This window comes from Rhinichthys klamathensis, unplaced genomic scaffold (genome assembly GCF_029890125.1).
Source record: "Rhinichthys klamathensis goyatoka isolate OS25496 unplaced genomic scaffold, OSU_Roscu_1.1 h1tg000069l_1, whole genome shotgun sequence".
NCBI classification, from domain to species: Eukaryota; Metazoa; Chordata; class Actinopteri; order Cypriniformes; family Leuciscidae; genus Rhinichthys; species Rhinichthys klamathensis.
In genome coordinates this window covers 1119845-1246684 of record NW_026606612.1, presented here as the reverse complement: position 1 = coordinate 1246684, position 126840 = coordinate 1119845, and the positions used below count along the sequence as shown (strand labels likewise).

General features: G+C 39.5%; 3 protein-coding genes across 3 annotated transcripts; 1 reads left to right on the top strand and 2 right to left on the bottom strand.

Annotated features, from left to right (window-relative positions):
* The first annotated feature begins 14272 nt into the window (after window positions 1–14272).
* Window positions 14273–66482, top strand: muc13a (mucin 13a, cell surface associated). The gene is made up of 13 exons (XM_056250434.1): window positions 14273–14417; window positions 15579–15656; window positions 17529–17588; window positions 17708–17755; window positions 17927–17985; window positions 18060–18115; window positions 18426–18478; window positions 18697–19536; window positions 28365–31477; window positions 65328–65392; window positions 65531–65676; window positions 65767–65847; window positions 65933–66482. Exons 1-13 carry the CDS (start codon window positions 14273–14275, stop codon window positions 66040–66042), a joined length of 4854 nt encoding a protein of 1617 aa, XP_056106409.1. The 3' UTR covers window positions 66043–66482.
* A 1030-nt stretch (window positions 66483–67512) lies between these two features.
* On the bottom strand, window positions 67513–70742 carry LOC130084906 (uncharacterized). Its single transcript, XM_056250433.1, has 9 exons — window positions 70730–70742; window positions 70034–70215; window positions 69724–69785; window positions 69313–69513; window positions 69055–69149; window positions 68899–68999; window positions 68722–68780; window positions 68377–68546; window positions 67513–67794 (listed from the first exon to the last, which is right to left on the bottom strand). The coding sequence occupies exons 1-9, from the start codon at window positions 70740–70742 to the stop codon at window positions 67709–67711; spliced, it is 969 nt and encodes a 322-aa protein (XP_056106408.1). The 3' UTR covers window positions 67513–67708.
* A 104-nt stretch (window positions 70743–70846) lies between these two features.
* Window positions 70847–73234, bottom strand: LOC130084905 (uncharacterized). Its single transcript, XM_056250432.1, has 7 exons — window positions 72876–73234; window positions 72572–72633; window positions 72155–72367; window positions 71868–72010; window positions 71565–71818; window positions 71256–71317; window positions 70847–71045 (listed from the first exon to the last, which is right to left on the bottom strand). Exons 1-7 carry the CDS (start codon window positions 73101–73103, stop codon window positions 70871–70873), a joined length of 1137 nt encoding a protein of 378 aa, XP_056106407.1. The 5' UTR covers window positions 73104–73234; the 3' UTR covers window positions 70847–70870.
* Window positions 73235–126840: the final 53606 nt, after the last annotated feature.

Sequence of the window (126840 nt, the reverse complement as noted above, 5' to 3'; positions counted from 1 at the left end):
CTGGCCAATGATAAAATAAGTCAGAAGTTCAACTTAGTTCAGCTTTTCTCTGCTGTTTGGTATAAGTAGATATTCACTAACATTCACTCTAGAATTTTACATTAGCCACAAACTGAAAAAAATGTTTTTGTTTGTTCAGCTTGATAATGTATTGAATTTAAAGTGTGTTTCATGAACACTCAACTTACTCTATTTATTTTGCCAAGTGCTAACTGAACCACATCATAGGGTTGTCTGAAGAAAATAATCTATGTATAATCATGTGGATTTACACTGTATATACATGATTATATATATTTTTATTTTTAAGTTATTGTTTTGATCTTCTTGTTATATATAGGAAATATGCTAGACCAAGACAAAGACACTGGACTCCCTGCAAGGAAGGTAATTTTAAAGAGGACATATTATGCCTTTTTACAAAGTCTTGATTTTGTTTCTGGAGTCTGCTAAAATAGGTTTTCATGCTTGAATCTTCCAAAAAATGCATTATGTTTCACATATTTTACATTGTTGCAGGTTTTCAGTAACGCTCTAGGGTGCATTTCCCGTAACTCGCTGCTTAACTACCATAGTATACGTTGCATTGTTGAAGAAATCAACTGTAGTCACGACACCACATTGTCGCAAATTAGTCGTTCAACCACGTTGGTTAATGATGTCATGCAGGTGGTGGAGTAATAACTACTTTTAACAAATCTGTTGAGATCGAATTAATGCTAGATGTTTTGCTATAAATTACAGACATGGCATCTGAGGACTATTTTTCATTTTTCTCAGTTATTTTGCTCTATTTCCAGATTCAATCATAGGCTCGTTCTTACGTGGTTTAGCACGTTCGCACATGCGCACTCTTCAAAAACGGTGCTTTAAATCTCTTGACAAACTAAAAGACGTAAATGACATTTGTATGTATTCTAAATAAAAGATACAGATTGCACTGAATGTCAGCTTGCTTATTTTGCTCAAGACAAGGATTTATTAAGTCCACATGTCAGGCAAACAATAAACTAAGCTTAAAACCACAGCTCGAGAGCTGTCGTTCCAACCACACAACTTTGCGATGCTGTTTGCGAATGTTCGTTAGAACTATGTTTTCAGGAAACACTGACTCGTTGAACTTTGCTGATAACGACGGAATTTGCGACCAAAGTTGGCTAACGATGCTTTTGGGAAACGCATATGTGCTTATGCATTTTTTGCATATGTCTTGGGTGAGAATTCTTTAAACGAGGGATATTGTGACGTGTACGTTCCCGGAAGAAAACTCAAGACTACAATCGAGGCGTTTAAGAAAGTTCAGAAACAGTGCGCACTGATATAGGGAATAACTCCCTTTGGAGTGACTTTGTGCTTTTTAATGCTCAAACACTAAAGAAAGTTGACAATGTAAAAAAGCATATAGATCCTCTTTAAATTCTATAGAAATCTCTTACTGCAAAATAAATTTGCAACTCATACAGACAAAGATGCTCTTCGGACCAAGACACACAAAAGTCATATTGTATTTATGAGTATTAGTGACATTTTCTTTGATGAAGCTGCAAATTTGACTATGAAGTTGACAAATGCAAATGTAAAGCGAGGCAAAACTTTCAAACAGCAAATCGAGAAATAAAATTGCTCCTTCTACTCATCTTTTGTATTTGAGAGATCTGGTATTTGAATTTGACCAATAAGCTTCCAAAACCTTTTAACAGGGTGATTGCTATAGTTTTTGTTGGGGGCAAATAACAAGAAATGTTTTGTGCAAAAATTTTATCTCAACTAATCTTGGCTTGGGCCAGGGAAGTAGCACCTTCTAGAAACACTAGATGGTGTTCACACAGCAGGAAAAAAAAGAAAAAAACAAACAGTTTAAGGAACATATTATGGTGCGTGTTCTGTATGTGAAAATCACTTAAAATGGTTTTAATTGACCAATAAACGCCATTGACGACTTATATATCTTGCCAAACCAAATAAAAGAAAATTCCTAAACTTTACAGTATTCTAACTTGCCTTAGAATCACGTTCAGAATGTTTTTGACTACAGGTATAAGGAAGTGCGTACTAGAAGAGACACTTATGAAAAAAAAAGAAGAAAAAAAGGCTTAGAACAGCAACTGAATGGAGGAAATACAAATAAAGATACTTATTAATGATGAAAATCTCTCAACTTCATAAATTATTAGTTTCACTACTCTGTCTTTTGATTTTTACAGAGGTTATTTCTCTACTAAACATGCCTCGTTTTTTTTTTTCAAAACAGCTTTAAGTTTTTAAGCTTTTAAGTTAAGTTACGATTTTTCATGCAGGTATTTTATTAATCTCTCAGAAAGTCCAGCCTTCGCGTGCATTTGATACGCAGTTCATTTGCGTGTAATACACACGCACCCCACACCACTAATTCTACCCAAACGTATACCCCCCACACCACTACTAAACCTACCCTAAGCAACCCATGCGTATCCTATGGACGTAAAAACTAATTTTCGCGTATAAATTACACAATAAACACACTGCGTGCTATAGAGACGCATTTAGTGTGATCGGGTTGGTATGCTGTTAGGAGCTATCTTGGTGACTAAGGTTAAGTCTAGTTTGACAGTCAAGTATTCTCAGCTTCCTCTTGCACAATTTGCCAGTAAAGTTATTTGAGCACTGTAAATAGAAAAAAGGCGTATACAAAAGTAAATATTTTTTAAGTCCTGCGTCACTACAACATTCCCATTCTATGCAAAATGTGGTTCAGGGCAGTGTGTTTGAAAACTCACAAAATATATGTCTTAGTCTGACTTATGAAATTGAATGCACATAAGTAGGCTATTACATCCTTACTAAATCTCTACTTTTTAATGACTATAGATGTTTAATATGATTAACTTTAAATGTATTCACTATTTCAATATATTGGGAATACAGTGACCTAAAAAGCATACTCTACATATAAAAATGTCATTGCATTTAATAAAAAATATCAACCATGTGGCATCAGCAAACAAATGATTTTGGGCCTTTTCTCAGGCTTAAATGAAATGGCTAATGCTGTCAAATCGATTAAACACTTCTAACATAAAATGTTACACACAATCTTTTTGATTAGATATGATTAATCACGATTAATCGATTTGACAGCACTAGAAATAGCCATTTTGTGGTAACACTTTACTTGAAGGGGTGTGCATAAGACTAACATGACACCTTCATAATCATGACATGACACATGCTATGAATATGAAGGAAGTTTTATGCATGTTTGTGACAACTGTCATTAAGTGTCATTCGCTCAATTATGACATTTTTAATGCAAATATGATATTGTTTGAGATGTCTTTGTTACGACACCTTGACATAAACCAATACATCATAACCTGTCAGTGTCTTTGTCATGACAACTTGACATTACTAAGACAACACAACCTGTCATAAACATGACATAGCAGATTAATTATCAAACTTAAGAAACCACTTAGCTTTATTGGTTAACATTACATTAAACTGTCAGGTGGTTGGTTTTGACATTGGCTGTCATGAAGCCATTATAACTGTTTAATGACAAATTCAATTTGTACCACTGTAGTTGAGGTCACGAAAAATATTCATGACACAGTTATAATGGCCTTATGACAGCCAATGTCAAAACCAACCACATGACAGTTTAATTTAATTTAATGTCAAGCTGTCATGACAAATACACTGACAGGTTATGATGTTATGGTTTATGTCAAGGTGTCATAACAAAAACATCTTAAACAATGTCATATTTGCATTTAAAATGTCATTATTGAGCTAAAGACACTTAATGACAGTTGTCATAAACATGCATAAACCCCACTTCATATTCACGACAAATGTCATGTCATGGTTATGAAGGTGTCATGTCAGTCTTATGTACACCCCTTCAAGTAAAGTGTTACCCATTTTGTTTTTACGTTTATCCAGTGTAACATTTGACAACCAAATAGCCAAATAAATTTTTAAAAGTATATCATTTGATTTATCATTTCAAGCTTAACAAACCTTTGTATGTAAAGTACTGTATACTTCCTTATTGTGCATAATATTTCCTTGAAGAAGGTGTTCATTGTCACCCTAATAGGCTATATAATATATAAACTAATCTATTATTTGCAACAAGTCTTTTCTGATCAGCCTTTCTTTCTACTTAAGACTTCCTTAAACCTGTTCAGTTTTTTTTAGGGGAATTTTGAGAACTTGACTGGAAAGAGTGCGTGGCCTTCAGTTTAACAAGTTCAATTAGTGACAATGTGTCTGAAAGTCAGCAAAGAGGATCATTCTCATTGGCTGTGCTGATGCTGTTCATGCTCACACTGCATGCTCATTGGTATGTCTGACATAGGTAGCTGAACATGTTAGATAAACATGACTGGTAAGGAAACATCAAGGTGTAGCCAGACCAAGTGTTTAAAGCCACTAAAGTCAAATCTAAAGAAGCAAACTTAAAATTATCAAACATCTAATGAATCATCAAACACGTATTGGTAACTCTCACAGCACCATTTTCATTATTAGCAGTACTTTCACCTCCTTCTCCAGATCATCAAATAAAAAATTAAACTCGCATTTCAGCATCATCAACTTTCATCACTTTCATCAACCAATTTTGTTTGTCTCCCTTGAAGCACACACACCCACACCACACACATTCCATAGTCATAATTGGGTTCCCACAGGTCCTTGAAATCCTTGAAAGTTTGCAAATCTGAAAATCTGTCAAGGCCCTGGAAAGTTTTTGAAAATAAACATACATAGATACAGGTCCTTGAAAGTGCTTGAATTTATTTTGTGCAAGAAGTTTTCTGGAAAAAGTTCCATATTATTCCCTCCGGTCCGCTAGTGTGTTGTTACAATAAAAAACATTTTAACTTTATTTTTATACTGTATTTACAAATGAGGAAATCCTCCTCGAACTCCAAAATGCGGTTAAGCAGGTACACGCACACAAAGAAAATGAAAGGGGATTGAAATGAAAATGAATGTTTTGGCATTTTAAAAGTGCACATGTCTATCACTGATTCTTGGGAATTTGGATAAAACAGGTTTTAATATTGAAATAAAAAGTTAGTTAAATTACAAAATCTGAAGGTATATATATATATATCATTATAGACCAAGGTCTTGGCTGTTCAGCAATGTACCGGTGCAACCTCCTCATTTTGTATTTTTTTCATAAAATAGGCGTTTTTTTCCAGTTATTACTTTGTTTTTGTGTAGCCGTCAGACACACAAAAAAAGCGAATTAATTTTTATTTATTTGGTCAAATATGTATTTAGAGTTTTTAAATCATTATCTGGCATTCTTAGTACACATATATGCTGTTAAATGTTGAATATTAACTTTTGTTCGTTTTTTTTAATACTGTTTCACTGTGTACTCCTTTAAAGGTGCCCTAGAATGTTTTTTTTTATTATTTTATAATGTTTCCTGGGTTACCCTTATAATGTTAGTATGTTTTTTAGATTAAAAATAATCATAATTTAGAAATAAATGGCATTTTTCCTAGCCTGCTTTTAGCCTCTGATTTGAACACTCTGTTTGAAGGGGCGTGTCTGCTGTGGGATTCAGTGTAACCGCGGCCACTGCTGTGATTGGCTGACATGCTTGCATATGAAATAGCAACGCATTACATGTGAAACTCTCTCCCGAATACTTTTACTACTGCTATTATACGTTTTTACTATAACAGCTATCGAGATTAACGAATCGTGAGATGTTTTTAAAGTATTTAGATCTATTCCCATCACATAAAATGTTGCCGTGATGAGCATTGAGCAGATGACAGTGTGTTGATCGCGAGAATGAAGATCTTTTCATTGCAAAGCAGTTTCTGCTCTCTCTAAGGCTTTCACCAATGCAAACACGATGATGTAAATACAGTAAGAGCTTCGTTGTGCAGTAACGTGCGTCATTGATTTCATAACGAGTTTGGCAAGTGTCCAGATAAACTAGCGCTGTGTGGAAAGTTTGTTCTTTGATCGCTTTCTGTATATAATTTGTTCACAATTTAAATACGATTATTTTCATCCTACTAAAAGAAACGATGTGAAGCTGATATTTTAGTCACAGGCTTGACTTACTGATGCATAAACAGTATTGAACGATTTTGAGAGAAAGATTACCTGTCTGAACTTGAACAATTACACATCAGAAAGTGTTGCTTGGTAGCTCGATCCGAGGCCAGCTCTGTATTGGCCCAAGTTGAGGAAACAGTCGGTGAAATGTTTGGAAATTTCCAGAGAAAATAAAATTAACCCATTGTTTCTTCAGAGGCTCAGATGAAGGAACTAAAAAATACTTTAGTGTTCATGTGTACATCCACACTGAGCAACTGCCATGCTCCGGCTGCGCAGTTCCGCCTGGCATTGAGGGCTGGCATTATGCAAATATTTGGAGGCGTACATATTAATGATCCCGACTATTGCGTCACAGTCGGTATTGTGTGGAGAACCGACCGTTTTTCAGGGGTGTTTTTCATAAACGTGAATTAAATGAGAACGCGAAAACAGTCCAGTTTGAGATTCACTCTATGTCATGTCCATGCACTGAACTCTTGTTATTTGACTATACCAAGGTAAATTCAAATTCTTAAATTATAGGTCACCTTTAAAAGATCTAACATCATACAACGTTTACTTTAAGCCTAAATAGAAAAAGTAATGTTTTTTTTATTTAACAAACATTTTTTGTATTGAAAGAGACTATTCCTTTAATAACTCAACAGCACTAAAGAAACATATATAAGCATATTAATTTAAAACGAATAAAACTCCCTCTGACTGTGATGACTTTAAAACTGACGGTGGTGACAGTGGCCTCATTACAACATACAAAACCAAAATTTATACCACTCAAATCAATTGCTTCTTGCTTAATAACTTTATGTAACTATTTGCTCGTGTTCATGAGAATGTTCATGGATATCCTCACTCTCACTATATTGCTTAACAGTAGCATGCAATGTAGGCCTGTATGGAAGAAATATAGGGGGAATTACATAGATAAAAATATTAAGGTTAATGAGGTTAATGAAACATTACAGGTCATATTGGTATTTATTGTAATCAACAATTATATTCTTGCCAACGTTGAGGACCATTTAAAGGTTTTTGTCACCACCTGCCAACCTGACGGTGGTGACAAAAACGTACTCTTTCACATGATATGCAGTTGTTCACATTAGCCATCTTGTTTCCCCTATGTTGCTAGCTACTTCAGACCTCTTCTTAAAAACTATACATTTATGTCATAATCTTATCTAATATTTTTTTATACAAAAGACACGGTGTTGGTTGTGACAGTAGCAGTGCCAGAAAATAGCAAACTTACGGGAGCTTGAGTGATCTTACAGCATGCAGTAGAGCTGAAGGTTTGGAAATGGGGTCCTCGGGAATGTAATTGACCTTGTAGTTGCCTGATTTTATTGCTAGAATAAATATCTGACGGTGGTGACGAGTATTTGTGGGGCACATTTTGAGCAACCACAAAATAATAGTAACTATTGTTAAAAACTCACTGTTTGTAATATATTACAATGTACTCTTTCATGTGGTAATGATATTATTCAATTCAATTATTAATTTTAGTTTTTTTATTCAAGTTGAAATAATTATCTCTTGTCCGAGGGCAACTGATTTTGTAGGCAAAAAAATAAACCTATAAAAGAACCTTGCATTTGTACAATGGACCCCTAAATATAACCTTGATTCTTTTAATTCATGAAAATGTTTTTAATTTCCAACATAATTAGCACTTTTCTTAGTGGGACATGTTTTTGCCAAAGTTTCAAGAATCAGTGCTATATATTTATGTAATGCATGTGTCAGGGGAAAAACAATAACATTAGTAACAGTACAAGAACATATTTACATAATGTTTCCTAATAAATTGCATTCAGCTAAACTAAATTTTGGTATCTATACTCTACAGACAAATCAGACCAGTTTTCAGTTCAACTTTATCCGTCATTGTCATTTTTTATCTTTTGGCAAGTATTTCGATTTGTCTAAGACTTGAGCAAGACAAGTGAAGAGAACAATTTGACTGCAGTGGTTCAATGTCATACAGAGGGTGTGAATCTGACAAAAAAACATTACATAAAAATCCATGAACATCCTAGTCACACAATTAATGTTTTTAGGTTTGAGATATTGACTCCACCATTGAATGTCATGGCATTGTAAGACTGGATAAACTGGACGAACTTGGAAGAGAGACTCTCACCAACGCATTTTGAGAGCCGGTTCGGAGCCGGTGCCTGCGCGCGAACCAGTTCTTTGTGTTTCGACAGCCAAAGAACCGGTTCTCGGCCAGGAAAACTGGTTCCAAAGCGGCACCAACTCTTTGCTGGACTAGAACCGTTCTTTTACCACGTCATGCTTACGTCGGGGGCTGGGGGCGGGTTTAGATAACATATTTTCTGACATAATATAGGATCGCAAAGCCAGGAGAAACATTTGCAGAAACAAGATGTAGTCCGCCATTGTAATTGTTATGCTTGAAGTTGGCGCAAGCATTTCTAGTTTTTGTTTTTGTTTTTTTGTTTTATTGAAAACGTTATGTAAGCAAAGGAGAAAACAGTCACAATATAGAACAAATAAATGGAAAGAAAAAAATAGACAAGACAGGAGTACATAACTAATCAGAAAAGATTACATATCAAAGGAAAAGATTAAAAGACTTATTTCAATTGTTTTTAAAGCCTTCTTGGTTCACGAGTTAGAGATAATCCCAAAGTAATGTTGTACTTGCAAGCGTTTCTAGCTAAGATGTATGGCGACGTACACAGTGACGTAACGACGTCGTTCGCTGGGCGCTCTAATCAGTGGAAAAACAAACAGGTTCTGAGAAGGTTCGCAAGTTGAACCAACTCCGAACCAACTTTGAACCAGCACCAGTTCCGAACCAGTTCGTTTTTTGGTGGAAAAGGGGTATGTGAGAACAAAGGAAATTGACATTTGAACTCACTCTTGTGAAGTTAGCATCACCATTCGAGACGCAAAGTCTCACCTCAGAATACATCTCTTCCCCTCTTCCCCCACTCCCCCTCTCTCATGCTGAGATCACATGAAATTCACCCAAAAATCTATATGGTTTAATGTGAATAATTATCATACAGTATTATACATGTTTGGTATCATTTGAAATGTCTCAGTGCGACAGGTACAAATGTCTTATTCCCAAAGAGGTAAACCAAAAGGTAATAAGTTATTAAGAGTTTTAGGGATAACTTGTACACAAAGGAGGGTGTGTCTTCCAGGCAAATGGCATACTGCTCCCAAAAGGTGTAAACTCGGAATGCAAATTCCCATTGTTAGCAAATGTTTCCATGTGAAAGAAGTTTCTGTCTAAATTGTAACCATTTGAATTTATTCTGACTCTGACATTATATTCAGTAAAGAGTTAAAAAGAATAGTCAAACATTCGCTCACATTTAATGATGCACAGATATCATTAAAACCTTTTCATTTATGGAGTCAGATGAAATAACGAGGTAATACATATGAAAAAAAAAATTCATTTAATCAAATTTGCCACGAGGAAAGACAGTAAATCGCAGAGACCTTCCCCACTAATCGGATCCCTCCATTGGGCCGATTGAGCGCGGGCAACATGGAAATGTCATGTCGCCGTTAACCTCATATATTCTACAGGTTTATTTATTGAATCTTGCAGTTCTCTCAAGAATAAAGGAGGCCCATGCCATAGACATTCAGGCTTCAGGCATGATAATCTGTGGTTATACAGGTACAGTACAGTAGCCGTATTTAAAATACAGCAAAACGCACACAAATGCAGAAAAACCACAATCCGCACTGGTAGGGCTAAAGCTATTTTAGTGCTATTGTTGAACAGCCTGAAAAAAAGATCGATACGATTTTTTAAAAGACGTCTCTTCTGCTCACCAAGGCTGCATTTATTCAATCCAAAATACAGCAAAATTGTGAAATATTTTTTACAATTTAAAATAATTGTTTTCTATTTGAATATATTTTAAAATGCAGTTTATTCCTGTGATCAAAGCTGCATGTTCAGGATCCATACTCCAGTCTTCAGTGTCACATGATCCTTCAGAAATCATTCTAATATGCTGATATATTGTTTCAGGATTCTTTGATGAATAGAAAGTTCAAAAGAAGAGCATTGACCTGAAATAGAAAGCTTTTGTAACATTACACTATTGTTCAAAGGTTTGGGGTCAGTAATATATATATATAATATATATATATATATATATATATTTAAAGAAATTAATACTTTTATTTAGCAAGGATGCATTAAATTTATAAAAAGTGAGAGTAATTTTATAAAAGCTTTCTAATTCAGATAAATGTTGTTCTTTTGAACTTTCTATTATTAGTTTCTTTGTAATATATAAAGACTTCAAAAAGACATAAAGAGACTATAGTCTTGGCATTTGTGTTTAATAAGCAGTTTATACTTATGAATAATGACTATATTCTCTTTTAGAGCTTACAGCAGAATTTGAATATGTCTCATATTATTTGATGAAATTTCCATCATTGATTCTTTTATTTTCCTGTTTACTATTGTGAAGCTGCTTTGAAGCAATCTGTATTGTACAAAGCACAATAAAAATAAAGGTGACTCACACACAAACAGTACTATATATATACATACAGTGTCCTCCACTAATATTGGCACCCTTGGTAAATATGAGCAAAGGCAAATGAAAATAAATCTGCATTGTTTATCCATTCGATTAATCTTTATTTAAAAACTTCTCAAAATTCTAACCTTTCATTGAAGTAAAACAATTGGGGGAAACTCACATTATGAAATACATGTTTTTCTCCAATGCATGTTTGCCACAATTATTGGCACTCCAGAAATTCTTATGAGTAAAAAATCTCTGAAGTATTTTCCCATCCCTATTTATGTTTTTTAGCACATAAATAATTGTCTATACCTATGACGTCTTGTTTCACAGGAGTATAAATATGAGGAAACACAAAGGCCAAATTCCCTTTATCATTCATCAAAATGCAAAACCAAAGAATATAGTTCTAATGTGCAGCAAAAGATTGTTGAGCTTCACAAAATAGCAAGTGGCTTTAAGAAAATAGCTAAAGGATTTCCACCATCAGGGCAAAAAATTAAGAAGTTCCAACAAAAGAGGTTAAGAAATCTGCCTGGAAGAGGACATGTGTCTACAGTATATTGACTTCCTAATGCATGGTGAGGAGGAGAGTTTGAGTGCCCAAAGACTCTTCAAGGATCACAGATGGAGAATTGCAGAGATTAGTTAGTTCATTTTTGTGAAGATCAAAAGGATAAACAACGCAGATTTATTTGCACTGCCTTCTTTGAACATATTTACCAAGGCTACCAAAAATTCAACTGTACATCGGACAGAGGCAGATAAATGCAACATTAAAAGTATGTTTAAATGAAAAATTAATTTGTGTACTTCTGTGTACTTCCAAGTATTGTATCCTGCAATAGTCATAACTGTTTATTACATGTATGCTGCCCCTATGCATTAAAAAAAAAGTAATTTTCTTGGCATTTATGCCACTTTGCACGCAACTTCTGTTTTCACTATATATTTGTTCACCTTGTTTTATCTAAGATGACATATGTAATGTGATGTCGCAGGAAACAAATCAAGGGCCATACAATTAATATATCCAAAGGCAAAAAAAAAAAAAGTCTGTCTACATTAAACTATGTCAAATCTGTTGCTATATTCAGGGAAGGTTGAGAGAGAGTGAAAATTGCAGACCTGCACATTAGAAAACAGCAGAAGTTCAGCAGACTGTTTTCACATGGCTAGTCTTTATATTAAATGGACCTATGAATGATATACTCTCTTAACAAGAATGTTCTTTCCACATAAATACCATATAAAATGCACTGACTTGCTTTCACAATTGATTCTGTCTAAACATCATCACTTCTGTTACTTTGGTTGAAGGTTTCCGCAAACAGAAAAGATCCTTGCGATTTAATCATGCTCTCATTCAAAACACAAATGCATTCATTCTAATCAACTCAAGCTAATATAAGCTAATTATTATAGCTATTTGCTCATGCAGGGCTAAATTTACAACTGCTCTATCTGATCTGATATTATTATGGGTTGTGTTGATATGTTATAATTTTGACTATTGTATACTGTAAAACATTCTCTCCATACTCCCTCAGATAGTCTTTTTAGAGTCTTCAAAAACAGGTTTTGCATGTTTTGTAGCTGATAAGGTCACTGGTTGGCAAAGAGAACACTGGAATTTGTTTTTGAAGGAAATAATATTTAGAAAGCATATTTCAAGTCAAGTTATTTAACAAGAACTGATGGGTTGCTCATGGGAAATGAAGACATACAGCACATGCTGATCTGCACAGTTTACGCATGATTTTACACATTTATCTGACCTCAGATCAGTTCCAAGATGTATATGTGATTTTAATACACGGGAGGGCAGTTTATAAATGAGAATGACTTAACTCAAATTAATAAGTAGGCAGAATGTTTTTTTGGATGAACTTGCAAAGAGTTGTTCGCAAAAACTCATATTTTTAAGTGTTTCTGCTGAACCAACCCTACAAACCAGTCATTTACACTTATTTCAATTTGTTTTGTTTTTACAGCGCATATAACAATACAGTCATAATCTAATGTAGTTTACTAATGTATCCTGTTGTAAAGTGTTGCTGAAATATTGTTTTTCTCTAAATGTCAGATCAGATATCGTGACATGCAGCGTCATCTATTATTTATGTTAAATACATCAGGTGAGATGTGTTGCTGCCCAGTGTGAGTCTAAGACTTAAGCGTTCTGCACCAAGAAACAAAATATTGACTGAAATGAAAATATCTGAAAAAAAATCTACCAGTTAAGTGAAGTATTTTTTAAATTATTCATAAAGGATATTCGAAGGACTTCATTGTCTGCAGGCTAGACACTAGACATCTTCTATTCTCAAGTGATAGTGTTAAGCAGGTTAGTTGAACACTAAATGCCTTATTTGATAGTATTCAAAAAAGTGATAGTGTTCTCCGACCGACTCGAAGCCAGTTGTCAACTGTCGATGCAGTGCTGGAGTATAAATATTGTTAAGTGTCAACTGTAGAGGCTTGGGTGTCGACTGGAGGTAAACTTAAGTTAGGTAACAGGTGAGTAGGGGGATTTCTACCACATAAGCTTTCTTTAAACAGTATTTTTCTTTGTTAGACACAATATTAAATCTATCCTCAGACTAAGCAGACTAAAGATCGAAAAAAGTCAGCCACAGATTGACATCAGTTTAAGGCCGTTACCAAGAATGCTGAGCTGTAATGAGATGCAATGCTGAAATGCAGGTTTATGGTGAATGAATTCAGAAATGGGCTTGACATTTCCAATAAATGTGCTATGTGCTGTTCCACCTGTTACAGTAGTAAAAAAAAAAAAAAAAAAATGCAACCCAGAAATAGCATGCATTGTTTTCACTTTAACTGGAAGAAAAGACCTGACTGGTTTAGTCTTCACTCAGAACTGAAAGAGGACGACAAGCTTTGTCTGTAACCCTTATTTTTCAAAATATGATCTGGATTTTATTACTTTTATGGTAACCTAGAGAATTGGACTAATAATAGGTAAGGATCTGAAGCTGATAAATTATCACAATATGTATTTGTTAATTGTGGACACCTTTTGAAACACTGTAGAATCAGTCCAATTATGAGGATTTCTTTGGATTTTTTAAAATAGTGCTATTTTATCAATTGCCAGATCAAATGGATTTTATTATTTTATTATTATTATTTAACTTTTATTCAGGAAGTAGCCTTGAAACGCTATGTAAGTTTTTATACATCATTATTATAGTCTATTTTCTGCATGCATGGTTTAAAAATATTTGTAAAAAAGTTCCCAAACTGGGGTACTTGTAAAAGGTCAAATACATGACATATTATCAAATTACCACATCTTTTGCGGTCAAAACAGACTGCATCCACATAAGTAGCGTGCATATGATAGGTTGCGTGCAGAGTATTGCTGCCTTAGCAAATCGTGCTACATTACTGCCGTTCTCAACAATGTACTTTTGTAAAAGTGGGTTCCCTTTCGAAAGGGAACTCACACTGCGTCGAATGACGAATGGTTCTCGAGGGAGCCGCCTGTGCAAACTGAGCGTTTTTCTCTGAAAACGCTCAGCTCTCGTCTGGCCCTCTTCTCGAGTGAAGAGGACTCAGCATCTGGACCTCGTTGTTCAGGTCCCACTCGTGCTGAGGCAGAGCGGTGACTTGCATCATGGGGTTCCTAGATGGAGCTCGTCTATCGTCTTGAGAGGGGTGTAAACCTCTCAGACGATTCGACGGCTGACGAGAGTGAGCTGCAGGTGGATGACGAACACTATTCTCCTACTGTTCCTGCAGCGAGTGCTCTTCAGGACGAGCAGGAAAATGAGGGTGATATTCAAGTAGATCCCGAGCCCTCTCAGCCATCCTGCCCTGTGTATGCGGAGCTTTAGAAAGGATGATTGTCATGTTTGCAAGGCGCCCTTATATATATCCAGGTCGCACGTTAATCATTCACATTAATGATTCATGTGCTGTCCCCGGTCAATGTGATTTCCGTGATTTGATAGCGATTTCAGACACCTGTCACTCCTGAGGCGTTCCCCTAGCGTCATTTGACGCAGTGTCTCATTCCTTGTTCTCAGAGGTTAGAGTCGTAACCTCAGACGGTTTTAGCACTTACTGGCATGACAAACAAATATAGACAAAGACTGAGCACAGAGATCGATTTAAGATCTCTTAAGGTCCATGATGGCTGAAGACTCTGGCATGACCGCCATCCTGGCGGAAGGCTCCGGCATGTTAAAGGACAACTCCGGCGCAAAATGAACCTATGGTCTAATAACACATTGGTACCGGGTCGACCATTCTCTGAGATTTTTTTTTCATGACAATCGAATGTAAAGAGTTTTATCTCTAAAAACTGTTTAGCTTATAACGCTAGAATATAGGGCATAGAATAAGTAAAAAGAAATAGCTAGTTAATACCACTAAGAAGGCTCAAAATAGCCCCACACTAACACGGTAGCATAATGCGGGTCCCTACATGCAAACCGAAGCATTGAGAACTTTGTAAGTGTACAGACAGTTAAATAAGATACTTTATAAAGACAATACACATTGCGTATACAGGCAGGAGCCATCATGGAAAACAGTTTCGACCAGTCGAACCACGAACGCCGTGCTAAGTGAGCTGGTCGATCGGAATTACATTTGTGAAATCTAATTACATGGAAATGCATGAATTATATCTGTTTATTAAAATATATGGATGACTAACTAAGGGAAAAAGGGGTCCCATGCTTTCATATGAGATTCCAAGTCTCAGTTCAGCTCACTTAGCACGGCGTTCGTGGTTCGACTGGTCGAAACTGTTTTCCATGATGGCTCCTGCCTGTATACGCGAAGTGTATTGTCTTTATAAAGTATCTTCTTATTAAACTGTCTGTACACTTACAAAGTTATCAATGCTTCGGTTTGCATGTAGGGACCCTCATTATGCTACCGTGTTAGTGTGGGGCTATTTTGAGCCTTGTTACTGGTATTAACTAGCGATTGACCAGGCCCTGGCCCTGACTGATGACCCGGGCATGGCAGCCACCTTGGCTGAGGGCTCAGGTGTGACACAAGGTGAGACAAGACATGACAAGACCAGGCAAAACCACACTTCAACATAAAAGTCCCGAACTCAGACACTCAACTCCGAACTGAACATTTTGTAACGCGAACTTAAGTTTGTAGAAAGGCGATATATATATAAAAAAAAAAAATTTGTACATTTTTTTCCCACATATCCACACGATTGCAAATGTGATAACAAACAAAAAGTTAATATTAAGTGTCGTACATTTTAAACACAGTATTGTCAATATTGTCTGCTCTATTTAGCAAATGAAATAATATTTAACAATAGTTCAATTGAAAGCCACAGCAGAACTGTTGTGCGTCTCCAACAAACAGCGGTGTCAATTTTTTTGCTTTGCAACAAATCAGTGTCCGAACTTACTTGTTTTAATTCACTTCTTCTAGTGAACTATAATAGTGGAATGCAGGAAATAATGAATGAAGTTATAGGGAGTGATTTCATTCACCCCCCTTATTCTTATTCTTATTCAAACACAGATTTTGTTTGTTTCTAAGGTTTCTTGTGATTATTACCTGTCTCTCGTTATGTACTAGCACGTGTGTAGCACACAACATAATACAATAAATCCAAGACAATATTATAATCTCATCGATATTCACAGAACTAATTCTCTTTTTTTTTCAAAACTAAACTGAGAACTCTGTAAGGATTTGAAGAGTTCAGATGAAAAAGCCTCTAAGTGCCATCTGAAATTTTCTTCAAGAATGATCATTTTTATTAAGCTCGTATATTTAAGTTCAGTAATTTCACTTAAATGACAATGAAAATAACCTATTAATTGAAGCTTGATAAAAATGATCATTCTAGAAAAAAAATTCAGATGGCACTTAGAGGCTTTTGCATCTGAACTCTTCATTTGTTACATGATGTTGCATTGTCTTTTTGAAAGTGAATTTCCTGCAACATTATTTTAGAGCAGCAGTTCTCAAACAGGGGCAGCAAACATCCAAGGGGCCTCAAGATAAATGATTTATGTTGAAAAAAATTATTTAAAATAAGATGAAACAGCAATTATAATAAGTTCATTTTAATTGAACCCATCATAAAAAAAAAAAAAACTACGGCAAGTCAAGAATTCAGGGACTTAATGGGGTTTCACCATCTGGTTGTTTCAGGACTCTGAGAGTGGCCCACTTGAATTTGTGAGCACAAAAAAAAAAGAAAAAAGATCCCTCGACAAACTGTACAACCACCATCATTTCATGGAAAAGTGGCTCTGACCATTGGGTGGCCACGCTTGCCGCATAAGGTGTTGAGGCTTCATTTATACAAAGCATATATGAGCAGATTTGATCATTCAATGGAACTAATATGTTAAAATGGAAATGACGTAAATGCTGAAAATGATTGGCAAATGTTCTTATACCAGGTGATAAATGGAACTGACTTGAATTCTTAAAAACATGCAAGTCACGTAACCTGTTAGCATGTGTATGGGAAAAATACGCGCCGCATACGCACTGAAAACAGAGTATGTGTGAAACAGAACTGGTTTTATTACAGAAGAGCCAGATTTTTTTTCATACAGACAGACAAAGTGACGCATTCTGATATTTAAAAAGCTTATAGGCTGAAATGTTCAATTTATTCTTAACCATAGGCGGAGTTTAATTTTTTTTTATTCATAGCTCAGACAAAATCGTTGGCTCTGGTCTGGTCCCACCTAAACTCCACCTATACTTAACACTTAAAACAACTGAACTCAAAGTCAGTCTGTAAAAAGTGAAGAAATCTGGTAATGTCACCAACATCAGTAAGCATGTATTTTGCTTTCTGACTAATGTAATAATACTGTAAAAAAAACATTGCCTTGTTTTATTGATGATTTTGTGCAATAACTTTTAATGTATTTGCAGGAACACGGGGTGATATAAAAAGGACAATGTCCCCTTTAGTGGTTCTATTGATTATTATAGGTAAATATCTACTCAAGTTTTTAATGTTTGTGCAACATATAGCACTTTCGAACATGTGTTTACATTCAGAAACACTGCAAAAAGGGTCAAAATAATGCTAAATATATCTCTTCCATCAGGATTGTTGGGGCCAACGTGTGAAAATCAAAGAAATGTGTCTGATTCAGGTAAAAACAAATGATCTGTCCTTGTCTACAGTGGGGATATAACACCGGCAAATAAACATTCCGGTGATCAAACATTCCAATATTGAATACTTTTGAATTTGAAAAGAAAAAAGTTTGCTATGATGCATAAAGAGTAAGTAATCTTTTTTTCTTTTTCTCTCACATCATCAGCAGTTTCACATCATACGGCCTCATCAGACCAAATAGTTATCAACAGGAACCAATTGAATGTAAGGTCATGTCACAGTTTTTCAATATTCATTTAACACATTTTAAACAGCACTATGTTTCTTTATTTCTATAGAACAGAGCACTGGAAAATTGGCCTGTGGCCAATCGTACAGATATTAAAATTTTTAGGTAAGTCAGAAAATACCTAATCTAACATATAACATAGCAACATATAATTTTCAAAATCATCTTGAAAAGCTCTGTGGTCTTGATCATAGCAAAACAGAGCTGATCTGCTGTTTTAGCCCTGAGATCTCTCAAAGTCAGGATACAGGAGTAGGAATAAGTATCTGGTTTAGTCTTAAATGGTAATACACAACAACTGATAATCAGGGGTGGATATAGTGACTGATTTGAATTTAACAGTTAACATTGTTTGTCTAGACTTGAATTGTTTTTGTCATGCACAATACTATATGCTAATAATTTAATCTTGCAGGAAAGGATCACTTGTTATTTCCAGACAATACTGGTACCCCGTTTTAGAAATAGGTAAGGAATCAATATCAATATTTCCAAAATGTTGTAATTTATTTAATTAATTAATTAATTAAATGAATGTTGTAATTAAACCCTGAGTAAAGCATGATGACAGATATTCTCTATATTTTCTAAATTCAAACAAAAGAAAGTTCTCTGTACTTGTAACCAGGTATGTCAATGTGTTCTTTTCATCTGCATCTTTATGTAATACATTTCATTTTTTGCAGCCATTAAAAAACCAAACCCCACATCCCCTGCAATCACCTTGGCCACAACACCAACACTCTCAAATACAACACAGTCATTCAACTCTGAGTCATTACCAGCTACAACAAGTTTGTTGCCCACTTCATCTTTCCCAACAACTGCAGAAACAACCTCTTTAGGGCCATCAACAACCAAAACAACAAAATCTATAATTTCAACAGAGCCCCTAACAACTAGCATTCAAGTGCATACAAGCAAACAGACGACAACCTCAAGACAAATATCAGAAACAACAGAGTCACAGATTTCAACACTACCAAAAGAAACCAATCCAACGACAACAATCGTACCAACTGCCAACCCAAGACAGCCAACAACCATCACAAATTCCACAACATCAGTGCAACAAAAAACTGCCACTGCAAACAATGTACCATTAGACACCTCAAGGCAACTAACAGCCACCACATCAACGGTGTCTGTATTTCCAGAAACAATCACTCCATCAACCACACCAGCAACTACCTCAATGCAGCTAACAAACGACATAAACACAAGAAATATAGTCGGGACACCAGAGGAAACTTCAACATCAGTGGGTACTACAATCAGTATCCACACAACAACTGCAATGGATGGCTCAAATGCTCCAGAAGTAACAGGAACTACCATTTCATCTGCAAATCTGCCAGCTACATCAGGAACAGGTGTTAGTTTTAAAAGCTTAAAAACTACAATTGCAGTAGGTACAAGTGCTGAAAGAACATTGAGAACTGCAGAACCGGATTCCACCTCAACTTTATGGTCTGCAGTGGCACCTGGAACAGCAAGGGCTGCAACAACAATAATACCTAAAACAGGTTTGACTAAATATGTTATGACTATACACTTCTGTGCAAAAGTTTTTGTAAGAAGTCTCTATGGTCTCCATGTCTGCATTTATTTGATCAAAAATACAGCAAAGCAGTAATATTGTGAAATAGCCTATTATTACAATTTAAAGTAACCTTATTTTATTGTAATATATTTTAAAATGTATTCCTGTGATGGCAATGCTGAATTTTCAGCAACATTACTCCAGTCTTCAGTGTGATCCTTCAGAAATCATTTTAAGAAATCATTGCTCTAGAAACATTTATTTTTAACTTTTCTTATTTTTTTCAGTATTCTCTTATGAATAGAAATTTCAAAAGATCAGCATTTCTTTCAAACATTTTTTTCTGTAGCAATGACTAGCCTAAATGTTTTTGAATCAGACTAAAAATGTTTAGGGCCCTATCATACACCCGGCGCAATGAGGCACCAGGCACAACGCAAGTGTTTTTTGCTTGTTTCAGCCTGACGCAGTTATCATTTTCATGTCCTGCACCACGTTGTTTAAATAGCAAATGCATTTGTACCCATTTGTGCGCCCAGGGTGTGCTGGTCTGAAAACGAGGTGTGTTCAGGCGCATTGTTGACGACGAGTTGCTATTTTGAGGCAACTGAAATAGACTGACCAACTGAAATTTGGGGCCCTATTTTAACGAAATAAGCGCATGGTCTAAAGCGCATGGCACAAGTGCGCTTAGGGCGTGTCCGAATCCACTTTTGCTAGTTTAACGACGGGAAAAATGGTCGGGGTGCCAGACGCATGGTCTAAAAGGTTTGTCTCTATTCTCTTAATGAGTAATGGGTGTGTTTTTGCCTTTACGTGCAATAAACCAATCAGAGTCTCATCTCCCATTCCCTTTAAATGCCAGTTGTGCTCGCGCCATGGCGTATTCGCTATTTACATGACGGAATTTGATAGTGGAAAGACTGAACGCATCTCCAGAGTGCAAACTGATCTGCTCGTGCGCGCGAGCAGACCATCTACAGGACAAGCCGGATTCCACCATATCTTTATGTGCACAATAATAATCTTTTACATTGTAATCCCTTTATTTTAAATATTTGGCATGTTTGTGTGCTACTGCGCGTCCCTGTGGGTTTAATAAGCAGAGTGTGCGCGCATTGTGGACCCATTACTGACCCATTAATGCACGTTGTAGCACATTACTAATGCGCTCTTTAAATACCAAGAAAATATATTGCGCTATTGACTTTAGACCAGGTTTCAGTTGGTGAATGGCGCAGTCTATTTCAGTTGCCTCAAAATAGCAACGCACCATCAATGCGCCTGAACAAACCTCGTTTTCAGACCAGCACGCCCATGGGTGCACAGATGGGCAAATGCATTTGCTATTTAAACAATGTGGCGCAGGATGTGAAAATGATAACTGCGTCAGGCTGAAACTAGCAAAAAAAACTTGCGTCGCGCCTCGTGCTGCATTGCATTGCGCCGGGTCCCTGCATGGTCTTTTTGTTATTTAAATAGTGTGTAAGTAATGTGCGCCTATAGGCGGGTGCACAACATGCATAGACTCTGCTTATTACACACACAGGGACATGCAGCAGCACACAGCACTAGCCAAATATTAAAAATAAAAGGATTACAATGTAAAAGTTATTATTGTACACATAAAGATATGGTGGAATCCAGTTTGTCCCGTAGATGGTCTGCTTGCACGCTTAAACCTCACGAAAAACCTTTTTCAACTTGACATACCATATTAAAGTAAAAGAGATTCAACCAGGCGCTCAGGTGAAGTATATCCGGGGGTAGGGAAAGGATCCAATGAAATAATATGCAAGTCCCAGGCACTCAATAAGTAGATAATGAGGAGAAGGAGAAGGTTAAAAAGCCTTTATTAGATATGGCTATCTAATAAAGGCAAGGCAAGGCAAGGCAAGTTTATTTATATAGCACATTTCATACACAATGGTTATTCAAAGTGCTTTACATAGAAGAAATTAAAATAATCAAAACAAATAAGAATAATTAAAACAGTTTAGAATAAAAAATAAAGTACAGTAAAAACAGTCGGACGGACAGTGGCACAGTGCTCATTCAGTAAATGCATAACTAAACAGATGTGTTTTGAGTCTGGATTTGAAAGTGACTACTGTAGGAGCACATCTGATCTCCTCTGGAAGCTGGTTCTAGCTGCGGCTGGCATAATAGCTAAAAGCAGACTCTCCATGCTTAGAGTGAACCCTTGGTATTTCTAGCTGATGTGATCCTAATGATCTGAGTGATCTGTTTGGTTTATATTCAGTGAGCATATCTGCAATATATTGAGCTGTGGTAAGAGATTCGGTTCTTTCTCATTATTTGGCTCATTGGGAGCATATATAGGTTGAACAGGAGTGGTGCAAGAATTGAGCCTTGAGGGACTCCGCATGTCATGGACGTCCACTCAGACTTATGGTCTCCTATACTCACATAATAACCTCTCCCTTCTAAGTATGACCTGAACCATTTTAGGACTATCCCAGAAAGCCCCACCCAGTTTTCCAGCCTGTCAAGAAGTATGTCGTGATCGACAGTGTCAAATGCAGCACTGAGGTCGAGTAGTACCAGCACTGATAATTTCCCTGTATCAGTATTTAAGCGAATATCGTTAATTATCTTTATGAGAGCTGTCTCTGTGCTGTGATGTGATCGGAAACCAGATTGAAAATTGTCAAAGTATCCATTCGAGATTAAGAATTTGTTCAGCTGATTGAAGACAACTTTTTCAATGATCTTGCCTATAAAAGGAAGATTTGAGATCGGTCTATAGTTGCTTAATATAGTCTTATCTAGATTGCTCTTTTTCAGGAGGGGCTTGACAACTGCAGTTTTCAGGGAGTTTGGAAAACTACCAGAAAGAAGTGAGGCATTAACCACTTTTAGGAGATCTGCTTCTAAACTGTTTAACACACTTTTGAAGAAAGATGTGGGAAGTGCGTCAAAGGCGCAGGTTGATGTTTTAAGGTGCTGTACTTTTTCTTCCAAAATTTTGCCATCAATTTCTTCGAAAACAGACATAGTAACTACTTTCTCAGGTTGTGGTCTGATCTGTCTGACCCCAGTGCGGCTCAATGATGTGCTGATCACCTTTCTGATATTCTTAATTTTCTCAGAGAAGAAAGAAGCAAACTCACTGCACTTGCTGTCTGAGAGCATTTCACTGGGAATCTGGCTTGGGGGGTTTTTCAGTCTCTCTACAGTAGCAAAAAGAGTGCGTGTGTTGTTTAAGTTGCTGTTTATAATATTTGAGAAGAAAGTCTGTCTAGCTTTGCCTAGTTCAATATTAAAAGCATGGATGCTGTCTTTATAGATGTTATAATGGACTACAAGTTTTGTCTTCCGCCACATGCGCTCTGTTTTTCTGCATGTTCTTTTCATATTTTGCACATCTGTTGAGTTTCTCCAAGGTGCTTTTTGTCTACCACTCTTCCTGACTTTCACAGGAGCAATATAAACTATTACACCTTTAACCTTTGAGTTAAAAGAATCAAGGAGAAAATCAACAGAGTCAGCAGATATGCTTGGTTTTAAAGATATGGCCTTCATAAATAGCACACTAGTGTTCTCATTTAAACATCTCTTCTTGACAGACACAGATCTAGCTTCAATGGCAGGAGAGATCAATATATCAAAGAAAATACAGAAATGATCAGACAGTGCTACATCCTTAATAACAATCGATGAGATGTTTAAACCCTTACTGATAAGTAAATCTAGAGTGTGTCCACGATTGTGTGTGGGTCCATGTACATGCTGAATCAGATCAAAAGTTTTTAAAACAGTTTTGATTTCTTTTGCCATATTTGTATCATTATCTATGTGAATGTTAAAATCTCCAGTAATAGCAAAACAGTCAAACTCTGAGGAAATTGTTGATAACAGTTCTGTAAAGTCCTCAGCAAAGGCTGGAGAGTATTTTGGAGGCCTGTAAATAATGATAAGTAAAATGCGTGGGGCACCCTTTAATACAATACCCAGATATTCAAAAGAGGGGTAGTTACCAAATGATGTTTGCTTACATTGATAGACATCTTTAAAAAGAGCAGCTACTCCTCCACCTCTCTTACCCGCTCTGCAGACACTCATAAAAGTAAAGTTAGGAGGGGCTGTTTCATTGAGGACTGTTGAACTGCAGCTGTCTTCTAGCCAAGTTTCATTTAGAAGCATAAAATCCAGGTTGTATGTGGTTATTAAGTCATTGACTAGAAGTGATTTATTTTTAAGTGAGCGGATGTTTAATAGTGCTAACTTAACAGTCTTACTTTTTGTTACTTTTGTCTTAGTTTGGCGTGTAATAGGCACCAGATTAGATGGGTTTGCTGTACGGCTTTTGAAGGCCTTAGACTTTCTATCATGTAATCGAACAGCAATGGAGAAAGATACAGGCACACTGGGTTCCCGCTTGTTCTGTAAACATTTGAGAAAGTTACTGTTTTCATAGCGGGCACCCGGCACATATCACTGAGAGCTGGTATCAGTTGTTTTTGGTTCACCTCGAGCCGATAGAGGAGGGTGTGAGCCCTGGCATTTTTGCAGAGGCCGAAGAGCTCTCACAAGCGGAGAGCGAGCTGGGCCCGCAGGCTTTCGTGGTTTTGGGGCCTGCCGTTTTTCGGTTGATGTCTGGGGGCTTGCAGATAGTTTGGTTCCAGCAAACACCAGTTTTTCCATTTTCTCTGAGAAGCACAGAAGATGCTGTGGAGATGCTGGAGACAGGGATAACGTGTCTGGTGAGAGGGTAGAGGCTGGAGGGGGCTGTTTCTCTGCTGTTATTGGAGGCTGTAAAATGCTGTCCTGGTTTTCTAACAAGTCGTCCTTGGGAGCTGAAACTTGGAGCAGTTCTAGTATGTCACAGTCTGTCTGTGGTGAGCTCTGTGGGCAGGGCTCAGCTGAGATTGTGTCCGTGAGCAGAAGTTGTTGTGGCTGCATGGTGTTATCATTGTCCTTGTGTGATATGTCAACCGCATGTCCATCCAGGTGCTGAAGTGAAGTCCTGTGGTCATTCATACTGTGTCCAGGTGTGTGTGTGCCATTCAGGTTGAGTGGATTGGCACACACTGCAGAAGGATGATTGAGGGAGAAGTAGATATTGTCCTTTAGCACTCTTGAACCAAGTTTGTTTGGGTGGTGGCCATCCTGTTGAAACAGTTGCCTCTGACTCCAGAAAAGATTGAAGTTGTCAATGAAGTTTACTCCTTTTATATTGCAGGTTTTTTGCAGCCATGTGTTGAGCCCAGGCAGCCGTGAAAACCTGTTTGTTCCTCTTGCTGGTAGTGGTCCACTGATGAATGGTTGTACTTTCAGTCTTTTAAGTGTTTCAAAAAGTTCATTGAAATCCTTCTTAAGGAGTTCTGACTGCTCTTTATGAATATCATTTTTCCCCACATGAATGATGAGTCGATTTGCAGTCTTATGTTTCGTCAGAATGTTCTTAAGTTCCCTGTTTACATCAGAAGTCGTTGCTTGTGGAAGGCAGCACGTAGTTGTGTCCCTGCTAATAATGTTTCTGATTATGGAGTCACCCACTATCAGAGTCCTGGGCTCGGCTGCGCTCTGAGCTGAGTGCCGCTGTCTGCTCGAACTTGAGCGCCAGTTAGCAGTGTTAGCTACTGGCTGGTTCAGTCTGTGTTCGATCACATTCATCACATTCAGGGATTCCTCATTCATTAATACTTCAAATCTGTTCTCAAGATGTATAGGCGGTGGTAGGAGACCAGTGTTTGCAATCCTTGTCAAAGCCATATCTGGGGTAGAGGATGCTACTGCGGCAATGTGTGATGCTCGTGACAATCTGATGTCTCGAGTGCCTTTGGGTCTCGCTCCCTGTTTGTGCCATCGATTTGTAAGTCGATCGGCTTGTTTCTCTACACTCAGTATGGTCTGTCGAGGAGGACTAGATTCATGGGACTCACCGGCTGTATGCTGAGGGCGTCCATGATGAAGCTCTGTTGTGTGTTCCGTCTGGTTTGGTGGTCCCACAAGTAACTTTGTTTCAAGAACTGCAATCCTTTGTAAAAGTCTCTGGCAGTTAGTGCAGCAAGTAGATTCCAGAAGAGGCATTTTCTCTTATCCTTTAGAATGTAGGCAATTGTGTTTTCTTCCCCGGAATGTAAGCAGTGGGAGGCTGGTTGAATAAAAGAATTCTGCTTTTTTGTAGTAATCCAAGCGTTTGAGCACTGTGCTGATTAGCTGAAGTTAAAATTAGGTGATAAAAGGAGATAAAATATAAAAATATAAAAGCGATAGAGCAAAGCGCGGAGCGGTAAGCAAGAGCGTCCGAACAGTAGCAGAGCAGGAAGTAGAAGTATCTAATAAAGGCTTTTTAACCTTCTCCTTCTCCTCATTATCTACTTATTGAGTGCCTGGGACTTGCATATTATTTCATTGGATACCATATTAAAGGTTGCATCAGTGATTTCAGGCCCAAACACAAAATAAATAGTGTTCCAACCAATCACCGACATGGGTTCGTTGATAGACGCTGGCTTCTTCTTCAGCTCCGACTTCGCGTGCAACCTTGCACGAGTGCAAAACCTCACAACACCCACCCCCTGTCGGTGATTGGTTGGAACACTATTTATTTTGGTTTTGAGTGGTTGGTGAAACAATTTGTTTTTGTGTGCAGATCTCAGAGCCTAGGCTGCCTACAGAGACGTGGATTTTTGACGGCCTGCTTATGGGGCGGGCAGCTAGCGGATCGTTAGGAAAGATTAGATTAATGTGATCATTTATGTTTGGGCCTTTTTTGGGCCTGAAATCTCTGATACAACCTTTAATGTAACCCTTTAACCCGAATACAATGGCAAGTGCTGAACTGCACTAGTCAAGCCAGTGAGATAATTATGTATTACGGTTAGCTGCAGGAAGAGCAGATAGACATTTTTTAGGTTTGCCATTTTTGCATTCTTTTTATGACAGGGCAGTTAATAATGAATATATATGGTGCTGGAAAACAAAAGCAACATCAAGCAAAGTAATGTTTAAAAGAACATTTATAAAAGAACATTTTAACAACAACAAAAGAGTTTATTACTGATTACTACCAAAATTGTTACACTAAATGATTTGAATGTTATTATTGTACACTAACCTGTTGCTCGTTTGCTTTACCTATAGAGGTCATGACAACACTTCAGCCTACACAAAAAGTAGCTACAACAGAGGCAGTGACAATCTTCCCAGTACAATCTGCAATAAAATCAACGACGCAGTCAGCAATAACAGAGGCATCATCACCTCAAGTCACAACGGAACCATTACCAGCCAAGACAGATTCAATAACACCAAGTGAAACAACAGTGTCTGCATCAGAAACGGTACCACCAACAACAAAAATACCAGCATCTAGTGCTCTTTTTACAGCTGCAGAGGCAACAAGTACAACTACTTCATCAACAGGAGCAACATTAGCAACTGCACTGGGCACAACCCCAGCAGAAACTGTTAGAAATGAACTGGAAACAACCAAGACTACAGTAGCTGAAGGTTCATCTACTGGATTACATTCTATGGCAGTAGATACAGTGACAACAACAACAGCCCTGGCAGAGTCTGTTACTGCAACCAAAGCCTCAACATCGGCAGCAGAAACATCTCAAGTCACAATAGAACCTTTACCAGCCCAAACAGAAACTACTATGTCAATGTCAATGAAGCCAGTAAAAGTGTCTCATACCTCAGACGTCTCCACCACTGTCAAAAGAGTGACACAAGAACCTAAAACACAACCTGATATGGATTCTTCATCAGCAGGACAAACTACTTTAAGAGCATCTGGTTCAACAGAATCAAAAATTACTCAGACTACAGCAGCACCAATAACAGAGGAATCATCACCTGAAGCAGGTAAAGTAAAGACAACAGCTGCAGGAACATCCAGAACTACAGAATCATCTGCAGAAGCTCCAACGTTGTTAGTCCCAAGAACAAGTGCAACTACTGCAGCATCAGCTAGAGTGACATCAGCATTGCCAGCAACTGTATCAGGGACAACCACAGCATCAACCATTAGAAATGAACCAGAAATAACCAAGACTACACTAGCAGAAGTTTCATCTACTGGGTTTCATTCTATAGCAGAAGATACATTGACAACAACAACAACCCTGGCAGAGTCTGTTACTGCAACCAAAGCTTCAACACTGGCACCAGAAACATCTCAAGTCACAATGGAACCTTTACCAGCCCAAACAGAAACTACAATGTTAATGTCAATGAAGCCAGTAACAGTGTCTCATACCTCAGAGTTCTCCGCCACTGTCAAAAGAGTGACACAAGAACCTAAAACACAAGCTGATATGGGTTCTTCATCAGCAGGACAAACTACATTAAGAGCATCTGGTACAACAGAATCAAAAATTACTCAGACTACAGCAGCACCAATAACAGAGGAATCATCACCTCTAACTGAAGCAGGTGAAGTAAAGACAACAGCTGCAGGAACATCCAGAACTACAGAATCATACGCAGAAGCTCCAACATTGTTAGTCCCAACAACAAGTGCTACTACTGCAGCATCAGCAGGAGTGACATCAGTATTGCCAGCAACTGTATCAGGGACAACCACAGCATCAACCATTAGAAATGAACCAGAAATAACCAAGACTACACTAGCTGAAGGCTCATCTACTGGATTACATTCTATAGCATTAGATACATTGACAACAACAACAGCCCTGGCAGAGTCTGTTACTGCAACCAAAGCTTCAACATTGGCACCAGAAACATCTCAAGTCACAACAGAACCTTTACCAGCCCAAACAGAAACTACAATGTTAATGTCAATGAAGCCAGTAACAGTGTCTCATACCTCAGAGGTCTCCGCCACTGTCAAAAGAGTGACACAAGAACCTAAAACACAAGCTGATATGGGTTCTTCATCAGCAGCACAAACTACATTAAGAGCATCTGATACAACAGAATCAAAAATTACTCTGACTACAGCAGCACGAATAACAGAGGAATCATCACCTCTAACTGAAGCAGGTAAAGTAAAGACAATAGCTGCAGGAACATCCAGAACTACAGAATCATCTGCAGAAGCCCCAACATTGTTAGTGCCAGGGACAACCACAGCATCAACCATTAGAAATGAACCAGAAATAACCAAGACTACACTAGCTGAAGGCTCATCTACTGGATTACAATCTATAGCAGTAAATACATTGACAACAACAACAAGCCTGGCAGAGTCTGTTGCTGCAACCAAAGCTTCAACATTGGTACCAGAAACATCTCAAGTCACAACAGAACCTTTACCATCCCAAACAGAAACTACAACGTTAATGTCGATGAAGCCAGTAACAGTGACTCATAACTCAGAGGTCTCCACCATTGTCAAAAGAGTGACACAAGAACCTAAAACACAAGCTGATATGGGTTCTTCATCAGCAGCACAAACTACATTAAGAGCATCTGATACAACAGAATCAAAAATTACTCTGACTACAGCAGCACGAATAACAGAGGAATCATCACCTCTAACTGAAGCAGGTGAAGTAAAGACAACAGCTGCAGGAACATCCAGAACTACAGAATCATCTGCAGAATCTCGAACATTGTTAGTCCCAACAACAAGTGCAACTATTGCAGCATCAGCAGGAGTGACATCAGCATTGCCAGCAACTGTATCAGGGACAACCACAGCATCAACCATTAGAAATGAACCAGAAATAACCAAGACTACACTAGCTGAAGGTTCATCTACTGGGTTTCATTCTATAGCATTAGATACATTGACAACAACAACAGCCCTGGCAGAGTCTGTTACTCCAACCAAAGCTTCAACATTGGCACCAGAAACATCTCAAGTCACAACAGAACCTTTAGCAGCCCAAACAGAAACTACAACATTAATGTCGATGAAGCCAGTAACCGTGACTCATAACTCAGAGGTCTCCGCCACTGTCAAAAGAGTGACAAAAAAACCTACAACACAACCTGATATGGATTCTTCATCAGCAGGACAAACTACATTAAGAGCATCTGGTACAACAGAATCAACACTTACTCCGACTACAGCAGCACCAATAACAGAGGAATCATCACCTCTAACTGAAGCAGGGGAAGTAAAGACAACAGCTGCAGGAACATCCAGAACTACAGAATCATCTGCAGAAGCCCCAACATTGTTAGTGCCAACAACAAGTGCAACTACTGCAGCATCAGCAGGATTGGCATCAGCATTGCCAGCAACTGTATCAGGGACAACCACAGCATCAACCATCAGAAATGAACCAGAAATAACCAAGACTACACTAGCTGAAGGTTCATCTACTGGGTTTCATTCTATAGCATTAGATACATTGACAACAACAACAGCCCTGGCAGAGTCTGTTACTGCAACCAAAGCTTCAACATTGGCACCAGAAACATCTCAAGTCACAACAGAACCTTTAGCAGCCCAAACAGAAACTACAACATTAATGTCGATGAAGCCAGTAACAGTGACTCATAACTCAGAGGTCTCCGCCACTGTCAAAAGAGTGACAGAAAAACCTACAACACAACCTGATATGGATTCTTCATCAGCAGGACAAACTACATTAAGAGCATCTGGTACAACAGAATCAACACTTACTCCGACTACAGCAGCACCAATAACAGAGGAATCATCACCTCTAACTGAAGCAGGTGAAGTAAAGACAACAGCTGCAGGAACATCCAGAACTACAGAATCATCTGCAGAAGCCCCAACATTGTTAGTGCCAACAACAAGTGCAACTACTGCAGCATCAGCGGGATTGACATCAGCATTGCCAGCAACTGTTTCAGGGACAACAACAGCATCAACCATCAGAAATGAATCAGAAGCAACCAAGACTACACTAGCTGAAGGTTCATCTACGGGATTACATTCTATAGCAGTAGATACAGTGACAACAACAACAGCCCTGGCAGAGTCTGTTACTGCACACAAAGCTTCAACATTGGTACCAGAAACATCTCAAGTCACAACAGAACCTTTACCATCCCAAACAGAAACTACAACATTAATGTCGATGAAGCCAGTAACCGTGACTCATACCTCAGAGGTCTCCGCCACTGTCAAAAGAGTGACAGAAAAACCTACAACACAACCTGATATGGATTCTTCATCAGCAGGACAAACTACATTAAGAGCATCTGGTACAACAGAATCAACACTTACTCCGACTACAGCAGCACCAATAACAGAGGAATCATCACCTCTAACTGAAGCAGTTGAAGTAAAGACAACAGCTGGAGGAACATCCAGAACTACAGAATCATATGCAGAAGCTCCAACATTGTTAGTCCCAACAACAAGTGCAAATATTGCAGCATCAGCAGGAGTGACATCAGCATTGCCAGCAACTGTATCAGGGACAACCACAGCATCAACCATTAGAAATGAACCAGAAATAACCAAGACTACACTAGCTGAAGGTTCATCTACTGGGTTTCATTCTATAGCATTAGATACATTGACAACAACAACAGCCCTGGCAGAGTCTGTTACTGAAACCAAAGCTTCAACACTGGCACCAGAAACATCTCAAGTCACAACAGAACCTTTACCATCCCAAACAGAAACTACAATGTCAATGTCAATGTCAATGAAGCCAGTAACAGTGACTCATACCTCAGAGGTCTCCACCACTGTCAAAAGAGTGACACAAGAAACTACAACACAAGCTGATATGGATTCTTCATCAGCAGGACAAACTACATTAAGAGCATCTGGTACAACAGTATCAACAATTGCTCCCGCTACAGCAGCACCAATAACAGAGGGATCAACAATTACTCCTGCTACAGCAGCCCGAGTAACCACAAATACTGATCCCCCTTACCTTGATGAAAGAAGCATAGGGTTAAGATTCAGTCTAAACGAAATTTTCCAAGAAATATATAGGAACACATCATCCTCTGCTTTCTTTACATTGGCATCCAGAGTGGTAACTGAGGTAATTATAACTTGTTTCATACATTAAGAACATAAATGCTATTTACTTAAGATGACATTATTGATTGATGATTATCAATTTAAGCTTGTAGATGTTTATATCTTTTTATCATTCATAGTTCCTTAAGACTAGTGCACACTATTACACAAGCTTTCACATTTAAGTCTGCAACTAGTCTGTGACAAAGAACCAGGGATCATTGCCGTGACCATCACTCTCAATGAATTGAAATCTAGTTGACCAGTCACCGAGATGAGACCACCGCAGAGCACTCAAAATATATTTGTTAAATGAACTGAATTAAATTGAGAAAAACCTCTCCACACAATTAATTTAGGTTTGTAGAACAACACTAGAACAAGCAATATCAATATTAGAACTAATAATTAACATTTTGAACAAGCAGCAACAAAAAAAAAAAGAAATTGTGAGTGGGCATAAATAAATAAAAAATAAGAAAATAAGTAGGCCACAAAGGTTATGGGTCTCCCCAACCTGGTAACTTGGTTCCCAAACAGAAGTTCACAATCATAATGGGTTACGCTTTAGATTAGGGCCCAATTCTCACTCATAATTACTGCTTATCAATAGTTAGTATGGTAGTTGTTAAGTTTAGGTATTGGGTGGGATTAAAGGATGTAGAATATGGTCATGCAGAATAAGGCATTAATATGTACTTTATAAGTACTAATAAATAGCCAATATCCTAGTAATATGCATGCTAATAAGCAACTTCATGTTGAGAATTGGACTCTAACCTAATGTGTTACCTCATTATGTTTTGAGAAGTGGTTCATGTGCAATTTCCAAGTCGGCTACTCACAATTACACTAATTCTAATAGCATGTCAAGGGAGAATTAAACATGCAAAATAATGACGTCATGTGACAACAATGTATTACTGTTTGAAATGTGTATCATTTATTATTTTAGCAAGTAGTAGTAACTATGCAGTAAGTGGAGTGAATGGTGAATGCAAGAGTAGATTTACTGACACCAATTCAAATGCTATGTAAAAAGTCTGCACAATAAATCTTGTTTACAGGGTGTATGTAACCTAATATTGAACTCACCTTGGAAATGTATGTTGGCCAACTACTTGCACTGGCTATATCTGAAAAGTTGCTAATCTATCGACTAAGTTGCTAAATTGGCAAACACTGCCTTCTAGAGGTCACAGAGCAATCACCATGACCACAAAATAGCATAGAGCCACAAGGTGGCGCCAAAAACCATACCATTTCATTCCATATCCATCCATTCTCCAAAGCACTTGTCGTATGTACCTTGGTGGGGATTGTTCGAGCCTACTCAACTATGCTGGAAAGATATTTCAAATGTTATAGTAAAGATTGTAAATATTTTAATAGTAAAATAAACCTGTTCCTCTTATACTAAGTTCAAAATGACTAAATATAGATTTTGAATGATTGTCTCTATTCGCACGAGGGGAGTGCATATTAGCCTAATAGAAGCCTAAAACAATTTTCCACTCGAAAATCCGAAATATATTTGTATACTGCATCTTTTAAGAACAACCCAAATGTATTTGAACTCACAGCCTATTGCTGGAGACTGTTTAGTTGTGCTTAAAACAGATCAAATATAAGGCATAATTCACGACAGGCCGTCGAATTATTAGAAAAATAACACACCCGAGGTGGCCGTTACACTTCGGATGTGCATTATTTTTCTAATAATTCAACGGCCTGAAGTCAATTATTCTGCTTATACTACAGTTACCACACCTCGAAACATTGTTCAGATGATGCATTTCAAGACGTTTGTCAAGTTTTTGTCATTAAAACGCTCTTGTATGTAGGACTAATTTATTACGCATCTAATCCCATGCCTCCGTTGACCGTAACGAATCGGTTACCTAACGTAACCTCGGTTCTCTCTAGATGAGGGAACGAGTATTGGGTAAGCTAGCTTACGCTACGGGAAAGATTCATCTTTTCTGAATTATTGAAGCCAAAAAATTATCCTTAATTTTGTATCCATTGTCAACGCAGTGCAGCAGCTGCAGACCTTGAGCGGGCTATCTAGCGAGCTCATTGGTCGCTCTGCTGGAACTGCTGCAGCCTATGGACGGACAGAATGAACTCGCGTCCAATGAGAGGTGCTCGCGCCTTCATCACGTCACAGCCCGCCAAACTGGGCGTGGCTAGAGTGTATATTAGAGCGGTCCAAAGGCTGCATCCCTGGTTTTCATAGAATGAAGCGGAAAAAAACGCTCGTGGCGCGAGCACGGCCGGCTACGCAATACTCGTTCCCTCATCTAGAGAGAACCGAGGTTACGTTAGGTAACCGATTCGTTCTCTTACGAGAGGTTCTCTCGTATTGCGTAAGCTAGCTTACGCTAGGGGAACCCATTGTCAACGCCGTGCGCGCCAAGCATCCACAGCATGCGCCCAGGGGGAGAAAAAAAAACCCCGGGGAGCCCTATGAGTGGGGCAGAGGAGATTGGCATCACATTCGCTATCGGATGTTGGCAGAGCCGATAGGGAAATGATCTGCGCTCTGAATGGGGTACCGATCACCTTGGGGACATAGCCGTGTCTAAGCTTTAAAATCACCTTGGACCAAACTCAAGACACGCAGTGCTGAGAGACAGCGCATGAAGGTCTCCCACACGTTTAACTGATGACAAGGCAGTCAGAAAAACGGTTTTGAGTGAAAGGTATTTCACATCCACGGATTGAAGCGGTTCGAAAGGAGGGGCTTTCATAGCTTCGAGAACTATAGAAAGATCCCAGATAGGAACCGATGGGGGGCGCGGGGGGTTCATCCTTCTAGCTCCCCTGAGGAAGCGGAAGACCAGCTCGTTTTTTCCCAGTGACTGGCCGTGCAGGGGTTCAGCGAACGCCACGACGGCCGCCACGTATACTTTGAGCGTGGATGGGGACCTGCCCTTATCCAATAGCTCTTGTAAAAACACGAGCAGCGGCGAAACCCCACATGTCCGTGGGTCCAGATCTCTGTCGGTGCACCATTTTAAAAACACAGACCATTTGGACGCGTAGAGTCTTCTCATGGAGGGAGCTCTAGCATGTATGATAGTGTTCATAACGCCCTCTGGCAAAGCGACGGGTAGTCGTTGATCACCCACGCGTGCAGCGCCCAGCGCTCTGGGTGGGGATGCCAGATCGTGCCGCGAGCTTGAGAGAGGAGATCTGATCTCACTGGAATGGGCCACGGGGCTGTCAGTGACAGCTGCGTAAGCTCCGGAAACCATGTCTGATTGTCCCAGCGCGGGGCTATGAGGAGCACCGAGCAGCGCGTTTCCCTGATCCTCTGTATTACCTGTGGTAATAGCGAGATGGGAGGGAAGGAGTAAAGCAGGCGGTTGGGCCAGTCCTGGGCCAGCGCATCCTCGCTTTTCGAGAAAAACACTGGGCAGTGAGAGTTCTCCTCTGACGCAAAGAGCTCTATCTCTGCTCTGCCGAATAGGCGCCACAGCATCTGGACTGTTAGAGCGTGCAGAGACCATTCCCCTGGGGGAATATTGTCTCTGGACAGTCTGTTTGGGCCGTCGTTCAGGTGGCCTGGCACATGCGTCGCTCTCAGCCAGCGCAGATGGCACTGGGACCAACTCAGTATGTGTTCTGTCAGGTGGAAGAGGTTCCTGGACCTGACGCCGCCTTGACGGTTTAGATAGGATACCACAGATCTGTTGTCCGAACGGACCAGGACGTGGTGACCCTGAATGACCGGGAGGAAGCGCACGAGCGCGTACTCGACCGCTATCATTTCCAGACAATTTATGTGAAGGAGCTTTTCCTGTACTGACCATAGGCCAAACACCGGTGAGCCTTCGCAGACCGTGCCCCAACCCGTGTTGGACGCGTCTGTCGAGATGACTTTTCGGCGGGATACAGCTCCCATCATCACTCCCCGCTGGTACCATTCGGCCACTGTCCAGGGCTGTAGAGCTGAAATACAGGTCTGAGTCACTCTGATCAGCTGGCGGCCTGTGGCCCAAGCCCGGCAAAACGCGCGGGTGTTTAGCCAATGTTGAAGCGGGCGCATGCGCAGTAAACCCAGCTGGAGTACTGCTGAGGCTGAGGCCATGTAACCTAGCATCTTCTGAAATAGTTTCAGAGGCGTGAGGTTGTTCATCTGAAAAGATGCGGCTAGTCGCTGAACACGGCGCGCGCGCTGTGTTGATAAGCGAGCCGACATAGCCACGGAGTCTAGCTCTATTCCAAGGAAGGAAATCGCTCGACTGGGCTGAAGTGAGCTCTTGGTCCAATTGATTGTGAGACCCAGGCTGTTCAGATGACTGAGGAGAACTGTCCTGTGAGACAGTAGCTCCGTCTGTGATTGTGGCAAAATCAGCCAATCGTCCAAATAGTTTAGTATTCGCAAGCCCTGGCTCCGCAGGGGTGCGAGCGCCGCGTCCATGCACTTCGTAAAAACACGGGGTGCTAGGGACAGGCCGAATGGAAGGACGGTGTATTGATAAACCTGACCGTCGAAGGCGAATCTCAAGAATGGCCTGTGACGGGGATTTATCTGAATCTGAAAATAAGCATCTTTTCGAGAGAGAGATAAAAACCAGTCCCCCTGGCGCACGTGCGCGAGGAGTTTCCTGACTGTAAGCATTTTGAAAGGTCTTTTCACAAGCACCCTGATCAAAAATCTGAGATCCAAAATCGGTCTGAGGCCACCGTCTTTCTTGGGAACAAGAAAATAACGGCTGTAAAACCCCGACTCGCTCAGAGAAGGCGGCACTCTCTCTATGGCCCTTTTGCACAGAAGGTTTGCTATTTCTGAACGAAGCATGCAGGCTGCTGCCGTGTTCACAGTCGTTTCGAGCCGCGCTCGGAAGCGTGGAGGGCGGCGATCGAATTGTTGCAAATAACCTTGTTTTATCGTGCTTAACACTCATTTGGGTATCCCTGGGATAGCTTCCCGCGCTTTGAAGCGTAACGCCAGAGGGTGAATGGCCAAATCGCCCTGATTGCCGCACACAGCGAGCTGAAGAGAATGTGTGAGCGCGCTTACTGTGCTTAGGCATGACGGCTCGCAAACAGCAGGAACAGGCTGTTCTGTGAGTGACTTCCCTATTGAGGTGAATGGGGAAAGAGTCACATCTGTTAAAGGAGCTGTATGTAAGAAATGTATTTCAATTAATCATAAAATGGCCCTGAAATGTCACTAGACATTAAGAAATCATGTACATTTCAAATACTTATATCACTGACAACAGTAGTCTGGCCAGGATATTGTCATTTAAAAAGTGCAGTTGCAGCCCTCAACTGATGTTGATGTTGTCATGTTGTGTTTTGGTCTGATGCTCCACCCTCCACCTATCTACCAATCACGAAGTCAGTAGTGTTGCGGCATCCGGGTTGCCAGGTCTGCTCTAGTTACCACAGCTGCAGCTCGTCACGTTCCTGCTGGATCCTGCTGCCGATCTGGCAACCTCGAGTCAGGGAGGAGGGGGAAGGGATACACCACTCTACAGTAATTTGACAGTGATTGCAGTACTAGTTTTGGCCACAATCTTACATACAGCTCCTTTAAGTGATGCGCGAGCATAGTCACGGGCACGGGACTTATATACAGAGAGGTGATGGCTGGCCGTGTGTCAGAGCGGGCAGAGAGGGGGTGCGCGCACGGGCTTGTGGGCGCGTTTATTGACTCTAACACTCGAGCGGGCTGTGCCCGCTTTATGTGAGTGGGCTCTGACAGGGACACGGGTACTGTAATGCTTGTGTGTAGGGGTGAACACTGGGTTGTGGGCACATTTTCTACACATAAGGCATGTTTGCTCTTTAAGAGATTTCTCTGGGTCGCTGTAAAAACGGCGTTTGGGTGCAGGCAAGCGGGTAGCGTCACCGGCTTGTTGGCTGCTGTATACACCACTGCAGTAGCCTGAGAGAAGGGGACTGACAGGGGGCGAAGCTTCGACGGCGGTCCGGCCGCGGCGGGACTGAGCCGACGTTTTCTCAGCGCAGCTAGGAGGACTTCGGTTTCTCAGGTTTCAGCGTGATCCGAGGCCCGCGGGGGGGCGGCGGTCTGTGGCGGCTGTCTGAACGCGATCTAGGGCGGCCGCCCTGTCGACGCTGAGAGGTCTGGCTGTGCTGAGCTGGGCGCTGTGCAGAGTCTCGTGCAGGAGGCCGGTCACGTGGGCGGCCTGCAGAGGAGCTCGCGCCACGAGGCAGGAAAAGGTTCATGGCTTGGGTGGCTTTCTGGACTTCCGAGAAACGGTCAATAATGCCACTCACCGCGGGCCCGAAGAGACCGGAAGGAGAGAGCGGCGCGTTGAGGAACGTGGCGCGTTCAGTTTCCCCCATGTCGGCAAGCGTTAGCCATAAATGTCTCTCGGTTACCGTTAGCGAGGCCATGCACTTTCCCAGGGCTTGGGCTGCAGCTTTCCCGTAGCGTAAGCTAGCTTACGCAATACGAGAGAACCTCTCGTAAGAGAACGTCATTTTAGAGTTTCGTAACGGAGGTTAGCCACTGACAAACTAACCTTGTCAGGAACTTGTTCAAAACCCTGCCGCGCCACGAGCGCCATTTGCATAGTTTTATATTAAATTTACCTTTATTTGTCTCAAATCGTCGTTAATGTACATGGCTTCACCCTGTGCAGTTTTCACTCGGGTTAGCTAAACGAGCTAAATAAATACAATTGTATTATGTGACATAGTTGCCTAGACAACGGATAACGTTGCAACAAAATAACAGACTTAACGTGATAGACACTTTTACTTGATTAACGTTCATACATCAGCTATTATTCCATCAACATAAAAAAAAAAAAAATTAATCAAGTAAAAACTCACACATCGTGCAGCTCTCCCAGATAGCATTTGCTCATTGAAACAATGTTGACTCAGTGTTGATGCGTCAACGCTAATTGCATTGAATTAACGTTACAAAGTAATGTTGCTTTAGTATCACTCTTGCACCCTCAGTTAATGTTGAAATAATGTTGGGAATTCAACCAAAAATCAATGGTAATAGTATTGATTCAACATTACAAAGTGATATTTTATCAACATCACTTTTGCACCCTCAGTTAATGTTGAAACTATGTTGAACAAAAAATCAATGGTAATGCTATTGAATCAACGTTACACTATGATTGATTATACATCACTGCTGTTGAATCAATATTGAAATTAACAAAAATAATCAATGGTAATATTGTTGAATCAACGTTACACTATGATGTTGAATCTACATCACTGCTGTTGAATCAGCTCTGAAATTAACAAAAAATAACCAATGGTAATATTGTTGAATCAACGTTGCACTATGATTGATTCTATATCACTTATGCGGAATCAATATTGAAATTAACAAAAATAACCAATGGTAATATTGTTAAATCAACGTTACACTATGATTGATTTTATATCACTGATGCTGAATCAATATTGAAATTAACAAAAATAATCAATGGTAATATTGTTGAATCAACGTTACTATGATGTTGAATCTAAATCACTGCTGTTGAATTAACAAAAAATAATCTTTGGTAATATGGTTTGATCAATGTTACAATGTGATGTTGATTCTAAATACATTTTGTTGAAAGACTGAAAAGGAATGTCAAACAATGTTGCCATCTGATGTACCAATTAATGTTGAAATAACTTTAATATTTCAATCACACTTCAATGGTGCGTCAACAAATTCCTGACCATTTCAAAATTTGTCGAAAACCTTTTCAAATATAAATGACACCTTTCCAGCAGTTGAGTCAATTTATTTTATTCGATCAATCAATGACAACAAATATATTAAAATATATATATGTTTTTTAAAGAAAGGGGGAGAAATAGGACAAAAGCATTTCAACCTTTAAAAATAAAATAGGCTTCAGAAGTCTGATGCCATCATAACTACAGGTCCAGCGGTTCAGGTTTTTAAAAATCTGTCTTGCATCATCAGATTCTGCCTCTTTTCCTTTGAGTTCTCTGGAATCTGAAAAAGAAAGCATGATGTTACTCAAGAACGAATCAATTCAGTTGTCATACAGTCACATTCAATAATGTTAATATACTAAACTATACTAAATGATTCACTTTTTTTTTTAAGTCACTGAAAACAAAATATTCTAACTACGATTATAGTATCGTAAAATTTTGTTTGTTTATTTCTATGAATGCTTTAATATCAAAAGAAAACACTAGCAGGGGTGTCGGATTTTATCTCCAGCCCTAATTAAACACACCTGAGGCAGTTAATCAAGGTCATCAGATCAATGAGCACTTCAGGTGTTGGAGCTAAACTCTTCATGAAGAGGAACAAACACCTCTGAGCTATAGCCATTAAATATCTCAGTTCATTTTCTGTGAAACTACAGCATTCAAATAACACTTTTATCTTGTAGAATAAAAAAGATCTTAGTTTTTTCAATGAAAATTTCTTTAAAGAGATAGTTCAGCCCGAAATGAAAATTCTGTAATCATTTACTCACCTTCAAGTTGCTCCAAACCTGTATGAGTTTCTTTCTTCTTTTGAACACAAAATAAAATATTTTAAAGAATGTCGGTAACCAGAAAGTTGACGGTGGCCATTGATTCCCATAGTAGGAAATAATTACCATGGAAGTCAATGGCTAACATCAACTGTCTGGTTACCGACATTATTCACTCTATCTTCTTTTGTGTGCAGCAGAAGAAAGACATTCATACAGGTTTGGAACAACTTGAGGGTAAATAAATGATGACATAATTTTAATTTCAGGCTGAACTATCTCTTTAAAGCAGCATATTCAGCTTATGTAGACCCCAATCTCTTTAAATATCACAAAATAGCCATGTCAGTCACTTTCTTAATAAACACTAGATGTTTTTTTGTTATTGTGTTTCAGTGGAAACAAGCTAAACTGAATGGAAATCAGTTATTTCTCAAATTTCTTCTTCTTCTTGTTTAATGGCAATTAACTCCTAAGGAGCATTATCGCCACCTACTGTGCTGGATGGCAAATTAACCTTGGGCGATAAGTCTGAATTTTAAAAACTGTCTGCCTGTCTACTACTAACTATATCATCCCACATACATCATCTTTATTTATCATACCTGCAATAGAGGTTTCATTGAGCTTCATTCGGCGCTGCGTGTTCAGCTCCTCCGTCCACACTCAGCCCCCATGGCGGGTTCAACGTTACACACATATTATAATCTAAATCCCAAACCTGAATCATATATAAACGCAATTAATGCTCTATATATCTGTCTGTCTATTAACTTCTCAAATTTAATACAGATTCAGGAATATGAATGATTACCTGATTAAGCAGTGATAAGATACAGGATATCATCAAGTCCCAGGGGCCTCATTTATAACCGTTGCGTACGCACAAAACAGGCCCTGAAAGAGGCGTACGCCACTTCTGACGCATAAGTTGTGATTTATAAAAACAAACTTGACGGAAAAATGTGCGCACCTGCACGCAAACTCTGACCCATGCGTACAAACGTTTTGGAGACGGAGCAGTTTGGCGACACCGATGGTGAGCTGGAGTTAAATGTCTTTTTGGTCACTTTTAGACAGAAAATCTAAAGAAAATTATACATAGGCTATACAGAAAGATAATACAAATATAATTTCACTCACCAAGCATATCACTTGAGGCAAATATTCATCCCTTCTTAAATGTCCGCGCCAGCGAGCGCGTTGTGCCATTTAGTGAAACTAACGCCTATCTAACGACAGAGTTCTAATCATAAAAACAGTGCATGTTTACAATAACAGTTTAAATAAATAAAAGAATGATTTAAACTGTTTTACTTCTGATATAAACATTTAGATTAAATATGCCATTGTCATTGATGGAGTTAAACACTAAACATGAAATCATTACTGAGAAGTTACAACATTTTTTATATTTAATAAATATAAATATTTCTTGTGGATGCAATGCTTTTGAACACTTTTCCTCTGGCATGCTGTGTTTTAATGTTTTAACTAAAGAGATAATTGCTTATAGCAGATTGTCTGAGAAAATAGTTTCGTGCAAATAATGCACAACAGTCTGTTTCCATTAAAAATATAAATCAATAAAAAATACTATTTGTATTTGAGAGAAAGGACCACAGGTGCTTAGGAGGCTATAGTTCTCGCCCTGGAGCGTCGGTCAGAACGCAGGACAGGAGGCAGGAATCAGATTGAACATTTTACTCAACTTTCTTTGGCAGCACAGACATACATTAGACAGTGATTACAGGTGCAGATTTAACTGTAGTTGCCTCTCAGGTTATGTTAATGTAAATGGTAGGTTGACATTATGTACTTGAGTATATGTGTGTAGCTGAAAATAAACAAAACAGTAATAAATGTTACATATACTGTATAAACTAACATTATTGATGAAGTCTATCAGCATTATATCTAGCACAATACACCAGCTAAACCAGGTGACTAATAACTCGTGAGTCACCATTCCTTAACGTAATCTGTACAGAACAAATAATGTAAATGTAATGATATAGCCTATCTATTTGAATAATACAAACACAACACTTAAATCAGTTACTAACAACATGCATAAGCATTCTACAATGACGTTCATTATTTGCTAACTACACAGCATGACTCGTCATTTCTCTCGAGTGGATTTACGACCCAAATACTCGAGTATTTCTAGATATTCACATATATAATCGATCCTAAACAAGTAAAGGATAAATAAAACTCACTTTTCTCATAAGGACGTACACAGTTATTAATGTTCAACACAAACACTGCACCGCGACTTCTTGAACAGTCTTGCTGTGGAGAATCCAGCTGTTGCATCACGCGCATTTCTCACGCGCATTTCTCGTGCGCAATCACTTCCAGCGCATCCGCTAATGGCCACTAGATGGCGCCTTTGCGCTACCTTTGTAACAGCCGCCCCCACATTTGCTATGTAAATGTGCTCCAATTGAATGTTAATCCTCCGTAGGTAATTCAGGCAGCTGAATTAGCTTTACCACAGGTCTGGTAAAGCTCTTGTCATTGACTTTTACCTCAGCTGCTCTCACATGTCCATCAGCGCTTGGAAACACCTTTACCACTTTGCCTACTAACCATAAAGCCCTTGGTAATTGGGAGTCAACCATCATTACAACAGACCCCTCAGTAAGGTCCTCAGTAGTCCTTTGCCATTTTTGCCTCAACTGAAGACCTGGTAAGTAGTAGCTTATGAACTTGGCCCAGAAATGATCCACCAGTATCTGACTTTGTCTCCACCGTCTACGACTTAGGCGTTCAGAATCTTGGTAGACAACTTGCGGCAATGAACTACTTGGCCGCCCCATCAGAAGATGATTTGGTGTTATTGGGTCAACATCTGCAATGTTAGCTGACACATACCCCAACGGTTTGGAATTCAAAATAGCCTCCACTTCAATTAAAACTGTTCTGAGTACTTCCTCAGGAACGCTTTGTGCTCCAATTGTGGTGCTAAGTGCTGCTTTTACAGAGCGAATCTCTCGCTCCCACACTCCTCCAAAGTGTGGAGCTGCTGGAGGATTAAAATGGAAGTTGATTTGATGTTTCGCTAGCAACCCTTGCAGGTTAGTACTCATGGCAGCGAAAGCCTCTCTCAACTCTCTCTCTCCCCCTCTGAAATTTGTCCCCTGATCGGAGTGAAGTTCAGCAGGGGTACCACGACGTGCGGTGAACCTCCGTACTGCCATCAGGAAGGCATCTGTGTCGATAGAGGTAAGTACATCAAGATGCACTGCTCGAGTGGTAAGACATTTGAATATGATGCCCCATCTCTTTTCTGTACGCCTGCCAATCTTCACATGGAATGGCCCAAAGCAGTCCATCCCAGTGGAATAGAATGCTGGCTTGAACAAACGAAGTCGAGCAGGAGGCAAGTCAGCCATCTTCGGTGGAACAGGTTTGGATCTCAACTTCCGACACTCCAGACAAACATATTGATGCTTCCGAACAGCCTCACGCCCTCTCAATATCCAGTACGAACGTCGGAGTTCAGCGAAGACTCGCTCTGGTCCAGGATGGCATAATCTCTGGTCAAAATCCTGGATTAACAGTTTGGTGATGCAGTGGCTTGGATCCAGCACAATAGGGTGTTTGAAGTTGGGATCCAAATCCTCTGCTCTTCGGAGGCGTCCACCAACTCGAATGACCTCATTTGTTGCATCAAACTCAGGAGCCAGAACAAGAAGGCGGCTACTGGAAGGAACTGATTTATTGGCTTTGAGAAGGTTATATTCCTCTAGGAAACTTTCCAGCTGGGACTGTTTAAGGAGGAGGGAGACTGCCTGCTGATAAGTTCCTGCACTAGATGGAGTAGCTTGCCCTGCTTCCTCAGGCTGAAGGGTGCTTGCTGTGGCCTCCACCAGTTCACTCCAAGTAGCATATCTGCTGGAATCAGGGACAGACCTATCAGAACTTGAGATGTAATGGCAGAACAAGGAACGTCGTAGCTCGGTAGGATCTTCTTCACCGGACCCTGCTGGAGCTTCTGGCCACTCATCAGGTGGTCGTAAAAGAAAAGATGGACCTTGACACCACCTATTTGGTTGTGCTAGTTCCACCAATGATTTACCCCTGGTCAGATCATCTGCCGGGTTAAGTGTTGATCTCACGTACCTCCATGACCGCTGATCTGTGAGCTCTTGGATTTCAGCAACCCTGTTCCCACAAAGACCTTGAATCGACACGAGTTTGACTGGAGCCATGTCAGCACAGTGGTCGAGTCAGACCACAAGATGGTATTTCTGATTGGTAAGGTGAGCTCACTGATTATCAACTTTGCAAGTTGGGCTCCAGTGACCGCTGCACAAAGCTCCAGTCTTGGCATGGACTGTTGTCTTTTTGGCGCAACTCGAGATCTGGCCAGCAGGAATGCCAAGTGAACACCACCTTCAGCATCTTCTGAGCGTAGGTAGGCCACTGATCCATATGCTCTCTCAGATGCATCACAGAACACATGGACATCTCGTATCACGTCTGGCTAATCCATAGTGGTTGGAACATAGCAGCGAGGTAAGGTGATGCGAGATAATTCAGGCAGTTCTGCTACCCATGTATTCCAGGCTTGGAGCAGCTCCTCAGGTAGTAATGGGTCATCCCATTCTCGTTGTTTATCCCAGAGTCGCTGTACAATCACCTTAGCCCGAGTTGTATATGGTAGTATTAGCCCCAACGGGTCATACTGTCTGGCCAATGTACGGTACACAGTGCGCATTGTGGTTGGGCCGTAATCGTCCAGTCGATGTTTATAACCGATGGTATCTGTAGGGCAATGCCATCTTAGACCTAGGGTAGACTCTTGAACATCAGAGGAATTTTGGGTGAGCCACAATTCAGCGTTATCTGAGCGAGCTTCTTGAGGAAGATGGCTAAGAATGTCAGGGGCGTTGCTGGCCCACTGGCGGATCTCGAAGCCCCCTGATGCCAACAGGACACGTAATTTGTCAAGTAAATCTTTGGCATCAGCTTTTGATGATAGACTCTGTAAACAGTTGTCTACATAGAAACACCTGTCTACTGAATTCCTGACATCTTCTCCCTCGGTGCTGTGATCGTGCACGTGTTTTTGGAGGGCAAATGTGGCACAACAAGGAGAACATGTGGTACCAAACGGCAGAACCTGCCACTGATAGACCACAGGAAGCGCATCACGGCAGAGATTTCGCCACACAAACCGAAGAAGGGGCTTGTCCTCAGGCAGAAGGCAGACCTGGTGAAACATTGCCTTTATGTCCCCGCTTATTGCGACGGCATGCTCTCGAAAGCGAAGCAAGACCCCCAGGAGTGATGGGCCAAGGGTAGGCCCAGGAAGGAGAGATTCGTTGAGGTTGCATCCCTGGAATTGGTAAGAACAATTGAATACTAGACGATTCTTCCCATTATGTTGTACCAGATGATGAGGAATGAACCATGATTCCTCACTTCGTGCAGCCTCTTCCTCAGTCAGTTTACGTACTGAGCCTGCCAGTTCAAGCTTGCTCATTTCTGTGATGTATGCTGAGGCTTTGTCCTCATCTTTAGCAAGTCGCTTCTCTGTACCTCGGAGGCTTGGCATGACAGCATCTTTGGTTGCATGGAAAGAGAAAGTATTCATCTTCCGTAGCAGAGGGGTTGCATAGTGCTGAATCTTGTTATGCTCAACACGGATCGTCTTACTTTCCAGAAGTGACAGTGCCTCTTGATCCTCTCGGGATTGAGTTACCTGTCTCTCTGATTTGAATGGTAGCGTGTCCACCTGCCACAACTTCTCCACATTTCTCAGAAGTTCAGCTGTTTCAGAGTTTACTGAGGTCAGGTAACAGTGCTGAGATCTAGGATGCTGTGGTAGACCCCTAGCTGGGCCCTGTAATGTCCACCCTAACCTGGTCCGTATAGCGACCGGTCCTCCTGGTGGCCCATAAAGCACTGGTTCGGTTGGAGTGATCAAATGGGGCTGGTCAGCTCCAATGAGAAGAAGAGGGTGAACTTGATCAAAGGACTCAAGTGGCAAACCTCTGAGGTGCTTGTACCTTTTCTGTAAGATGGGTAGTTGGTAGGAATGATCAGCCAGTCCCAGATTCTGAGCAGTGAATGCTCCACTAATGTGGTAATTCCGTTTAGGCTGCGAGGCAGGGGAAACACTAAAAGAGACAGATGCTCCTTGGAGTACTTGGGTTTCTTGCCTTATTGTTCTCAAGGCCAGTTCCTCAGGAATTCCACGCAGGCCAAGCTTATTTGCTGCCTCGCAGAGGAGTATGGTCCTCTCCGAACCATCGTCGAGTACAGCATAAGTCTCCAGAGCTTGTTCACGATACTGCAGACGAACCTTTACCACCTTCAGCAATACCCGGCTGCAGTCTGTAGGTCGATTTAGATAAGCAGTGCCAACTGCGGAGCTCAACATACATACGCCCTCTTTATTTTCCTTAGAATTTACTCCATGCAGTATCTGGAGGTGTTTGTTTTGGCAAATGCAGCAGGGTTTCTTGAGAGTGCAGTCTGTAACAGCATGAGCACGACCACATTTTATGCACCTCTTGTTCTCAATAATCCACTTACGGATCTGCTCAGGAGTGAAAGTCTGGAAAGTAGCGCACTGACTTAAGAAATGTTCAGAGCTTTCACAATATGGACAATATGGTTGCACTTTACCTCTTTTCTTGCCTGAGGTGAACGCTTTAGGTCCTGGTTCTGTGCTCTTCATCTGTGAGGCAGCTTTGGCACCATGGAGGATAGTGGCTGGTCGGGTGAAGCGTGTTGGCTTTGCCCGGCTCTCAGGATTTCGTTTGTTGGGTGGTTCAGTATGACCCTGGCACCATGCTTCGTACTGGAGCCACTTAGAGAATTCAGGTAGTGTATACACTGAATCAGACTGATAATATAGGTGTCTGCGGAAGTCTGCACACAACTCTGGAGGTAGTTTACCCAGCAGTCTGGCGACGTGGGAGCCACATTTTAATTCCACTTCTCCCTCTACGCCAAGGGTTTCCAGCATCCCAACAAGTGCTCTGATCTGCAGGGCGAACCTTTGAAATGCCTCATGATCCCCTCGCTTGATGTCAGGAGCATCCATGACCTGTGCTATTCTTTTAAGTGCTAACTGATGCGGCTGACCAAACCTCTCATTTAAGGCTGTCATTGTGTCAGAGTATGGAGTGGTAGAGTTCAGGTAAGAGTCAGCGATAAGGGAGGCTTCCTCTAATTTAAGATGGTCGACCAATATTTGGTATTTGAAGAGCTCGGTAGCACCTGATGGCAGTAGGTTCTCCAATGACATCTTCAGCCTGGCAAATTCCGCAGGGTCTCGATGAATCAACATGGGAATTCGTGGCTTAGGGCCTAGATAGACTTTCTCCTGTGCTGGAAGCGATGAGGGAAAGATCTCATAAGGTGAGGGTTGTGGCTGCTTGTATGGCATTTCCGGGTGTGTAAGCCATGGTTCAGTCTGTTTCATTGATTGTGGAACATACACGGATTGTTGCTGAGGTGGCGAAGGAACGACCAGCCAGGGTGCAGAATGAGGCGTTAAATATGGAGCATGGGTTGGAGGGCAGGTGAGGGAATGATATGGTGAACTGCCCTGACCCTGTGTATTGTGCGGCATGAGGCTTGACCTGATATCCCCTCTGTGAGGCCTGAATGAGTGATTATGAAATGAGTTTCCACTGACTGGAGCATACCGTCCATAGTAGGGCTGTGCTACTGCTCTCTCGGCGGCTAGTTTCACTGGGTTCGAATAACTAACAGAAGTAGCGTAAGTGACTGGGAATTCACGCTCTTTCCTAGCTATGTAAGGGACATCATCACATACCGGAGGTGGTGGTTCAGGCCATGACTCATCCTCCTGAGGACCTTCTACTGTCGTTATAAGTCTCTGTGGTGTTAGGCGGGTAACTGAATGGGACTCAACCAAGGACACCGGTGATACTTGGGACCGGAGTGGTGAGACTTGCGATGATGCAGAGAAGGAAACTGGTGATGAGAAGTGAGCAGGGTGTGAAAGTGGCTGCCTTGTTACAGGAAAAAAGGCTCGGCCGTCTTCCAGTAATAGGTGAGTATCTGGACTTGGGGTTTCCTCCAAAGTCCCACGGCATTTAGATAATACATGCTGGCGCACTCGATCGCGTAAACTTTGTATGAGCTTAGTGTCTTGGCCAAGCTGAGCTTGAATGTCCTCTAATTCAGTAAAAAAGGCTCCCCACTCATCTCTTGCTACATACCGACTTCCAGATCTGGCCGATGCTGGTCCCGCTGAGTACATCATTCTAGCAGTTTCATCACTCTCTGCATCGTACTCCTTTTCGAGTCTAAATGTAGTCTGTGCTGCAGTATCTTCTGTATAAGAGGAAGTCAGTTCTTTGTGGCCTGTTATATTCACTTGGTAGTCTGAGAAATAGGTTGGCAGTCTGACTTGCCGTTTTGGCCGCACAGATTCTGAAAGGGCTTCACTCATTTCTTTAGAAGTAGCCATCCTTAACCAAGGTAAGCACTGATATCCGGCTCGAAGGACCAATATTTGAGAGAAAGGACCACAGGTGCTTAGGAGGCTATAGTTCTCGCCCTGGAGCGTCGGTCAGAACGCAGGACAGGAGGCAGGAATCAGATTGAACATTTTACTCAACTTTCTTTGGCAGCACAGACATACATTAGACCAGCCTTTCTCAAAGTGGGTGCCGCGGCACACTGGGGTGCCCCCTGACTGTGTCAGGGGTGCCGCCAAAAAATTACGTAGGCTAAAAAATAAAAATAAATAAAAAATCTGACATTTCATATATAAATATATTTACATAAATACATTCTTCTTCTTTTTAAACATATGAACGTATTAATAAAATTGTAAATTAATTTTAGATAAATATATACGAAAATATATACGGAAAAAAAACGGTGTTGCCTACACCGTGTTATCCTCTTTTTAAAATTTGCACCCTGTTGACTTAAACGGGGCAAGTTTTAAACCTGCTTTTAGCCTCTTAACAACCTTAATGTGTCATTACAAGTGCACAGCCATGTGAGTGAACACGGTGAATCTGACTGCAGTAAATGTGAAAGATATGAATAAAAATTATGTTTATTCAGCCAGCTGCTCACATACCCGTATTTTCTTCCTGTGTTCGATCGAAGTCCACAGTAGGTGGTTGTCGAGTGCGCGCGCGCGATCATTGGTAACTAAGCAACAGTGGAGACTCAGACTGTCAGCTGTCAGCCGATGACGGTGCTGTGTGGTGTTCTGAGAATATCAGCTCAAATGCATAGTTCATCCGAATCAGATGTTGAACACACGGAGGAGGTTTGATCGCGCGCGCGAACTCGACAATCAACTACTGTTGACTTCGACCGAAAACAGGATAAAGAGATTATTCCCTGCCTTCGTGAAAGCTCGGATCACAGTTGAGACTGATATATCAGCCCAGGCATCCACGATCCATTGGCAGATAGTGGCGTAAATCGCCCGGCGCTGTCTCCCCGTCTTGGTGCACGTATGTTCACCATCCGTATATAAGGCGCTCCGAGTCCGGATTATAAGGCGCACTGTCGTTTTTTGAGAAAATTAAAGACTTTTAAGTGCGCCTTATAGTGCGGAAAATACGGTATATAAAATTAACCATAAAAATCCATCTCACAAGACCGAAGCAAGACACACACACAACTTGACGCAAGTGACGCAGCGGCAACCCATAGCGACGCGTTATTATAGCAACAACACCTCAGACTGACAGAAACGTAAAAATAAACGTGAATTTAGGCCACTTTAGTTTTGTACACATTGTCATGTTAATTATAAGCAAATAATTTTTTTTTATTGACCACAATATTCCAAAAGGTGCTATAAAATTGTTATTATTATTGTTATTGTTATTTACAGTTCGTATTATGCTCTGTTCATACGGTTCTGTCTAAATAAACAGGACATTTGCATTTACATTTGGGTTATGCAGTGTTTTTAAATTATATTTTACACTGGGGTGCCTTGAGATTTTATGCACTTTTGAAAGGTGCCCTGACTGAAAAAAGTTTGAGAAAGGCTGCATTAGACAGTGATTACAGGTGCAGATTTAACTGTAGTTGCCTCTCAGGTTATGTTAATGTAAATGGTAGGTTGACATTATGTACTTGAGTATATGTGTGTAGCTGAAAATAAACAAAACAGTAATAAATGTTACATATACTGTATAAACTAACATTATTGATGAAGTCTATCAGCATTATATCTAGCACAATACACCAGCTAAACCAGGTGACTAATAACTTGTGAGTCACCATTCCTTAACGTAATCTGTACAGAACAAATAATGTAAATGTAATGATATAGCCTATCTATTTGAATAATACAAACACAACACTTAAATCAGTTACTAACAACATGCATAAGCATTCTACAATGACGTTCATTATTTGCTAACTACACAGCATGACTCGTCATTTCTCTCGAGTGGATTTACGACCCGAGTATTTCTAGATATTCACATATATAATCGATCCTAAACAAGTAAAGGATAAATAAAACTCACTTTTCTCATAAGGACGTACACAGTTATTAATGTTCAACACAAACACTGCACCGTGACTTCTTGAACAGTCTTGCTGTGGAGAATCCAGCTGTTGCATCACGCGCATTTCTCACGCGCATTTCTCGTGCGCAATCACTTCCAGCGCATCCGCTAATGGCCACTAGATGGCGCCTTTGCGCTACCTTTGTAACAATTTGGTCAGTGGAAAAGATTGTGAAAACTTTCTCTGAAATGTATTTTACACTATTTGATTTATTTATTCAAAAACAAGGCAAGGATAGGCTACTAAATTATTTTTATTAATGTAGGCTAATGTGACGGCACATCCGTATTAGGCTATTTCATATTTTCCTAATGTCTATACCGTTAAACATGTTATCACGTGGATGAATAATCTTATGCAAATGATATGCAGATGAGGATATGCATAGTAAAACTAGGCGTAGTAAGCTCCATATATGGTTATTTCGGGGAGGAGACGCGTGTGCGCACAATCTTCCGCTGACTGAGATTTATCGGGATTTATAAAGTGAATTCTGCGCAGGTTCTGGCTTACGCACGGTTTTATAAATCTGAATATTTTTTTTGCGTACGGCATTTTTGGCTTTCGGGCGCACGTACACTTTTAGTAAGGATCCTACGCACAGTTTTATAAATGAGGCCCCTGGTCAGGTGATATGCTGTCGACAACAACTCAATGTATGATCAATGTCAGCATTATCAGGAGGGTGCTTTTTTTAATTGTCCATCTTCATCTGCCTTCACTCCTACTAAAGGAGCAATGTGTTCTGCATGCAAGCACTGACCGATACAAGACATGGGCTATGTTAACATTCTTGATCATGTTCATGTCTCTTGCACCTTAAGAAATCTGTTAAATGACATAACTTTATTCAGGAAATTCCTAATAAACTTTACTAAAGCAAGATGCATTTTTTAAGAATGTAGAAAAATAGATGCTTTATTCAAACACTTTAATAACTTTGTAATCTAATTACAGTGAGTAACAACACAAATCAAACGCAAATAAGCATGCAAAACAAAGGAACAGAGAAATAAGGTAGATGCACCATTGTTTGAAACTGTGCTAGAGAAGTAATGTATGTCAGGTGATTCAACAAACAAGACTTCTGTATAGGATGCACCTGTTTTCTCTCTAATGAGGAAGCATTAGACTATTGAAAAGTGCACATGCAAAGACAAAATGGGCGTTTACCAATCAGTGGCCAATTTCAAACTACAATACAGGTAAATGTTTTTTCAACCATTTTTCAACAGACTTGCTAAAATCATGAATGCCCACCCCTAAACCAAGCCCACAGTGGATTACAGCAAATCGGGTAAAGCGGTTGAAAATGCCCATTGTGGTTTGAAATCGCCCCACTGATCGAGAAACACCCACTAGTGTTCTGCAGAGATACGCCTGAATGATCTTGTGCTCGTCAACTACAAATCACTGTTAGTTCAATGTCACTGTCTCCACCCATGTGTGTTGTTGGCTTTCATCAAAATTTCAATGCTGATCCAGCACACTTTAAACATTGAAATGTCAATCTCAACCAAAATGATGGTTTAGATCAAAACTCAACATTGTATCAATGTCACCATGCTATTGTTGGTTTTCAATGAAGACTCGGAATACTTATTATTCAGTTAAACGCACAGAACAAAATGTGCGTCCTCCTTTACTGTGTGTTCAACAAACGTATACAGCCCTTTTTCAGTGCTAGCTAACAGAATACAAAAATATGCCCAGAGCTCCCCCAGTGGTCAAAAACAAGAATTTCACATTAGATACATCTTAATAATCATTCTGGCAAGAGTGAATTTTTCCAACACTCCTTCTCACTCGCAAACAGAATGATTTAATTAACTGTTTTAACTCCAGCCATCTGTCTCAGCTTCGTGAACTTTTCTTCACTCAGTCCTTTAGTGAATATGTCAGCAATCATATCTTCAGTTTTGCAGTATTTCAAGTCTATGACTCCACTTGCAATTTGCTCTCGAATGAAGTGATACTTGATGTCAATGTGTTTGGCACGTCCATGACATTGAGGGTTCTTAGCCATGCAGATAGCTGACTGATTATCTTTAAACATCAACATCGGTTCTGTTTGATCTACCTTTAGACCTGTCATCAGTTGCCGCATCCAAACCGCTTCTTGAGCTGCGCTTCCCAACGCCATGTACTCAGCTTCAGCAGTGGAAAGAGCTACGCATGTCTGCTTCTTGCTTCTCCAACTCACAGCTGCTCCGCTGATTTGAAACATGTATCCTGAAACAGATTTGCGATCATCTTGGTCTCCAGCCCAATCTGCGTCTGAAAACCCTATGCATTCCTTTGACTTGTCCTTGCTATACAATAAACCTAGATTCAGAGTGCCATTCAGGTATCTCATGATTCGTTTGACAGCCATCCAATGATGCTTTGTGGGTTTAGCACAAAATCTTGCAACATTGTTTACACAGCCCATTCTCATCCCTAGGCGTCATGAAACTGACGCCTTGGGAATCATTTTGACCATGCTTCAATATTCGACGCTTTAGGCACCCTTTAGCGTCAGTTACATGACGCGATCCTAGGGCGTCATCTCACTGACGCTTTGCCTTTAACGTCAGTTAGATGACGCTATCTAATCCTAACCCTACACCAGACCTAAACCTACCCGCGTCATCTAACTGACGCTAAAGGTAAAGTGTCAGTAAGATGACGCCCTAGGATCGCGTCATGTATCTGACACTAAAGGGTGCCTCAAGCGTCGAATATTGAAGCATGGTCAAAATTGTCATTTTAGTGACGCCTTGGGATGAGAATGCGTTGGTTTACAGCATAAGCAATGTCTGGTCTTGTTCTTGATGACAAATAAATCAGACTACCAACAGCAGACTGAAATTGTGTTGGATCCAGTCCTTCTTTGTCATCAGATAGTTTGATGAGCTTCAAATTCATGTCTACTGGTGTGCTTACTGGCTTAGAATTTTCCATTCCGAATTTCTCCAACACATTTTTGACATATGTTGTCTGACCAATCCAGATTTCCCCAACTTCTGGTTTCTGGACAATTTTCACACCAAGAAAATGAGTTAACTCGCCCATGTCCTTTATCTCAAATTGCTTTGAAAGTAATTTCTTCACCTCCATCATCCGTTTATCATTGCGTCCAGCCAGAAGAATGTCATCAACATACACAGCAATAATGAACATTTCACCAGTTGCTGCAATGTAAATGCAGGGATCAGCTGTAGTTTGGACAAACCCCATCTTCTTCGGTTTTTCATCTAGAACGATATTCCAACATCTTGGTGATTGCTTCAGTCCATAGATGCTGCGATTTAGTTTGCACACTAGATGTTCCTTTTCTTTGACAACAAAACCTTCAGGTTGTTGTATGAACACTTCCTCCTTTAGTTCTCCATTCAGGACAGCTGTCTTGACATCCATCTGATGTAATTTTAGTCCATGTTGTACAGCTAGAGCAAGTATTGTTCTAATTGACTCAAATCTAACTACTGGACTAAATGTTTCGTCATAGTCTGACCCAAACTTTTGAGAAAAACCTTGTGCTACTAGACGTACTTTGTGTCTCTCAAATGTTCCATCAGCATCAACCTTGACTTTGAACACCCATTTACTGCCCACTGCTTTTCGATCTTTTGGTAATTCTACCAGGTCCCACACATTGTTTGCATACAGAGATTCCATTTCTTTCTTCATAGCTTCCTTCCATTTATCCTTGTCTGGACTACTGAAAACATCTTTTACAGTTTTGGGTTCAATTATTTGGTTATTAGTAAGTGTTACCCACTCTCCGTAATAGTCGGGTGGTTTTCTCACTCTTGTTGATCTTTGGATCTCTTCTTCTGCTGAGCCACTGTCAGAATCAGATCTTTGAATCTCTTCTTCTGCTGAGCCACTGTCAGAATCTTGGCAGTCAAATTTCACGTATCGTTTCACAGTGTCTTCCTCATTTTCAGCAGACTCCTTTTCAATTTCATAATCAGACTCATTGAACAGCACGTCTCGACTAAAAAACACTTTTGCAAGTTTTGTATCATAGAGCCGACATCCTTTCGTTTCTGTTCCATAGCCCAGAAGAACACATTTCTTTGCTTTGGGATCTAGTTTCTTCCATTCATCTTTAGGTATGTGAGCATATACAGTGGATCCAAATATACGTAAATGATCAACCTTTTTCTCACCTGTCCATGCTTCAAAAGGAGTCATCCCTTTCACTGATTTCGTTGGGCTTCTGTTTCTCAGATACACAGCTGTTGTCAGTGCCTCTGCCCAGAACTTCTGAGGTAGCTTTGCATCCGCTAACATGGATCTAACTGTCTCCATCAGTGTTTTGTTCATTCGCTCAGCTACTCCATTTTGTTCAGGAGTCTTCGGTACTGTGAGCTCATGTTGAACTCCTTTTTTCAGGAAGTTTTGAAACTCAGACGAGGTATATTCTCCTCCATTATCCGTGCGTAAGACTTTCAGTTGTCTTCCAGTAGATTTTTCTGTCATAGCCTTCCATTCTAGGAACTTCTGAAAAACTTCATGTTTCTGCTTCAGAACATACACCCATATATAGTGAGTATTCTCATCAATGAATGTCAGAAAATATTCAGCTCCACTCAAGGATTTTTCATTAATTTCCCCACATACATCACTGAGCACTAAGCCAAGTGGTTCAACAGCTCTTTTGCGATCACTGATTTTGAACTTGCTGCGATGATGCTTTCCTTCAGCACATGAATCACAAAAGTCTATGTCTTTTGACACATCAAAGTCAAAACCATCAACTAGACACTCATTACACAGCTTCTTCAGATTTTGTACACCTAGATGACCATAACATCGGTGCCAGGTTTGTTCCTTAGCATCTTTATGCCAATTCACATTTTCTGTTGCACTCAAGTGATCACTTTCTCTACAGTTCACATAATAGAGACTGCCATTTTTTGTTGCAGTAGCAATCAGTTTTTGATCTCCGAGTGTTACTTCTTGTGAGGATTCCAGACTTTTAAACTCAAAAAACTGTTTCTTGTCATTGCACATGTGACAGGTTGCTCCTGAATCTACAATCCAGCTATCCATTCTTGCATCAGAACTTGATGATAGTGCATGACTCACCATTAGTCCAACACTCTCACTATCTGAGTCACTGTCTTGTTTTTTTCCTTGTGCCTTGTTTGCTTTGTGTTTATAACCCATCTGCATACTCTCTTTGTTGAATTCTGTATTTGCAAAATATTTGTTGAACTCTCTGCAGTCACGTTTGATATGTCCATATCTTCCGCAGTAGTGACACTTTGGGCCTTTTCCTCTCACAAATTGTTTTCCAGTCAGAGCTTTAACATTATTGCTGGTGTTTTCAACATCACGTTCTCTCAATTTACGTTCTTCATGCAACAATCGTTCCGTGACAACCTCCATTCTAGGTACATCCACACTTGCTTCAAGTGCCATGACTAACACGTTGAACGAGTCAGGTAAACTGGCTAGCAGGTGCACGACACGATCTTCCTCTTCGATATGATCACCCACAATTGACAATGCATCAAAAGTTTCAGTCAACACCTTAATGTGCTCTTGAACCGAGTCTCCATCTTTCAATTTTAACGAGTACAATTTACGCCTCAATGCTAACTTATTTGCCCAAGTTTTCTTCTGAAACTGATTCATCAACTTTTCCCACACAACACTAGGATCTTCCGGCTCTCCAATCAAATAGAGCAAAGACGCTTCTATTGACAGCACAATGGTAGCCAGAGCACGATCACTTTTAGTCATTTAAATTTCGAACTTACTTGGATCAGATCGTGGAGCAGTCTCTGTACCATTTACCAAGTCCCATAGTCCATCTCTCATCAATGCCATGCGACATTGCACTTTCCACGTGGGATAGTTTGCTCCATTTAATGAAACAATTGTCACCGTCTTGGAATCCAAACTCATTTTTACTCACAGTCGGTCAATATCTTCAATAAGCCTTTCAGCAGCGTCACTGTAGCGTGCTAGTTCTGGGCCCATAACCTGTTGGTTTTCAATGAAGACTCGGAATACTTATTATTCAGTTAAACGCACAGAACAAAATGTGCGTCCTCCTTTACTGTGTGTTCAACAAACGTATACACATAGACAGTATAAGAAGTGGTCAGAGCCATCTCATTGGAACTCAGTTGAGACAGTTGAAGCCCATTTTTAGCGATTTCTGAGCACTTCCGTTCCTGACGCGCAGACTCAAACCGACTCAAACTAAGCTTGATGACGTGAGCAACCTGTCTGACAGACGTTAATCTTCTAGTAGCTGTGCGTGAAAATTGCCAACGTTAATCTTGCAGAGACGGGGAACTTGAGCAAAGAGTTCTCTGGCGTGAGTGAGCAGGAGTAAGTATTCCGTTGCTTTTATGGACTCATTATCTATGGGCTTCTCCCTTGACGGGACGTCCCCCCGATTGCCTGCGAGCTTCTCCTCCTGTCTGTACGGTCATTTCTGTACAGCGCGACAGAGAGTCGAGTGGTTATGACGCAATCGTTAGCCTATTTTTACAATATCTGTTTCTACGGGGCCATAATGTAACATAGAAGGTAATGGAGCTCTGTATACATTGTCGTGTTTCTTTAGAAATAAATAATGGACAAATGGAGTCTTTAAACGCCTCAGATGTAAAGTTATTCGCTGTCAAAGTGACGCCAAAATGAATGGGATTCAATGGAAATGCTAACGCAAGTGAAGTTCTGCTACAAGATGGCAGCACCCGGCCGGCTTCAACTTCTGGTCGATGGATTACCCCCTTGCGTATACAGCCCTTTTTCAGTGCTAGCTAACAGAATACAAAAATATGCCCAGAGCTCCCCCAGTGGTCAAAAACAAGAATTTCACATTAGATACATCTTAAAGGATAATTCCGGTATTTAACACTTTGAGTCTATTTTCTAGTTTGTTTTGGATGAACTAGAGTGGTGGACTTAGAAATTTTGACGATGGGTCCTGTCTCGACTTTTTTAATATTTTAGAATCGCCTCTGAGCGCTTCAGAGTGGATGTCTATGGGCATGCTCAAACATGTCCTTAAAACAACCCTTAACGTTCGTTTTCAAAACTGTGCAACTCACCGAGTGGTTAGTGGTGTTCGTTGATGTTCCAAAACAAGTAGCGTAGCGAAATACAGTTTCTGTCGAGTTTTATTTGCCATTTTTTTAAATCGCATTGATGTCTGCTGGAGGACTCAGTGCTCGTTGATATTACTGCGCTACCGGAAACGGAAAGGGGTCTGTTTACATTTGGTTGTAGTCTTTTCGCTCGGTTCTCCGTCTCTCAGAAGGCTAGCGTGAGCTGAGCAGCTGCGGCAAAGTGGTTGTCGCCATCAAGTGGTCGGGGGTGTGCTAACGCTTCGGACTCAAATATCGAGCGGAAGTTTATACGCGGTTGTGAGGTATCTGAAAAAATAGTTCCAGTATAGCAAATAACACGGATTGAAAGCATACATTGCGCCGATATATTTGTTTTTAATCATCAACGAACACCACTAACCACTCGGTGAGTTGCACAGTTTTGAAAACGAACGTTAAGGGTTGTTTTAAGGACATGTTTGAGCATGCCCATAGACATCCACTCTGAAGCGCTCAGAGGCGATTCTAAAATATTAAAAAAGTCGAGACAGGACCCATCGTCAAAATTTCTAAGTCCACCACTCTAGTTCATCCAAAACAAACAAAAAAATAGACTCAAAGTGTTAAATACCAGAATTATCCTTTAATAATCATTCTGGCAAGAGTGAATTTTTCCAACAGCTATCTGGGCTTCTACCAGGAGTTGATTCAAAATTGAGCTCGCACGATTAGAATGTGCGCATCCGGTGTGCGATACCTGGAGTTGTCCGTGGCGTGGCGCGGCACTGCACTGCGCTGCGCTGCGCTTCTCGTCCGGTGTGCGACCCCCTTAATGCTGGGGACACACTTGACTTGTTGAAACATTCGAAGACTGACTTTTTCCATCGACTATAGCAGGTCTAAACACCGACTGTGAACACAGACTGAACGCGCTGAACACTCGTTTGGGCATGATCAGTCATAAATATCAAATTACATTCACAACTGGCCTTAGAGTAAGTGTGTGCCTGGCTTTATGCAGTTATTAATGCAGTTATTAGAGAGAGAGAGAGAGAGAGAGAGAGAGAGAGAGAGAGAGAGAGAGAGAGAGAGAGAGAGAGAGAGACTTTGACTTTTAACAATCCTTTTAATTTACAATTTTCCGTAAAAAAATGACATAATTACATAAAACCTACACAAATATATCCACCACACTATGTCATTACAATAAATAATACAAAAAAAGCACATATATACATAAATATACTCTCTTCTCTTTTTTTTCTTTTTTTTCTTCCTCTCCACGACTCAATTCTTTGTTTAAGGCGGAAAAAAAAAACCCTAGATATTAATTTGCAGAGAACCATCAATACAAATTTCACGTAAACACTTTTCTATTCCCCAAGTATAGTTAAAGAAATCCATGTCTTTAATCAGTTGATAGTACACATATTCCACCTTTAACCTTGATTTGATTAAACCCTTTAAAATAGCCACAGCATCAGTTGACCCCACACCATTTAATTTACTTTTGCATGACAGCCATATTGCCATTTTGGCCTGCCCAAACAAAAAATTAAGCATCACATGGATCTGTTTCCTAGTTTTGCTATATTTGGGTCCATAAATAAAAAGTACAGGTGAGAACACTTCTCCTAAAATACTACACCAATCTTCTATTTGTGATAGTTAAGCTTCAAGTCTGCCACAGTAAAAAAATAAATGTAAAACAGTTTCTGTTTGCCCACAAAATAGACACCCCTCCCCTACCTGTGGATCAATGTGTGCTCTGTATCTGTTAGTAGCTATTATACCATGCACAATTCTCCACTGAAGGTCCCCAGATCTTTTCTCAATGGGAGGTTTGTACAAGGACCTCCAGCTACCTTTAGGGGAAGTGCCTGATCCAAAATTCTCCTGCCATTTAGATTCTTTTAGTCCCTCTAGAGAGTTCATGTGTGAGACTTTGACACATGTGATATACAGTGCTTGTTTCCCTGTTTCACTGAAAAGTTCCATTTCGGGAATCTTGAAGGTAAGCAAAAACCCTTCCCTTTCTTGAAAAGCATTAAACGCTGGTGCAATTTTTAACTCTGGGAAAAAAATCATCTATATCTTCATTTGATTCCTCCAATCCAGGTTTAAACTCCACTGGCAAACATTCAAAAAGCCCATTCAACAGTCTCTGTGTCAAGCGAATTGACCTCACACCCAGCTTAGCGGCCAGCATCTCAGCAGACATCCATTCATTTGTTGTTATTAAATGTCCAATCTTTGTTATTCCAGCATTTCTTAAAACAGTCCTCATTGTTGATGACTTCAAAATGTCTAAGTCCACAACAGGATTGTGCAACAGGGGTTCTTCTCTCTTCCAAAAGCCTTGCACATCCTGGAGATTCCTTGATGCATGTAATATTTCCCAGGCTTTTAACATGGATCGATAAAAAGGTGTTAGTCCAGACAAATCAACCCCTTGAATGTCCATCAAAAAGAGATGTCGGTCTAGCCCCATACTGCCCGCTTTGCTTAGGAGGGCGCAGGCTACTCCAGCCCAGCTTACATTTTTCCCATAAAGCAGTCTTTTTCGCTGTCTGAAGTCTAAAAGTCTTTATTCTGCTTTTAATGTCCACCAATCCTTGGCCTCCTTCTTGTTTGGGCAGATATAACACAGATGCTCTTAGCCAGTGCTGACCAGACCAGAAAAAATTTACCAGACGTTTTTGGACACTTTCCACCATTTCCTCAGGGGGGTCCAAGACAGTCATTTTATGCCATAAGGATGAGGCTACAAGATTGTTGCAGACCAAAACTCTTCCCCTGTACGATAGCTGGGGTAGCAGCCAATGCCAGTGAGACAACCGAGCATACACCTTTTCCAACAGGCCCTCCCAATTCTGTCTCTTATAATCCTCTCTTCCTAAGAATACCCCTAAATACTTTAACCCATCCCTTCTCCACTGTAATCTAGCTGGAAGTCTTGGACCATTATAACCCACTCCACACCACAGGGGATCACTTTTATCCCAATTTAGTTTGGCGGATGAAGCTTTCCCATAACTCTCCAAAATATCTGTTAAAACTTGAACATCATGCCCATTTCTTAAAAACACAGTAATATCATCAGCATATGCTGAGATTTTAACACAAACATTACAGTTTGGAACACTTATCTGTAATCCCGTTAATTTTTCTCTCAATTTACAGAGGAGAGGCTCAATGACCAAACTATATAGTTGACCTGAGAGTGGGCACCCCTGTCTAATGCCTCTTTGTACTTTAACAGGAACGCTTAGTCCAACCGCCATTTTTATCATACATGTGGCATTATTGTACAACAATTTGATCATAGCAACACATTTGTCTCCGAAACCAAAAGCCTTTAAAACACTGAAAAGAAACTGGTGATCAACTCGATCAAATGCCTTTTCCTGATCTAAAGATAAAATTCCTATGTCAACGTTATTTTTTAAAGCATAATCAATAACATCACGTAATAAATGCAAATTGTCAGAGATATATCTATCTTTAATACAATAGGATTGATCTTTATGTATAATTCTGTGCATTATTTTGTTTAACCTGTTAGCCAAACACTTTGATATTATTTTGTATTCTGAACATAAAACTGCAACAGGTCTCCAGTTCTTTATTAAAGTAAGATCACCTTTCTTAGGAAGTAGGGTTAAAACTGCTCGTTGACAACTTTTAGGCATCAAACCTATACGAAAAACTTCTTTTAGTACTTCATAGAAGTCAGTTCCAAGTAAACTCCAGAAGTGCTTGTAAAACTCGCCAGGGAGGCCATCTATACCCGGGGTACGACCTGAGGCAAGTCCTGATACTGCAGCACTTAATTCCCCGAAAGTAAGTTCTGATTCCAAAGTTTGTTTATCTTCAGCGGTTAAACAGGGAAGGTTCTGTAAAAGTTCATTTTGGCTCCTCCCATCTGTGTTCTCAGCAGAATATAACTTAGAATAAAAATCCACTGCTAATCTTCGCATTTCTACGGGATCACTTGTCTCTTGACCATTACTGTTTTTCAAACTATACATTTTTTTTTCTTGTACACTTTTTTGTTCCAAGTTAAAAAAAAAGAAGTTGGTCCATCCATATCTTTCAAAGATAAAAACCTGTTCCTCACAAGAGCACCCTTGACTTTCTCATTTAGAATAGAACTCAACTTTAATTTCTTGTCAGTCCACTCTTGTAAATTAGCAGCAAGATCTCTCATCATGTTCTCTTCAATGACTAGAATTTCTTTCTCAATCCATTGCAAGGTTGATTTCAAACACAAAGTTGAGTAAGATGTGTATTGTTGGCAAAATTCCCTTATATGCGTTTTACCAATTTCCCACCAAAGAATTACATTTTCATATCTACTTTTTTCACTTTTCCAAGTTTCCCAAAAATACTTGAAAGATTCACAAAAAAACTTGTCTTGCAGTAACTTTACATTAAAATGCCAATATGAATTCCTATTTCTTCTATGTATCAAAGTGCAGTCAACTGTAATAAGCTTGTGATCAGAAAAATATGTGGGGACAATAGCTGTATGTACAACTCTGTTTTTCATATTGTTTGATACATACAATCTATCTAAACGTGCCGCTGAAATTCTCCCCTCATTCACCTTTACCCAAGTATATTGTCTAATCAATGGATTATTTTCTCTCCAACTATCTGTGAAGTTAAACGTTTCAAAAATATTAGCTAAAACAGTAGATGACAGAAAATGAGGTTCTTCTCCATTTCTATCAAAAGAAGAATCAAGAGTACAGTTCCAATCCCCTCCTAAAATGATCAAATCATTAACCTGCTGTTGTTCTAAAAAACACTTCAAAGTATTAAAAGTATTTATCCTATCAGATCCAGTATTAGGTGCATATATATTAACAAACACAAAAAACAGACCATTAATCTCAGCTCTAACAGCCAATATCCGCCCTGGCTCAATTTCTTTTTTGGACAGAATTCTTACTTTAGTGCTAGGAGAGAAAATAATTGCAGCTCCTGCACTCAGGTTAGTCCCATGAGTAAGAACACACTCACTCTTCCTCCACCACAGTCGCCAGTCAACCTCATTATTCACATCACTATGAGTTTCTTGCAGGAAAATCACATCTAAATTTTTCAACCTAATAAATTCTATGATAGTTTCAGCTTTCATCCTATCCCTCATCCCATTAACATTCAAGGATCCCACCCGTAAAGTGTCCATTAGAAGAAGAGAGAAAAAGAAAGCAGACAAGAAGAAAACGTATTAGCCATAGTGATTAGTTAGATTCCCCCCCCCCCCCCCCCCCCCTTTTTTCCCTATTGTTTTACTTTTTTATCGGATTGCAGTGATGTGTTTTTTTAATCTAAAATGCTTCTGCTGTGAAAGCTCTTCATAATTACTATGTCTCCTTGCCCACATAACAGATGTTATAAACTTCTCCAAGTCCGGAAAAAATCACTTACTTCAACTTTTCTACCCTTTGTTTCGTCAAGAAATTCACTGATTTGAGCCACATTATACAAATCCTCTTTCAACACTTTTGACCCCTCTACTCCTTCCAACCATTGATCAACATCTTTCATGCTATCATCAGTACATTGAGACATTCCATCCAACTCATCTACTGAGCCTTCCTCTGCTTGTACATCTGTCTGAGTCACATTCTCACTGTTAACCACAACTTCATGAACTGAATGTTTGGCCACAGCATAACTGCATCCAGCTTTCTCACCATCACCCTCACCATCATCGCTTTCACTCACCTCATTGTGCCCGATGACTCGCTCAGCAGGCCTTTTCACTGCCACTTGTTTTCCTGTGGTTGTATTTTCCACAATATCCGAACTTTCGTAATCTTTAGACGATCCGCTCTCCGTTGGATCGACAGGCAAACGCTGTTCGTTATCCTCTTTCTTGTGAGGGCAAGAGAAACGTTTGTGGCCTAAATTCCCACATTCGAAACACTTAAGGTTGTCGGTACTAGCGTACAACATATATGAACTTGCTCCATGACTCACACGGAACGAGATCTCTAACGTGCGCTCAGGAGAAGTGAGAAACATTAAAGGGTTAGTTCACCCAAAAATGAAAATTAAGTCATTAATTACTCCCCATGCTGTACGAGAAGAAGGTCAGTTCTCGCGCATGCGTCCTGGAAATCTCTTGAACTCTCGTCTCAGGCCCACAAGGAAGCAATGGAATAGTCGAATAAAGTCGTTATTTTTGTTTTGTTTTCCGCACAAAAAGTATTCTCGTCGCTTGATAAACTTATAGTTGAGCCACTGTAGGCACATGGAATATTTAAACATTTTCTTTAATGACTTTCTGGGCCGTCAAGTTTCACTCCCTTAGGAAGCCTATGTACTGTAGCAAGGATTCAGCTCTCAGATTTAATCAAAAATATCTTCATTTGTGTTCCGAAGATGAACGAAGGTCTTACGGGGTTGGTACAGCATGGGGGTGAGTAATTAATGACTTAATTATCATTTTTGGGTGAACTAACCCTTTAAAACCTGCCGCCTAAAAGAAAGAACGTGTTTCAATGCCGCGTTTTTACATCCCAGCGGGATCATTCTAACTGGACTTGCAATTTTTCCATATCTAGTTAACTCCTTAGTAATGGCGTCATTTGAAATGAAAGGTGGAATATTTGAAATTGTTACTTTAGTGGCCGGAGCCGCTAAAGGAGTCACAGGCACAAAACTTTCACTAATCCAGATCCCGCTCTCTGTCAGCTGATTCACTAACTGCTCCGATTTTAAAAACACTACGATCGCCTTGTTCATTCGTGATGCTGAGAGAATATTCTCAAAACCGATCAATCCTCCCACCACCACGAGTACATCCTCCACGCTAACGCCGAGCTCGGGCACACACCTGCACCCATTTCGCATCGACACGTGAGGGTTTACCTGTGCAGGGTCTGATGCCATACCGTCACGCGACAAAGCCGCGAGCGGCGAAAAGTACAAAAAAACTTTACTAGAAAAAACTAAATTAACCACACACACACAAAAAAGGGGGGGGAAACAAGAAAAGGAAAAGTTGAAAAAGAACAGTATCTTTCGCTCGCTCAAGCAACACGCTCCACTCTTCCACCCACACTCGCACATGCGCAGAGAGAGAGAGAGAGAGAGAGAGAGAGAGAGAGAGAGAGAGAGAGAGAGAGAGAGAGAGAGAGAGAGAGAGAGAGAGAGAGAGAGAGAGAGAGAGAGAGAGAGAGATGTTGCAATATTGAGACAGAAAAACATGTGCGTCAATATTATTATTATGTATTAATTAATTCAATTCGTTTTAATTAATTCGTTCATTCTTTTTTATTATTGACAGTAGATAGCCTAATAAATGAAACACAAAGCCCTTTTTAACAAGTAGGCCTATCAATAATTTTTTATTTGTTATATTATCTGGAATAATTACGAAAACCCATGCAGCAGGACTAAAATTAAAACTAAACTGCATGTGTCCATTGATTGTGAAGTTAGACATCGAAAATCAAGCGCATGTGGCTGCATGTTTTTTCTTGTTATGAATTGTAACCTATTTTCCATTTACAGTTAACTACGCACAGTGATATGGAACTGTAATGCGATCAAACCTGCCTGGAACTACTTTAGCCGTGCGTTTCCCTGAAAACAATTGCACACATTAGAACGTTCTCAACCAATCAGAATCAAGCATTCAACAGCCCTGTAGTATAAGTTAAATTCTATATTAATTTTACAGCATTGTGTAATGTTTTTTAATATAAAAATGGGAAAAGATAAATGTCACATTGTACTCTATTTATAATAAAATTACATTATTTTTCATCGCATGCAGATAAACTTAGTTTACAAGGCAAGTTATCTCAGAGGATACAAGCGATCCAGAGTCGAATCATTCACGTAAGCATGACAACTGTTGTCTTTCACATTCATCATAAAGATGTCCAGAATTATGATAATAATCAGGGCACACTGTTATAGGACATGGGGGGTTATAATAATGCTTTTTTTTCTTTCTTTTTTTTTTTTTTTTTACAGGAATGGCTCCATTAAAGTGGACATGTCTCTTATCTTTGAAAATTCTTCTATGGTCCCAAGCTCAGTTGAGGTAGAATCTATTCTTTATGGGAATGCTATGAATGGGAGCATACTTCTGAACATCACACTGGACACTATCAAAGCAGGTGAGTGTGCACAAGTACAATACACAAATTAGCATAATGGTGTAAGCTTTCAAATAAAGTTTAATGTGCTCTGCACATTTTATATTACAGGGGAAATAGTTACTCCTAACACAGCTGTCACAAATGCAACCATGCAAACTACTACCATGAGATCCACAGCAAGTACAAACGGTATTGAATGCAATGTTTCAAGTATTTTATTTAATAATTTTAAATACATAATATACACTACATTCTGTACTTCTTACCTTTTCAGAGAACACAAACACCACCTCTGGTGCCTTTTCACAGATGGTATGCTGTTCACTAATGTCTATATCTCCAGCCATCGTGGTTTTATTAGCTCAAACTGTGATGTTTTTGTAATTGTAAAGTTCAAAAAAGAGATAAAACACTATAGAAAGACACTATGTTTATATTTAAGCTGATTGTATTAGTTAAACTAGACAAATGTTGACTATTATATTAGGCACATATTGTACTGTGCGTACAAGTTTTAGGACCCTATAATAATCTCATTATTTATTAAAATATTCATCCCACCTGCAGACCACAAGTTACCATCTGAAAATGTATTAATATTAACGGTATAACTTCACAATAAGGTCTAATTTGTTAACATTAGTTAATGCATTGACTAACATTAGCCTATATTTTTTACAGCATTTATTAATGTTAGATAATGAAAATATTATTGTTTATGTTAGTTCACAGTTAATTAACTAAAGTTAACAGATGCAACTTTTGACCTTCAAAATCTAAATGTTGAGATTAACATTCGCTAAGATTAATAAATGTTAATCTACTAATGTTAACAAATGAAACATTATTGTAAAGTGATGAATATTAACTAAACAATGTCATATTAGTTATGATCAGTAGAAGTCATCAGGGATTTGTGCAATTAAATAGTTTGTCAAAAACGTTTATTTTGTTGGTTTTAGATATAATAAGGTGCTTCACTTTATTATTTTTGAATACGTATATGTTTTGTTAACATTGTGGTTGATATTTCATATTAGCCTACTATATTTTGAGTATTGTATCTGTATTTATCTTTGTTATTAAAGTTGTGGCATTCTGACATGTATCTTGTTTTGTCTTTTGTTGCCTGTATTTAATCTGGGACAACCGACCAGTAGGGATTGTGCTAGCATTAATTAAAATAGGGGTCTTTGTATTCAGATTTAAGGAGTTTTAAATCTTTGTAAATAAATATAAAAGATTTACAGGACAGTAAATGTCCTGTTTTAATGTATTTGTTATACAATATTGTGGGTGATCTGATGTTTTTTAAAAGTAATTTCGATAAAATGAGAACAGCCTGGATCCCAGTTTATCTTGTTGTCACAAGTCAAAGTTGAAGTTGAATAACCTTAAATGTGTTCATAAAGTATAGTTGAAGCAATGAAATTAGATTAAAAACAGGATTCACCCTTCATTTTATTAAACATACTTTCATACAACATAATACAGATTATTAATCAGAATATTTTTTTCATTTCTTTTACTCAAAGATTAAATACATAGATTGCTCATGTGTACCTTTGTTGTATAAATACTCAGCATCTAATTTATATATTGGAAGATATATTTTATTGAAAAGAAGTATAATAATCACATTATTATACCTTTAAATATTTACATTTCACTTGTGCCATTTCTGTGGCAAAGAGGAATGTTCAGATTTATCAGAACATTTTTTAATTTCTATTACCCAAAGATTAAATACATAGATTGCACATGTGTACCATCTAACTAATACATTGGCACTTGTATGGAATGTTCAGATTTGGCTTCAACCGATCCTCATTTCTCCATCTCAGTGTTAGAGGAAAAATGTGCTTTTTGTAAAGCACAGGACAAAAAATATAACTCACACATACCTTTTGTATCACCAGACTCTATATGTGGCAAGTAAGACCAGTAAACGTTACAGCTAGATAGATCATAACTTGACACGTTTTGCTTTGTGATCTGACCAAAAATATCCGAGATGTCACAGTCATGTTTTCGTAGCATGATTTTGTGATTAGTGCATCACAGCTGACAAAAGAAGCGACGCTAGGGTCATCCACAAAGCTGTGAGCATACTAGCCAGGACTGGAGACCGGTTAGCTGTAAAAAATAAATAAAGGAAAAAAACCATTTATTATTAATAATTCACACATTAATTATTGATTCATTTAAGCCAGTAAACAAAGTCTTTGGAAACAGCTTAAAAATCCCTTTATGGACTTGAATGAATGAATGAATGAATGGATGAATGAATGAATGAATGAATGAATGAATGAATGAATGAATGAATGAATGCATTAATTAATTAATTATTTTCATCAATCAATCAATCAATCAATCAATCAATCAATCATTCATTCATTCATTCATTAATTCATTCATTATAATTCATTTATTATAATTAATTAATTAATTCATTCATTAATGATAATTCATTCATCCATCCATCCATCCATTCAGTTTGCTTTTGCTGACTGTAAACACAACAGCCCACATACTCATACTCCTCTCATTCTCATGTTACTTATTTCTCTTATGGGTTGATGTGTTCTGTATAGAAGTTGTAAATTACTTATTTATTATTTATCAAGGAATATTATTAGAGCTGCTAAAGCCGTCACATTTTTAGAGACATTATGTATAAATCATTACATGAAAACATAGAAATAAATATATACTGACCAGCGACTCCAGAGGAATCTGTAACTGTGATAGTTTTTGGATCAACTGATAATTTGACTATTCCATTTCTAACAGCTTCAGCAAGACCCCAAGCCAGCTCTGACACAGTAGGATTATTGGCAAGAGTATTGTTAAATCCAAGTTGACCATCTACCACAATAGAGCCAGACCTGAGGGGACAATGTTCATAAATTAATAAATGGAAAAACTGTAATCCAACAACTTTACCAATGACTTATAAGCAACTAACCATTAAACTACTCAATCAACCAATAAATAAACACATGTAAAAAAATAAAAATTGCATTGAGCATTGACTGTATTTAGAATTTTATAACATTTTACCTGAACCGCCAAACCAACGAGCGCTTGAAGTTCTTAAAACCTTTGTAAAATCCATCAAGCTATAATAAATGAATAAACAGTTCAGACGAGATTTAATTTTATAATGAAAAACTAGAGAAAGGTTCAAATTGTTTTTAAACTAAAATAGTACAATTATTTAAAGGACGAGACAATTACCTCAGAGGTGATGTTTTTTGCCAGCTTTGTGGCTGCATCAGATGTTATAATTGAAAGGTCCGGTTTAAAGTCGTCGTTCAGTTTGAAGGTTATATTGTAGTCTGTAAGATTTGAAGCAGAGACTGTCGTAACTGGAGATGCAGTTTGATTCGTAACTGGAGATGCAGTTTGATTCGTAACTGGAGTTGCAGTTTGATTCGTAACTGGAGTTGCAGTTTGGTTCGTATTTGGAGTTGTTGCAGGTGTTGTTGCTTTGGATGAAATAAAAATGGGACAAAGTTCAACAAAAGTATCTCATAAAATGTGTATGTGTGTGTGTGTGTGTGTGTGTGTGTGTGTTTATCATCAAACAAGTATGATTATGTCTATGTCCTTCATTTAAAGGGTTCACTATGTAACGGACAAGTATCTAACAGGAAAAAAAATAATCTGTAAATACACTGACCACTGGTTTCTGGGATATCAGTAGTATTGATGGACGAGTTATTAATTGTGAAGTTGAAATTTCCATTCGTGACAGCCGTAACAAGGGTGTCTTTCACATCTGTCACATTAGGACTAGTGCCATTCGTGGAGTCAAACTCGATGACAGAATCAATCACAACGGAGCCCTTGCTGTGGAGATCAACCATGTTGAAACACAGTCAGATAATTAACTAACAATCAACTGAAAGATCAAATGGAACGATCAAATGGTCACTTGACTTACAAACTGATAAACTAAACCAGTCGGGAAACCAATCACTAATCAAACAAATCATGGATATATCCATCTATGTTAATAACAGGGTATTTGGTAATGACTACAAATGAATGTGCTGTTACCTGAACTTCCGAATAAACATGCGGTAGAATTTTGGGAACCGCCTTTTGTAAACTCGAGAACACTGTAACACATAGATAAATAATCATATAAATATCATATTACTTGCATACAAGCATTTCTGTTTTTCAGATCAAATTTCCCTGCAAGAAATTTAGTTTAAAAACAGACAATAAGCAAGTATTTAGGAAACCATTCAGCGTGTAAAAGCATATATCACTAGTATATCTATTTTTAATATTGCCAATACACAACATTATCAGAGTCTACTATTGCAATCAACATCCATGCCTCATAGGAGAAAAATATTACCTCATTGATGATGCTATTTAACAGCTCTTTGGTCTCATTGTTACTGAGATCGGAGTAGATGTCCTTGAACTCTTGATCAATACTGAAGCCTAAATTAATCTGTGCAACTTTAGCAGGTGCAGAGACTGTCGTAACTGGAGATGCAGTTTGATTTGTAACTGGAGATGCAGTTTGATTTGTAACTGGAGTTGCAGATTGATTTGTAACTGGAGATGCAGTTTGATTCGTAACTGGAGATGCAGTTTGATTCGTAACTGGAGATGCAGTTTGATTTGTAACTAGAGATGCAGTTTGATTCGTAACTGGAGATGCAGTTTGATTCGTAACTGGAGATGCAGTTTGATTCGTAACTGGAGATGCAGTTTGATTTGTAACTAGAGATGCAGTTTGATTCGTAACTGGAGATGCAGTTTGATTCGTAACTGGAGTTTCAGTTTGATTCGTAATTGGAGTTGCAGTTTGATTCGTAACTGGAGATGCAGTTTGATTCCTAACTGGAGATGCAGTTTGATTCGTAACTGGAGATGCAGTTTGATTCGTAACTGGAGATGCAGTTTGATTCGTAACTGGAGATGCAGTTTGATTTTTAACTGGAGTTGCAGTTTGATTTGTAACTGGAGATGCAGTTTGATTCGTATTTGGAGTTGTTGCAGGTGTTGTTGCTTTGGATAAAATAAAAATGGGACAAAGTTCAACAAAAGTATCTCATAAAATGTGTATGTGTGTGTGTGTGTGTTTATCATCAAACAAGTATGATTATGTCTATGTCCTACATTTAAAGGGTTCACTATCTAACAGACAAGTATCTAACAGGAAAAAAATTAATCTGTAAATACACTAACCACTGGTTTCTGGGATATCAGTAGTATTGATGGATGAGTTATTAATTGTGAAGTTGAAATTTCCATTCGTGACAGCCGTAACAAGGGTGTCTTTCACATCTGTCACATTAGGACTAGTGCCATTTGTGGAGTCAAACTCGAGGACAGAATCAACCACAACGGAGCCCTTGCTGTGGAGATCAACCATGTTAAAACACAGTCAGATAATTAACTAACAAACAACTGAAAGATCAAATGGAACAATCAAATGGTCACTTGACTTACAAACTGATAAACTAAACCAGTCGGGAAACCAATCACTAATCAAACAAATCATGGATATATCCATCTATGTTAATATCAGGGTGTTTGGTAATGACTACAAATGAATGTGCTGTTACCTGAACTTCAGAATAAACATGCGGTAGAATTTTGGGAACCGCCTTTTGTAAACTCGAGAACACTGTAACACATAGATAAATAATCATATAAATATCATATTACTTGCATACAAGCATTTCTGTTTTTCAGATCAAATTTCCCTGCAAGAAATTTAGTTTAAAAACAGACAATAGCAAGTATTTAGGAAACCATTCAGCGTGTAAAAGCATATATCACTAGTATATCTATTTTTTATATTGCCAATACACAACATTATCAGAGTCTACTATTGCAATCAACATCCATGCCTCATAGGAGAAAAATATTACCTCATTGATGATGCTATTTGACAGCTCTTTGGTCTCAGTGTTACTGAGATCGGAGTAGATGTCCTTGAACTCTTGATCAATCCTGAAGCCTAAATTAATCTGTGCAACTTTAGCAGGTGCAGAGACTGTCGTAACTGGAGTTGCAGTTTGACTCGTAACTGGAGATGCAGTTTGATTTGTAACTGGAGATGCAGTTTGATTCGTAACTGGAGATGCAGTTTGATTCGTAACTGGAGATGCAGTTTGATTCGTAACTGGAGATGCAGTTTGATTCGTAACTGGAGATGCAGTTTGATTCGTAACTGGAGATGCAGTTTGATTCGTAACTGGAGATGCAGTTTGATTCGTAACTGGAGATGCAGTTTGATTCGTAACTGGAGTGGCAGTTTGATTCGTAACTGGAGATGCAGTTTGATTCGTATTTGGAGTTGTTGCAGGTGTTGTTGCTTTGGATAAAATAAAAATGGGACAAAGTTCAACAAAAGTATCTCATAAAATGTATGTGTGTGTGTGTGTGTGTGTGTGTTTATCATCAAACAAGTATGATTATGTCTATGTCCTACATTTAAAGGGTTCACTATCTAACAGACAAGTATCTAACAGGAAAAAAAATTAATCTGTAAATACACTGACCACTGGTTTCTGGGATATCAGTAGTATTGATGGATGAGTTATTAATTGTGAAGTTGAAATTTCCATTCGTGACAGCCGTAACAAGGGTGTCTTTCACATCTGTCACATTAGGACTAGTGCCATTTGTGGAGTCAAACTCGAGGACAGAATCAACCACAACGGAGCCCTTGCTGTGGAGATCAACCATGTTGAAACACAGTCAGATAATTAACTAACAATCAACTGAAAGATCAAATGGAACGATCAAATGGTCACTTGACTTACAAACTGATAAACTAAACCAGTCGGGAAACCAATCACTAATCAAACAATTCATATCCATCTATGGTAATAACAGGGTATTTGGTAATGACTACAAATGAATGTGCTGTTACCTGAACTTCCGAATAAACATGCGGTAGAATTTTGGGAACCGCCTTTTGTAAACTCGAGAACACTGTAACACATAGATAAATAATCATATAAATATCATATTACTTGCATACAAGCATTTCTGTTTTTCGGATCAAATTTCCCTGCAAGCAATTTAGTTTAAAAACAGACAATAAGCAAGTATTTAGGAAACCATTCAGCGTGTAAAAGCATATAGTATATCTATTTTTAATATTGCCAATACACAAAATTATCAGAGTCTACTATTGCAATCAACATCCATGCCTCATAGGAGAAAAATATTACCTCATTAATGATGCTATTTGACAGCTCTTTGGTCTCAGTGTTACTGAGATCGGAGTAGATGTCCTTGAACTCTTGATCCATACTGAAGCCTAAATTAATCTGTGCAACTTTAGCAGGTGCAGAGACTGTCGTAACTGGAGTTGCAGTTTGATTCGTAACTGGAGTTTCAGTTTGATTCGTAACTGGAGTTGCAGTTTGATTCATAACTGGAGATGCAGTTTGATTCATAACTGGAGTTGCAGTTTGATTCGTAACTGGAGTTGCAGTTTGATTCGTAACTGGAGTTGCAGTTTGATTCGTAACTGGAGTTGCAGTTTGATTTGTAACTGATGTTGCAGTTTGATTCGTAAATGGAGTTTCAGTTTGATTCATAACTGGAGATGCAGTTTGATTCATAACTGGAGATGCAGTTTGATTCGTAACTGGAGTTGCAGTTTGATTCGTAACTGGAGATGCAGTTTGATTCGTAACTGGAGATGCAGTTTGATTCGTAACTGGAGATGCAGTTTGATTCGTAACTGGAGTTGCAGTTTGATTCATAACTGGAGTTGCAGTTTGATTCATAACTGGAGTTGCAGTTTGATTCATAACTGGAGTTGCAGTTTGATTCATAAGTGGAGTTGCAGTTTGATTCGTAACTGGAGATACAGTTTGATTCGTAACTGGAGTTGCAGTTTGACTCGTAACTGATGTTGCAGGTGTTGCTGCTTTGGGTCAAATTAAAATGGGACAAAGTTCAACAAAAGTGTCTCATAATTAATGCTGAAGATGTATCATCATAATTTAGCATGCGGATAGTTGGGCTGACAAATGCAGACTGGTAAGAAAGCAATATATATATATATATATATATATATATATATATATATATATATATATATATATATATATATATATTAAAAATTCTCTCTTTAGAGAAAAAAGTTACTATATTACTTGATTTTGGACATTAATGGTAAACTGCTATAGATCACTATCCATCACCAACCAAGCCTATTTGCACCGGAAGTGCATTCTAATTTGAGAGTAAATATACAGTACTTGTAATTATGATATGAAGCTGTCACATCAGGCTAAAGATAAATCTGTGTTGTGAAAATCACTTTTTAGATGTCACTTTCTTTTTCACTAACCTTTGTTGTGTTTTTAATGATTTTATTTAACATTATGGATTCTGATAAGCCATGACTTTTTTAAATCAAGTGCAATGATACAGAATGATTTGGAACAAGTATCACTACTAGGTTCTTACCAATTAGACACAGAAGAACAGGTACAATAATCCTCCACTCCATTGCTATCTTCTTTTAGCAATACGCCTAAAAAAAATTAAGCATACAATCATGAACAAAATCAAAATCAAACCCATTTCTTAATGCAACATTAAATAGAGAGAATAAATCCACAGGGCTGGTGATCTTGATGTCACAATTTCAAAAAGTATCAAGAGCTGAATAAACACCAAACAAATGCAGTTATATTTACCAAGTTTTTATATATTTAATAAAACATAATATTTTCTACACTCCTTTACAAAAAAAGTGCACACTTACATAATAAAGTTTGTATTTTTTATCACATGGATACAGAGAACAACTGAAAAGAAATGTCTACTTACTTTTTAAAGATTGGGTGAAAAAGGCAATCCAGGTTACTCCGTATAGCAAGCTTTTCGAGGAAAGTTAATGTCATCCGTTAAATGGTCACCTCTAACAGAGCACAGCAGACAGGTGAGGTGGCATTTAAAGGGAGACCGTTTTTCTTCTGAAGAAGAATGGACCAATGAGAGTTCAGTTAAGAGTTTGTTGACAAACTTGATTAACAACTGTATCAAAATAATAGCTTTGTTTCATGGTATATGACGGCACATTTTGACAGTAGCCTGCTTATACGTTGTATTGTCTGTTTTTGACCAATTATGGCAAACTGAAAATTTTTATTCTTTACTTTACTATACTTTATTCACGTGGAAATATGTACTTCAACACCCTTGACTAAAGTTAATGTTTCCGAAGTAAAAATTTTCCCCATAAAATGTATTCGAATTTCATATCTAATGTGTTCGCAAAAACACTTTCATATACGATTAATGGAGAAAGTAAAGCCATTTCTTTCTCTTTTGGTGACTTTGAGAAAGTGATACGTTCTCTGTAAAGCTTGATCAGGCATTCACAGCAGTTGCACTGAAGTGTTGTAATAATCTACCGCTTCACATTAGACTGGGCCCAACTTTAAATATTTTTAAATGATGTTTGAAGGCGCATCTTCCTTTCTAGTCTGAGTTGCTGTATTTTGTTTGTTTCTTGCTGTTTTTGTCTGTCCCTTTGGCTATTTTTTATATGGTGAATTTTATTATTGTACAGCACATTAGTCAATACTCTGTTGTTTTAATAGTGCTTTATAAACAAATAAACTGAATTGTTATAGGCAAGGGTCTGGATTATGCCTGAAACATTCCTGATATGCCCTTGGATGACCCTCAAAAGCAACAATGAACTTTCTATCATGACAACAGATTTTCAGCATGGTAATGGATAGGACAATGTTATATATGGTCTTGGCGGAATAGATCTGATATGCTGCTGCTGCTGAATTGCTACGGCCAATGCATACGCTGACACACTGCTGTGAGTATGTAACATTACAGTAATGAGAACAAACGAATGTTCAAAATGTTCACGCGGAGGAATTTTGGAAAACGACTCTTGTAAACTCGAGAACACTGTAACACATAGATAAATAATCATATAAATATCATATTACTTGCATACAAGCATTTCTGTTTTTCATATCAAATTTTCCTGCAAGAAATTTAGTTTAAAAACAGACAAAAAGCAAATATTTAGCAAACTATTCAGCGTGAAAAAGCATATATCACCAGTGGTATCTATTTTTAATATTGCCAATACACAACATTACCAGAGTCTGTGTATATTGTGTGTGTGTCTGTGTATATTATTAAGTACTGTGCATTGAGAACAGTCTTGGATGAGTCACTTGTCTTTAGAAACAAAGGGTGTGATAAAAAAAAATGTTTTGTTGCTAATCATGTTGTATTTCCTGTTCATTAACAAAACATTAGGAAACTACGTAACTGGCTTTTCCAGCAAATGTTTCTTGTAACTCGTATTGTTTGTTCCAAACCAAACTAGAGGCAAAAATCTCTAACCGCAAAAATTTCTTACAATTTCTTATACTCTTATAATCGGATGCTCTTATAATTTTTCACACATTATAATCTGTCCATCATTTCCATGTGAAATACTAAAATTCTACAACAATTTTTATATGGATTACAGCCTTTATATGGCTGTTGTCAGTGTTGCATCTTTGATTTTACTGTTTTTCCTTGTGACTTTTGGTAAACAGGCAAGAATGCTTTCCTCATGCCAAAACTTCAATGTCACAGAATGGTCACAAGCCTCTTTATAGCATCAGCATCATAATTATAGCAGTATTTTTTAGGTTCCGCCTAGTCAATTCTTTTAAAAATATCACAATAAACAGTTGTTGTACAGTATTGTGAATGCTCTCTTTATAATATGCGTTTTTATCTTTTTTTTATTGACATTTCAAACTGGTAAAATCAAAGTGTCCATTTATCACTGTTAAAATGTTCAATAAATGTGAAGTGTCAGACATGAGGACTGTCCAGAAAAGGAAAAACAACCAGGGGCCCTATCATACACCCGGCACAATCAGTGCTGCTAGTAGCCATTTTGGTGCCCTAAGCATAATTCCTTCATGATTACACACACAGGGATGCGCAGCAGCACACAAACATGCCAAATATTAAAAATAAAAGGATTACAATGTAAAAGAATATTAGTGTGTACATAAAGATATGGTGGAATCCGGCTTGTTCCGTGGATGGTCTGCTTGCGAGCTTTACCTTCGCGCACAAGCAGATCCGTTTCCTCTCTGGAGCAAGTTCAGTCTTTCCGCTTGCAAATTCCGCCATGTAAAAAGCGAATCCGCCATGGCGCGAGCGCAACTGGCTTTTAAAGGGAATGGGAAATGACACTGATTGTTTTTTTGCACGTTACGCCCAAAACACACCCATTACTCATTAAGAGAACAGGGACAACCCTTGTAGACCCGGCGCCGACCATTTTTCCCATCAGTTAACTAGCAAAAGTGGATTCGGACCTAAGTGCACTTCCGCCGTGCGCTTTAGACTATGCGCTTAGAATCGTTAAAATAGAGCCCCAGGGTTTGACTTGACTGTGATAGCAGACATTGGCTCTGTAACCGGTGTGGCCTCTGGCTGGGATAGTTTTATAGAAAGGGCAGTTGCTAATGTTTTAAGCATGGTCCCATTGAGATGCATATCACTGTCTCATTTTATTTAACCTGGTTTCTGCAAGGCAGTTTAACCTGCTAGTGTGCCCATCCCTTTTGAACAGAAACCCAAAATGACATAAGCCAACAATGAACAGGCATAATTTTGGCTACTTTTGAATGAAGACATTTGGGTGTTTTTAAAGTCATACATACAAATTATATTGATTAGAATGTGATCTAGAATGCATTTGCTTAAAATAACTTTCTTAAAGAAATGTATGACCTTATATCATCTTTGCTTATATAACGCTTTATAATAAAGATTGTTTCTGAAGACTTAAAAATACGGTTTAATGGTTATTTTTCTTTATTAATTTTCATAATAATTTCATAATGTATTTTGTGAAGACAGAGTATGTTTGTACATGTGTGCTGAGCAGAGAGTTGGTAGAGCTATATTTTGCTTAGAGGTGTGTGTGCAATGTAACATGTTCACTGAGCAGAGATGTTCCACTGATGATGATACTTCAGTTGGCATGTTCTTTCCAAGGAAAGGAATGTTTCAACTGATGCAAATGTATACACCAAGAATAGTTTCTTAATGTGGAAAGTGGATTGTACCATGCGTATGTATGACATATATGTTTCATTTTAAGTTCAAGCAACATGTTTTGTTACCTTACAGGGCAGTTGAAAGTCTCGTGATGTATATAAGCTCAATCTTACTGTACCACCGCAGAGAAACATAAAGGCATGATGGGATGAGAAATGGGGAACAGAGAAATCTGGAATGAAGCCTTGTTCTTATATGCCTGTGTTTCTCTCTGTCTGATATGATACATAATAAATAAAAATCTCTTGGTAAAAGTAACTGGTGTAGCTTCCGTGATTCAACAATAGGGGGAAGCAGGATTTTCAAATCTACAGTTTCAAAGCAGCTTTACAGTGATAAAAGGAAAATGATTCTATTCAGTTCCGTTGTAAAGATAATCAATTATTATATAATTTAATCTATAAAACAGTTCTGCAAAACTGTTCTCATAAAGCTGCGTCAGTACAGTCAATATCAAAATCAATGACATGAATTATAATTATTTTTAGACAAACATTAGAATAAGAATCAATGTTTTTTTTTTAAATGTGCACAAGTTGCCTACTGAACTCTTCCCATGAGAAGTGTACTGACATGTTTAAACATGTTTATGTAATAATGTTTAAGGATTAAAGCGTAACTCTGTGGTTGAATGCGAATGTGATTGAAAAAGTCCTTTTTGCACTTTGGTGGTGCGTCGCCCAATCGCTCTAATAAAGAAACTGCCCCTGGTTTTATTATAATTGAATAAAAGTATGTTTTTTTTTGTAAATATAAATATTTTGTATTTTTGTGTCTCTCTCTCTCTCTGTGTATATACTGGGATTAAAGTTCTCTGTCGCTGAAGGATTTCCATTAATTGCAGGGGTCCCGCCTGTCCTTAATGTCATAATTTTAAGGCCGTAAATGGGCTCAATAATTTCATTTCTCAGTGTTATAAATGTCTTAATTTTAGTTTGAATAGGTCAAATTAAGGAAAGACGAGTTGTATTCACCCTGCTGAGGGGAGTGTGATCAAAGCCTGGAGTGGAGCAAAAACACATTCCTCTCTCCACTCTAAGCGTTCTGTAATCACTCCACTCCAGGTTTCTCATTCCCGCTCACGGAAAAACTGCTCCATGTTCACTTTATTTTAAAGTAACACTATGTAGTTTTTCAACCTTCATAATCTATTTCCAAGACCCTTGTGATGGTACATCGACTTACAATAGGTTAAATGACACGTCTGCCATAGCCTGACGTGGTCTGTATCGCTTTTTTGTAACTTCGGGTTTCGGGTAGTAACCGGGGCACAAAAAGAACTACAAAATTCGACTGCTTTACGGCATACGTCACTTCCCCCACCACTTCCTCAAATTGTCTGTCTCCTGGAAGTTCCGGGAGTCTCCCGCATATTAATAGCGTCTCCCTGATGCCCGCAAATTAGTTCAAATCTCCCGGAATCTAGAGCGCGCATGCGAGACAGAACATACTGCGCGCATAACATACATAGCGCGCGCACGGCAGAGAGGGAGAAAGCGAGAGACCTTGCGAGTGTGCCTCACTGAACACAGCATTTATAATACTATGGCCATATGTAACGGTTTGGAAAGTATTCTACACATTTAATAAAAAGAATTACACAAAAATGTCCAAATGTAGTGAACGCGCCTACAGAGAGAAATGCACATTTTATACGGATTAGCTACATAAGAGAGTAGTCTGTTTCTTTTCGTTTTGAATTGTTTTGTTTAAAAGTAGACATTTCAAGCTTTCTATAGCCTAGATATACAGTATTTCTCATGCCTGTGAAGTCCTATATGCTGAGTTTCGGATCGTTTATGAGACGTGCTCCAGACGAGCAACATAAATGCTCGCGCCGCCGCCTCCATGTCCTGATTATATTGTTTGCTATATTTGCTTCTCATTTATTAATTCCAGGCAATTGGTTGATGAAACATCGATTAAAATTAAGATACAGTTTACAAAAGGAAATTCACTTTAACGAAAGGCTTTATACAAAACAAAACTTAATGAAGTGGTCAAAATCATGTCTGACCCACTCCATATGCCTCCCGATATATTGCACATCTAATGATCCTATCTTACTCATGCTGTTCACTTTTCATATAATCAACATAGATGAAATTAAAAAATAACATTATATTATTTAAACACATATTCAACTAAATGCATTTTCTTTAATGGCTACAACACTTAGGCTATAGTAGGCCTACAGTACAGAGAAATCTTATGTCGGAGCGAAATTTGAAAGAACGCATTTTACCGGTGAGCATATGGCGTAGGGGTGCAATTTTCGAATAATAACCGAATAATTCCCAGCGGTCATCGAATATTATTTTTGCTTGAAATGCCTATCCCTACCATAAATGCACTTTTTCTGATGCTGGTGTTATTAGTTTGTTAACAGGTTGAGTTACATGCGTTATAATTTCTTATTATAATGCTCAGGTTAAAACTGAATTTATTATTATTATTATTATTATTATGTCCAGGGTATAATGGCTAGGTTAAAAACAGATATTATATTATATATAGTTTGTGAAATTAGCTCACTCTGAGGCAATAGCTTTGTTGGCTTTTATTATTTGAGAAATAAAAACTTTTGTTAAAGTTATGCAAATGGTTAATTATTTGTATGACTACATCACAAAGAGTCAGAAATGCAGTTCAAAATGTCCTTTCTTTATATGCAAATGTCCCTTGAGTATTTCATTTGTGAAGGTAAAGCATGTAGCCACTCACTACACTTCCAATTACAAAGAAGAAAAACTGCTCTTAAACTGGGTGTGTGACAGGCTGTGGAATGGGGTTTGGCCGAGGAAAAATTTACAGTCAAAATATTTTTTATTGCTTTAACCCAGTGTGTATATATATATATATATATAGGGTTTGTAACGTCTAGTAGCCTATGCAAAATATGCCGGTATCTGACTGTTTCAAATAGCCTAAAAGGAGGGATCTTATGACAAAAGAAGTGGGAGGTGCGTGGCATGTTGCCACTTCACTAAGTGGGAAAAAAATAATTTAGCCTATCATTGACGTATGTAAACTTTTGAAAAATATGCCCGAATCTGAGAGTTTTGAATAAACTACCCGCCTATAAAATGTGGGTAAGTTTCTGCAATATTGGCTGGAATTGTAGGGTTGCCATGTTGCCACTAAAAAATAATGTATGGGGGCGCTGTGGAACAACGTAGGAGGTAGACGTGTTTGCCATCTCCTCCACAGCCAAATCGATAAAATTGCAATCTAAATGTCTCTAATCTACTTTTAAATGGGCTAAAAGTCTAGCTTGACAACCATAGCACTACACTTGAACCTTAAGCTTTGTCGATGCCGTCAAAAAAGCAGCCCCAGGGCATTAAACCCTCTCAGCCGCAACCTGATGTTTCTGACAACATGGCGATGGCTGACCAAACGGCAGGCCTCACGCTGGAAGAAAAAGACATGTCGCGGATGATGGAGAAGATTTCGGAAAAGATCATCAGTGCCTTTGATAAGAGATTTGATAAACTAGAAGCAACTCTTCGAACCATACAAACGGCGCAACTAGAGTTAAGTGGGAGAGTTGAGATGGTAGAGGAGCAGGCCAGTGATCATGAAACTCATATCCTCTCTCTGGAAACTTCCATGGATAACTTAAGTAAAGAGAACAAGATGCTTAAGTCCAAGCTTAACGATCTTGAGGGCCGATCACACCGTAATAACATCAGAATTATCGGTATTCCAGAAGGTGCTGAAAAAGGAAGGCCAGAGCTGATCAAGCAACTTCTGCACACCGAGTACCGCAGCCAAAGCCCCCTGATGGAGCCAAGTCACGCGCAATAATCGCACGAATCCATTACTTTCAAGACAAAGAGCGCATCGCCTTCGGCAGGGACGTCAGCTTGAATACCAGGGGAGTAGGGTGCTGTTTTTTCCGGATTACACGGCTGAGGTAATGGAACAACGCCGGAGCTTCAGTAATGCGATGCAAATGTTGAGAGAGCTTAATGTGCGTCATACTCTGCGCTTCCCCGCCAAGCTTTGCATCACCTATAATGGAAATACTGGAATGTTTACATCTCCCACGGACGCAAAGCTATACATCGACAAAGAACTGAGGCGGGTCGCTGGGACGGATCAAGAATATATGTTGATGTGCAGTGCTATGGAGTTTGTATAGAGACTGTAAGTGCATATTATCATTTCTAGATAAGATTTGGTTGTGGAGTTGCATTTTTTGTTTTACATTCCTTTCTTTTTAATAGCTCATTTTACTTAGTTTAGTTGTGAGTGTTAGTGTAATTTAATACTTTGCTTCAAACATCGCATGCTCTAGTCACTAAGGGGAACCATAATGCTTCGTTTGGGGAAGTCATTTGAGGGACTGGGGCTTGGGATGGGGGGGGGGGGCTTAAAGTTCGAAGCTTAAGTTTTTTTTTTTTTTTGGTTGGGGGAATGTTACTGTGTTTTTACTTTGTGTTATAAAAGTCAAATGAAAGGGAACGATAAAACTAATAGAGGAAATCCTACCTTAACTTTTGGCATCTTGGAAGGGCTTGGCCACCCCATTAAAAGAGGCAAAGTTTACCTATCTCAAGTCCTTAAAAGCAGACATCTTATTTCTACAGGAAACACATATAGCTGTGGGACAAGAACATAAACTTACGGGGGAAATTTGATATCTCAGGTATATCAGGCTCCTTTCAGCAGTAAGGTCAGGGGGGTAGCAATTTTACTTCGTAAGGGTATTTCATTTCAGCTTGATTCGATGACTTCTGACTCTCATGGCAGATATGTCATGATTTCAGGACAACTTAGTTCTTTGCACATCACAATGTTAAATATATATGGTCCTAATATTGATGACCCTCAATTATTTAAAAAGGTTTTTGATCTAATACCATCTGGGTGTGTAAATGTCATTATCGGCGGTGACTTCAATTGTTATTTAGATCCGCTTTTAGACCGATCATCTTCAAAGCCACCTCCTAGTATAACCTCAGTACAGATCCTCAATAGATTGATTGAGGAAAGGAACACGGTAGATATTTGGAGGTTGCAACACCCAACAGAAAGGGAGTACTCATTCTACTCGCAGGTTCATAAATCTTACTCTAGGATTGACCGTTTTTTTGGTTACTTCTGAACTGATACACAGAATCACTGGTACACAGTACCATAGCATGCTGATATCAGACCATAGCCCCGTCTCACTTCAGATTAATAAAATCTTGCCACAACAAAGTTAACATTGGCGATTCAACCCTTACCTACTTAAAGACCCAGCTTTTGAAATCTACATTTACACTAAACTGGATGATTTCTTTATGAATAATGACAATGGCCAAGTCTCTGATTCAATTTTATGGGATACTCTTAAGGCAGTCATAAGGGGCCATATTATTGCTTTTGAAACTGCTAGCAAGAAAAATAGCAATAGCAGGCTTTTGAGAATTGAAAATTTACTCACAACATTAGAACAGGCATATAGAATCTCCGGATTACAACAAGATTATAATAAGATACTGAATTTAAAATATGAATATAATTCGATCCTGGGCAAAATAATTGAGAATATCTTACTTAAATTGAAACGAAGACACTTTGAATTGGGTGACAAGCGAGACAGTTAAGGGGTGAGCAAGCAAAGCAAACAATTCATCAAATTAAGTCAAACACAGCTGAAATTGTAACCAATCCAGAAGAAATTAATGAATCCTTTAGGGATTTTTACTCTGATCTGTATTCCTCAAAATGCAATGTCAGTCAAGAGGATTATGCATCTTTTTTTGATAGTCTTAATCTTCCCCAGTTAGATAAAGTTGTAAATGAAGATCTAGAACTCACATTTTTTGAAGCAGACATCTTAGAGGCCATCAAGTCTTTTCCGTCGGGCAAAGCACCAGGTCCAGACGGCTTTGGATGTGAATTTTATAAAGCCTTCTCTTTAAAACTAGCCCCTTACTTATTGAGAATGATCAATGATTCATATGAAAATGGCAGACTCCCCAATTCATTATATGAGGCCAATATTTGTGTTCTATTAAAGAAAGGAAAAGACGACACGGACCCGGCCAATTATAGACCTACATCGCTTCTTAACTTTGATCAGAAGGTGATAACAAAAGTGTTAGCAAACAGACTTGGAAAGCATATCTCAACAATAGTACACCCAGACCAGACTGGGTTTATACCAGGTCGTTTATCCTTTTACAATGTGTGTCTCCTTCTTAATATTCTTTATAAGGAGTGTGGTAAGGAAGCCTCAGGAGCAATCATCTCACTAGATCCCCAAAAGGCGTTTGATCAAATAGAGTGGCCATTCATGCTAAAAGCGCTTGAGCATTTTGGGGCTGGGAATCGTTTTATCAAGTGGGTAAAAATTCTATATTTATCATATGACTGACGCTTTTGACCATACGTCAACATCCGACGTTTTAGGGTACCCTTTAACGTCAGTTAGATGACGCTATCTAATCCTAACCCTACCCCAGACCTAAACCTACCCGCGTCATCTAACTGACGCTAAAGGTAAAGCGTCAGTTAGATGACGCCCTAGGATCGTCATCTAACTGACGTTAAAGGGTACCCTAAAACGTCGGATGTTGACGTATGGTCAAAAGCGTCAGTCATATGATGTCTTGGGATGAGACTGTGTTATCCTCGTTCATGCATTCTGACAAACTCTAACAAATCGAACCCTTTTGAGTTGCATCGAGGAGTTAGGAGATCTTCTTTCCCCTCTTCTTTTTGATATTGCGCTGGAACCGCTAGCAGTAGGGATTAGAAGCCACCCACATATACATGGAATAAAGATGGGAAAGGATGAAGCTTTGGTTAGTCTATATGCTGATGATCTAATAATATATCTTTCTGATCCAGCCAAATCAGTTCCCTATTTGCTTGATTATATCAATGCTTTCGGTAAAATCTCCGGGTATACTATTAACTGGTCCAAAAGTGAGTGTCACTTGCTAGACACACAAATTCCAGCCAGGTTGGTCCCTCGCCTTTCAAAACAGTCGAAGACCACTTTACATATCTTGGCATTGTGGTAAGAACTCCAAGCAAATATTTAAATTAAACTTTTGGGCTAAGATTGACAAATTAAAAGATAATATAGAGTGATGGAGGCTCCTTCCGCTATCTGATTGGCAAAATTAATGCAATCAAAATGGTCACTTTACCACAGTTCCTCTACCTTTTTTAAAATGTGCCTACTTGTATACCTGTATCTTTTTTCAAGCTTTTGGATTCAGTTATCATACTGTTTATCTGGGCTTACAAGACTCCCCGAATAGCAAAAGCGCACTTACAAAAACCCACTCAGATGGGAGGCCTAGGGCTACCAGTATTTAAATATTACTATTGGGCAGCAAATGCCAGGGCTTTATCTTATTGGCAGAGGGGAATCCCCAGTGAAACTTTCTCTGTGGCTGATCCTCTTTGGCTTAGGATAGAGATATTTTCTATTACAACATCTTGTCTCCCAGTTTTACTTTTCTCAAAAGTCTCTCCCTCAACAAAACTAATTGGTTCTAATTTAATAGTTAAAAATTCAATACGAATATTAAATCAAATAAGGAAGCATCTTAAATCACCTGACGTCTCTTTCCTCACACCCATCGCTAACAATCACATGTTTAAACCCTCTCAGCTAGACAGAGGTTTTATTAAATGGAAAAGTAAAGGTCTGATGTCTATTGGGGATCTTTATATAGATGGCAAATTTGCATCTTTTAACCAATTGCAGTCTGTATTTAATCTCCCAAGGTCCGACTTTTTTCGATATCTAAAAGGGAGACATTATGTTCAAACGGTCATTCCACAATTTATTGACAAACCAGAGATTAATACATTTGAGCAAATTTTCTTGGTAAATCCAAGGTCTAGACATCTGGTTTCGCGTTATGTTAATTCTTTCCAACTGCCTGTGAACACCAATCATATAAAAGAAGCCTGGACTAGGGATTTTGATGAAGAAGTGTCCGATGAAACCTGGAATGACAGTCTCAATAAGATCCAAGATTGCTCAATAAATGTGAGACACAGGTTGATTCAGTTTAAAGTAAATAGATTGTATTATTCCAAAACGAATTTGAGTAAAATATACAATTCTATTTCTCCAGTTTGCGACAGATGTACAATAGAGGAGGGTTCTTTGTCACACATGTTTTGGTTTTGTCACAAACTGTTTAACTTTTGGACTGCTGTATTTGATTTTTTTTTTTTTTTTTCAAAAGTTTTTCAAAAGGAGGTTAAGCCAGACCATGGTCTGGCAATTCTCGGATCCTCTGAAACATTGAATACTCTTCCAAGATCTCAGCAACGACCTCTATTGATGGGTATGATTCTTGCGAAAAAAAAAAAAACACTATTTAAACTGGAAATCTTCAAACTCTACATCATTCAAAGCTTGGTTATGTGAATTTTTTCATTTCATACAACTAGAGAGGATACGTTCCTTGGAGTCCAAATCTTATCGCCAATTTCAAACTGTATGGCAGCCCTTCGTGGGTTTCCTCAAGTCTGAATAGTGTATAATTATTGTTCTCACTGTAATAATTCATCTATGATTAGGTCTTGTTTATGTTATTCCAACCAGGGCCGGCGATTGCTATAGGCGACCTGGGCGATCGCCTAGGGCGGCAAATGTGTTAGGGGCGCAGGCGCCCTCTAGTGTCGCCCTTTGCCAACTTCCCATAAATCATAGAATTAGAATGACAAGCGAAATAAAACATGTTTATTAAACATGATCATCATAAGGCGCCCCTCAGCCACACGTTTAATTACTTGTCAACTTGATTATTAGATTGAATTGATGTTTGATTATTGTCGATCATTTCCTAATGGGGGAGGGGGGAGTTGCGTTGCGTTACGTTAGGTTAGGCAAGGCAATGCTGGCGCGTGGATCGAAAATGAAGCGGTCAAAACCCTTGTGTACAGGGAAGAAGGAACAAGATAAAAAGAAAGCCCAGTTTAGAGGTAGCAGCTAAGTCTTCTCATCTCAGCCATTAAGTTGTCAAACGAAATAAATTTAATTAGTATTGTGCAAAGGCATGTACTGGCCATCGGGACTACTGGGAGATTCCGGGTGGGCCGACGTGCTTTTTGGGCCGATACATCTTGAATAATTTTATATATTTATTTATTTTTTGTCTGAACGGCCCATAAAACTCGTACATCGGCGGCCCATTCGTTTTGTTTTGTTTAATTGGTGGCGCTGGGTTATAACTAGCTTTCAAGTAGGCCTATAGTCAGACATGTGTACAAAACTTATTAGGCTATAAGTTTCCTTTATTTTTATTATTGCATTTGTTTTACAATATATGGCTATTACTAGCCATATATTGTAAAACAAATGCAATAATAAAAATAAAGGAATAGATCTTAGGAATAGCCTAGAAAAAGAATAGCCTATTACTGTCATGGGATTAATATTATAACTATTATTATGCAGTATTTTATTTTATAAAGCGCCTTTAAAAGCAGCTTCTCAAAGCGCTGTATAGGCCTAAACAATGGGCAATTGTTAAAAAAAACATCAACAAGTGAATGCAAGTTTAAAAAAGTATGTCTTAAGTTGACCTTTAAAAATGGCATAAGACTGGGCTTCCCTAAGTTCAAGAGGCAGAGACTTCCAAAGGACAGGTGTTAAATTCATCAATCTGGTGCACTTTGAGAGTTCAAAATAAAAGCTCTAACCCATATTCAGTGTGCAAATTTAACAGAGAGAAAATTAAAATGCACAAAATTTTCTTAAACCCCCTTAGCCTTGTAGCAGCCCATTAGATTAGTAATAATGGTGGTAGAAATTGTAATTGTAATTTATCTACTTCAAGTTAGATGCTCAGATAAAATGTATTTGTACTGGGGGGGCGCGCAAAACTCAATCTCGCCTAGGGCAACCAAAGGGCTAGAGCCGGCCCTAAATCCAACCCCGCTTTTTTTTTCTTTTTTTTTTTTTTTTTTGGTTGTATTGTCTGGTTTTCCTTGTATTCTTAAATTTGTACACTACGTAAAAAAATGTAAAATAAAATATATATTAAAAAATAATAATAATAATGTATGGTTGACTACTTTACCAAACAACTTCATTATAATACAATTCTGATAACAATTATTTAACACATTTTTATTTGTAAATTTGAAAATACCGATATCTGTGCAGCACAGACTGTGCTCCGTGTTTAAGTTGGCTTTCTTTTATTGAATTTTTAAAAAGACATTTGCTGCAGTTTGTCCTGTTGTCGCTGAAAATACTCAAGGCAATGAGACTCATGTTCATGTTAGATTCGTGATTCATGTTATTGGGACAATTCATGTTTTAATAGGCAATTTTCTGTATCTACATTATTACAGTACATTAATCGTAAAATCGTCACAACTAGCGGCAGTAGGCCATAAAAATGAGAGGCAACATCGGCTGCTGGCTGGACTGAGCGGCCAGCGAAGTCAGTAAGCAACCAGTCGAGATCACGTTCATTTGACTGCTTTAATTGGGAGGAAGAACCCTCCTAAAACGTCAGTCATACAAAAGAATAGAGTCATAAGAATATATTCATAATAATAAAATAATGTATTTCATAGAGCGAGAGTGATAGGGAACGCTATACTCGCAGATCATCAGCGGCTGAGACTGCCCCGCCACTGGCAGGTCACATGATCTGTCAGTGGCCGCTCCTGTCAGCCAGTTGAAGATTGAGCCCCCACTCGCTGATAATTCATGGAGTTTGTGATCTTGTGTAAATTACTGTACCAGTATGTTAGCTATATTTCTTTTAGTATATAGATAATCCTTACCATTAGGAAAAGTGCTGAACATCTTCTGGTTAGGTATGACACATATTTTAACTTCTGACTAACGTTCTGACAATTGCAACTGCGAGATGACGTTCTGACAATTTTTTTTATTTTTATGCTTGATATAAATATCCCCCATTTAGCATGTTATGATTTGTGGGATATCTATATATAGCATTAAAAAAATTAATTGTCAGAACGTCGTCTCGCAGTTGCTGAATGTCGCACAACAACGTTACAGCCCTCTACTTTGTTAGGCTACAATGTTGCAAGCACAGACAGCGTTGCCATCATAGATATCTATATAAAGGCTAGATGTCTCGTCCGCGCTGTTGGCCAATGGTGGTGGACGTCAGCACCTGGCGGCCATCTTGTCACAGGCTGCTCGCTCACTCGTAACATTGTGTTTATGGTGCATGTACTTTTTAAATAACCATAATTTGCTCAATTTTCTACCGATTTTCAAACGGGTTGGTTCGTTATAAACGTCAGAGAAGTAGTTATGACACTGAACACTTATGGATAATTATGTATTATTTATGTTAACATCCATTATATAGGCTAGTATTATACCCACATCATAACGTTAATAAGAAACCAAACCGTTTGTAAATCCGTCAAGATTTCAGCGAGATAAGAGGATTTGTGTTTATGCTGATCACTCACTTTACATCAGAGCCTGCCTGTGACAAGATGGCCGAACGGTGATGCCGGAAGTGACTCCGCCGTAAGACATTTAGCCTTTATATAGATATCTATGGTTGCCATAGTAGAATTGCAACGTGCTACAGACGTTGCCACAACGTGGCACAGTGTTTGCTGGGAGGTTACTTTTGATATGAAATGAATTCTCAGCTCTCAGATTCTTTCAATTTTATTTTATAATTTTTGTATTTTGTTTAAAAAAAAAAAAAAAAATCATTCACAAGCAAAAATTCTCTAACTCGCAGCCTACTTTTTCACATTTCTTAGTTGAAATCGATGCATTTCTCAAATCTTTTAGGTTGATAAAAAAAAAAAAAAGACAGATTCTTGAAATATTATGATGATTTTTTTGGTAATGCCGTTGTGGTGAATAATCATAGACAGTATAAGAAGTGGACAGAGCCATCTCATTGGAACTCAGTTGAGACAGTTGAAGCCCATTTTTAGCGATTTCTGAGCACTTCCGTTCCTGACGCGCAGACTCAAACCGACTCAAACTAAGCTTGATGACGTGAGCAACCTGTCTGACAGACGTTAATTTTTCTAGTAGCTGTGCGTGAAAATTGCCAACGTTAATCTTGCAGAGACGGGGAACTTGAGCAAAGAGTTCTTTGGTGTGAGTGAGCAGGAGTAGGCCTAAGTATTCCGTTGCTTTTATGGACTCATTATCTATGGGCTTCTACCTTGACGGGACGTCCCTCCGATTGCCTGTGAGCTTCTCCTCCTGTCTGTACGTTCATTTCTGTACAGCTCGACAGAGAATCGAGTGGTTATGACGCAATCGTTAGCCTATTTTTCTAAATCTGTTTATATGGGGCCATAATGTAACATAGAAGGTAATGGAGCGCTTTATACATTGTCGTGTTTCTTTAGAAATAAATAATGGACAAATGGAGTCTTTAAACGCCTCTGATGTAAAGTTATTCGCTGTCAAAGTGACGCCAAAATGAATGGGAGTCAATGGAAATGCTAACGCAAGTGAAGTTCTGCTACAACATGGCGTCACCCGGCCGGCTTCAACTTCCGGTCGATGGATTACCCCCATAGACATAATAAATACATAGACGCCCTATTGGCCGCTGGAGCGTACGTCAACGGCGCCGCCATGTTGGGGATGGCAACTTTCCCATACCTCTCATACCGGGCTTCTGAAGTGTTGCCGCTGACTCGGATGTCTGTAGTCTAGTGGTTAAACATGAGATATAATTCGTCTTGTGTATATCTAACGGGCGATCTTTGGTCTCAATCTATAAATGGTTCCCTGGCAAATCGTTTTGGCTGAGGGCAAAGTGAAGTTTCATAACTTTATATTTAGGCTATTTTAACATTGTATCCTGCTGTATGTTTGACTGAAGCTACTTCTGTTATAATGGCTATTACTGATCAATAAAACTGAAATTTAACAAAAAGAGTTAAATATTAAAGTCACTATTTAACTTATTTTTTATTGTGTATATTCTGTAATTGATATTTCTTATTCTATTGCTATTATTATAGTATTATTAATAAACTATGCTATTATCAATATTTTTATGATTGTCTTATTGTACTTATGATATTATATAATTATACTAATCATTACTATTTTATTTGCTGTATACTATTTTTTTTTTTATTGACTAAACTATTTACTATTACTTCTCACTTTATGTTATATTTACTATTTGCATTGCACTATAGTTGTACCATAACGTATTATTATAAAGGATCCATCAGTTATCTTTGTTATTGCTAAAATCTGGTCAATCACAGAAAATGCTTTTTCCACAATAAGAAAACTTAAATTATATCTCAGTATGGGGGTCTTCACCATTCTTATCCAAGAATAAAAAGCCAGATACATGACAAGCCTGAGCTTTGACCATTCTTTATTAAAAAAATTTTTTTTACAAGTCTAACTATCGAGATTTTAAATAACTAGAGATGGAACTTTTTGTACACCACATACAAACCACTGAAATCGGTTGATAAATGTAAAAACAGTTTGTTTTTATCCAGAAAAAACGCAGCTCCCCCGTTTACTTACATTTGATAACAGTGCAGTCTTGCCCTCAGCAAAATGGCGGACCCGTTGACGTATCGCAGCAACGTTCCAAAGCGGCCAATAGGGCGTCTATGTATTTATTATGTCTATGATTACCCCCTTGTAAATAATCCGGTTAGCGATATTTTTTTTCACAGGATGGTAGAGGAAGACTCATGAATATTCATTAGGAAACTCATCCCTGATTGGACTGATGACCTACCCCCTAACCCCACCCCTAAACCTACCCGTCACTGGGGGTCTGATGACCTACCCCTAACCCCGCCCCTAAACCTACCCGTCACTGGGGTTAAGACCAATCAGGGATGAGTTCCCTAATGAATATTCATGAGTCTTCCCCTACCATCCTGTGAAAAAAAATATCGCATCCGGTTACTCCAAGGGGGTAATCCATCGACCGGAAGTTGAAGCCGGCCGGGTGCCGCCATGTTGTAGCAGAACTTCACTTGCGTTAGCATTTCCATTGACTCCCATTCATTTTAGCGTCACTTTGACAGCGAATAACTTTACATCTGAGGCGTTTAAAGACTCCATTTCTCCATTATTTATTTCTAGAGAAACACGACAATGTATAAAGGGCTCCATTACCTTCTATGTTACATTATGGCCCCATAGAAACAGTTTTAGTAAAAATAGGCTAACGATTGCGTCATAACCACTCGACTCTCTGTCGCGCTGTACAGAAATTACCGTACAGACAGGAGGAGAAGCTCGCAGGCAATCGGGGGGACGTCCCGTCAAGGGAGAAGCCCATAGATAATAGGCTTGTTCGACTTCATGCAGCTCTGCGCAGACCGATCGGCGGCAGACTTAAAGCAGTGCATGCCGGTTAGAAATTTTGTCCGACTTGATACAGCGCCGACGCCACGTGACTGTGACGTATGCCATCAAAGTACCGCGAGAGCGATTCGAGAGTAGCCGGAGAACTCAGCCAGCGCAGCTTCTGAAGAGCGGCTGCTCGAGCTCTGATGACGACACAGCTGTTCCACGATTGGCCGGATTCACCGCATGACAACGATCACGTGCGTTTCGTGTTTATTCGGTTTATTCTCACACCTTTCGTTCCACTAAAGCTCACAAATCAGTTTTTTTTTATAACAGTAAACACTCTTCATGTAGTCGCGATGTATTGTGTTATGTTTATCAAAATAAAACTGATTAAAAAACGTTGATTCCACTTCATTGATAGTAGCTGTAGGCTTATGTTGAACTTTATTCTTGTTCAAACAAACGCTGTATGAAGCAGTACATAAAGTATTGAATGAAAATGGCTCTGAAACATCTGTGTATTTGGCAAATATTGCATTTATTTCACTTCAGCTGTGCTAAAGTATACAAACACCAACATAGAAGGTAATGGAGCCTTTTATACATTGTCGTGTTTCTTTAGAAATAAATAATGGACAAATGGAGTCTTTAAACGCCTCAGATGTAAAGTTATTCGCTGTCAAAGTGACGCCAAAATGAATGGGAGTCAATGGAAATGCTAACGAAAGTGAAGTTCTGCTACAACATGGCGGCACCCGGCCGGCTTCAACTTCCGGTCGATGGATTACCCCCTTGGTAGGACCCCATTAGTATGCCAGTAGTATGCCTGATCTGAATCTGTTCTCGCGATAACTTGTAGCTAACGTGAGCTGTTTTAGTGTTATTATGTGGTAGCTTTATGTAGAATGCTAACTCCCGTTGGATAACAAGGTAAGATTAAATTAAATTGCATATTGTATATGTAAATTGTGTATATTCTATATCTAATATTTAAAATCTCAAGTTGCGTCAATAGCAGAGGAGAAAGACCGCGAAATTTAAAAATACTACTGTTATCGTGTATGAAATGTAGTTTTAAGAGTTTTTCAGTCGACAATGTAGTTGTTTCAATCTCAAATATGTTGTTTGTTTATACAGATAGCGCCTATTTAAAATTATGATCTGACGTTTTCGGAGATGTGAGATCCAAGGGATCACCGGACGCTCAGCGCTCAAGTACCCCGCCTGGACCAGCCCACCTCGGCTAGTCCAACCATTCCTTCTTTCCTAGGAGACTCTTGTAGATAAAAACATATTGCAGCATCAAGCAATATCTAATTAATCATATCACAGTTAAATTTTCCAAGTTTTGATTTTAGATTGAGAGAAAAATCTGATTAATCATCTGTCCACTGTAGTGGAGCTCATGCATTAATGGCTATATTTCAGCTACAGTTCATACTTATACTGTGAATATTGTTTTTGAAAATACTTAATCTGCAGTGACATTTATGTAAATAAATGTATTTGTATTATTAGAATGTAACGTGGGAACAGAGAACATTACTCACTGCTCCTAACTAAAGAACTTTTGTAGCTTTAAAAAGGATTCATTTATATCTAATTTATATATTATGCAGTGCAAAGTGTTGTACGCTTTATTCAGTTTCTTTTTATTTCCCATATTTATCAAGACATCAGTAGCCTTATTAGTATCAGTGATACTGGCCTTCATGTATATTAAAAAAATATGTCATTAGACAAGTAGTTAAAATATAATGTCTCTATTTAGTTATTTTATGTTTTTCTACATTAATCTGGAGATGATAAATGATAAAAATATAGTAAAAATGTATAGAGACTCGCTCACTTAATAATGTTCAGTTGTAGGCCATTAATAAGTGGTTTGTTAATGATGAACTAATCATTTACAAAACATGCATAAATGATTAACAAGTGATTTACTAACATTTTATGTATGTTTTTTGTAATTTCCATTACACGTGATTAGTAAATGATTACCTAATTATTTATGAAACATGACTATGCGTTCATAAATGATTAAGTGATATACTAACATTTTATGTATGTTTTGTACATTTCGTTACAAGTCATTTACAATTGATTAGTTAATGATTAACTAATAATTTACAAAATATGACTGCGTCTCATAAATGTTCATTATGTTAATTTTTTTGTATGTTTTGCTCACATTCGGTGCACAGTGGTTAAAGATTCTTGTGTTTCAGAGAAGACAGCTGTCTATACCCTCACCAGTCAGCACTTACATTGCAGTGCACACTACACACGACACTACACACTACAGTGTTCAACACCTGTTATAGATGTGTAAACGCATGAATAAATATTTTACAACACTTTTTGCATCCCCCAATCTAAAGTGTAAACTATTAATTACTTGTTAATGTGTTACATTTACCTTTTACAAATGATACCTGTTAAAAATTATCTGTATGTGCATTCAAGTCATTTACAACGCTTTCTGCACCCTCTAATTGCTACATACATACACATTTTTATTTTATTTATTAACCCCGTATGAAACGCATATTCATGTTTTATAAAAGATTAGGAGTTTTTATGCATGTTTATGACAACTGTCATTCGCTCAATTATGACATTTTTAATGCAAATATGACATTGTGTGAGATGTCTTTGTTCAAACAAAAAGCTGCAAAAGGGCCAAATTTCATCCCAAAATTTCACTGTATGCGAGTCTCTATTTGCCCCAATGAAATAAATGCTTTGTGGGATCTCCATATCTCAGCTCTGGAAGGCTCTAGAGCCTCCAATCATGCATTCATGTCTATGTCTTGGCACCTTCTTACAGAATACAAGATTTTAAGAATATCCAAGAAACTTTTTTTTTTACCCAAAATATCTACGTATAGACTTTGCGTGTACAAATGCACGTGTTACAGGATGTTTGTGTGTTTTGCAGGTCACGACCCAATCATGCCAAGGGGAAATGACGACAAGGTTCAGCGAGCTAACTACGCCTGCTGCGTTGTGCCTTCCAGTGTGCCCATCTAAGTAAAAACAGTGAGTGATGTTACACAGCACAACAGACTTTGCGTGTACAAATGCACGTGTTGCAGCATGTGTGTGTGTTTTTGCAGAGTTCCCTCAAGCCAGTCCATGACACCTCCTCGCCTACCAGGTCACGACCCCACCATCTAAAGGGGAAATTGACTGACTGCATCATCTAGGCCTTAGGATGGTTCCACAAAGAATTGACTGCATATACAACATGAATTTACTTCAAACTAAAGATTTGACTTTTCATACATCAAAAGACACTGCATCTATTTGTGTCTCATTAGTTCTCAAACTTTAACCTTACAGTTCATTAAATATTTAAACACAGCTAACTCGACATTAATTGTTTTTAAATCTTCACAATGTATAGCCAGAGAACTATCACAAAAGTATTTAGGAAAGTAAAGACATACCAAAGTATTTCTGTTTAAAGCTGCTTTGTATTGTTGTGTATTTTTAAAAGTTCTATAAATGTCCTAAAACGATGTGCATTTTGCTTGTAGTTTTGTGTTAATAAAAATGTAATATATTACATCTCATAATTCAGTTGAATTCATTATGTATTGTGAAATTTAATAAAAATTGTATACAAGTGTTGGTTCACTAATTTTATTACATTAAATGTTATTGTGTTGTATGATGTTCTGTTTTAAGATTAAATTATGCCATAAATCATAATGCATTAGTACACAAATGACATGCTTGTAATAAAAAAGCATATTATGCCCTATTGCTTAATAACAAATAACTTTGTCACAAAACACACCTAAAAATGGTATTTCTTTCAAATAAAAGATTATTATATGAATTAAGGGGTTTGATTACATTAAGATTTGTGATTCCATAATGTTATTATACTGTTCTTTAGTCAAGGCTTGACAACCAATTAAATATTTATACCCACAAAACATAGCTAGCATTCTGTAATTTATTTAAATGTCTAAACTGTTAATAAGAAAATAGTAATATAGCCTACACAAATAAACATTATGTTATGGCTCTTTTAATAAATAAAAGTGTACCTGTAACATATTGTGCCGATTATTGCGATAAAAAATAATGACATAATTATAATTGCACTACTAACTGCTGTGAATACGGTAAGGCAGTATCAGTGCAGTATAAGCTCAGGTAAAGCTCATAGCACGATCATCGGATAACGGATAACGTTAGCTGTATGCTACGCTACTATCTAAGCTAACTAAAAAACACACTAACAACGAGAGATGTTTCATTTCACAATCTCTTCGGTTAAATACTAGTATATGAAACGTATAATTTAAAATACATTAAATACATTAATGACTCGTTATACCGTGGTACAAACGTCTTATATAATTATAGTGATTTTGTATGATTTGTAACCAGGCACCAAAGCGATTACCTATAAAACGTGCTTTGAACCAATCGGATTGCTTGGGTCCTACGCCCGGACCAGAGCCATATGGCTCTGGCCCGGACTATTCACACCGAGTGACCGGATTATTCACCACACCGTGATGCATAATGTTTCCCCTGTTATTTTAATTATTTATTTATTGTGAAACTTTACATATATTTGATATAATTTAATTCCTGTAGAGGTTCTATCTGTGTTGTCATTTATGTCTGCTTATTGTTTGATACATAATAAAAAAATTAAAATAAATGACAATAGCACCTAGTTGACTAGAAAAAAATAGCTATAGAGAGTAGTTTGCTAAATAGGCACTATATTACGTATTTATTATATTTTTTACTTATATCATTAAAATATAACGTTGTTATTATAATAAAAACAGAATTATATTTAATTTGAGTTGTTATTTTTAACCTTTAATAATAGCTGACATGGCTCTCTTTATGTTTACAGCATTAGGTAAGATATTTATACTGTACCAAATATTTATCCAAATGAATCGATATTGAATTAAGATCGGAATCAAATCACACGAATTCAATGAAATTGGAATCGTGAAATTTGTGTCAAGCAAGAATAAAAACAGTAGCCTACCAGTCATTGTACCATGTAAATATAATACATGTTGTCACTAAACTTAAGAAAATTCTGTTTAGTTACCAAATGTTTTGACAATCACAATACACTTGTGATACAATTTTATTTTTATTTTATTTTTATTTTCATTTACAGTCGCTAAGTTGGCAAACACTGCCTGCTAGAGGTCACAGAGCAATCACCATGACCACAAAATGTAATAGAGCCACAAGGTGGCGCCAAAAGCCATACCATATTATATACCATATCCATCCATTCTCCAAAGCACTTGTGTACCTTGGTGGGAATTGTTCGGGCCTACTCAAACTATGTTGGAAAGATATTTCAAATGTTATATACAGTAAGCAAATGAAATGTCTTAAAACAAAGATTTTTTTAATAGTAAAATAAACATGAAAAGAGGCATGTTGCTCTTATACTAGTTCAAAATGACAACAAGTGGCTTTTGAATTATTGTCTCTTTATTCGCACGAGGGAAGTGCATATTAGCCTAATAGTAAAACAATTTTCCACTTGAAAATCCAAAATATATTTTTATACTGCATCTTTTAAGAACAACCAAAATGTATTTGAACTCACAGCCTTGTTGGAGACTGTTTAGTTGTGCTTAAAACAGATCAAATATATTTTAAATTATATATTAGTTTTACAACATTGTGTAATGTTTTTTAATATAAAAAAATGTGAAAGGATAAATCTCACACTGTACTCTATAAAATGTCAATATTTTTAATCGCATGCAGATAAACTTAGTTTACGAGGCAAGTTATCTCAGAGGATACAAGCGATGCAGAGTCGAATCCTTCACGTAAGCATGACAACTGTTGTCTTTCACATTCATCATAAAGATATCCATAATAATAATAATAATAATCAGAGCACACTGTTATAGGACCTTGGGGGTTATAATAATCCTTTTTTAATTTTTTTTACAGGAATGGCTCCATTAAACTTGACATGTCTTTGAAAATTATTCTATGGTCCCAAGCTCAGTTGAGGTAGAATTTATTCTTTATGGAAATGCTATGAATGGGAGCATACTTCTGAACATCACACTGGACACTATCAAAGCAGGTGAGTGTGCACAAGTACAATACACAAATTAGCATAATGGTGAAACCTTTCAAATAAAGTTGAATGTGCTCTGCACATTTTATATTACAGGGGAAATAGTTACTCCTAACACACCTGTCACAAATGCAACCATACAAACTACAAACATGAGATCCACAGCAAGTACAAACGGTATTGAATGTTTCAATTATTTTATTTAATACTTTTAAAGGGTAACTAAACACTAGTTATTATTTTTTTTAAGTTTTTAAGGATCTGTAAGAATGGAGCTTCATAAATGCTGTTCATTGATTCGAGTACATTTTGTGACATTTGGGTATAAAGTGTTTTAATTTTCAAATATATGGTGTAAAAACATCTGAGTGCTCCCCTCTTCAGGTTAAACGGAAAGCTCCTGAAGTAGGGGTACTCTGTGACGTAGGGTACTCTGTGACGTAGGGTACTCTGTGACGATACTCTGTCACGCCCTTGGTGCGAGCTCACCACGCCCTTGGCACCCCATGGTATAAAAGCATCTGGTTCCATCAAAACAACTGTAGCGAGTCAGGAGTTGGAATTACGATTATTGAAAACAATCAGGATAGCATATATTAGCATCTAGTTAGCATAGCATTTATATAGTTATTTAGATGATTTATTGTAGCCTAAGTAGTTAATTAGCATAGTTGTTAGTGTTGTTAGTATTGTTAGAAGCATAGTTAGTTAGTAGCATAGTATTGCATCAGTTAGAATAGCGTAGATTTTTAGCATTAGCTTTATCTGTATTTAGTACAGTGGTTAGGATGGTACGTAGGTGTTGCTGGTTGCAACAGCACTGCTGGACTGCATAACTTTCCACTAGACTTGGAAATTAGGCGCCAGTGGTTGCATGCACTTGGCCTGAAAGACCGTGAGTTCCCGCCTATCACTCGAGTGTGCATCCTGCATTTTATGCGGGATTGCTTCTACAACGCAATGGAGGTGGAAATGGGCTTCTCCAAACAGCTCGCGCTGAAAAGCGAAGCAGTGCCAAACGCTGCTCTTCCTGCATGGACTCCACCACCGCAGCGGCGTCATGATGTGTGTGAGCATATATTTTTAATCACAATTTATGTTCCTTCCTATTAGGCTAAAGTTAACCCTCTGGTGTTGACAAACGCGCCGGTGCGATTTGCTGGATATTTTTTTTTCACATAGTCGCTCTCCATTTTAGTGAGTCTGACAGCAGATGTCACTGCAGGTCTCAGGTGCAGAAAGAAAGATTAGGAAGAAAGAAAGAAAGATTAGTTAGAAATAAAGAAAGATAGGTTAGAAAGAAACAAATGTTAGAAAGAAAGAAAGAAAGAAAAAAGAAAGAAAGATTAGTCAGAGAGAAAGAAAGAAATTTTAGAAAGACAGAAAGAAAGATTAGTTAGAAAGAAAGAAAGAAAGAAAGATAGATAGATAGATAGATAGATAGATAGATAGATAGATAGATAGATAGATAGATAGATAGATAGATAGATAGATAGAAAAAGAAAGAAAGAAAAAGAAAGAATGATTAGGTAGAAAGAAAGAAAGAAAGGTAAGAAAGAAATAAATATTAGTTTGAAAGAAAGAAAAAGAAAGAAAGATTAGTAAGAAAGAAAGAAAGAAAGAAAGAAAGAAAGATAAGTTAGAAAGAATAAAAGAAAGAAAGAAAGATTAGTTAGAAAGAATAAAAGAAAGAAAGAAAGAAAGAAAGAAAGAAAGAAAGAAAGAAAGAAAGAAAGAAAGAAAGAAAGAAAGAAAGAAAGAAAAAATAGGTAGAAAGAAAGAAAGAAAGAAAGAAAGAAAGAAAGAAAGAAAGAAAGAAAGAAAGAAAGAAAGAAAAAAAAATAGGTAAAAAGAAAGAAAGAAAGAAAGAAAGAAAGAAAGAAAGAAAGAAAGAAAGAAAGAAAGAAAGCAAGAAAGAAAGAAAAAAAATAGGTAGAAAGAAAGAAAGACAATTAGGTAGAAAGAAAGAAAGAAATAATATTAGTTAGAAAAAAATAAAAGAAAGAAAAAAGAAAGAAATATTAGGTAGAAAGAAAGAAATTTTAGAAAGACAAAAAGAAAGAAAGATTAGTTAGAAAGAAAGATAGATAGATAGCTTAGAAAGAAAGAAAGGTTAGAAAGAAAGAAAGAAAGAAAGAAAGAAAGAAAGAAAGAAAGAAAGAAAGAAAGAAAGAAAGAAACAAAGAAACAAAGAAACAAAGAAAGAAAGAAAAGTTAGAAAGATAGATAGGTTAGAAAGAAAGAAATGTTAGAAAGACAGAGAAAGAAAGAAAGAAAGATAAATTAAGTAGAAAGAAAGAAAGAAAGATCAGTTAGAAAGAAATAAAGAAAAAAAATTGGTAGAAAGAAAGATTAGTTAGAAATAATGAAAGAAAGAAAGAAAGAAAAATTAGGTAGAAAGAAAGATTAGTTAGAAAGAATGAAAGAAAGAAAGAAAAATTAGGTAGAAGGAAAGAAAGATTAGTTAGAAAGAATAAAATAAAGAAATAAAAATTAGGTAGAAAGAAAGAAAGACAAATTTTAGTTAGAAAAAAAGAAAAGAAAGAAAAAAGAAAGAAATATTAGGTAGAAAGAAAGAAAGAAATTTTAGAAAGACAGAAAGAAAGAAAGATTAGTTAGAAAGAAAGATAGATAGATAAATAGCTTAGAAAGAAAGACATGTTAGAAAGAAAGAAAGAAAGAAAGAAAGAAAGAAAGAAAGAAAGATAAATAGCTTAGAAAGAAAGAAAGAAAGGTTAGAAAGACAGAAGGAAAGAAAGATTAGTTAGAAAGAAAGATAGATAAATAGCTTAGAAAGAAAGGATAGTTAGAAAGAAAGATAGATAGGTTAGAAGGAAAGAAAGAAAGGTTAGAAAGAAATGTTAGAAAGAAAGATTAGTTAGAAAGAAAAAAGAAAGATTAGGTAGAAAGAAAGAAAGATTAGTAAGAAAGAAAACAAATAAAACAAAGATTAGTTAGAAAGAAAGAGGAAGAAAGAAAGATTAGTAAGAAAGAAAGAAAGGTTAGGAAGAAAAAAAGAAAGGTTAGAAAGAAAGAAAGATTAGGCAAGGCAAGTTTATTTATATAGCACATTTCATACTGTGACGAGCGTCCTCGGAGGAATCAGCGTCGCCCTGGCAACCAACACAAAACACCTGCACGTCCTCATTGCCGGCTGATCAGTCACAGCTGCTCCCAATCAGCCCACAGCCACATAAGCAGCACATGCTTAGCAAACAGACAGACGCTAGTCTCGAACCGAATGAAAGCGCTGGTCTAACCTTTCTCTCTGTTCTCCCCAGAAAACAGCGAGTGACTGACAGCTCACCGTTTTGGAAACACGTTTTGGACACCCACTTTCGTTTGGATTGAACACCGAAGAGGACTTAAAGCACCAGCCACCACGCACCGGCTTACCTTCCTTCACCAGTTTATTTGATTGTAAATAAATCCACCCTCCGGGGCCTTTTCACGAAGCCTGCCTTGTCGAATGATTCTTCACCCCGTGACAGTGGTGGAGAATGCGGGCAAGTTCATGAAGAATCACCGACAAGTTCACCGCCCCAACCCCTAATTTTTTCCTTTTTTTGTCTGTGCACTACAGGTGGCGGAAAGCGGCGCGCTCGTCCCCGCGATGGAGGAAGTATTACAACGCCTCGCTGAAGTGAGCATCCGCCAGCAACAAATCGTGGAACATCTCGCCACTTGCCAGGGCAGGACGGAGGAAGAACTCACCGCCATCCGTGCCTCCTCCGCCCAGCTCGTTCCGCTACCTGATCCTCGCGCCCAAGCAACCCGCCTGCTGTCGAAGATGACCGCTGATGACGACGTGGAAGCCTTCCTGCAGGTCTTTGAAACCACCGCTCAGTATGAGGCATGGCCAGAGGACGAGTGGGCACGCGCGCTGGCACCCCTCCTCACCGGAGAAGCCCAACGGGCTTATTTCTCACTTCCCCGTGCGGACGCCGAAGACTATAACGAAGTCAAGCGGGAAATTTTGGCAAGGCTCGGCCTCATCCATTTGCGCCGCCCAGCAGTTTCAGGAATGGGAGTTCAAGCCCCGCGTGCCAGCCCGTGCCCAAGCAGCCGAGCTCAGCCGCATTGCTCATCACTGGCTCTTGGAAGGGAACCCCACCGCAGCTCAGGTAGCAGAACGAGTGGTGGTCGACTGCCTCCTCCGCGCTCTACCCCGCGCACATCGACAAGCGGTTGGGATGAGGAACCCTACCAACACCCTGGAACTCGTGGAGGCGATCGAGCTGGCGGATGCCATCCATCACCGCGAGGCTGGGGACCGAGCGCCGCCGTTTCCCCGGAGGGTGGTCCAGGAGCGGCGCCCGCTCGAAGGGACCCCACGACCAGTCAGCAGGCCGACGGTTCCCCCACCGCGAGATGAGCTCATGCCCAGCGCTGAACCACCGTCACCCCTGCGAGCATGGTTGGCAGGTTGCATTGTCCACCAGCATGTACCATCGGGAGCCCCCGAAGCAGATGTGATGGTGGAAGGGAAACGTTTCCGGGCCTTGCTGGACTCAGGTAGTGCGGTCACCCTAATCCAGTCGCGGTTGTGCGCCCCCCGAAGCGGCCAGAACTTCCTGCCGATTACCTGCGTGCACGGAGACAATCGCCAAGTACCGTCCCGTAGAATCACTATCTCGTCACCCCAAGGCACCTGGCCCGTGGAGGCTGGCCTGGTGAAGGACCTGCCGGTGGCTGTACTGCTTGGGAGAGATTGGCCCGGCTTCGACAGACTGCTCGCCGCCGCTACTCAGCCTGCCAGCCCAGTGGGGAACCGTCAAAGACGGAGACGGCCTTGTGGACCCCGCCGCCGACCGGCCCTGCTCGCCTCCGACAGCGGGAGAGATGGTGAGTCCCCCTCCCAGACTACTAATCTGTTTTATGATGTATACCAACAGGCTGCTGGAGGGGGCTCCTTCGCCAAGGAACAGCGGGAGGACGATCGGCTCAAGCACTGTTGGGCTCAGGTGCGAGCCGTCGATGGAAAAGACGTCCTCCCACGGCCCCATCCTCTCCCGCATTTTGTCGTTGAGAACGGCCTGCTGTACTGTGTCGCTCAGCGGAGGGGGGAGGAGAAGAAATTGCTGGTTGTACCCCGAGCCAAGACCGAAACCATCCTGGAGCTGGCACATTCCCATCCCATGGCAGGTCACCTCGGGGCAGCCAACACCACTCAGCGCATCCGCGACCGTTTCCTCTGGCCGGGCCTAGAGGCCGAAGTGAAGCGGTTCTGCCAAGCTTGCCCAGCCTGCCAGGTCACGTCGCCCAGGACCCCACCTCCCAGCCCGCTCATCCCGCTGCCGATCATCGAAGTGCCCTTCGAGCGGATTGGAATGGACATAGTGGGGCCGTTGCCAAAGTCTGCCCGGGGACACGAACACATCCTGGTAATCGTCGACTATGCCACCCGGTACCCAGAAGCAGTCCCCCTGCGTAAGGCCACTGCGAAGTCCATTGCCCAGGAGCTGTTTCTGATGGCCAGCCGAGTCGGCCTCCCCTCGGAGATCCTGACTGAACAGGGGACCCCGTTCATGTCCCGGCTGATGGCGGATCTCTGCAGGCTGCTACGGGTGAAGCAGTTGAGGACCACAGTCTACCACCCTCAGACGGACGGACTCGTGGAGAGATTCAACCAGACCCTCAAACAGAGGCTTAGACGCGTGGCGGCGGAGGATAAGCGGGATTGGGACCTCATGATTCCCTACGTGCTCTTTGGGATCCGCGAAGTTCCCCAGGCCTCAACTGGCTTCACCCCCTTTGAGCTCCTGTTCGGCCGTCAACCACGTGGGCTCCTGGATGTCGCCAGGGAAGCTTGGGAGCAGCAACCTGCCCCTCATCGCACTATCATCGAACACGTTCGACAGATGAGAGAACGGATCGATCGAGTGATGCCATTGGTCCGGGAACACCTCAGCAAGGCCCAGCAAGCGCAGCAACGCCACTACGACCGGGCAGCCCAACCACGGGAATTCCAGCCTGGAGACCGCGTCATGGTCTTGGTCCCCAGCTCCGCCTGCAAGTTCCTGGCCTCCTGGAAAGGGCCATATACGGTGGTGGAAAGGATTGGACCAGTCACGTACCGGCTGAGGCAACCTGGTCGACGGCAGGCGGAGCAACTCTACCATATCAACCTCCTGAAGAAGTGGGTGGGGACGCGGGACCAGCTGGCTGCCTTGAGTCTCACCGATCCTGTGGTTGTTGACGTCAACCCTCATCTCTCGGCTGCCCAGAAGGTGGAGCTGCAGCACCTGGTCAGTCAGTTCCAGGATGTGTTCTCTTCCCAGCCCGGGCAGACCAACATGGTCCAGCACGACATCAAGACACCCCCTGGGGTCATCGTCAGGCAACGGCCCTACCGCATCCCGGAAGCTCGTCGGCAGGCTATTGAGGAAGAGATCCAACAAATGCTGAAGTTGGGGGTAATTGAACCATCCCGGAGTCCGTGGTCCAGCCCCATTGTGATGGTCCCAAAGCCGGATGGCACCCTCCGCTTTTGTAACGACTTCCGCCGCCTGAACGAAGTCTCCGAATTCGACGGGTACCCTATGCCTCGGGTCGACGAACTGCTGGACCGCCTCGGAAGGGCCCGGTACATCAGCACCCTAGACCTCACCAAGGGCTATTGGCAGGTACCACTCTCTGAAGCTGCTAAGCCGAAGACTGCCTTCTCGACTCCCAGTGGCCACTGGCAGTACCGGACCCTTCCCTTTGGCCTGCACGGGGCCCCCGCGACATTCCAGAGAATGATGGACATCATCCTGCGGCCCCACCAGGCGTACGCAGCCGCCTACATAGATGCAGGGTGATCCACTCCGAGGCATGGGAGGAACATTTGGATCGTCTGCGGAGGGTGCTCTCGGAGCTCCGGCGGGCTGGACTCACCGCCAATCCCTGCAAATGCCACCTAGCCCTCTCCGAGGCCAAGTACCTGGGCTTCCAAGTCGGACGAGGCCTCATACGGCCGCAGGAAAAGAAAGTAGAGGCCATCCACTCCGCCCCGAGACCCTCGACGAAGACCCAGGTACAAGCCTTCTTGGGGTTGGCGGGTTATTACCGATGTTTTATCCCCAACTTCTCCATTTAGCCGCCCCCCTGACAGACCTGACCAGGAAGGGGCAGCCGGAGAAAGTATGCTGGACCCCATCAGTCGAGGAGGCCTTTGCCCAGGTCAAAGCAGCGCTTACGTCCTCACCCGTACTCCGCGCTCCCGACTTCAGCTGCCCCTTTCTGCTGCAGACGGATGCCTCCGACACAGGACTGGGAGCCGTCCTGTCCCAAATCCAGGGAGGTGAGGAGCATCCAATCATTTACATCAGCAGGAAGCTGTCCCCGGCCGAGAGGAAGTACGCCGCCGTAGAGAAGGAAGCCCTGGCTATCCTGGAGCTCCGGTACTACCTCCTAGGCCGCAAGTTCACCCTGGTCACAGACCACGCGCCCCTACAATGGATGGCCCGCGCCAAGGACACCAACGCCAGGGTGACTCGCTGGTTCCTAGCGCTCCAGGACTTCCACTTTGAGGTACGACATCGGGCCGGGGCCGCCAACGCGAACGCCGATGGCCTCTCACGGATCTGGACAGCTTCTGCAGGTCTGTCAGGGGTCATTCCCCACCCTCCCCTTACTTCACCCCTGCTATCTCCATTCGTTCACAGGACCAGAACGACGCTTGGGGGGGGGGGGGGGGGGGAATGTGACGAGCGTCCTCGGAGGAATCAGCGTCGCCCTGGCAACCAACACAAAACACCTGCACGTCCTCATTGCCGGCTGATCAGTCACAGCTGCTCCCAATCAGCCCACAGCCACATAAGCAGCACATGCTTAGCAAACAGACAGACGCTAGTCTCGAACCGAATGAAAGCGCTGGTCTAACCTTTCTCTCTGTTCTCCCCAGAAAGCAGCGAGTGACTGACAGCTCACCATTTTGGAAGCACGTTTTGGACACCCACTTTCGTTTGGATTGAACACCGAAGAGGACTTAAAGCACCAGCCACCACGCACCGGCTTACCTTCCTTCACCAGTTTATTTGATTGTAAATAAATCCACCCTCCGGGGCCTTTTCACGAAGCCTGCCTTGTCGAGTGATTCTTCACCCCGTGACAATACACAATGGTAATTCAAAGTGCTTTACATAGAAGAAAATAAAATAATCAAAACAAATAAGAATAATTAAAACAGTTTAGAATAAAAAATAAAATAAAGTACAGTAAAAACAGTCGGACGAACAGTGGCACAGTGCTCATTCAGTAAATGCATAGCTAAACAGATGTGTTTTGAGTCTGGATTTGAATGTGACTACTGTAAGAGCACATCTAATCTCCTCTGGAAGCTGGTTCCAGCTGCGGCTGGCATAGTAGCTAAAAGCAGACTCTCCTTGCTTAGAGTGAACCCTTGGTGTATTTCTAGCTGATGTGATCCTAATGATCTGAGTGATCGGTTTATATTCAGTGAGCATATCTGCAATATATTGAGGTCCTAACCCATTGAATGATTTATATACCAGTAATAATACTTTAAAATCAATCCTAAATGTAACTGGGAGCCAGTGTAAAGACCTGAGGACTGGTGTGATATGTTCATATTTTCTGGTTCTGCTCAGAAAGAATCCTGGCAGCAGCGTTCTGTATGAGCTGCAACTGTCTTATGGTCTTTTTAGGGAGGCCAGTGAGGAGTCCATTACAATAATCCACCCTGCTGGTGATAAAAGCATGCACAAGTTTCTCTAAGTCTTGACTGGAAACAAAGCATCTAATTCTTGAAATATTTTTCAGATGATAGTATGCTGATTTAGTTATTGCTTTGACATGACTACTGAAACTTAGGTCTGACTCTAGAGACACACCAAGATTCCTGACTTGATTTTTAGTTGTTAGACCCCTAGCGTCAAGGTATGCATTCACCTTGAGAACTTCATCTTTGTTTCCAAACGCAATGACTTCAGTTTTGTCTTTGTTTAACTGAAGAAAGTTTTGGCACATCCAACTGTTTACTTCATCAATGCATTGGCACAGGGAGTCAATAGGCCTATGTCACACTTCCTGCTTCCGGAACGCGGAGAAGGGATTCAGAACTTCCGGTCAACAGTATTTCTCGATAAGGATTTAGATTATCAGCCATAATGTCTAAACCATCTGAGGTAGACTGACCACGAGCTATGATGTTGTGAAACGAAGGTTTTTGCTCCTGTAGAAGCTATAAGTTCGTATGAAATCAACCTTGTTTTAAGAAAAATATGTTTTACCCACGATCTTATGGGAAAAAAAAACGACACTACCCACAATCCTAAGCGTAGCAGCGACGTCTGCTCATTGGTCCAACTCGCTGTTACCATAGAAACGTTTACCTTACTGGCGAACGGCTAGAGCTATAACATATCAAAAAATTTGCTGACTTTCTATCAGAGTTAGTACTGCAGATAAAGTCCTAATTGTTGGTGCTTTTAATATACATGTAGATAATGAAAAAGATGCATTGGGATTGGCATTTAAAGATATTCTTAACCTATTGAAGTTAGACAACACGTGTCAGGACCTACTCATTGTCGTAATCATACTCTAGATCTAATATTATCACATAGAATAGATGTTGATGCCGTTGAAATTCTGCAGCAGAGCGACGACATCTCAGATCATTATCTAGTCTCGTGTAAACTTCATTTAGCCAAGGCTGCAAAGCCGACTCCGTGTTACAAATATGTTAGCCCTATCACTTCTGCCACTAAAGATTGCTTTATTAATAATCTTCCTGATCAGTTTCATCTTCTCAGCATCCCAGATAGCTTAGAAGAACTCGATATTGCGACAGAAACTTTTAACTCTCTTTTCCAGCACTTTAGACACAGTTGCTCCGTTGCGCTTAAAGAAGATTAAAGAAAATAGTTCAACGCTGTGGACCAAATCTCTCCGCAAATCTCTCCGCAACCTGCCTGAAGTCACATTTGACGATTAGGGGTGTAACGGTTCACGAAATTCACGGTTCGGTTCGATACGATACACTTTTGTCACGGTTCGGTACGTTTTGGTACGTTTTCGATATAGCAAAAAGAAAGAAATGCCAGAAAAATGTCCTTGATTAAATTTTTTTAATTATATTTTTATTAAAACTAACATCATAAAGTATGATATTTTTTTACTTTGAGCAATGATGGAGCTATACTTTACTTTTCTTAGGAGCATATAAAACAAAACAGCTCCTTGGACTAAATGAAATGTAATATTTTAGGTTTATTTTAGTTCAGATTAACATTTGAGGGCAGCAATTGTATTCATAATGTCAAAATAAAACCGACGTAATTTTACTTGAAAGCATTATAGCCTACTATTCCTGCCAAACTTCCATGGTTAGTAAATCCATGGTGAATATTGCTGATCTGTGGACACTGGATAGTTCATTTATGGCACAATGTCTCTTCCTGGTTTCCACGTCAGCGTTGTTTGATCCGTTAATAACGGAGAAATGTGAATGTTTCTCACTAACGTTAGATCTCGCAGCGATGATATTACTTCAGTGGCGAATTCAAATGCTTTATTTACTGGACTTCGCTGTGTAGTAACAGTGCTGCTTGATTAAGATCGGCTCGCGCTGCATTGGTCCTGATAAACTGTCCGTCAACCACACAATAACGAGCAGCTCAGTTTCGTTCCGCTTACATTACATTTGCCATTTGATGTTGGGCAATGTTGTGGTCACGCCAGCGTCTCTTACATTATGAGCGCACTTGCCCACGCGCAACGCGCCTATATTTGAAATAACGAAATTTTGGTCGGCAGTAAAAATGGTCCAACGAACCGTTCGGTTTAAAAATGCGTACCGAAAACCGAACCGAAAGCCTCGTACCGAACGGTTCAATACGAATACGTGTATCGTTACACCCCTAATGACGATGTGGTTCGGATGGTAAATGAAAACTCTGAAGTGGAAACGTCAAAATTGAGGAAAGGGTACAAGTGTTGTTATAGCTCTAGCCACTTGTCCAGCGGTATCTATCGGACTCCGCCATTGTAAAAACCTAACCGGAAGAGTCGTAATTTTTTATTTAAAATTTAAAATTTTCGTAAAAAAATAAAAATTTTCGTGACATAGGGCTATGGGGCTGTAGTCGTTAGGCGATAGGGCTAAGTAGAGCTGTGTGTCGTCTGCATAGCTGTGGTAAGCATGGTTCTTTCTCATTATTTGGCTCATTGGGAGCACACAGGTTGAACAGGAGTGGTGCAAGAATTGAGCCTTGGGGGACTCCGCATGTCATGGATGTCCACTCAGACTCATGGTCTCCTAAACTCACATAATAACCTCTCCCTTGACCTGAACCATTTTAGGACTATCCCAGACAGCCCCATCCAGTTTTCCAGCCTGTCAAGAAGTATGTCGTGATCGACAGTGTCAAATGCAGCACTGAGGTCGAGTAGTACCAGTACTGATAATTTGCCTGTATCAGTATTTAAGCGAATATCGTTTATTATCTTTATGAGCACTGTCTCTGTGCTGTGATGCGATCGGAAACCAGGTTGAAAATTGTCAAAGTATCCATTCAAGCTTAAGAATTTGTGCAGCTGATTGAAGACAACTTTTTCAATGATCTTGCCTATGAAAGGAAGATTTGAGATCAGTCTATAGCACTCTTAACCCGAATTAGCTGACTTAACTCGCAAATCGCGTGGAAACCCGTTGCCCTATACCACTTTAGTTTTTACACAAGTTGAAACTAAACATGTTGAGTTGTATTAACATATAATCTTAAGTGGGTGCAGTTGAGAAATCAAATTTACATTAGTGCTGCCACTAACGACTAATTTTCTAATGACTAATCTTTCGACTAATTTTTCGATTAGTCGACTAATCTAAACGACTAATTTAAATAAAAAAACATTGTTTGTCATTTCGTTGTGTCCATTTTATTTTGAACTCAACTGAAGAGCCAAAATATAAAATGTCACCTGTTGAAAAACATTAACTATCTAAGCATAAGTATCTGCATTTCCATTAGGCTATACCATATTAGTCAGAGTCCTAATCTAATCCTCTATTAACAAACATGCATGTATTCATTACTTAAATTAGCTCTTTGTTCTGCCTTAAATTAATACATTAGCTTACTGTACATTTTTATACGTTTCTGAAATGCATAACTGATAACATCACTCTGAATTGTAGGAAGCAGACACTGATTAGCTACTGGTTCTACGTTTATTTAACATGAACAGCAAGACAACTAGAAGTGAATGTGCTTTCCAGTATCACACAGTAAACAAATCCTTAACTAACAAAACAAAAAAACGTTGCAATGAACGTACTTTTTTAAAAAAAAATAAATCATACACAGTAAACAAAACCTTAACAAAAAAACTTTGGAATGAACTTTGCAATTTAGACGCGCAAACTGCGTGCCGGTGCGGTGAGACGTAGCCTACATGCTCGGGCAGATTCGGCTTGAAGTCGGTCATCCTCGGACGCGGCGCCGCGCGCGCTGTTGCAAAAAAAAGCCGTGCACACAGCCAGAGCCAAGCCAAATGGGGTCTTGTCGGTCTTGCGCACCGAACACGTCATTTTTGCCGCGCGCACCTTCGCGATCGTGCGGACGCGTCGAGTCTAAACAAGGCTTAACGCCGGGTTCACACCGGACGCTGAAGCGACGCGGAACGGAAATTCACGCGCGGTTCGGCGCGTGCCTGTTCACACCAGACGCGTGTTCTTCGCGGAGGTCGACAAGCGCTTCTGCTCAGTTGTTTATTCAGAGCTATTTTTTTTTTTACATCATGGGTAAGTAAATAACCTCATAATATAAATACAACATGTTTCTGTAACCAAGAAGTTTGTGCCTCTCCCTCTCGTTGTTTCCCTGTTTGTTTGTGTGTTCGCATTTGTCACTCGCGGTATTTTAATTTGAAAATTGCTTTTATTTTGACAATTGACCGGATAGTCGAGTGTTTCTTGGTGTAACTTCCTTCCGGAATTGACGCGGATCACTCGCGGCTCGCGGAAAAAATAGACCAGACGCCGAAACTGGCGCTTCACGGCGCGTGCCGCCTGCGCCGCACCGCGGCGCTCCGCGTCTGGTGTGAACGACACCATAGGTTAACATGGGCGCCGAAAGGAAGCGGCCTCCGTTCCGCGCCGCTTCCGCGGCGCTTCAGCGGCGCTTCAGCGTCCGGTGTGAACCCGGCGTTACTCCCTGTCAGCGCGCGCTCTGAAGGTGCACAGACCTCTCCCAAATAATCTCCAGCAGTAGCAGCCTCCGTTTCCCTCTTAAGCTGATATTAATATTTAAACATTCTCTATGATAAAAAAAAAATTGTAAACAATATTTTAATAGCACGGTTTTGGCGGTTATAGAGTTCTAATGACGGTGTTCAACTATAACCGTCGGTCTCACGGTTATATAATAACCGTCACACCCCTAAATATGATTGCTATTGATGGCTATAATCTTTTCAGAACAGATCGTTTAGGTAAAGGGGGCGGAGTTGCTATATATGTTAAATCAAAATTTTTAAGCTCAGTGACATTGTCAGTAAGTAGAGTCAAACAATTTGATTTACTTGCATTGAAAGTAAATTTATACAAGGACACACACTTCACTGTTGTTGGCTGTTACAGGCCACCCTCCGCCAAAAAATAAACTATTTCCTTTATAATGTACTACTCAACCTTAATGACTCTGAAGTAATTCTAATGGGTGACTTAAACTATGACTGGCTTTCCCCTGCCTCTGAGAATATTAAAGACCTAGCTGACTCTCTGAATCTTACACAACTTATTGACACTCCAACTCGTATAAATCCGAGAGATCATAGCAAATCAACATTGTTGGATGTCATTTTTACAAACATGCCACATAAATATTCATCGACTGCTGTTTTTTGCAATGATATCAGTGATCATTGTGCGATTGCTTGTATAAGAGATACAAAACTACCTAAACATAAACCTCGGTATGCTTTTAAAAGGTGTTTTAAACGTTTTAATGAACAGGCTTTTATTCATGATCTGTATGACTGTAATTTGGAGACTGTCTGTCTGATACCTGATGTGGAACATGCTTGGGAATATTTTCACAATGCCTTTACAGCTATTTGTAATACCGGTAAGCATGCTCCGGTAAAGAAATGTAGGATTAGTGGGAGGAATAACCCATGGTTTACTGAAGAGTTAAGCGTTATGATCAGAGAAAGAAATGTTGCATGGAGCAAAGCTCAAGCTACAAATTCTACTGCTGACTGGACTGCTTTTAGAACTTTAAGAAATAAATGCACAAGCATGACCAGAAAAGCAAAATCAAATTACTATCTAAAAAATGTGTCTGACTGAAAATCTTAATAACCCCTCTAAATTCTGGAAGCAAATTAAGTCTCTGTCTGGCTCCAATTCTTCTTTAGGTCTCCCACAACATATTTCTGTTAATTCAGTTGAAATTAAAAACAAAACTGACATAATTGGAAATTTTAACAATCACTTTGTATCAGCTGCCTGTATTCTTAATGAGTCCAAATTAAGTTATCATTGTTCTGACTCCAACATTGAAGCACCACCGGAAACTTTTGTTTTTAGACCCATTTTAAAAGAGGATGTCTGTATTGCTCTTAAAGCTATTGACCCAAAAAAATCAACAGGACAAGACAACCTAGAACCTTTTTTATTGAAGGTTGCAGCTGAAATTATAGCTAAGCCTATAGCATACATTTTTAATTGTAGTCTGCAGACAAATTCAATTCCCAAATTATGGAAAGCAGCCTATGTGCTTCCTCTGCTAAAGGGTGGCGACCCTTCAGATCTTCACAATTATAGGCCAATTTCCAAACTCTCTATTCTGGCAAAAATTTTGGAAGCTCAAGTAAATTGTCAATTAAAGGAATACTTGGTAGAACACAATATTTTAACTGATGTACAGTCAGGTTTTAGAGCTGGACACAGCACTGTTACAGCAACTTTGTTGCGATTGTAGCAGGATGCCGTTGTCTGGCTCATACCTCCCTAAGTGATGCTTAATTTGCTGCAGCTGTGAGTGGTCCTGGGCAGTTAACTTTGAGCCAATCGTGAGGGCTACACCCCTTTTATAAACCGGGGCTTTTATTTTGACAAATGGTGTCACCGGTACGCGACTTGTCTTGTTTACCTGCCCAGCGACCTGATGTCTGCCTGGTTATCGGTCTACCACAAGGGGGTAATCCATCGACCGGAAGTTGAAGCCGGCCGGGTGCCGCCATGTTGTAGCAGAACTTCACTTGCGTTAGCATTTCCATTGACTCTCATTCATTTTGGCGTCACTTTGACAGCGAATAACTTTACATCTGAGGCGTTTAAAGACTCCATTTGTCCATTATTTATTTCTAAAGAAACACGACAATGTATAAAGTGCTCCATTACCTTCTATGTTACATTATGGCCCCGTAGAAACAGTTTTAGTAAAAATAGGCTAACGATTGCGTCATAACCACTCGACTCTGTCGCGCTGTACAGAAATGACCGTACAGACAGGAGGAGAAGCTTGCAGGCAATCGGGGGGACGTCCCGTCAAGGGAGAAGCCCATAGATAATGAGTCCATAAAGGCAACGGAATACTTACTCCTGCTCACTCACGCCAAAGAACTCTTTGCTCAAGTTCCCCGTCTCTGCAAGATTAACGTTGGTAATTTTCACGCACAGCTACTAGAAGATTCACGTCTGTCAGACAGGTTTAAACGTTTTAATGAACAGGCTTTTATTCATGATCTGTATGACTGTAATTTGGAGACTGTCTGTCTGATACCTGATGTGGAACATGCTTGGGAATATTTTCACAATGCCTTTACAGCTATTTGTAATACCGGTAAGCATGCTCCGGTAAAGAAATGTAGGATTAGTGGGAGGAATAACCCATGGTTTACTGAAGAGTTAAGCGTTATGATCAGAGAAAGAAATGTTGCATGGAGCAAAGCTCAAGCTACAAATTCTACTGCTGACTGGACTGCTTTTAGAACTTTAAGAAATAAATGCACAAGCATGACCAGAAAAGCAAAATCAAATTACTATCTAAAAAATGTGTCTGACTGAAAATCTTAATAACCCCTCTAAATTCTGGAAGCAAATTAAGTCTCTGTCTGGCTCCAATTCTTCTTTAGGTCTCCCACAACATATTTCTGTTAATTCAGTTGAAATTAAAAACAAAACTGACATAATTGGAAATTTTAACAATCACTTTGTATCAGCTGCCTGTATTCTTAATGAGTCCAAATTAAGTTATCATTGTTCTGACTCCAACATTGAAGCACCACCGGAAACTTTTGTTTTTAGACCCATTTTAAAAGAGGATGTCTGTATTGCTCTTAAAGCTATTGACCCAAAAAAATCAACAGGACAAGACAACCTAGAACCTTTTTTATTGAAGGTTGCAGCTGAAATTATAGCTAAGCCTATAGCATACATTTTTAATTGTAGTCTGCAGACAAATTCAATTCCCAAATTATGGAAAGCAGCCTATGTGCTTCCTCTGCTAAAGGGTGGCGACCCTTCAGATCTTCACAATTATAGGCCAATTTCCAAACTCTCTATTCTGGCAAAAATTTTGGAAGCTCAAGTAAATTGTCAATTAAAGGAATACTTGGTAGAACACAATATTTTAACTGATGTACAGTCAGGTTTTAGAGCTGGACACAGCACTGTTACAGCAACTTTGTTGCGATTGTAGCAGGATGCCGTTGTCTGGCTCATACCTCCCTAAGTGATGCTTAATTTGCTGCAGCTGTGAGTGGTCCTGGGCAGTTAACTTTGAGCCAATCGTGAGGGCTACACCCCTTTTATAAACCGGGGCTTTTATTTTGACAAATGGTGTCACCGGTACGCGACTTGTCTTGTTTACCTGCCCAGCGACCTGATGTCTGCCTGGTTATCGGTCTACCACAAGGGGGTAATCCATCGACCGGAAGTTGAAGCCGGCCGGGTGCCGCCATGTTGTAGCAGAACTTCACTTGCGTTAGCATTTCCATTGACTCTCATTCATTTTGGCGTCACTTTGACAGCGAATAACTTTACATCTGAGGCGTTTAAAGACTCCATTTGTCCATTATTTATTTCTAAAGAAACACGACAATGTATAAAGTGCTCCATTACCTTCTATGTTACATTATGGCCCCGTAGAAACAGTTTTAGTAAAAATAGGCTAACGATTGCGTCATAACCACTCGACTCTGTCGCGCTGTACAGAAATGACCGTACAGACAGGAGGAGAAGCTTGCAGGCAATCGGGGGGACGTCCCGTCAAGGGAGAAGCCCATAGATAATGAGTCCATAAAGGCAACGGAATACTTACTCCTGCTCACTCACGCCAAAGAACTCTTTGCTCAAGTTCCCCGTCTCTGCAAGATTAACGTTGGTAATTTTCACGCACAGCTACTAGAAGATTCACGTCTGTCAGACAGGTTGCTCACGTCATCAAGCTTAGTTTGAGTCGGTTTGAGTCTGCGCGTCAGGAACGGAAGTGCTCAGAAATCGCTAAAAATGGGCTTCAACTGTCTCAACTGAGTTCCAATGAGATGGCTATGTCCATTTCTTATACTGTCTATGGTCTACCATAGCGCTGCAAAATCCCCGGTGCGACAGCAGCCCCTTTCACCAGCTGACTGTGTGCCCTGCGATCAGCAATCAGAGCTAAGGGCCTATGATAATCATAGGGAGTGCTATTTAACCGGGGGTGCGGCCGCAAGTTGGCTACATCAACGCTGAACATCTGCTGCTTTGCTTAAACCTATTTCCTGTTATGTGTTGCCTACGGGCTTTCTTGACCGAGAGTGAACGCTGGCGCAACCTGCTGCCGCTGGTCGCCGGTAAAACTTGTATCTTTTAACTGTCGGACTCATCTTATGGCTTCATAACTTCTTTGGATTTTACTGCACTACTGTTGTCTGAGCCTTCACAGTTAACCCACCGTTCTGGTCTGAGCCACATCTTGTGTCTATAATGTGGGCCGCTAGGACATACATCTTGTTTGTCTGTGTTTGGCTCTTTCTACTGCCTACTCACCTGCTAGTGACGGGTTTACTTCAGTTTTCGGCCGCCGACCTGCTCCGGCTGCGCCCTCACCTGCCTGGACCTGCGCCTGAGGCTCTCCATCTTCATCCGGACATCGCGCTCCAGCCTCGTCCGAGATATATCCACCGAGGGTCCCGCCGGAATTTTCAACACAACAGCTCTACAGTTATAAAGACTATATGGTCCAGCTCTCGTCGCCCACCACGCATCACCGACCGGGCTGTCGACCACAGCGTGTTAGCCCGCCTAGCTCGGTCGGCTAGCACCACCACCAGCTGTGACAACACCGCCTCTCAACTCCATCTTCATCTCTCTGATAATAACCTGTATGAACAGTTCCAGTCTGGCTTCCGTCCCCTTCATAGCACTGAAACAGCACTTATAAAAATCACCAATGACCTCCTTGTGGCAGCTGATTCTGGACTACTTACCATTCTCATCCTCCTTGACCTGAGTGCCGCCTTTGATACCATCTGTCACTCTGTTCTCCTCAACCAGTTATCCTCTATTGGCATCACTCACACTCCGTTAGACTGGTTCACATCCTATCTCTCTGGCCGTACTCAGTTCATTCAACTTAAGTCTTTTAAATCCTCTCCCTCCCCTGTCACTTCAGGTGTGCCCCAGGGCTCTGTCCTGGGGCCCTTACTTTTCATCATTTATCTCCTTCCCCTGGGCAATATCTTCCGCAAATTTAATATTCAATTCCACTGCTATGCCGATGACACCCAGCTCTACCTCTCGACCAAGCCATTGTCCTCTCTCCCCACTACCTCACTCACTGACTGTGTCTCGGAAATAAAAACCTGGTTTACAAATAATTTCCTCAAATTAAACAGTGATAAAACTGAGATCCTTCTCATTGGCAGTGGTGGACGAAGTACACATACCATGTACTTGAGTAAAAGTAAAGATACTCAAGGTAAAATATTACTCAAGTAAAAGTATAAGTGCTGCCTTTAAACATTCACTTGAGTAAAAGTACAAAAGTATTTGCCTTCAAATGTACTTAAATATCCAAGTACTTTGATTTTTTTATGGCTATAATGCCCTATTATAATTTGTCACAAGACTCTTGCTTAACTCAGTCTAAGTGAAGACTAATGTCACTCTTGGCACACCAATCTATTAATGAAATGACATTAATTAGTCTGATATATATATATATATATATATATATATATATATATATATATATATATATATATATATATAGTATGTATATATATTTGAATTGAATTAATTTTTTGTGTGTTTAATTTTCGAGGGAAGGGGACTGTTCCCATAAAGTATAAAACATTTACAGTATTTACTGTTTATATTTTTCTCCAGCGCCTATGGTCATCATTATTAACATCTTAATGTTATGATACATTCACATAAACCTGCACAACGCCATTAAATATATATATATATATATATATATTCTATGTTATGGGAGCAGCCAATTTCCCTCCAAAATTAAACACAAAAACTTATTAATGCAGTGTTTCTGCTATGGCTACTCCCCAGAAAAAAAAAGCTATTATATGCAAGTAATTTTAGTGGCAACGTAAGCAAAGTACATTATGCGTCAATACTTACCGATAATTACTGCAATAATAGCTGCTGCTCTCTGTCCCGCTTAAAATCATTGTCAACGCGATTTGTTTGGAACTATTGAGAGCTACACGAATAACGTGACCGCGCGGCTGCGAGATCACTGTCACAACCATCTATGTGCGCAACTCTCATATTTAACGGCTCTGGTTCGCGCTTAGTAGATACCACCAAGGCAAGTTCAAAACAAAGCGCGCGCGCTGTACTGTGATTGGTGGCTCGTTTGACCAGTTACGTTTTTATCCACTCATAAATAAAAAGGAACGACTGATTTTGAAAATGTAGTAGAGTAAAAAGTATGATATTTGACTTTGAAATATAGTGGAGTTAAAGTAAAAGTCTCCCCAAATTTAAATACTTGAGTAAAGTACAGATACGCAAAATTGTCCTTTCAGTCCCATATTAATAACATTACCCGGTCTGCCTATTTCCATCTACGTAATATCAATCGCCTTCGCCCCTCCCTTACCCCCCACACTGCCGCCATTCTTGTTCACAGTCTAGTCACCTCCCGTTTGGACTATTGCAACTCTCTGCTTTTCGGCCTCCCTCACAAATACCTCCATAAACTTCAACTGGTCCAGAATTCAGCTGCCCGCATCATAACCCGAACACCCTCCATCCACCACATCACTCCTGTTCTGCAACAGCTTCACTGGCTCCCGGTCCTGTCCCGTATCCAATTCAAAATCCTTCTGTTCACATTCAAGGCCATCCACAACCTTGCCCCATCATACCTATCTGATCTCCTGCACGGTCCAACTTCCACCCACTCCCTTAGATCCTCTTCCTCCATACACCTGTCTGTCCCCCCTGCTCGTCTAACCACAATGGGGAGCAGAGCATTCAGCCGCTCTGCCCCCCGCCTCTGGAACTCTTTACCACCTCACCTTAGAAACATCAATTCATTCTCTCATTTTAAATCACAACTCAAAACGCATCTGTTTAAAACTGCCTACCACATGTGATTTTGCTTTTATCTTGTTTTAATGTTCTATTGTTTTGGCTTTGCTGCTTTTAATGTCTTGCATTTCTGTACGGTGTCCTTGAGTGCCAAGAAAGGCGCCTCAAATAAAATGTATTATTATTATTATTATTTCTTCGTCGTTTTCGGCTGCTCCGTCCCACGAGATCGATGAGTGTGGGACCCGGGGCTAGTCCAAGTTAGCGAGTGGCTGACCTGTTCCACCGTTGCTTGCCTCAGTTGGATTTCTCATCTCTCCCTTTGTTGTGAATATCTGAGTAATGTTGTAGAACGTGTTTGATGTATTGGCATCACTTCTTTTTATTTGTTTTGTTCTTTTTATAGGTTAAAGTTGTTTGTGTGTTTATTATATTTACGCTGTTGTCTGGAGGCCTTTCCCCCTCTGCTGATGTCCAAGGGGATTGGCCCATTTGTTATGATTGTTTTTGTTTTCTTGAGTTGTCCACACTGACGGGAGACCGTGGAAGTTGCTGATCCTCAGTGTGGCATTTTTCCCTTCATTTATTAGTTGGTATGGTTTATTATTGTCGTATGTTTGTTTATGTGAGGGTTAGTATTTATTCCTATTGTAGGTTTGTGTAATCCCTCTGGGTGGTCTATGAAGTGGTTTCAGTCTTTTTTAAAATGATTTCTCAGAGATCTTTGATGCCAGAAATATTAGACTTTATTCACAAACAAAGCCGAGCACTCTCTGCAGAAAAAGCACTCCAGTCCAGTGGCTGGCTTTACAATATATACCTTCATCCTTTCCAAAAATGGTAATACTTTCTATAGATATTTTGAGAAATACTTTTGTACCATGTGACATACTGAAATAGCACTCTCTGTTGTCTCAGCTTTCTGGCAGGCTTCCAAAGTCAATCACAGAGTCACACATCCACACAGAGGAAAATAATAGTATCCTAATATATAGCTAAATTACTTATTTCCTAAATAATAAAATCTTCAACATTCCCCTCTCTGGGGCTTACTCAAGCCCCACTTTCCTTTTCCTTTTCCAGAGTGTTGTTTCAAAATCCAGCCCCTTCAAATATACTATCTAGTGACTAAATTAGTCACTCATTCACCTTTCCAATGACTGGATTATGCCACCACACTCCGGAGGAGCATAAGAACCAAACATCTTTCTCCATACATTTTTCTTTCTTTCAGTTATTTTGCTTTTCTTTCAATGAAGAAAGTAAAAGATTCTCTGCTCCCTTAGTCAAACAAAAATTAAACATTGTTATAAGCGTGAGCGTGTAATTTGTTCAGCCTTGCCTGTGGTTGTCACAGTTATGTAAAATACATCAAACATCAAATCATGCAATATACTATTAAAGTTTTTCTTGTAGCGTAGACTTTCTCTTCGACCCAGACACTCTGCGCATCGTAGAGGGTCACCACTGGGGAGAGGGCAGGCCAGTACATACACCCAGGGTTTGGCTCATCAATCATCTTTTTCGTCCTCAGCTGAGGTACTTGAATCATTGTCCAGTGCTTGTAAAATCCAATTTGTGTCCTGATAGCATATACCTTGGCTGTCCTCTAAAGTTATTTTTCCATTGTCTTGGCATTTTAGCACCTCCATCTGCTTAACGGTGGATTGGACAACTAGTGATCTTAATAAGGGAAGTACACAACAGAATAATAATCCTCCTATTAATATTGCCACACCTAAAAACATTCCTAACTTTGCAAACCATGCTCCCAGTGCTGCGAAGTTTAAATCCAGCCAGTCCCACATTTGCTCATCTCTTCCTGCATTTGCTTTAACTTCTGCTCTTAGGTTTTTTATTTTATTCATAGCTTCAGTAAATTGAAGCGGTATTATTTGGTATAAAAGTACAGCACTGATCTCCAAACATAATGCATACCCCTCCTTTGTCGGCTAATAACCAATTAAGTGCTTGTCTATTTTGCCATGTCATTTTGCTTGTTGCCTCTAGCTGTTCTCCTAATGCAGATAATACATCATCGGTGTAATTAATAAATCTCTGTTGATTATAGTAAATATAATTGATCCATTCAACATTTTTTTTAAGCGTGATCCATATGAATATTGATTCAAACCCTGATTTAATTTCATCTCTAGCTTTAAATTCATTAGGTATTCCTCTCGGTTGACCTATTGAGTCTAACTTTACACTAGGATCTGGTTGATATGCTCTCTTACTTCTGTTCTTATCTTCTTTTATATGTTGTTCTGGTTCCGATTCCCATGGTGCAATAGTAATTTCTTGAATTAATCTTACTCTAGCACATATTCCTTTCCATTTTACTGGCAGGGAAGCTCGAAGTCGTCCTTTTCCACAGACCCAAAAGAAATCTGCCACTACCATTGTTTGATCTTCATACAGCTCTATTGATGGTAATGCTATGGTTTGGTTTTTACATTCTTTTTCTGGGCTAATTTTTTCTCCTTTCCTTGTTCCTAGCGCTAGAAGTTCTGGAGCTCTTACTGGTATGTTTGACTTATAAGCATTTGTTTTATCTAGGTTCCAAACAGTATCGCACTTTCCTTTGAATTTTCCTACATTATGAGTTCCTGTAGACTTATTAAAGCACTCATATTCTTGGCTGTAGTCTATGCTGTACCATCTTGGGATTTCTATTTTTCCTTTTTCTATTTTAATATTTGCATTTACATCCCAATATTGACACCAGGTTCCCCAATGCGGCCTATTAAATTGTTCATGAAATGCAGAATTTCCTGAAAGAGCTAAGCACTCAGCTGAGCAGTAAGGTCTAAAAAAGTCATCTGTATGACAAAAGTGTCTATTAAACACAGCACATTTTACGTAGTCATGTGGGTTTGGAACTACCACTACCTTATTCAAGGGGGATTTGGAGCATATTAAGCAATTGTTCATACCTATTTCTTTTGCTGTGTACGATGCCCATTTATACCAATCATTATTTTGCGCTGTTTCCCATAAAATATCTTCCTCGCTCTCTCCCTCAAGTTTTTCATCTTCAACATTTCTACGTTGTTTTGATAGCTTTTGCTCTTCCATTAATTTCTGTTCTGTTAAGGTTAAGTTATCACTTGAGCTTATTGTTGGGCTATCACCATATCTATTTGAGGGCTGAGAAGTCAATTGTAGGGAAGTCTGGGTGGTGCTGTCTACAGTTTGAACTTAAAAAGTAGGTTTGGGTACTGATGCTCACAGCTTGAGCTTGCAGTATCAGACACAGTAAGCATATGAGGATCAATGTCAGGAACATTATCGGACTCATTACTTTCAGTTTGTTGATTTTCTCTGCTTTGCTCAACTTCTTGTTCTGAGCTTTCATTATTCTGCACCCTTTCGTCCTGATCCTCAGTTTCACGTGTTGTTACTTCTCTTTCCTGTCTTTGTCTTGGAACTCGTGTGCAATGGTTTAGATGGTACCAGGCTGTCTTTCCTTCCACCTGGACTGCTGTTGGAGTAGCTGTCACTACTTTGTAGGGACCCTCTCTCCTAGGCTCGTTCCACTTTCTCCTGAATACCCTCAGATACACTTGATCACCTGGAACCACTGGACAAGGTATCTCTGTCTCCTCACTGGGCTGTTTTCTCGATTCCTGTAAATATATAGCTTTATGTATTGCAGTTAGTTTCTTCATATAAGATCTTAATTCCATTTGTAATTGTTCCAACGGAGGTCCTTTGTAGGGACCTCTGCAATACGGCACAGGCATGGGTCGACCCGTAAGCATTTCATGCGGTGTTAGATGTGTAATTCTATTGGTTTGCATGCGATAACTCATTAGTGCGAGTGGTAACGCATCAACCCAATTAAGTTTAGTACTTGCACATATCTTGTTAATTTTGGCCTTGAGAATACCATTCGATTTCTCAACTATCCCTTGCGATTGCGGCCTATAAATAGAACCTAATCTTTGTTTTATTCTCAACTGCTGCAGTACTTGTTTTACAGTTTTTTGAATGAATGCCGACCCATTATCAGAACTTATTTCTGATGGTATTCCAAATCTAGGGATTACTTCTCTTGTCAAAAATTTAATCACTGTTCCTGACCCCTCATCTGCTGATGGTACCGCCTCTACCCATCTACTAAATCTATCTATTATCACAAGCATGTACCTTTTGCCTTGTACTCGCTTTATCATATCCACATAATCCATTACCAAGTGTTTGAATGGTCCTTCTGGTACTGGTATGTGGCCTATTGGTGTCGCTGTTCCTTTCCTAACATTATATTTGGCACAAATCTCACATGTGGACAGAAAATTGTCAACCATTGCATACAAATATGGGGACCAATATCCCTGGTTTTTAATTTTCCTAATTACTTCCCCTCTCCCGCAGTGATCGAATCCGTGCGAGTCTGCAATGAGAATATTTAAAAACGCTGTTGGTGCAACAATCCGTCCTTCATGTGAACGCCAAATATCTTGTTCATCTTTTTTGGCCCCTCTCTGATACCACATAGAGTGTTCATAAGGGCCTGCTTCTTTTTGAATTCGAGCAATATCATCCAATTGCGGTTGCGGTTCTATAAGAACTACGGGAGTTAATATTGCTACTTGACATCCTGATGCTTTTTTGGCTTCCATGTCTGCTACATTGTTACCTTTAATGACAAAATCATTTCCTTTTTTATGAGCCTGGCATTTGATGACTGCCAATCGTGTTGGTAACATCATAGCAGAAATTAATTGACCTATTTGTTCTGCATGGTGAATGGGAGTTCCATCACTCTTTTTGAAACCTCTCTGTTTCCATACTGCGCCAAACAGGTGACACACACCATGAGCATATGCTGAATCTGTAAAAATATTTGCTGTTAATCCCTTTGCTAATTCACATGCTGTTGTGAGAGCTTTTAGTTCTGCTAATTGAGCAGAGCAAGGCTGTACACATTGGTGTGATATTACAGGAACAAACTCATCTTCATCTTTTCTTACCACTGAATATCCTGTATGAGTTCCCAGATAATCTTTAAAACTTGAACCATCTACAAAGTAAGTTACTTCTACTTCAGATATTGGTGTAGATTCAAGATCTGGTCTTAATCTGGTGAATGCCAATGAATTGGCCACACAATCATGTTGTTCACCTTCATAATCTAAAGGAATTAACTCAGCTGGATTCACTGTATCACATCGTTTAATAGTAACATCTGGATACGTAAGCAATGATGAATATGCTAGAATACGAGCCTGAGTTAACACAAATTTACCTTGTTCTATTAATTCCACAATTTTATGGTGCGCATAAATAGTCACTGGGTACCCCATAGTTATTGTAGATGCTTTATCATATCCATAATATACTGCTGCAAGACCTTGTTGGTAGCATGGTGGGTAGCCTTGTGCTACGTTGTCTAGCTTGGTGCTATAATAAGCTATGGGTTGTTTCTTCCTACCACTGCAAGTCTCTTGCATCAGAACAGCTGATGCATAGCCATCAGTTCTATTTGCCACATATAAGTGAAATTTTTTTGTATAATCAGGATTTCAGGTGCCCTTTGTAACTCCTTTTTTATGGATTCAAATGCTATCAGAGCATCTGTATTCCATTTTAATGGATTACCTAAATTTTGTAATCCTGCTTGCTTCATAATTTCTCTTAGTGGAGCTGTTTTGACTGCATAATCTTCTATCCAATCTGCACTGAAGCCAGTCATTCCTAGAAAAGTCATCATTTGTTTTACTGTTTGTGGCAATGGGGCTTTACTTATGCCTTCTAAGTGATTTGGAGCTATAGCTTTTGTCCCGTATGAAATCATTCTTCCCAAATATTCAACCTGTGGCAGACAATACTGTAATTTAGTTTTGGATGCCTTGTGACCTCCTTGGGCTAATTTTGTAAGCACTTTTATAGAATCTTTGTGATACTGTTCTTTCGTTGATGAACAAATCATCAAATCATCTACATATTGTAGCAAAGTGCTGTCTATCACAAGGTCCTCTAAATCAGCTTTAAGAACTTGATTGAATATATGGGGAGAATGTTTAAATCCCTGTGGCATTCTTGTATAAGTATACGGTTTATTCGCATATGAAAACGCAAACAAATATCTACTTTTTTCTTCTACTGGTATACTGAAGAAAGCATTGCATAAATCAATTACTGTGAAATATTTAGCATCAGGCGGTACATTTGTTAGCAGTGTATGTGGGTTTGGAACATCAGCCGGCCAATCTTCTGCTATTTCATTAATTGCTCGCAAGTCATGGACTAGGCGCCATTTAGATTTGTTTGCTTTAATTACAGGTAGAATTGGAGTGTTACAGTAACTATTTGTTTCTATTAACACTCCTGCTTCTACCAGACCTTCAATTGTGTCTTTTATGCCTGCTTCTGCTTCAGGCCTTAAAGGGTATTGTGATTTACGAGGTAGGTGTGCACCTGGCTTAAGTTGTATTGTTATAGGGCTAGCTGATTTAACCAATCCCACATCAGTGTCATGTTGAGACCATAACTCAGTTGGTACTTGTTGTTCAGTTTCCTTAAATAGTTCATTATCAATAGTCTCTATTGATTTGGAGTTTGTTGTCATTTGTTTTTGTATTTTTTGATTAATGATGATTTCCTGAGGAGACCCCATTAATTTTGATGTATACAAAATTTTAATGAAATTTTTGTCATCTGAATGAAAAATTAGCGGATTTGTTGTTGGTTCCCACTGGCATTGTTCTGCTTTTTTCATCATTGGTCCTAAATCTTTTGTCTCCCAATTACTTCCTACATATAAGGATATATGTGGCACAGAATTAGGTACATTAAACCAATCTTTTATAAATTCAGTTTGTAATATACTCATTGCTGCTCCCTGTTTTCCTATTATGATATCTTTCACATTTAGTTCAATATTTTGACTTTTAGTTTTGTCTTGCCACAGCTTTTCTAATTTTTCATCTCTGTCAGTGTCATATATCATAGTACAATGAAATTCTGACTTTGGCACCTGCGCTTCAAAAATCTGTGCTTCAATGAACTTTCCCCATGTTCTAATTATTTGGTTTACCTCGTTTTGTATTTGTCCTATCCAGTATACATTTGCTTTTGGTTCAGAGATCATCATTTGAGTTTTTATTCCTTTCAGGTCTATATACACTCCTTCTGAAGAACACCAAATCTGAAGCCCTAATTTACATAATGCATCTCTTACTAACAAATTAACAGGAGTCTGATTTGATACAAGGACAGGTAATGTCACACTTTTATTTTCAGTTTGTAAACAAACTGGAGCAGTCATAGGAATTAGCTGCATTTGTCCCGAGAATCCTATTGTCTTTGCTAATTTTCCAGACAAGGGGAGATGTGATGCATAATTTGAATTTACACATGTATAAACTGCTCCGGTATCTATTAACATGGGTGTAGTTTTACCTTCTACTTTAATCTTTAACATTGGTTCTTGATCAGCGTTAGTTGTTAAAATTGGCAGCTGATTCTCCCCTATAGGATTCTCTGGGCACCCCTAATATCCCTGATTTGGACCTCCCCAAGGGTTTACTGGACCTTGACACGGACCCCGAAAAGGACGTTGCCAACCCCCCCCCCCCTCCCATTCCTCGGTGACTGTTGCCATGGATTGATGGGGCAGTTTATTTTATTATGTCCCGGCTGTCCACACCTCCAGCACAATTGAGGGTTATTATTTGGCTTGCCTCTTCCTCTTTGTCCCCCTTGATTTGGAAACCTTTTCCATTCCGTTGGCTGCTGTTGAGCATAGACATTAACAGTGGGTGCAGGGATCTGGTGTGCATTTGGAGGTATTGCTAGAGGGAGAGGCTGCTGCATAGCTGACTGCGGAGCATTGATAGGAGCCATTACTGTCATTTGTTCTGACTCTTCTCTTTTTACTGCAGCTTGAATCTTTTTCTTATTATTGCTTGTCAGCTGTTCAATCTGCAACTGAGTCAGTTTTCTCTGTAACTCGTTTTCTTGAATTTTTATTCTCTGTTCATTTTTCCTGTATTGTTCTACAGCATGAGTCACATGGTCACAAAACTCTTTGTGTGTTTTAGAGTTCAAACCGACTACATCTTCCAGTTTGCTTTTTACTGTTTGTGGCATAGCATCTACCACAGCATTTCTGAACAGTGTAGCCATTAATGGGTCTCCTTCTGGATTCCCTTCAGTCTCTTGCTTCCATCTTTT

Coding starts and splice junctions, on each gene's coding strand:
- muc13a (XM_056250434.1), top strand. CDS start 14,273: ATGGAGCTCGTCTATCGTCTTGAGAGGGGTGTAAACCTCTCAGACGAT. Junction 17,756..17,926: donor AAGAAATGTGTCTGATTCAG/GTAAAAACAAAT, acceptor TCACATCATCAG/CAGTTTCACATCATACGGCC. Junction 65,848..65,932: donor ATCCACAGCAAGTACAAACG/GTATTGAATGCA, acceptor TTACCTTTTCAG/AGAACACAAACACCACCTCT.
- LOC130084906 (XM_056250433.1), bottom strand. Junction 69,786..70,033: donor TAAATAGCATCATCAATGAG/GTAATATTTTTC, acceptor TATGTGTTACAG/TGTTCTCGAGTTTACAAAAG. Junction 68,781..68,898: donor CAAAAAACATCACCTCTGAG/GTAATTGTCTCG, acceptor CATTTATTATAG/CTTGATGGATTTTACAAAGG.
- LOC130084905 (XM_056250432.1), bottom strand. CDS start 73,103: ATGAATCAAACTGCATCTCCAGTTATGAATCAAACTGCAACTCCAGTT. Junction 72,634..72,875: donor CAAATAGCATCATTAATGAG/GTAATATTTTTC, acceptor TATGTGTTACAG/TGTTCTCGAGTTTACAAAAG. Junction 71,318..71,564: donor CAAATAGCATCATCAATGAG/GTAATATTTTTC, acceptor TATGTGTTACAG/TGTTCTCGAGTTTACAAAAG.